The sequence below is a fragment of the Nuphar pumila genome, chromosome 7 (assembly GCF_984573655.1).
Source record: "Nuphar pumila chromosome 7, dmNupPumi1.hap1.1, whole genome shotgun sequence".
Lineage (NCBI taxonomy): Eukaryota > Viridiplantae > Streptophyta > Magnoliopsida > Nymphaeales > Nymphaeaceae > Nuphar > Nuphar pumila.
In genome coordinates, this window is record NC_143255.1 from 50,964,594 (window position 1) to 51,108,772 (window position 144,179).

The window sequence follows — 144,179 nt, forward strand, 5'->3', positions numbered from 1 at the left end:
ACGCATCCATGACAGAAATTTTCTTCTCCTTTCTCCAAAGGAGAAGATTCAGAAATGGGAAATAGAAATTACTCCTCTCTTCCCTGAAGAGGAGGTGTTTGCAAAACAAACTTTTGAAGAGAAATTAAGCTTTCGTCAAAACTTCCTAACATTAGGCTTCTCTTATAGAAAGGGGGCCGGTAATGGTGAGGTCGGTGAATTGGTCATGAAGGAGCGAGTCCATCACACTCTCTCTGAAAAGAGGGTCATTCACGATGAAATGGCCTAGTACGAAATTATAGTCACAAGGAAAGCAAACTTTCGTCGAAGCTCTCCCTGAACTAAGGGTTCCTTGTATGAAATTGGAATTTTGTTTTGCAAACGGTTCACATAGACACGAGTCCCTTCAAACTCTCCCTGAAAAAGGGCTAGGTGAACAAAGGATAGCATGTGAAAAGAACGAGCTCCCTTGAACTCTCCCTGTAAAAAGGGTCTCTCGCAAGAGGAAATGAATGAAATTGGTATTGGGTGACCAAAAGGGTCGAAATTGGAAATTGAAATTTTGAAATTTTGAAATTTGATATTTGAAATTGGAAATTGGAAATTGGAAAGTGGACATTGGAAATTTGGAATTTGGAAATTGGAAATTGGAAATTGGAAATTGGAAATTGGAAATTGGAAATTGGAAATTGGAAATTGGAAATTGATTGACCCGAAGGTCGAAATTGGAATCTATTGACCCAAAGGTCGAATTTGAAAATTTGACAATTGGTTGACCTAGAGGTCGAAATTGGAAATTTGGAAATTGATTAACCCGAAGGTCAAAATTAGAAATTTGGAAATTGGTTGACCCGGAGGTCTGAAATTGGAAATTTGGAAATTGATTTACCCGAAGGTCGAAATTAGAAATTTGGAAATTGGTTGACCCAGAGGTCTCAAATTGCTAATTGGGTGGCCCAAGGGCCGAAATTGGTAATTAAAAATTGGAATTTTGAATTTAGAAATTGGAAATTGGAAATTAAAAATTTTGAAATTGATTGACCCGAAGGCCGAAATTGAAAATTAGTTTATTGGGAACAATATGGGTTCAATAAGAATTTAGCCTAAAAACGACATTGGTTCTATTGAGAACGACATTGGTTCACTGGGAACGACATTGGTTCTATTGAGAACGACATTGGTTCACTGGGAACGACATGGGTTCAATAGGGATTCAGCCTAAGAACTATTAATTCCATAGGAATTTAACCTAGGGATCACATCAGTTCAGCAGGGGTTCAATCCACGAACTATCAATTCCATAGGGATTTAACCTAAAGACCATAGTTTAAGAAGAAAGGATTCAACTTGTGAGCTTTGAATGGACCAAGTGCTAAACTGGGTTTTGAGGGAAGATTCCAATCGGAATTCAAATCTTCAAGGAAAAACTGAATGAATTGGGTTTTAAAAGAAAATTCGAGTCGGAACTTGGATCTTCTAGACCAATTACTAATTTGTAGAAAAGTTTGAGTAGGAGTTTAAACCTTTAAAGAAAATCCAATCGAATTGGATTTGGAAGAAAATTCGAGTCGGAACTCTAATTTTTCGAAGGAAAACTGGATCCATTGTGAAAGGAAAAGACATTCGAATCGGAACTCGAATCCTGAAGGAAAAGTAGATCAATTAGAAGGAAAGAAAATTCGAGTCGGAACTCGAATCTCAAAGGAAAACTAGACTAATTAGAAGGAAAGAAAATTCGAATCGAAACTCGAATCCCAAAGGAAAACTAGACCGGTTAGAAGGAAAGAAAATTCGAGTCGGAACTCGAATCTTCGAAGGAAAACTGAATCCATTGTGGAAGGAAAAGAAATTCGAGTTGAAACTCGAATCCTGAAGGAAAAAAAATTCGAGTCAGAACTCGAATTCCGAAGGAAAACTAGACCGGTTAAAAGGAAAGAAAATTCGAGTCGGAACTCGAATCCCGAAGGAAAACTAGACTAATTAGAAGGAAAGAAAATTTGAGTCGGAACTCGAATCCCGAAGGAAAACTAGACTAATTAGAAGGAAAGAAAATTCGAGTCGGAACTCGAATCCTGAAGGAAAACTAGACTAATTAGAAGAAAAGGAAATTCAAGTCGAAACACGAATTCCGAAGAAAAACTAGACTAATTAGAAGGAAAGAAAATTCGAGTCGGAACTCGAATCCCAAAGGAAAACTAGACCGGTTAGAAGGAAAGAAAATTCAAGTCGGAACTCGAATTCCGAAGAAAAACTAGACTAATTAGAAGGAAAGAAAATTTGAGTCGGAACTTGAATCCCAAAGGAAAACTAGACCGGTTAGAAGAAAAGGAAATTCAAGTCAAAACTCGAATCCCGAAGAAAAATTAGACTAATTAGAAGGAAAGAAAATTCGAGTCGGAACTCGAATCCCAAAGGAAAACTAGACCGGTTAGAAGGAAAGAAAATTCGAGTCGGAACTCGAATCCCGAAGAAAAACTAGACTAGCATGGATTAGGTTTGAAAACATTAACCAGTAAACCAGATTTATAAAGTTTGACCAATAAAAATTGGATTTTGAAAGTCTGACCAATAACAATTGGATTTTGAAAGATATACCAGTGCGAATACCGGATTTTGGAAATGAACCAGTATAAGTACTGGATTTTGAAAATAGATCAGTACAAATACTGTTTTTAGAAGAATTACCAGCACAAACACTGGATTTTAAAGATTTACCAGCACGAACACTGGATTTAGAAATTTTTACCAGCACGAACACTGGATTTTGAAAATCTTACCAGCACGAACACTGGATTTAGAAAATTTTACCAGCACGAACACTGGATTTTGAAAATCTTACTAGCATGAACACTGAACTTTTTGGAAAATTTACCAGCACGAACACTGGATTTAGAAAATTTTACCAGCACGAACATTGGATTTTGAAAATCTTACCAGCACGAACACTTGAATTTTTTTGAAAATTTACTAGCACGAACACTGGATTTAGAAAATTTACCAGCACAAACACTGGATTTAAAAAATTTACCAGCACGAACACTGGCTTTCGAAAATTTACCAGCACGAAAACTGGACTTAGAAAATTTTACCAGCACGAATACTGGTTTTTGAAAATTTTACCAGCACGGACACTGGATGTTGAAAATTTTACCAGCACGAACACTGAATTTTGAAAATCTCACCAGCACGAACACGAGATGTTGAAAATTTTACCCAACTAATTTTGATGAGAGATTTTCAGTCTTCATCCTCACGATGACTTAGACAACTGTAGGGGTCTCAGAATTTATCCTTTATCCTGAATGGGCAACTCAAATTTATCCCTTAACCTAAAGGGGAAACTTGATGCAAATGGATGCAAATGAATGCATGTAAATGCAAATGAATGCAAATGTATGCAAAATGATGTAAATGAGTGCACATGCATGCAAAATGAGAGATTTGTTTGATCATGTCTGCATACAGGATGTTTTGAAGATAATTTTTAAAATAATGCCCCAGTGTAACTGGGAAAGAAGAATTTGACCATTATTGAAGAAAATATATTGATGAATTACAAAGGATGAAATAAATGATTTAAGTATAGAAAATTTTCAAATGTTGAACATTGATAGAGTCTGATAATTTCACACCATCGGCATTGATGAGAAGATATGAATTGCAGGGTAATGCTTCCTCGACAACATAGGGCCCTTCTCAATTCGGTGACCATTTGCCACCCAGGCGGTGCTTGAGATAGGTCGTTGATCTGAGCCCTAGATCATTGACTCAGAATTTCCTTTTAATGACAAATTGTGCATATTGTCAGGCTACCCTCTGCCGATATGATTGGGCATGCTCTATTGCTCAGAGCCTTCTTTCATTGAGCAAATCAAGTTGTACCAGTCGCTGTTGCTGATACTGATCAAGCGGTAACTCCAGCAGTGATGCGAACTTCAAGGCAGGTTTTTGAACATGTAGAGGCAGCATTACTTCAGTTCCGTAGACAACTTCTGACGGAGTAGCATTAATTAGAGTTCGACATGTAGAGGCAGCATTACTTCAGTTCCATAGACAACTTCTGACGGAGTAGCATTAATTAGAGTTCGAATGGTGGTTCTGTATGCCCCTAATGCATCATGGATCTTCTCATGCCAGTCACGGCCTATTTCCAAAGTTCGCTCCAGGATTCGAATCAAAATCTTATTGGTGGCCTTTGCTTGGCCATTCCCTTGAGGATAATAAGGAGCGAAGAAATGATGATGGATTTTGAACTTCGAACAAAAAGTCCTCATTCTCTCATTTTTGAAATGACTATCATTGTTTGACACGATATCGTGCGGTACGCCGAAACGACAAAGGATATTCTTGTGGATGAATGAGACCACGTGTCGACCTTCTACTGTACGCAAAGTGATAGCTTTGACCCATTTAGTGAAATATTCTGTTGTGGCAAGAAAATATTTGTAGCTGTTTGAAGCACAAGGAGTGATGGGGCCCACAACATCAAAGGTTCACATAGAAAATGACCATGGAGAGATGACAGATTGCAAATATATTGTTGGAGCATGAATAGAAGGTGCATGTATCTGGCATAGAGCACACTTCTTTCACAAAATGGTAGCAATCTTGCTGCATAGTCTTCCAATAATATCCTGCTCTGATGATTTGCTTGATAATATTTTGGTAGCTGACGTGACCACCGCAAATACCTTTGTGTGCCTCTCGCATAACTTCTTTGTCTTCATCTTCATCTAGGCATTTGGAATATTCAGAACTGAATCCACAATAATAGAGGACATCGGCAAGAATAAAATATCGAGCAGACATGCGCCGAGTCACTTGTTGCTCTTGCCAATGATATTTTGAGAGAAGGAAACATATGTCTTCTCCTTAATGGGAGCCTTTCTGAGACCGTCTTCAGCTCGCTTAGAAATCATCCTAATCATCATTTTCTTGAATATCTGATATGTAGCAGGATCAATGTCATCCCTATCATTCAGACTCTATCTTCTGGCAGATCTTGGAGAATCCATTTCTTCTTGACTGCTTTTAAAATCACTGATGCACTGACACAGTGGTGTTTTCTTGCTTGATCTAATCTGAACCACTTGGAAATACCGATATTCTCCGCAGAGTGAGATGGATGATTAAATTTTGATGATAAAGATTCAGGATACAAATGAATATAGGAAAAATATTTGATGAGAATTTGGTAGATAATTGGAAGAACATCTCATTACTAGGGATTGAGTTGTCGCTGGAATTACTACAACTGCGTTGTCATTCCTTTGCGAAGAAAACAAACAACTGAAAATTATGCCTTGTTACCTAGGCGAGGTCATCAAACCAAGAATGAAGAATTTGAAAGATTTTTATTCATTGAAGGGAAAACATGATTGCATTAATAATAAACTTGAGAAAGAGGGGGCGAACAAATAATTTGCCACCACTCTTTATGATCAGCAGAGACACGAGGACTAGAGAAAAGAGTGAGAATGATGAAAGAATCTCAGCCATATTTGGCAGAATGGTATGTTCCAGACCATTGCGTTGATGCAAGGTTGAACTCTAGCATAACCCCTGATAGTAGCCGAGCTTCTACGCACTTCTGTCTTTGAGAAAATTGCCTGACGCATCACTCTGGATAGTAGTAGGTACAGAAAAATGGGCCAAGTAGCTTGAACTGCTTGCCATACACATATGTATATTTAGGAAGAAGGCGAACCCTTCAGTGCACAAAACCATCGCATGCTGGATTCTTTCTCGAGCTGTTCTAGATAGCGTGCTGACTTCTGCAAATTCTCCATACTGTCGGTAGACCTCGATCAGGCTCGCGTACTCATTCCCATTTTCTTCAATCAGTGGCCAAGACTTGCACCCTGTCATGCGAGCTACGACATCTTTGGGGTCCAGGCTCTTGACATTGATCAGAAACTGCTGCTCTAACGGATCTCCAGGCTAACCGACTGGCTCAGGTAGTCCCATAATCTCTGAAAACTCATCCATCAGTAGTGTCATCTCACCCTACGAGAACCAGAATGTGCAAGTGCGCGGATTCCACCGCTATGCCAGTGCATGAATTAGATTGCCATTGACTGTCAACTTTCCCACTACAGATGCCAGTTCCAACCCGCAATCGCTCAAGTGGTCCGGAAACATACGAGAGAAGTTTTTGAACCAGACATAGTACCACTAGGGGAAGAAGGGTCCGGTGCTGAGAGCTCGATGCTCAGGAAGGCTTTGTCGCACCTCATAGGAGATGTGACCCTCAGGAAAAATGAAATCAAGCTCAAAAGCTAGAAATTTAAAGTCCAGAGGAACAAAAGAATGGAAAATAACCTGGAGTTTTGAAGAAAAGATGGATAATTTGAAAAAATTGTCCAGGGTTTTTGAGAAAAAGGAGATATTTCATAAAAGATGAAAAATGAGGTATTTTGGAAAATTGTCTGATATTTTGGAAAAATTGAAAAAATATGAAAAAATAAGATGAAAAAAAATCATACATTCAATCACAAACAATTATGCACATACAACAATCCCTAAGAAGTCAACTCTAAATGCATTGATTTTGAAAGAGTTTTATGACCCTAATCCTGACTATAGGCTCAGATCAACTGTGTCCAATCATGCTATGCCAATATACTCAAGTCGAGGCTCGATGTACATGGCATAAAACGCATCTCCGGGTCTAGGCTTGTGTTTTCCCAACATCCTTGAGCGCCTGCCGATATACGTTGGACTATGGCCCTTGGTACGTGGCAGGGGGGCGTTAGCCCAAATAAGTGGCCCAGTTGTGAGGCTTTGTCCCGAACTATGGTTCTGGAAGAGAGTCCAGCAACGTGAAGACCGGGTAGACATAGGTGGGGTGGTTTTTGAAATATGATCACACGCAAGCAAACAGAGGGCTCTAAATCGTAAAGAGATAGAATTTTGATTTTTTTTTTGAAGAAGCAAACATTGTTTTCATGCAAGCCCTAGATTGAGGAGTGTTGTATTTCAGACCTAAGTCTAAGTGAGCATGAATAATTTTCCTCAATATGGTCCTACCAAACCATGCCTAGTCTACATGCAATCCGTGTCAGCTGGGTTCAAGTCTAGGCTCCTAGGTTCACATGATATCATAAATTAAAGCTGATATTCAATATAACATAATTTTGATAATTGAGCTAAGTTAAAGCATATAATTGATCAGGCGAAGACAGGTCCCATGTTGGTCGCCAAACCTGTTATCATCGCAAAATTTTTTTCCTCCCTTGCGAGAGAGAAACGAATTTCGCGAGTCAAACTCGACCAAAGTTTTGAAAATGGTTTTTGAAAATTAACTCGCCTCCGTTTTGAAAATTTACGGGAAAATTCTGTGGAATGGGATCCGCCTGTCGGTACGAGGTTCAACCGTTCCTGGCGCCTTTACCAGGGGTAATTGAACCAAGGACCAATTATGTGCTTTAACTCGACTCAAATAGCTAAATTATGCTCTATTTTTCCTAGAATGCACAAAGAATCAGGCTTGTGCTATGAAATTTTGAAAATAATGCAAGTTTGAGAAAATATGATGTTTGCTTTGGAAAATTGAAATATGCTTGAAAATTGATTGAAAAAGTACTTGAAAATTGAATTCTTGAGAAAATCATTGAATTTCATTGGAAATCAGAAATTTGCATTGAAAAGTGATTTCTCAAGAAAATTTGAACTTTAAAAAATTGATTTTGAAATTTGAAATTGCTTTTCTGAGGAAATGGATTTGAAAATTCTGAGAAAATCAGGAAGTTCATTGGAAAAGGGATTTCTGAAAGGGAAAATAAATTCTCAGGAAAACGAGAATTCTGAGAAAATGGATTTCTGAAAACTTGGGATTTTGAAATTTGAGAATGTTAAAACATAGGAAAATCTTGATTTGAACTTAGGAAACACTTTGAAATCTCATTTGAAAATTTAGAATTCTGGGAAAATCCAATCCTCAGAAAGACTTGGTAAATCCTTGAGAAAATTGATTTTTCTGAAATTGAAATTGGAAAATGAATTTGAAAATAATGCAATTTGAATTATATGAATGAATGAATATGAATTTGAAAAGGGAATTTCATTGAGGAATTGGGAAATCCTTTTAAAACTTTGAGAAATGCAGTGCATTTTGAAGTTCGCCTAAGAGTGTAGGTTGAATGTGGCTGATATAAAGATCATAAATCTTGGTTTTCTTTGTATTCTGACTATGGCCATAAATACGAATCCCACCGAGTTTATAAACTCCATAAAAGCTTGTGCACGTGCCATTCATGTAAACCATAGTGGATTTGAAATAAATGCACATGGATCATACATCAGATATTGGAATTTTGCAGAAATTAAACTATATGCAATGCAACCCTATTCTAAGCAGAAAAGTAACTCTTATTCCAAATTATTACATTTGAGGTTACATTGAATTGAAAATAAAATAAAATAAAAGCTAAATCTTCTTCTTGAATGTTCCTGCAAAACTAGAAAACAAGGTTAGCACAAAAATGTAGGTTTTTCTGAATTTATCCGAAAATATGGGAAATTATCAGATATTATTCAGATATAAACCCAAAATCATACCCCCTTTGATATAAACATGATGAATAATGAATAAATTTCAAAAATTCGAAATTGGGGTTAAAATGACCAAAATACCCCTGATGACCTTGAAATTAGGGTTTTTTGAAAGAAATTTTGTAAATTTTAGAATTTTGAAAATCAAATGAAATAAATTAAATACAATATGATGAAATATGATGATGTGAATGAAAATTTATGAAATTAGAAATTGAAATTTCGAAATTATAGTCAAAATGACCAAAATACCCCCGACAACAAGACTATGGCCTTGAAACCAGGGTTTTCTGAAATAAATTTTACAAAAATAGAAAATATGAAATGCAAATGACATTGAAATTAACCCTAATATGATTCTTCATGCTAATTTACATGAATAAAACCCTAAAATTGCGAAAATATCATAAAATATCAAATTTAACCTGATTTTCGCCTGATTTTCGCTTCTAAATTTAAAGATAAACTAACACATGGAGCAAATGAACTTGGAATTAATCCAAATTTGGCATGGACACCTAAAATAACCCTAAAAACAGAATAGAGCTCGAAAATCTATTTTTTTTTGTATTTTTAAATATGGAATTCAAGTAAAAACCCTAAATTTTGTGATTTTTGCCTAAAATGTTGATTCTAAACGGGATTTAGGATATCAAACTTCCATAAAAATTTCCCAAATTTTATGGGGTGACAGAGGACAGTAAGTCAAGGATTGTTTCCTTTTACACTTTCTGGTTTTGACCTATGGTCGGAGCTGTGCCACTCCGGCCAGTCGGATCGGAATCCGGCGACTCTAGGATTTAGAGGAAACAGACAGGTTTCGGTAGAAAATGTGGGACAAATAGCAAACAGATGGGAAAAAGGCTGAAACTGTGGGAAAATATCCGTGAAAAAAAGGGGAAAATTTTATATTTTGATACAATTGGGATTCGGGTTACGGTTTGGAAAATTCCACACTGTTATCAGAGACCTAAATCTCTGGAATTTCTGGACATTGGAATCTGTTAGAAAGAAAGAGAAAATCCGGGAAAAATACTGAAACAGATCCAAAAATTCCCAAATTTTGAAAAATGACAGTAAATAATGTTAGGAAGACCTTTTGTGTTAAAAGTTTTTGCATACGAGCTACAGATTGGGTGGACTCAGTGCATTAGGGTCTGTCTATAACCTGACGAAAGAAAATCGATATTTTCCCAGGGGTCTGAAAAATCCGATTTTTTACAGAGGTCAAAACTGCTTGGAAAAACCTAACAATTTCCATATCACTAGTAGATTCAATTATGAATCCACTATGATTTTTTGAAGATGATTCGAATCCCCCACAAGGGGTGAATTTGAAGGTTTGTGTCTGCTAAAGCAGAAATTGAAAGCCCAGAGAAGTCCAAAACCCGATGTAGGATTTGATTTTCTAAATGGAGTTACGTAACCCGACTTGATTTTGGTTTTTGGTAGGGGATCAGTAACAAGAAAATGCACACCTAAATAATTTTTTAAGATTTATTGACTAGAATTTAAACATGAAATAATAAATGGACTAGGCATATGACTGAAATTTATAAGATTAATAAAAAAACTTAAATACACTAACCAAAGTATACAAAATGAGATCTAAAATGGCAGTATGGGCTTAAATGATATGTATCAAGAACATGAATTTTATATGGAAAACACGAATAAAAGAAAATAAATCAGGGAGTTAGTATTGAACTTGATGTATGCTCTTAGAAGGGAGGGATCTGATCCACTTATTGAATAGGTCACCTCTTCTATATAGCATTATGATTTGGAATCAAGGCTTCATAAAATGGGAAAACAACACAACATTGTTATGAGAAATCAACTTCTTACATCATGATAACTAGAGGATATAGACTTTACACTAAATGGGTATGATTTACACCAAGCTTCATGCTAGAATCATAGGGATGAGGGATTCTTACCTTGCCACGATGGATTAATTTAATTTAAGAAGGTAGAGGCTGGACTTAAGGTAATAGCAGTGGTGGTTGGAACAAAACTATGGTGATAGGGGTGGCTGAAGATGCCTTAGTTGGGGGTTAAAGCAGGTTGAACCGGTTGATAATGGCTGGACGTCTTGAAGAGTATGAAGCCACCAAGGGCTGAGCTTTAGTTTGAAGATGGTACTGGAGGTATTGGAGCGGATGCACCTAGTCTTGCTGGAGGCGATGCTACACAGGCTGGAAATGGAGGGCTGCTGCTATGCTGTTGATGATGGCTGTGGTGGGAGCCTTTGGAAGAGGTGGCACGGCTGTAGCTGCTTCCAAAAGGGGGGAATGGAGGAGCGGAAGGAGGCTGCTGCAAGTGGCTGTGGTTGATGTAGCTTCCAAGAGGGTTGCAGCAACTTGGAGGCGATTCTTTGCTGCAAAGGAGGCACCAACCAAAGGTGCTGCTGAAGGCTTGTATGGGCTGGAGTGGTGCTGCGGCTAGAGTGGTGCTGCGGCTTGAAGATGTTGGAGTGGCTGCCACTAGAGGAAGCCAAGGGTGGCTGGCGTGTATCCTTCGTGGTGGCTGCTAGAAGTCTGGTGGCTGTGTTCCTTTTTGCTGGAAGTTGCAGCCAAGGCTGCTGTTAAGAGGGTTGGAGAGCTGTGTAATGGGAGGCCCTGTGGTGCAGCCGATGGGCATGGAGGAGATGGCAGATGAAGCTGCCAAGGAGGTGATTCCAAGCTGCAATGGAGAGAGAGAGAGAGAGAGAGAGAGAGAGAGAGAGACGTTAAGGGGGAGCAGCCGTAGCCTCTTTTTTTTTTTTTGGACTTAGGACTTAATAGTTTTATACCTAGGGTTTAATAAGGTGATATGGCTTTGAGGAATAGCCATACGTGAATGGCTATGGCTGTGCAAGAGGGAAAGGAAGGAAGGAAGGGAAGAAGGAAAGAAAGGGAAGAGAAGAAGGAAAAAAAGAAGGGAGAAAGAAAAAGAAAGGAAGGGGAAGAAAGGAGAGGGAAAGAGGAAGGAAAAGGGGGGCTGGACTACCATACGTGAGTGGAGGGAGAGGAAAGAAAGGAGGAAAGAAAGAAAGAATGAAAAAGGAAGAAGAAAGAAAGAAAAGAAAGAAAGAAGGAAAGAAAATAAAATAAAAATAAAAATATAAAAAAGAAAATGGAGGAAGAAAGAAAGGAAATGGGCTGGATTGAAGGCTAGGGTGGTCGACCCCCTTGTGGGTCCCACCTTAGGAAAATAAAAAAAAATAAAAATAATAAAATAAAATAAAACAAACAAAACAAACAAAAATAAAGAAAAAAGTATTTTTTTCTTTGTTTATATATAAATTCAAACGGAAAATGCAAATAGATGGACCATCTCAGAGCGGGTCCAGATTCCACTTTTGAAAATCATTTTGACGATTAGAGGGGTAAAATAGTCTTTTCAGAAAATTTCCAGACGAAACGAGCTATTTTTGGCAGTTTTTGAAACGAGCTCGGATTTTGAAGTTCAATACCTCGTTGCGAAGCAAATCTAATGTAGAATTTGAAAATTTAATTTTGAAAGAAATCCATATTGTTTTTCTCGAGAAAATATTTCCAAATTTATTTCCAGACGAAACGAGCTATTTTTGGCATTTTTTGAAACGAGCTCGGATTTTGAAGTTCAATACCTCGTTGCGAAGCAAATCCAATGTAGAATTTGAAAATTTAATTTTGAAAGAAATCCAGATTGTTTTTCTTGAGAAAATATTTCCAAATTTATTTCTAGACGAAACGAACTATTTTTGGCAGTTTTTGAAATGAGCTCGGATTTTGAAGTTCAATACCTCGTTGCGAAGCAAATCCAATGTAGAATTTGAAAATTTAATTTTGAAAGAAATCCAAATTGTTTTTCTTGAGAAAATATTTCCAAATTTAGACTCTCGGGGGTAAAAATGTCAATTTTTGGAAACCCGGGGTTTGAAATTGATTTTTGAAAACTTTTAAAACTCATCTGGATTGAAATTTATAAAACTGGAGTTCTGGACTTCGAAAATGGAATGAAATGTAATGAAATGCTGAGAAATGATATGAAATGATGAGAAATGACATGCAAAATGCAGACCCTGAATAAAGAATTTTTGGATGTCAGACCCCGATTGACACTTGTACCAGTTTAAAAAGCATTAAAATTGATAAAATTCGCAAAATAGCTCAAGAAATGGTTTTCGGGACTCTACTGGGTTAGAGTGACACTGAAAATTGGGGTTCGAGCTGGATTGAACTGAGATGGGCTGGGTTTTAGAGTTTCAGAACTCAAATGAACTCACCAGTCACTGACTCAACTGACCTTTTCGACTGATTTTTCAAGAAAAATTGCCATTTTTAGAGAAATGGTACAGAATGATCACTGGAGCGAAGTGAATTACGAACTTGAGCTGGCTTTGAGCTGAAACAAAGATCAGTTATACTGACATGAACTAAAATCAAAGCTCGGACACTAGCTCAACTGACTGAACTCAGCTCAATTTCAGCTGAAAGAGCTGGAACGGGCTAAAATGGGCTCCTAGACACTTGGAAATGATTTTAAACTGAAACTGAAGCATTTGAACTCCTAGTGAGCTCAAGTTAGACTCTAGGGAATATGACTGACTGACTCGGAGTCAATTGATTTGGATTTGAGTGAGAAATAAGCTCATTTTTGAAGAAATGATCCCATTTTGGCAGGAATGGTCAGAAATGAAAATGGTCTTCTCACTGTGAGCTCAAATGAATTTGAAATGACTGATATTCTAAATGTTTTGAACTAACCAATGAGCTTAGTTGAGTCCGACTAACTGGGGTTCAGTATGACCTAGGGGTAAAATGATAATTTTCCTAATAAAAATGGGTAAAATGATAATTTTCTGAAACTAACTCAAGGTTTGACTCCTACACTGACCTAACAGGGTTGGCACTGCACGAGGAGGGTTGTTTGAGAATGAATGTGGAAAATTTGGGGTGTTTACAGGGCTTCTGAAGTTTAATTGCCTTTTGATTTTTTTCATTTGATCAATGAATTCTTTGAAAGCTCTGCCCTATTCCTGGTAACTGATACACTAAGTGTTAGATTCATCCTGCATACATCAAAACAACTGTCAACACATATGAAATGAAATATTGAATAAAGAGAAATACTGAAATGAAAAACAAACTAATGTACATATGATACATCCCTCTGGTTGAATCCTCATGCCTTTGTGAGATGCACTACCTCACACTCACCATTCTGCAAGGAATCTGAAATATAGGGCTTCAGTCTTTGCCCATTAACCTTGAATATACCTTGGGTCATAGGATCGAATAATGTCACTGCTCCATGTGGAAACACTTCTTTCATGATATACGGTCTCGTCCATCTCGATTTCAATTTTCCTAGAAATAAATGCAAACGAGAATTATATAGCCACACTTTCTGCTCCGGCTCAAACACTTTTCTGACAATGTGCTTATCATGAAATGCTTTAGTGCGAGCTTTGTATAATTTGGCATTCTCATATGCATCATTTTTGAGTTCCTCTAATTCTAAGAGCTGCAGTGCTCCCGCTTTGCCAGCCTGGGCGAGGTCAAAATTCAACTTCTTGATGGCCCAATACGCTCTATGCTCCAGCTCGACAGGAAGATGGCATGCTTTCCTGAATATAAGGCGGTACGGGGACATGCCAATGGGAGTCTTAAATGCAGTTCTATATGCCCAAAGTGCATCATCTAAGCACTGGGACCAATCCTTGCGGTCCGGGCGAACTGTCTTCTCTAAAATCCGCTTAATCTCCCTATTTGACACCTCTACCTGTCCACTAGTCTGCGGATGATACGGCGTGGTGAATCTATGATTGACAGAATATCTTCTCAGCAGAGAAGCTTTCTGTACATTCCTAAAATGTTTGCCACCATCGCTAATCATCGTACGTGGCACGCCAAAACAACTGAAAATGTTGTGCTTAATAAACTTAAGCACCACTCTATGATCATTGGTCTTGGTTGCCACTGCCTCAACCCACTTGGACACATAATCAACCGCCATAAGAATATATAAATTTCTGAATGAAGGCGAAAATGGTCCCATGAAATCAATGCCCCAAACATAAAAAATCTTGACTATCAAGATCGGGAGCAAGGGCATCATGTCCCTCTTGGACATGTTCCCAATCTGCTGACATCTACTACATCGTCTACAGAACTCATGCGCATCTCTGTGGAGTGTAGGCCAATAAAATCCAGACTGCAAAACCTTTGCAGCCGTCTTCCTACTACTAAAATGCCCTCCACAGGCTAATGAATGGGAAAAACTAAAAATGAACTCGTACTCCTCTTCCGGAACACATCTCCTAATGATCTGGTTTGCAGAATATCAGAACAACTATGGTTTATCTCAATAATAGTGCCTCACTTGAGATAAGAATCTCTCGCGCTCATTCTTGTTCCAATGTTTAGGTATCTGCCTCGAAACCAGATAGTTCACAATATCAACAAACCAGGGTAACTGCGATGTCCTGACTGACATGATTTGCTCGTCGGGGAAAGAATCACTTATCGACCTTTGATTCTGCGTGGTCTCCATGATCAGTCTAGAAAGATGGTCTGCTACTACATTCTCGCTTCCCTTCTTATCTCGAATCTCAAGATCAAACTCTTGTAGTAGCAGAACCCAACGAATGAGTCTCGGTTTGGTGCCTTTCTTATTCAACAGATATTTCAATGCAGCATGGTCAGAATAGACAACCACCTTCGAACCAAGTAGATAGGACCTAAACTTGTCCAATGCGAATACTACATCAAGTAGCTCCTTCTCTGTCATAATATAATTCATCTGAGCATCAGACAGAGTTCTACTTGCGTAGTAGATCACATAAGGCTTCCTATCAATGCGCTGTCCTAAAATAGCCCCCATAGCATAGTCAGATGCATCGCACATAATCTCAAATGGGAGATTCCAATCCGAAGGTCTCAGAATGGGTGTAATAATCAAGGCCTCTTTGAGAATCTCAAAGGCCTTCATACAATCCTCGCTAAAAACAAAGGGTTGATCCTTCTCTAATAAAGTACAAAGCGGTTGAGAGATTTTGCTGAAATCTTTTATGAACCGCCTATAAAAACCCACATTCCCTAAAAATGACCTAATCTGCCTCACAGAGGTGGGTGGAGTCAACCGCGAAATGGATTCCACCTTCGCTCTATCAACCTCAATGCCTCGCTTGGACACAATGTGTCCAAGCATAATTCCCTCCTGGACCATAAAGTGGCTCTTTTCCCAACTCAAGACGAGATTTGTCCCTACACAACTACTCAGTACTCGAGTAAGTTTTTGGAGGCAATCTTCAAATGAAGATCCATACACTGAAAAGTTGTTCATGAAAACCTCCATCACATCATCTATCATGTCCGAGAAGATAGCAAGCATGCACCTCTAAAAAGTGGTTGGGGCATTGCAGAGCCCAAACGGCATACACTTGAACGCGAAGGTGCCATAAGGACATGTAAATGTCGTCTTCTCCTGGTCGTCGGGATGGACAACTACCTGATTATATCCTGAATATCCATCTGGAAAACAATAGTAGCTCTATCCTGCGAGTCTCTCTAAGATCTGATCAATGAATGGCAATGGGAAATGATCTTTCCTAGTTGCCACATTTAGCTTTCTATAATCGATGCAGACTCGCCATCCTGTAGTGGTCCTCATCGGAATTCTCTCACCCTTTTCGTTCTCCACAACAGTGAGTCCTGACTTCTTCGGCACAACCTGAATCGGACTGACCCACTGACTATCAGAAATAGGGTAGATAATTCTGGCATCCAACTACTTCACCACCTCATTCTTCACCACTTCCTTCATATTGGGATTTAGCCTTCTCTGCATATCCCTCACTGACTTGACTTCCTCATTGCAATGAATTCTATGCATGCAGAACAAAGGATCAATCTCCTTCAGATCAACAACTTCCCAGCCAATCGTTGCCTTGTGCTCTCGAAGAATAGTAAGCAATCTCTATTCCTGCTCCTTAGTGAGCAGTGACGAGATGATCACAGGCAGGGTCTCATCAACTCTAAGGTATGCATACTTGAGTGAATCTGGTAAGGGTTTCAACTTAAGTTTCAGAGGAGATTCGATCGAAGATTTAGCAGGGGACTCCGCAAGTGGTGGGAGAGGCTCAATGATAGCTCTCCAAGGTGGGAATTTTGACGACACCCTAGACACATCTACACTAACTATACAACTACTCTTCTCAATATGATACAGAACTAACGGATCTTCAGTAATATACAACTCAGGCTGCTCCTCCACTAACTCCTCTGCAATATCTACATGGAAGCAGTCCATGTCTCCTGCTGGTCCCATAGCGGCATTGAAAATATTCAGCTTGACCTTCCTATTGCTGAATGAGAGATCCATGGCTCTGGTCCTACAATTGATGCACGTATTGGCAGTCGTCAAGAATGGTCGGCCCAAAATGATCAGAGTTTGGTGCTGGCTATCCACTCCTTCCATATCGAGGATAATGAAATCGACGGAGAAATAAAAATCATCCACTTTAACTAGCACGTCCTACAAGACACCTCTCGGTACCTTGACAGAACGATCTGCCAGCTAAAGTGTAATAGGAGTCGATCTCATCTCTCCTAGCCCGAAAGAATCAAAGAAATACTCGGGCAGAATGTTCACGCTTGCTTCAAGATCGAGCAAAGCGCATTCTATCTGGATGTTCCCTATAGTACAAGCAATGATAGGGGCTCCAGGGTCCTTGAGCTTTGGTGGTGTCTGATGCTGAAGTACTGAACTCACCTGCTCAGTAAGATGAACCCTGTTAGGAACTCTCTCTCTGGATTTCCTCTTCTGCGTACAGAGTTCCTTCAAGAATTTGGCATAAGCCGGCACCTGCTGAATCGCATCTAGCAAAGGCAAGTTGATCTGCACATGCTTGAAGATATTAAGCATGTCCTGGATCTTCGCACCCTGCTTCCCTCTGAATCCGGGAGACTCTAATGCTTTGGGATAGGGTGGGGGGGGGGGGGAATATACGCGGGTGGTTCCTCTTCTTTGTGAGAAGGCTCACTCCTATCCTTCTTATGCACTGAGGATGAAGATGATAATAATGGTGAAGGTGATAATGATCGGGATGATGATGATGATGGCTGAGCCGACAAAGGTGAAACAATAATCTCTGGCTCCTCGATCCTCTCTCTACTATCTCTCTCTCTGCTCTCGATGTGATACTCACGTCCACTCCTCAGGGCCATAACAGATTTGGCCTGTTGCTGTGACTTAACATGAAACAGGCCTCCAGTCATCTGGTCCTTGCCCTTCGGGTTCATAATAGTCTGGCTCGGCAATGTACCCTCGGGTCTCCTATTGATAGCCTCAGCTAACTGTCCCATTTGCGATTCTAACTTCGCAATGGACTGCGTATGTGAGCTCAGGATCTGGCTACACTTCTCAAAGGCATTCTGATTAGAGGTTTTTACCTCTTGGAATGCCTGGAGAAGTCTCTCCTCAAAAGATGTCTATTGTGCAGAGTCCTGCTGAATCGGGGGAGGAAATGAAGAAGAAGGCTAAGAATAGCTCAGCCTCGAAAATGTCTGAGAAAAAGATGGCGGCCTAGCTGGCTGAGAGGATGTAGGCATCTGCATGGAAGACTGTGGATTCTTCCATGAAAAATTGGGATGGTTACGCCAACCCGGATTATATGTAGATGAGAATGGGTTGTTCTGCGGTTTGACGTAACCCTGAGCTGCCTGAACTTGTTCTTGAACAAATTCAGGGTACTGAGCTGCCAAAGGGCACTCAGTAATCTCATAAGCTGGACTGGCACACAGAGTACACACCTGCTGGGTAGTGGGTGGTCCTGAGAGAAGCTGGTCCAGCTTCTGAGCAATCATGTCTACCTTGCACTGTAGTGCAGTAGATGGACCAATCTCAAGAACACCAGCTTTCTTCTGAATACTGGATGTGGCTCTCTCCGAATGAGAGCTCGAAGCATGGTGGAGGGAATTCTCGGCCAATGTATCAAATAACCTCCATGCTTCATCCTCGCTCTTCAACATGAATGTCCCCCCGCATGAAGAGTCGATCATCTGACGATTCCTGTCCGAAAATCCATCGTAAAAGCTCTGCACCAGCTGCCATCTCGGCACCTGATGATGGGAACATTTCCTGAGGAGATCCTTCATTCTCTCCCAGGTCTCATGAAAGTGCTCACCATCTAGCTCTGAAAAGCTAGTGATGGCTCTACGATATTGGTTCGTACGATCAATGGAAAAGTATTTCCGAAGAAACTCCTGCTGCAACTGATCCCAAGACCCTATCTCTACAGAATCTAAGGACTTTATCCAATACTTGGCCTTGTCCTTTAATGAAAAGGGGAATAGGGTTAACCTCAAAGCGTCATCATCGAAATTCTGTATCTTCACAGTAGAACAGATCTCGAGGAATTCATCTAAATGTCGGTAGGGATCCTCGTGACTAAGGCCATAAAAGGATGGGAGCATCTGAATAATGCTGGCGTTAATCTCGTAGTGAGGCGCTCCTACATCGGGTCTCCAAATGCAGGATGCCTGGACATAGTCTGTGGGAATGAAGTATTCCCTCAGAGGACGCGGATGAACTAGGGGTGGAGGTGGAGGATCCATATCAGCCATTGTTGTTGAACTTCGAGGGAAATGTAAAATCCTCTCTGGGTTGTCAACAAATGGATGTAATGGTGTTCCTAGACCTCGTCGCCCCTGCATACACTGGTACTAAGACCAAATGTAAGCACACGACCTAAATCTAGAACTAAGACTAAGACAGGTATTAAAATATAAATAACACAAATCAAGGCACTAATAAGCATTTATGCTAAACTATCTATGTCAGAACTATCTACTAAATAACTGAAATAACAAAGTAAACTATTCTACTTTACTGAAAAAGAAAAATACAGGAAATCACAAAATAAGTTTTTCTACAACCCACCTATTTAATCGCTCCTTGCAAAATGAATATAGAGTGAATCCTAGAAAACAGTACGTGAATCCTATATTTACTAACTATGTTAATCCTATATTCACTTACTAATCCTACTAACTAGAAAATAAAACAACTAATTAACTAACTAAAACAGTTTAATAAATCAAACTCTAAGAAATAAAATAAGTAATTCGCCGTTCCCCGGCAACGACGCCAAAATTTGGTTGACATTTTGGAAGTGGTATTTTTAAAACAATAACTTTCAATAAAATCTTTGGAAAATCGTCAACCAAAAGTAAATAACCGACTTTCCACGAAGTGGTAAGTACGGGTCGAATCCATAGGGAACAGGAATTACTCAAATATTTCTCAAAAATTTAATTTATTAATCACAACTAGCAGTCTACTGTTACAAGGCTAATACAATTATAATTAATCACTAAAAGAAAATGGAAAAGCAAATAAGTCTTCTGTTGCACGCCAAGGGTATTTCTGTCTTTTCGCAAATTATCCAATCTTCGCACTTGGAAAGTAAACCCTGGAAAATGAGTATGCTTTTCAACCTAAAAATACAGAAAAATAAAGAGTTAGTAACTAATTCTAATGAATCAAGCTAGAAATGAAACTAAACCTAATTTTTAAGAAATTAATAAAACAAATCCTAATTACGATAAAATAATCAAATAAAATATCACACTAATTCTAAAATTAACAAACCTAAATCTAACAATACTGTATGATGCAGATGCAGCACCTACAATGCAGAAATTACTGGAAACAGTACGAAAATAACAAAAAAGAATGAAATTACCAATATGCCCCTAACTAGTGTAAAATAGACTTCTGACAGTTCTTCAAAAAACTACTATTTGACATAGCAAACAAGGTCATATTTTCCCAAAATTTGTTCTGTTCTGTAACTAACGGATTCAAGAATTTGACAGTTTTTACAGAATTAAAAAATGATATCTGGAACTCCAAATATAAGCGTTTCAAAACTGGAAAAAATCAGGATATCGCAGGTCCCGAAATTTTTAAATCCGAAAAAATGGTTTTCACAAAACGCTTAAAAATTAGACCAAACCAACTCGGATCAAGCTGAAATTTGGTATGCAGTCAGTTAACACGTCAATAAAGTGAATAGAAAATTAATATTTGGCAAACTCGAAATTTTTGCACATAAAATAACGCGTATGCGACAGGGCAAAAATCGGGTTTCGAGTTCAATTCACTATTCACTTTAGAAGTCTATTTTACACACTATGAATGTAATCTAAATGAAATTACAGTCCTAAATGCTGCTTAATGATAGTAGCTATTCAACCAATGAATACAATTATAAGAAATGCATGAAAAATCAACTAATATATGCAATGCACGACTAAAGCTAATCTAACTAATGCATCAAATGAAACTATCTTAACTAATAATGAAATCCTAACTATATGAAATGAAGAATGCAATTAATGAATACTATACACAGCTAACTAGATGAACTACTCAAATCAAACACTCATTAAACAATCACACATTGAATAAACACTTACTTCTAAAGTGTAACTCGATCAAGTAAATAACAAACTAAATTAACTTACACTAAACCTAATACTAATTAAAACTAAGTTAACTAAATAATTGAGAACTAAGGAAAGGCAAATTAAGGTTTGACTTAGACTAGGTTGACTCGGTTTTGGTTGGGACTAGAACTCGAGTTGGGTTAGGTACACGACTCACCTCAGTTGACTAGGTTGCCTAGGTTAGACTAACTAAATTAGAAACATCAAAATTAAAACTTAATTAATTAAAAATAATAAATAACACTAATGAATCCCTTCCTTACACGCCTAATGTATTAAACCCTAGTTAAGACCTTCCTAAATAATAACCTAATTACTCACCTCAGGTTAACACCATTAACTAATGTATTTAATCCTAATTTATGCTAACTCACTAAGGACGTTTATAGAAAGGAGCCCTTTAATGACTAGGCACGGATTTGGGAAAATCACACCCTCCTTAATTGTAATTAAGAGTTAATTTAGAAAATTGAAGAGGCAAAACCGTCCAGCCTTGAGAGGAGCAAATTCTTTAATTGGCTTTAAAGTCCAACTTGGAAACTTGCAAAAATGAAACTGCCCAACCCAAGATAGATGAATATCTTTAATTGCAATTAACACCTTTTTTGGAAGTAGAAACGTCCAGCCTAGAGAGCCACACGGTTTTGGCTTTCTAAAAAAAAATTTAAGTAGCAATTACTTCTTTCTTGAAACCGTTGATACCCAAGTTGGCAATCTAATTGAATTTCAAAATAACTTTCCAAAACTATACGAATAACTAGACCTTCTCCTTGGCTAGACAATCAAAATTTAAATTTTTTAAATGCTCCACACGATTTTTGAAAAATCCAATCTTTCCCCAAACGTTTCCACACTTCAATTACTTACTTGCCCTCCTTCTAAAAAAACGTCAACCCCTAATTAAGACTATTCTAATCTAAGTAAATGAATGTTTACCTAGGGTAATGAAAGGTTAGTAATTGAATGAAAACACAACTTTCTAAAATAATTAAATGAGCTACACCTAATTCAAGACTTTCCTAAATAGACTTCAACAAAAAACGTCTAAGACATTAAAGCCTAATGCATTGAACCTAGACACCATAATAGACTTACCTAATTTCTAAGACCTACCCAAAAACAGCCTAGAGCTCGACTGGAGCTCTAATGGCTGCCGCCCCACCTTGGGGAAGACGACTAACTAAATTATTAAAATCAGAATAAAACAATTACACTAAATGACAATTAATTTGATAAAACTAAAGTAATATATGATCAAAAACTCCTAATTACACAAATAAAAACATGAACAACACTATGCTGGAAACCATAAAACACCTAAAACACCCAACTATCTAAACGACTATTCTAATAAACAAATCATGGAAAATTCAAACTACTAAACCTATTTCAAAAACAACATCTAAGCTAACATAATATGCAGAGCTAGAATGACATGAATTTTAGATAAGCTATGAAAGACCCTACAGCCGACTAGACAATGCTATAAAATAAAGAAAGCAATAAAACTCAATTTTTATATTTTTCTCAATATGACTAAACACCAAAAACACTAAAACATAAAAACAAAATTTAGAAAGACCCAAATACAATAAACTTGAATCACACACCCTTACAAGACTGTTAAACTGCAGACAAACAACAAACTATACGGCTTCCCCAATGGACTCACATGCACTTACCCAACTTCAACTTTGATTCATCGATTTCTTCAAAACCAATCACACGATGTGCATAGAATCAAAACAACATAATTCTTTAACAAAAACAAATCTCGATCACCCAGGACACAGACAAATAATACTCAGCTTACACAAAAACCCACAGAAAAATTGCAGCAACTAAACTTGTGGAACACCAAGATCGGCTAGAATTAATCTAGCCGATTTTTTTTTTCTTTTTAATTGAAACAATAAATAATCAGACCCAACGACTAAAGTGAATCAAAATGAACTTTTTTGAAAATGATTTTTCAATAAATAGACACAACAAAACACGCTGGACAGAATGGAAAAATAGGCTAGAAGGTGTTCTAGCCAATTTACACGTTTTAGGTGAAAACGAGAGAAAAACACGATTCGCATACAAAAACAACGAAATAAAACCTAATCTATCATGCTGGTCTGTGCACGAGATCTATATTATGGCTAAAACAATAAAAATAAAACAAACACACAGAAAATAATAAAAGAAAAACACACACATGATTTTGGGCTTTATCTAGAAGAAAGGAGAGGAGAAGACCTACCTCAAGGGCGATCCGACGATCGTGGGGAAGAAGAGAGAAGACAATGGCCTTGATTTGATGTCCCGAATGGTTATAGAATGCTGGAATATCACGACAAACAGGGTTTCCATAGCTGCAACACGTTGGAGATCCACCGAAGATGGAACGGGTGCTGATTCACGATCGGAGGGCTCAGAAAACCGGATGGAGGTAGGGCTGGCTCATCTCGTTGGAGTGTTTCGCACTTACAAACAAGATTAATGGTCTCCACCTCTGCTACACCTGCAAAAACATAGCAAATGGTGAGTAAACACAGCAAGGAGGAAGAAGAAACAACAAGAATTGAAAAGGGAGATAAGAAAATGCTTGGATTGCAAGCATAAACTTGATCTTCAATGGCCAATGGAGTGGAATGGAAGATGGAGAAGAGGGCTGGAGCTAGATTCACTGTAGGGGGCGCCAATCTCAATGACAAAGACACCTAGGGTTCTTCTAAAAAGTATATTTATACTTTTTGGAATTTCAGAAATAAGGTTATAAAAAAATATTTTACTAGGTGTCACTTTCTGAGGGGTTTTCTGCAAAACTTTTTGAAATGGATATGGATATGCGTGTGGGTTGGATTTTGGGCTTTCTAAAGGTTGATTCAAGGTCCAAATAGCCTAATTGGGTCGGATATGGATCCGATCCACCTCGAAATCCATGTCCGAACACTGAAATAGCCATAACTCTCTCATTTTAACTCTGATTTCTCTGAAATTCGAACAACAACCCCTTACTATCAAAATGCATCTAAACATGGGTTTAAAACCTTAAACTCATTACAAAATGCATGAAAAACTTGTTAACATGATGTGCATTTCATGCATCATCACATCACATAATCACAGTTGTACAAACAAGGATGCATAAACAACACTCCCTAAAAGGCTGACTCTAAATGCAATATTTGAAATAACTTGTAGGACTTTAATCATAACTCTATGGTTCAGATCATCTGATTTCAATCAAGATATGTCGATATACTCAAGACAAAGCTCGAAGTATGTGACATAGAAATTATCTCCGGTTCTAAGGTAATGACTTCCCAACATCCTTGAGCGCCTACCGATATACTTCAGACTATGACCCTTAAGTACGTGGTAGGGGGGTGTTAACCCAAATAAGTGATCAAATTGTGAGACTCTCTCCCAAACTATGGTTCAGTGAGACAACCCAGCAACGTGAAGACCGAGTCAATATAGGTAGGGATGTTTTTGAAAAAATGTTGAACATGCAATAAACCAGATAGCTCTAATGCAAAGTCCTTAAGAGATAGATTTTGAAAATCATAAGAAGCATACACTTGCATACATTGTTTGCATTCAATCCCTAAATTTATAAGAGTTGTATTTCAGACCTAAGTCTAAGTGAGTATGAATAAATCTCCACAATATGGTCCTACCAAACCATACTTAAATCCTATGTGCATTAATGTCAGTTGAGACAGAGTCTAGGCTCCTAAGGTTTGCATGAAAATAAAACTGACATTTGTAGAATAAAGACTTAGACAATATCAAAGCAAAGCAAAGGCACAAATTCGACTGGACGAAGATGAGTCTTGTCACGGTTGTCACTTCTGTGATCATTGCAAATTTTTTCCTCTTGTTCTCTTTTTCCTCTTTTCCTTCTCTTTCCCTTTCTAGCCTCTATTCCCCATTTGAAGGGGAATAAAAGATAGAAAAGAAGAGAGAAGAGAAAAGAAAGATGAAAAAGAGAAAAATGGATTTGGGAATGAGGCCATCCCCCCTTGCTGTAGCAACAGATGGGTCGATCCTGCTATATGCAGGTCGATTCCACCATTTTGCCTTATGATAAAAGAAGAAAATGAAGAAGAACAAAAACCAAAAAAAAGAGATGCTATGAAAGGGAAAAAATAATTTCTATAAATAATCAAAGAGGAGGGGGACGATTACTTACCTGTAACTACATGGGTGTCGACCTCCTTCGGATTACTTGAGAAAAACCAAAGGCGGCCAGAAGAATGAGAAGAAGAAGAATGAAGAGCAGAAGAATAGAAGGGTGGTGGGGTGAAGGCGATCGTGGAGAAGGAGTCAAGATGGAGAGGTAGAAGACGAATCTAGATAAAGCGTGAAAATGTAGAGGTAAAGAGGTGATGAAGAGAGGCTTCCCCTGTGGTCTCTTTTATAACGAGAGACCGTTGGGGAGTCTTATAAATCGGGTCCCCAATTTTCTGAAAAAAATTCACAATAGTGGTTCTTTTCAAGAATTTTCTCAAAAAGTGGTTGTAACTATGAAAGTATTTTCAAAAGGAGGGTTTTAGGGCTATTTTTCAATTTTTTTTATTTTCATTTTCTATTTTTTGTTCTTTTCTTTATATATTTTTTTTGTGTTTTTGAAATAAAATCTCTAAAACTATGGGGAAAAGAAAGGGTTTTGAAATATTTTATAAAGACTTGAAATTTTTACAAAAGAGGGGTTTTCTGAGAATACATTGTTAATCTTTGATAATTTCTTCAGAAAACGGGTCTGGATTTGAAGTTTTAAGAAGCTATTTGAGTTTTGGATCTCGAATTGAGGAATAAAGAACACTGGATCCAAATGGATACCGACTGAACTGTCTGAGCCATTCAAAAACTATTTTTGTATTTTTATAATTTTGATTTGAAATTTGGATAACAGGGCTCAGAATTGAATTTTGATATTGGATCCAGATTCGAAATTGAGTCAGATATGGAAAATAGATTTGGATTCCAGTGAATCCAAGAAATAAATGGAATTTAGATCGAAACTGGTTCAATTATTCAGAAAATGGGGACCAGGGGCAAAATGAGAAATTTTTATAAAATTTTGAAAAATTTGGGGTGTTCAGAGAAACCGATGCTTGTGACATTGGGATCAGAGTCATGCTTATGTAAGAACGACAACCCTTGGCTTATTTGAGTAAATCTCTTTTGGGAAGGAGCAAAAGTTTTTCTACTTATGAAAAGAATTCCTTGCAATTATCTTGGCTTTGAAAAAGTGCAGACCTTACTTACTTGAGAGACACTTCCTAATCCAAATGGATCACCAAAGCCTTAAATATCTCTTGCAACAAAAGGTTTCTACTCATTTCCAACAAAAATGACTCACCAAGCTTATGGGTGCAAAGGGTTTCTACTCATTTTCAACAAAAATGGCTCACCAAGCTTATGGGTGGCGATGCTTTGTCAAGAAGAATAGAAGATGACTCTCTTTTAGTCATCTCTAAGGTTGCTTGTTCCTTTGTGAGAAAAATTAGTCAAGCTCAAGTTGAAAATGAAGAGATTGAAAGAATCATACATGAGTTAAGGGAAGATCCTACTAGTCATACTTCTTACATGGTAAAGAGAGACATTATTTTTTAAAGATAAAATTATTCTACCTTGTGACTCTTCACTTATCATAGAGGTTTTGAAGCATTTCCATGACTCAAAAGTGAAAGGACACAAAAGAGTTCATAAGGCTTGGAAAAGGGTGAGAAATGAACTATATTGGGTAGGTATGAAGAACAACATAAAGAAGTATGTGAAGGAATGTCAAGTATGTCAAGCGAGCAAATATGAAAGAATTAGACCTCCCGGTCTTCTTCAACCCCTTTCTATTCCTTCACAAACATAGATCAACTTAAATATGGATTTCATTGAAAAGTTACCATCTTCACAAAAGAATGAGGTAATCCTCGTGGTAGTGGATTGCCTTTCCAAGAATGCTCATTTTATACCTTTACCAAGCACTTATACAATGCAAATGGTGGCAAAAGCTTTTTTGCAAAATGCAACTAGACTATATGAAATGCCTAAGACTGTCACATGCGATAGAGACCCAACCTTCCTTAGTAAATTTTGAAAGAAGTATTTTACATTGACGGGCACTAAAATGTGTTTTAGTATGGCAAGTCACCCTCAAACGGATGGGCAAGCTGAGGTGGTCAATAGAAATCTTAAAACATACTTAAAGTGTTTCACAAGTGAGAAAGAAGAGGATTGGGTGGAATATCTACCTTGGGCAGAATGGTGTTATAACACTTCATTTCACACTACTACAGGTATGACCCCTTATAAAGCTGTGTATGCAAAACCTCCACCTCAAACTCTCTTATATGAAGAAGGAATGACAAATATTCCTTTAGTAGACAAGCAATTACGAGCGAGAGATGAGATTTTAAGAATCATAAAGAGGAATATTGAGACTACTCAAAATAGAATGAAACAAGTTTATAACAAGCAAAGAAAGGATAGGAAATTTCAAATTGGTGATTGGGTATGGATTAAGCGCATTCACCATGGAAAATTCTCACTAAGCAAGAATCTCATAACTAAACTTTTGCCTAAGTACTTTGGTCCTTACCAAGTTGTGACAAGAATTAGAGAGGTAGCCTATAAATTGAAATTACCTTCAAGTATACTCATTCATCCGGTATTCTACGTTTCTCGACTCAAGCCTTATCATGGACCACACCCAAGTGAAGAAATACAAGAGACTATCACAATGCATCCCACAAAGATTTTGAAATCCAAATTGGTGTGAAGAGGAATAAGGAGAATTCAAAATTTTCTAATTGAATAAGACAATGAAGGAGAAGCATCTGCCACTTGGGAATGGGATATAACATAAAGAATAGATATCCAAACTTTAATCCTAGAGGTCTAGGACCGTCTCAAGAGGGAGGGATTGATATGTGACCTATTGAAGAACCTAACTAAGGATGGGCAGAATTGAGTAGGAGCAGTTAGAGAAGGGCCATACCAGTTTGAATAGTCAGACAACAGAATTGGTATATGTGGTTATAGCCAACAGGAAAAACTTGAATTTTCTCCTCATCTCACAGAAGTTTTACCTTTTTTAAAGCGAATACATAAGGTAGTTCGAGGTGAACGTTTGTGCAATGAATAACATTTTTGAATTCAATAGATGTTTCTGATGACATATTGGCAACAAATCTGGTGATCCTTTATGAAAGAATTGCTTGATATTAAATTGATGAAATCTTTGAACTGATTGGACCACTCTCTTTCCCCAAAGAGAGGCTCAGGTTTGACCCTTACCTGAACAGGTGATAAAAAGGACTCCTATTTTCCCTAGAGAGGAGGTGTTTGCAAAATGAGTCTTTCAAAGAGAAATTAAGTTTTCGTCAAAACTCCTTAATCTAGGTTTCTCTTTTTGAAAGCAAACAATAATAAAGCTTGAAAAGGTATCATAGAGGAGAGAGTTTCATCATACTCTCCATGGAAAAAGGGTCCTCTATGAAGGGGGGAGGCCAAAGTAAGATAACAAGGGGGCCACAAAGAAATGAGCTTCCATCGAAGCTCTCCCTGGAAAAAGAGTTCTTTGTGTAAGACAAAGGCTGTTGGTTGTACTTTTTGCATGGTTATTTTTAAAACATTATTTTCAATAAAAGCATTTGGAAAATCGTCAACCAAAAATAATAAAAACTGACTTTCCACAGATGTGGCGAGTACGGGTTGAATCCACAAGGAACGGGATACATTCTGAATTAAATCTATAACATCAATTTATTAATATCACAATTGTTTACAACTATGTTAATATTACAATTCTAATTAAATAACAATCTAAAAATGAAAATAAACTAAAATGGGTAGCTAAGTCTTCTCCAGATCGCAGGGGTAATTCTATCTTTTCACCACACGTGCATCTGCACTTCGCATTGTAAATACACCTGTAGATCTATTTCTAACTTAACAACCTACAATAATGAAAATTAAGAGTCAGTAAACAATCAATACTTAAATAAAAGTCATACTCTAACCATTTCTGAACTAAGTTATAAATTAAACTACAATTACAAACAACAAAAACTACATTATAATTTCTAAATAAACTAACTAAGCAAATCAATCCTAACTAGTTCTAATTACAGTTAATCCAATAACAATATGCTAGAAAATACTAAAAACTATGTAAAATCAAACAACTAGCTAAATGACTGTTTTGTCCCTAAATAGTGCAAAAGTGAATTCTGACAGCTTTTCACAAACAAAGAATTTGAAGGGGAAAACGAAATCTGATTTTCACAAAAATTCTTTTGTTCTATTTCTGACAAATTCAAGAATTGTCAGACTTTACGAATTTGAAAAATTCGTTCGTAAGCTTCAGATATAAGCGTTTCAAATTCGTGAAAATTTTGGAAATCACATGTCCCGAAACTAAAAAACCCGAAAAAACTGATTTTGGAAAACGCTTAAAAGTTAGACCAAATCAACTCGGAATGAGCTGATTTTTGGTCTGCTGACAATGAACACACAGATGAAAAGAATAGAATAAAAATTATGAGATACTCCAAAAATTTGCACATAAAATGATGAGTGCAAAATACAGTAAAAATCTGATTTTTAAATCAGTGCACTATTCATTTGTATGAATCCACTAATGACACTATGACCTTGACTTGCATGTCAAAACAGTCCTAAACTACTCTAATCTACTGTTAAACTGCGAAATTGAAATCAACTGGACTAACTAAGCTATCATGTACCGAATTAAACAAAGACCATTAAATCTAATTCTAACAAAACACTATTTTTAAACTATTGTAAAATACTTTGCAAGACTAACTACACTATCTATATTAACTACTTCTAAATTAGGGTTAAATATACACTTGCGTCTAAGAGAGTTAGAATCTAACTAGGGTTAGTTGATTCAAGACACTAAGGAGGGCGGTTCATGCTGGACCTTGACTAGGCTCACGCCCTACCTAAACGGACCCACTAGGGTTAAGGAGGGTTAGGCTAAATTAAATGGATACCTAATGACTAATAGGACTTGCTTAACTTAGACCACACAATTAATAAGACTTAACCTAATTATACATCACAACTTAATTCACCTAAATATTCAAAGTAAGAAAATAATCTAAATTACCTAAAGCTACACAACACACTTAATGGACTTTCCTAAAGCTTACTACACGATTTTTGAAACTTACTTGACATGCTAATCTATTTCTAAATTAATCATTGCTTTGAAAAAATTACTAAGTTAACCTACAGAATTTTTGGAAAGAGAAGACCAATTGGACTAGGTGACGAGTTTGGGAAGAAGTGAACCTATTATACTCTTGCCTTAAATTGCAACTGGCATTTCAAAATCAGAATTCCTCCATTTTTATGGCTCCACACGTTTTGATAGACTTACTTAAAACAAATCTTGACCTTTCTCAATTTGTTTAAGAAGATTTAAGAAGGTTTTTGAAATTGGCAACCCATTGACTATTGTGGAGAGCCATACGGATTCCCTTCAATTAACTTCCTTAATTGCTTGATATAAAAAGATGCAAAACTGTCCAACAAAGAAGGATGTTCAAATTTTCCAAAACGGTTTTGAGAGAATAATAAATCTTACTAATTTTCCAAACTCGTCTCACTTAAAACCTTCCACAATTGCCCTTTGTCCAAAAATACAAAACTAGCTAATTATCTAATATAATCTAACCTTAACCTAACTAAATTAACTTATACACAATTTGACCTTACTAAAGTAATCCTAAAATGACTAAAACGACTTACAATGAACTTAGACACTACACTCATTACCTAAAACATTCAAAACCCTTCCTAAATTATCAAATTCGAATTTAGACAACTACCAAACAATTCGAAACTTACCTAAACTAACATTCTAAAAACGTTTTTTCATTAACAAACCCTACATTGAATCTAGACACTCTAAGCACCATTTACCTAAACTCACCTACACTCTAAACTCCAATCATGGCTGCCGTCCACTAGGAGGAAGACGACAACCATTGACACATATGAAACACTTTGGCTGATGTTATAAAACAAACGACTTTCATTAAAACAAAATTTAAACTACATTAAACCTAATCATCACTCCACCCTATTTACAACCTAATTACGCTCCTTAATTAGCTATCAAACAACTACCTAACTGCAGTAAACACAAAAATGACAATTCAGACTATGTGCACGATGAGGCTCAAATCAGGTGGAGAAGGTCCACCCGATTTTGAGTATTTTGCATATTTTTCCAACACACACAGCAACTGACAATCAAACAACACTTAAATTAATTAAACATATAATACAACACGCCTAATCTCCGTTGTTTTACTGAATTGAATTATGCACTCCACAGTTTCAGCTGGTTTGAAGTAATCCAGCGGATTTCAATGCCAAATGGGAAAATCGGCTCCAATGAAATCAAACATATCAAGTACAGAAAACTGAAACTAATTGCAAAGTTTAGACTCGACTTAGGTGCTGGTTTCAAGCACAACGAACGTATGCTAAGGCTGGACGAAAAAAAAGAAAAACAGGAACATTTACAAATCACAACACACAATGGGTTTTATCTAAAAGAAGGAGAAAAGGAAGATCATACCTCAAGAGCGATCCGACGAATGTAGGGGTAGTGGGTGAGCGATCTTTGCTTCGAATCTACGCCAAGAAAACCCTCGGTGATGCTGTCTAAATCTACTTTGTGTAGTGGGCTGGAGATGACAACGGGAGGCATTTCGAAGATGGCGTGAAGGTGATGGTAAAGAGAGCCATCGGAGAAAGGGGCAGCTAGCCATGGAAGAGCAGACGACGCCCTTGCCATGGCTGGAATGCTTCCTTGGCTGCTACCACCTGCATACAACACATGAGCAGTTAGGTTCAGCAAGGGGAGAAGAAAAGGAAAGGTGTGGAAGGAGGAAATGAAAGAAAACGAGGGGCAACTCCATTGGAGTTGGCATTTTTCATCAAGCTCCATTGAAGGTGAAAGAAAAGGAATGGAGGACGAATGGGAAGAAGATGGAGGAAGAAGATTCGGGCCTCTAGGGCACAAAACCCTAGGCAAAGATGCCCCTTGTTGGGCGTCTCTTTCTATTTAAACAAGAGAGGCTCTTTTCTGGAATTTCCAGAAAAGAGATTAAAATGAAAAGTTTCTCTGGGCGCCTCTTTTGAGAGGCGGTTTTTAGAAAATAGTTTGTAAAAACGTGAATAGGCTGAAGTGGGTTGGATCTGAAATTTTTGGCATTGGTCCAGGGCCTAGCTGGAGTCGTTTTTGACCCGGTTTACCCGAAGTGTGACCCGCTACACTGTAAATGCAATAACTTCCTCGTTTGAAATCCGATTCAGACGAAATTCGAACCGTAGCTCAATTACATCAATATGCATCTAAGTGTGGGTTCTAAACCTATAAATGATGCATTTCTGCAGTGAAAATATATTAAGATTATGTGTATTTAATGCATCATCAAATACCCCCACGTTAGAATAATTGCTAGTCCCTAGCAATACACCCTACCCTCGCGATGAAGATATGAACTACCCAAATAAAATGCAGACTTTATTAAACAACTAACTCTCTTTCGTAGGAATCACAGTTGCATTTAACACATGCAACAAGCCCTTTAAACCCCTGGGTTACCCCAGTGGACGAGTAAGGTCTCGTGAGGGTTTGCAGCGATGCTACCCATAAACATCAATGTCATGCATGAATGATTTTTTCAGAAATATTAGGCAATTAAGACTCATTATAAGCAAATATTTCATATAATCTACATTCTCATAACAGATTTAGAATTTTTATGCCACCACAGTAAAAACCTTTTTCTTTCACTTTTCTAAAACTGTAATTATCTATGAATTTTCTCAAAGAGTCAAGTATTATCATGTTATTATTCATTTATCCTCACCTATATATTTTCTGTACAGCATTTCCCAATTATTCCTAAGCAATGAATTTTCCTCATTAAGCTCATTCTTTTTTTTTTTGTTTTCAATTTTTCACCATTTTTCAATGCCTCTCACTTGAGCATTCTTCTCTCTTGAGCACTATTTCAAATATCCAGTTTTGTGACCTGTGTAGCGAGCTTTGGGTCAGTGACTCTCAGGCCAGACGACCTTAGGGCACCAGATACATAGTATCCCTCAGACTTAATTGCTCGAGTCACTAGACCTTCTATTTTAATAGTTTACGTATAGTCTTCTTCTCATCATGTGCAATGTCTCTATCTCTTAGGCTTTCTATGAAGTCCATGTAACAAGCTTTCAAATCGGTGGCTTGTTTCATACGCTAAATGCAATCGTGATTCCTACAAAAGTGAGTTAGGTTTTTATTTATTTTGTATATCTTTGTTTTTGTTAGGTCAGTTTGCTTGAGGACTAGCAAACGATAAACATGTTAGAATTTGATCATGCATAATTTTTATGCATAATTTCATATATTTCCATGCATGATCATGTGCAATAATCGTTAAAAATGCTTGTTTGTGAAGATTTTTTATTAAATTAGAATTTGAGTGAATTTGAGCATTTTTAGAGTAATTAGGAGAGAATAATTAAGTTTTTAAAAATTACTCTTTCAAAGAGAAGCCTTTTGAAAATATTGAAAATTTATTGGACTCTTTTTGAAATAATTTCTCAAAACCTAATTACACATTATAAGTAGTAGCTTTATGAAAAAGAGGGGGGGGGGTTTCCCTCTTGAAGTTGACGCCCCCCTTGCTCTCTCTCTCTCTCTCTCTCCCCTCTTCTTTTCTCCTTCTTTCATACCGATTTCTTTATTCTCTTCTTCTTCTTCTTCTCTCTTCTTCTTTTTCTTCTTCTTCTTCTTGCCCCTATCTTCACCGGTCCTTCTTTCTTTTCATCGGGAGGTGTCGGCAACAAGTAAAAAAGTCATTTCTTCTTCTCAACCCGTCCGTCATAGGTAAGCTGTAGGTAAACCTCTTCGCCCCCTTTCTTCATGGTTTAGTTTCATAGCATGCATTGTAGTTAGACTTTCATTATTTTTATGGCATATTGCACGATTTAATTCCATCATATCATATCATTCTTTGTTTCTTTTTTTCGAGAAAGAAAAAGAAAAAAAATAATAAAATAATCATTTTTCTTGGATTGCATGTAAATAGATAATCATAAGTTTAGTTTAATCTCTGATTTTGATGAACATTATTTGTTTTTTTTATTAGTTTAATTTAAGAATTAGTCTAAGTAGAAATAACTTAATAGAATCTCTTTTATTGAATAATGTTTTTCATAGTCTGTGTTTTTCTTTATATTTTTTTTTTAGATTAATTAAAGCTAACATTTTTTGTTGATATTAATAAATTAGTTAGTTGTTTATCTCTTAATTAGTTGTTTTAACATGTTAGTTTAGTTTCATTGATCGATGCTTGTTAGTTTTCTTGACCATAGAATAGATAGGTTTCTTGTTCGATAAAGTAGAGTAGATAGTTAATTATTTTCTTTATTATTTATTGTTTCTTCTTTCAGTAAATTAAAATAGAACTATTTCTTGTGTTCAGCAATTAGTTTAGAATTTATATTCTCAGCACTTAGATTTTTAATTTAGTTATTGATTATCGTTTTTTCTTAGAAAATTACATTAGCCAATTTAGGTAGATTTAAATTCCAACAATTAGTTAGTCTTACTTTCATGTTAAATCTGATTTTTTTCACATCAATTAAATTTAATTAGGTTCATTTTATGTCACTAGATTAATTATAAATTAATTAGTTAATTTAAATTATAATAACCAATTTTTATTATTGCATTAAATTATCAAATTTTGGTTAATTAGTTAATTTGTTGATTGCTTGCTTAATTAGTTGATTAAATTCCTTTTTAGAATTCAGTTAGTATAGCATTTAAGTTAAATTAATTTAATTTATTTTACAGTTCACGTTTTCTTTTAATAATTAATTAGTTTAGTTTATTTCTTGTTATTTGCATTAGTTAATTTCATAACATGTTTCTTGTTAGTTAGTTAATTAGTTATGCTAATTTGTCTTTTAGTTAGTTGATTCATGTTAGTTCTTAGTTAGTTATAGAATGAGTTATATTATTTTATCTTTTAGTATAGTGTTATTTCATAGTGTTATTTAGTATTTTTATGATTTTTCGTAAAACTAACTCTTAATGTTTTTATAGTTTTTCATCGTATTTTTGTGTTTCATTTGTTTATTTTTATAGGAGAACATTCAGACGTGCGGTAAACCCTCGAAAGTACACCCAAAGAGCCCTCTGAGGTCCCTAAAAGGTCTCCTCAAAAAGCCCTCCAGCCCTCAAAGAGCCCCTCAGGAAGCCCGCAGAATACAGAAAAGTTCGGCAACATAAGGCAGTGAGGAAACTGCATGTTTGCATCCATATTTATAAGAGCATAAATATACCTCACTTCCACATGTCGTGAAAGGAGATCCAATGATCAAACTGGATAGTCTAACCACTGGGTGCCACGCATCCCTCAGTAGAGAGGATGTGGGAGGGTGTGTGGCATCCAGGCATTGGTCCTGAGTATGACTACCAGATATGGAACACTTCTCTCTCTCTCTCTCTCTCTCTCTCTATATATATATATATATATATATATATATATATATATATATATATATATATATATATATATAATGAGTGCAGATTCTTTGATCAGTTGCTTTAATGGTATGCAATTAGGTGCTTTTCTTGGCAAAAGGGATGAAGACAACCATGAAGAACAAATCTACGTGGAAACATGTGTGAGATTTCCCCTTGGTACTGCTTAAATATTCAATCCACAACATTTGCCAACTTTGTAGTATTGGATTAGATTGGCCCATGCTATCTCCACATGGCCTGGTCAATTGTTCCACACCCACTTAGTCTAAAAAGTTTGCTAAGTTGCAGTAGATTGCCCATGCTTGCTACACAAGCCCTAGCCAATTCTTCTACCATCACTCTTCTCTCTCTATCTCTCCAGTAAGGTTGGTATTGTCAAACACCCTTTACTCATCAAATTGACCAATCAGATGAAGAGCATCAGTGTCTTTCAAAGTTAGTGCCGATCAGATATATAGGTCGGTGGGTGCTGGCCTTTCAAAGGTCAAAGAATTTTGCAGGATTACAAGAATGGTCATTAATTGCAAGCCTATGTGGGAACACGTAGACATGATTCATCTTGAACTCAATCATCTAACCTGCAAAATTTTTGCTCTGTCAGTACTGCATGAGTTGACCCATGCTGAACACGACCTATTCAATTCTTCCAGATCAGATATCAAAATAATTTATAGAATCCAACAAACGTTGAACAAACTAAGAAATGGGGTAACATCATGTTGTAGCAAATAACAAAACTTTAGCCTTTCAAAAAAAAAACTTTAGAAGAAAGAAACTCAATTGACATAAAAAAAAATGATGAAAATGTGATGTTTTCACCTTTTTATTTTTCTTCTTTGGCTCAGTAACGGAAGGCCTCTCACCACCGACTGCATATTGGTAGGTAGGTTTCCCGTTGATAAAATCCTAAAGGTTACCCTTGCTGCAATGGACATCTCCATATGTTCCGAACAATGTCATCTCATGTCAGATGACAAACCAAGATCACCACTAACCAGGTAAGGGGAGCCCTCGTGGGCTTGACATCTCATTTGTTGTACATGAGGTACCAAATAATCGTCAAAGCAAGATCTAATTAAGAAGCAAACCAACTCATTTTCAAAGCCCAAATCAAGAAAGTTCATGTGAGCACAAATCAGAAGAAAAATGAAAATCACTTTATATATATATAACCATAGGAATGACATTGTCTCAATCACCATATGTTTGAGGGAATTTATCATATATATTAAGTTTCTATTTATCATGATAAATTAGCAGTGGAAGACACAAGTGAAAAAATTTACATGAAGAATGACGAGAAGTCACTCTTCGAATATACATTTATAATTCATAAATGGGGGAGAAAATGATCTTTCAAATTTAGCCATTTAAACATGATTCTTTGAGGGAGCTCAAGCAAGGCTGATTGTGCCAACACCATTGCAGGTTTCTCCATGTTCTCATAACTCTTTACCCATCAAATTGATCAATCAGATGAAGAGCAACAGTGGCTTTCAAAGTTAGTGCCGATCAGATAGGTCGGTGGGTGTTGGCCTTTCAAAGGTCAAAGATTTTTGGAGGATTACAAGAATGGCCATTAATTGCAAGCCTATGTGGTAACATGTAGATGAGACTCATCTTGAACTCAATAATGTAACCTGCACAAAATTTGCTATCTGTCAGCACTGCATGAGTTGGCCCATGCTGCACACGACCTATTCAATTCTTCCAGATCAGATATCAAAATAATTTATAGAATCCAAAAAACGTTGAACAAACCAAGAAATGGGGTAACACCATGTTGTAGCAAATAACAAAACTTTAGCCTTTCAAAAAAAAAAACTTTTAGAAGAAAGAAACTCAATTGACATAAAAAAAATGATGAAAATGTGGTGTTTTCACCTTTTTATTTTTTTTCTTTGGCTCAGTAACGAAAGGTCTCTCACCACCGACTGCATATTGGTAGGTTTGCAGTTGGCTCAGTAATGGACATCCCCATATGTTCCGAACAATGTCATCTCATGTCAGATGACAAACCAAGATCACCGCTAACCAGGTAAGGGGAGCCCTCGTGGGCTTGACATCTCATTTGTTGTACATGAGGTACCAAATAATCGTCAAAGCAAGATCTAAGAAGCAAACCAACTCATTTTCAAAGCCCAAATCAAGAAAGTTCATGTGAGCACAACCATAGGAATGACATTGTCTCAATCACCATATGTTTGAGGGAATTTATCATATATATTAAGTTTCTATTTATCATGATAAATTAGCAGTGGAAGACACAAGTGAAAAAATTTAAATTCAACTTGTCATGTATTTTTCTATACATCATGACCTTAACCAGTTTTTTTCTTGTTGCCCGCAAGGCATCCACACACCTTGCTAAGATGGTTGGTTCAAGGCTTTCAAGTTAAAAGAGGTTGAGAGTTCGATACCTCGGGTGTGCGCCCTTTGCTGCAAAGCCTAAGCTAATGAGAAACTATCCCTGATGGGCAAGGGAGGAGTACTGGTGGAGCTTTAGAATGCAGACAGACTCAAGCCCGTTCTCAATGTGATACCTCTTGGTCCTTAATGCGATGTTCAAACCATAATATCAGATGCCGGGGCAGTTAATGGGTTAGATTTGTATTGGGTACTCCACCTAACCCACAAACGGATACATTGGTATTGTCAAAAAAATTGCCAACCTTAATAATATGCAGGTGGACCCGAACCCAACCCTAGCAATATCCAGGGCAGGTTTGGGTACTGATTTTTTGTCTGATATCCAATCTGACCCGACCTGACCCAAGCATTTTGTATGTAGTTTTAGTGCCTCTTAATTTATATAGATCCAGCTTTGTGATTTTATTTTCTTGATCCAACAAAATGCGGACCCAAACTTGACAATTAGTTGTTTGGTTGAATTGGGTAAAACACCTTGATGGGTTTGATACCCGAACCATTGTACAACCCAACTTAGGGCTAAAACTCTGATCAATACTATCCGGCCCACTCAAATATTTGATGCCAAAATGTTACGGATAAATACATTAATGTATTTATTAGATGCAACATTGTTCGTTGGAGGGCAAGTCAATTCGGTACTGAGCCACCACCAATCAACAATTGCAAAAACTGCCCCTTAAATATTGTGACAAAGTATGATATTTCGGTGAAATTTTAAAATGGTAATAAAAGCATAATATTTTAAAAATATCATGATCTTGTCATTTAGATGAAAATATATATCACGTGATTACATATATTTATTTAACAAATGATAAGAAAAGTTGATTTTATTTATTTTAAAGTTACCATATATTTTTTAATTGTCATTTGTCGAATTTTGCGTAGTTTTCTGAAAACCACAAAAAAGTTTAAAAATCTCCCAAGAGTTTTATAGCCAGCAAATTGTTACTGTTTGATTAGCCGTAGTTTATTTAATCACAACAAGATAAAACACGAAACCTTTTTGTCGATTACCACGTTATGCATATTAACATGCAAGTACATAAATTAAACTTGTGAATACAAAAAATGTCAAGAAATTTATCATGATGCCGTTTCACTTCTATTTCTTGCCATCCTCGTCGATCACAAACGCGGATAATGGAAATTTTCGGTAAATACCAGTATGTGTCTTAAACAGGATATTCCCGGATTTTTGGCAGTCAACTGACATCTCGGAGACGGCTACCCAGAGGAGGAGCTCCTTTGCCTTCACGCCAGTCACCTTCTTTATCCGCCGTGGCTCGATGAACGCTGTGACTTCTGCAGCGAAAGACACACTCCAGCAGATCTGATGGAAGTAACGGTCCTTCTTCTTCTTTTGCCTCAACCATATGAAGCCCTCGGAGCGGGCGAGTCCGATCTCAACTATGTTGTCGAGAGGGAGGAGACCCCTAGGGATGCCGAACTCATCAAGAAGCTCAGCTGATCTCTTTTGGCACTCTCTCTCTCTCTCTCTCTCTCTCTCTCTCTCTCTCTCTCTCTCTCTCTCTCTCTCGTGTGTTCTCAATGAATACACCAAGAGGCCAGTGAGGAATGTGCAGGCTTGTTGCCGTATTTATATGCATGCCACAACCTTACCTCTCACAACCAAGTTGATCTCTCTCTCTCTCTCTCAAGGCAGATCGCCACCCATTAATTATTTGATTAGTCAGGTGAAGTGAATCAGTTGTTTTGTTGGTATTCGGGTAGGGGGACCAAAATGGATAGTGAAAAGGACGATTAATAGCGAATGTATGGGGAAACATGTTTGTGGTGCTTAAACAAAGCCCTACACAAAAAGCTGAGCCGTTCATGAAAAGCTCGAGATTATCTCAGTAAAGCCCAGCTCTAGCTTAGTTTGTTTAATGGATTGCACCCTGTGAAGGTGTTGAGTTGATGACCCCGGATCAAAACTCACTGGTGCACAGGTGTGTCCCAAGCTTTCAAAGGTGGGCCACATACGGCAGGGTGGTCATGAGGCCCTACCGTAAGTTTTTCCTAGCTTTAATGAGGGTTTCTCATGATTAAAAAAGGAAAAGAAAATTGAGGCTTGTTTGGTTAATACAAGCCAAGTTTGAACTTCATTGTAGGCTCATTATCCCTCAACAAAGCTCATTTAATTATGTTCTTAATTTATAATTGTTTTTTTTTACATGTAAAAAGGTCAACAACTAGGGATGTCAATGAATCAGATTCAGTCTGAATTTGTTTTGCAATTGGTAAGCCAAAACCATATTCGGTTATAATAGGATGTGGATATGGTTTTAATTTTTTGCTTCTGAATCAGACAAATATCCGAATTTGTTTACATGTTAAAAAGTGAATCTGGTATGAGATTTTCTCCATCTGAATCCAAATCCAAATTTGAATTCATTTAGTCAACATTAGATTAGTTGAATATGGTATTTGCCGTATCCAATCCTAGATCCGAACCGTTTACATCTCTATCAGCAACTAAACCAAGGCCCCAATCTTAAAAGGAGGAGGGGGTGTGTTCAATTCCGACCAGCTCTTTTCATTTCAAAACCTATCGCTTTTTGGCTTAGGATTCTAGCCTGAGATGAGCATGATCCCGCACCAGCTTGACTCCACTGAATCAAGGCTGAATAGGATACTTGAGGCTCAGGTTGAGCTTGAGCCAAAGCTTGTACATGTTAGATATAATTTTATATGTGCTATGGTCTTTGCACACGACACCTCCTTCCGGTGTGACCCTGCCAGACTTCACCCCACTTTGCTTCTTCCGGCACTCGAGCCTCGCCTCGACGACGCTTCGTCCGACGGCAGGAAGGCCGAGCGACGAGTCAGAGGACGCGTTGGACGACCACAAGGCTGGGTTGAGGGAGGCATCGTCGCAACAGCGGGAGACGAGCTCTGGCATCCTACTCCGGGGCCTCCTCAACACTGGCTGAACCCTCGCATTGCCATTGCCGACGACGTTCGGAGACATGAACCATAAAACCCTAACCCCGGAAAAAGCATACCCCACCTTTGGACGGCCACCCCACCGCCATCCCTGACCTCCACCACCATCAGAAAGCCTCCCCACTGCCCCCTCCTCCCTCTCATTTCTACGCTTCACCCAACCCCAACCAGATTAGGCCCACGAGTTTTCTTGACGCCCCTTCCCTGGCCTCCACCACAACCATCCCTGGCCTCCCCACTACCAGACAGCCTCCCCACTGCCCCTCCTCTCTCTCTCTAACCCTTACCCAATCGCCTCTCTTCTCTAACCCCGCTCACTCCCGTCCCCGCCCCCCTTTTTGTTGGACGGAGATGGTCAGACGGCGACTGTTCACGCTCGTCGTTCTCCTCAACATCCACAATGATGGGATATTGGGAGTTTCCAGCATCCAATCCCTGGTGAGGGAGTCATGTAGGAAACATTCCTAGGTGGACCACCGCACCTCTGTCAGCCAGTTCTTTGGAGTTTTGGGGGTTTCATGACTGCTGAAGAGGGCCATCAACAACATATCCTCAGTTCTTTGGAGATTTGGGGGTTGCATCACCCTCACTCACACATCGTGCTCCAACCCTAGGTCGATCACCGACTGCAACCGTCCACCTCACCTCCGATAGCCAGGTGCTCTCTTTCTCTTCCCTCTCTTTCTCATGAATGCTCGTCGCATATTTTATGGGGTCTTGCTTCCGATCACTCTTTGGGAGCAAATCATTGGGTCCTCCATATCATTAAGGATGCTCTTAATGATTGGGGTGCAACATTCGCCCTCCGACAGTGGGGTTTTGATGTTAACCTGCCGTTCAGACTGAAGCATCGATTCTTTTTTAATCTCTCAAAGGTCTTTAGTTCATGCCTGGATTCAGGCTCTCTTCATATCTTGGACGTCAGCCTCTCAAAGCCTGTCCTATCATGGCGTTGCTTGACCCACCTTTCTTTTTTTGGGAGCTTCCACGTTGGGTCGTTGATCGGGGCTGGCAGCAGGTCCCGTCTCCATGGCAACGCTCCTTCCGCGCCCTTCGCACAAGATCTCATTTGCATCACGCTAGATCGAGGGATTGGTGGTGCGCAACATGTTTCTCTCTAAATTTTTAAAAACACTTTGATTGCCACAAGTGTGGTTCCTCTTTCCTTGCTCGTCGTCATCCTTTTTGGAAGCGAAGGCGAACAAATGTTCCTTACCACCATTCAATCTAGAAGCCTCTTAACTCTCGTAATTCTTCTGTGTTGGGGAGCCACTTCACTTGTCAGAGTTCTAAGTGGCCTCCGCGACATACTTCTTTCTCGCCATGGGTGCAGATTGAAGATCTTCAGGAGCTGAAGATTTCTTTTCATACCATCAAGATTGGGACTATTTGGGTCCCAGTTTGGCTATCGTATTCTCTGCCCAGACAGTTTATCAAAAAATCCTTTTCGACTCCGCTTCTGGGTGTATCTTCATCATCTTCGACGTACGTTGACAAACCCAGCACGTCTGTTCAACTTCTCGTATCCCGCTTTCAACAGCCATCGCACGTGTTGTTGGGTGGCCCCGAGAAATCTGTTGCAGCTAATTTTGATTATTATCCTACTAGTAATTAGTCCATCATTATTCCCCATGCTCATGCCCATCATGGATTCTCTGTCAGTGACTCTGTGCTTTACACAACTAGTGCCTCTTCCAGAGGTGGATTGGCAGCTCAGTTGAACAGTCATGCAAAAGGTGAGAAAAGGTCGATTTTGCCCTCATCCTTCATTATTTTTTCAATCAGGCATTTTGATTATATGGCAGTTCACATTATGGCATTTAATGCTCACTCCACTGAGGCTCACAGATGCATGATTATTGGCCTATCAATTCCTTTTTCTTTCTCGCCTGCCGTCATTGAGGCCACTACTACTGCCCCTACCATCACTGATTCCACGTGTAGTTCTTGGGGGGGGGGGGTATGGCTCTCCCTTCCATTCCACCCTTTCCTCGGCAGTGCCCCCTCTATCACCATTGGGTGTTGAGGTTGAAGAGGCATCCTGGATGCTTGATATCTCTCTCCTCGTTACAGTTGCTTCATATAACTATCGATATGGTATCTACCATGTCGACAGTCTCTACTATCGTATGTGGATCTCTAGGTCCTTCACTTGGTGTTGTCTCTAGTCTGAGGGGTGATTCTCCCGGTTCTTCAAAGGCTACTAAGTATGCGGGGTTATTCGACATCGCCACGTTAGCAGTGGTAGTAGAAGTAGAAGGAGCAACCCACTCAATGTTATGGCTTTCAACGACAGGTCTCCACGAAGGTCGGCAAGGCCACACGCTCCCCGAATTTTTCCTGATTGTGTGTCATGAAGTCGCTTTGTTGGAATATCAGGGGCTTGAACTGCTCCACCAAGCGTATGTTTCTGGCTAATTGGGTTAGACAAAAGAATCCCAACCTAATTGCTATTTATGAAACCAAGATGGACACTACAAGAAAAATGCTACTTAGTGACGAAAATTTGCGATGGATTTTTTCCGTCGCTAATTTGCGACGGATTAGCGAGTGAACACTATTTGTCGCTAACGTTTGAAATATTTGCAAAATTAGCGACAAAAATATCTCCATCGCTAAAGCCGTCGCTAATTAGTGAGGGATTAGCGACAACATTTTTTTCATTGCCAAAACACTAAAAAAATGCTAATTAGCGAGGGAATTTTTCCATCCCTAATCTATCGCTAATTAGCGACGGATTAGGGATGAAAAAATTCCCTCGCTAATTTTCGTCCCACCTGAGGCGCGAAATTTTCCTTCCCCCCGTTCAAAAATTTTCCTCCCTTTGTTTTTCCCTCCCTCCGTTCGATTTAAACCATCCCCACTTGAGGTGCTTCTCAGGACGCCAGAAGCCCCGCCCTTCCTTTGACGACGCGCACAAAGAGTCGATCCCCACCTATGGAGAAGTCACAGATGGAGCCGTCGTGGCTTCGCCAGAGCCGAGACGTCAAGACCCAATCCGACCCACAAAACACAAAGATGCTGTCGTTGGTGGAGGAGAAGAGCTGGCCTCCGTGGGCGACCAGCTTGGGGTAGCACCTCTCGTTGGCGTTGCCCACCTTGAGTAGTCTGCTCCTCGTGCTCTACCTCACGCTACCGAGATTGCTCCTCAGATCCATGAACCTGCAGATCATTATACTAGTTCAAGACGCAAATAGAATTACCATCCTCCATGACGATGGAGTCGAGCATGAGCTTCTCGTCGACCATCACCGATGCCTTGACGTCCGACCAGAACCAGACGACTCTGTTCTCCCTGAAATCCAGCATGGTGATGTAGCGATTCTCCGTCCTCGGGTAGAGAGTAGCGACGAAGAGGAGGCTGCTGTTGGGGAGCCACCGGAGCCTGCCGGAGTCGCCAACGGACCAGCCGGGGGTCTCGTAGTAGAAATCTGATTGCTTCCCGGTGTGGTCGTCCCACACCCCTATGTCGTACTCGTTGGTCCTTCCCCTGCAGCTCGCGAAGATCCGCGTGGAGTCGCAGTTGAAGCTGAGCGCCCCTGCCGTGAAGAACGTGCGGGCAGCGAGCAACTTTTTTTTTTAAATTTAATGACGGATTAGCGACAGATATTATCCATCACTAATTTAAAATAGCGAAGGACTCACGATGGATCATATCCGTCGCTAATCCATTGCAAATTAGTGATGGAATTAACGGCGGATAAGTTCTGGCACTACTTAGTGTCAAAAAATTCGCGATGAAAGTTTTCCGTCGCTAATCCGATGTTAATCCATCACTAAACTGTTTAGCGACAGATTAACGACGATTTTTGTGGAATGAAAGATCCGATCTATTGATTAGATGGATCTTTCATTCTCTTACTTAGCCTTACCATGAAAATCATGTGTTTCGTACCATTTAAACATGTAAATAATGGATTTTCAACCATATGAAATAGACTAAAGCACTGTAAAAATATTTGTTACCTTGGGATCTTGCTTGCACTTTATCCGACTGAAGAGGAGGTCTTGTAGGAGACTACATCGGTTGGAGGGATGTACTGTGGTGGTAGTCACCACGGTTGGAGATGGCTGTAGATAGGGGTGGTGCTGCCTTGGTGCAGCTGAAGCAAGAAGGGTGCAAGGAGTTAGTGTTGGCTGGAGGTACTTGGCTGCAAGGAAGGTGGAGGGACGTTGGGTGTGAAGACTGGATCCGGTGGAAGGTGGTTGGAGCTTGAGGTGGCTGAACCTGTTGGCCCAAGAGGGCTGGGCGTATGGTGCCTTCGCTAAAGATGAGTTCCACCAAGAGAGGAGATGTAGTTGATGGCTGCACTTGCTGAAGGTCTGCTGTGTAGAGGGGAGAGAGAGAGAGAGAGAGAGAGAGAGAGATCAGCCCACCGTATGCTTGGGGTCTTCTCCTCTTTTTCTTTTTCTTTTTTAATAACTTAGGGCCAAATCCATCATCACCTAAATTTCTAATGAGAGAGGGTTAATGGTAAATGAGAGGTGTACGTGAGAGAGATCCATCCGTAGGAGTGTGTGGAAATAGAAAGGGAGCAAGGAAGAAAGGGGAAAGAAGGAAGGGAAGGAAAAGAAAAGAAGAGGGGAAGAAGGAAAAGGAAAGAAGAGGAAGGAAGAGAAGGAAGGAAGAGGAGGAAGAAGAGGAAAAAAAGAAAAAGGAAGAGGGGCTTACGTGAATGTGCTGGAGAAGAAAGAAAGGAGGAAAGAAAGAAGAAAAAGAAAGGAAGAAAGAAGAAGAAGAAAGGAAGAAAAGAAAGAAAGAAGGAAAAGAAGAAAGAAGGAAGGAAAGAAAAAAAAAAGAGGAAAAAGGAAAGGAGAAGAAGAAAGAAAGGAAATGGAGAGGAAGAGAGAGGCTAGGGGGGTCGACCCCCTTGTGGGTCCCACTTAAAAAAACTAAATAATAAATAAAAATAAACTAAAAAATGTACAATAAAATAAACTTTTCTTCTTCTTCTTTATATATATATATATATATATATATATATATATATATATATATATATATATATAAATTAAAAGACAAATGCAAATGGATGGCCATCTCAGAGCGGGTCCCAATTCCACTTTTGAAATCCATTTTGACGATTAAAGGGATAAAATAGTCTTTTCAGAAAATTTCTAGACGAAACGAGCTATTTTTGGTAGTTTTTGAAACAAGCTCGGATTTTGAAGTTCAATACCCTGTTGCGAAGCAAATCCAGTATAGAATTTGAAAATTTGAGTTTGAAATAAATTCATATTATTTTTCTTGAAAAAATATTTCCAAATTTAGACTCTCAGGGGTAAAAATGTCAATTTTAAAAACCCAGGGTTTGAAATTGATTTCTGAAAACTTTCAAAACTCAATCTGGATTGAAATTTATAAAACTGGAGTTCTGGACTTCGAAAATGGAATGAAATGTGATGAAATGCTGAGAAATGATACAAAATGCTATGCGAAATGCCGACCTTGAATAAAGAAATTTTGGATTTTACACCCCGATTGACAATTGTACCAGTTCAAAAGGTGTTAAAGTTGATAAAATTTGCAAAATGGTTCAAGAAATGGTTTTTGGACTCTACCAAGCTAGAGTGACACTAAAAATTAGGGTTTGAGTTGAATTGAACTGAAATGAGTTGGATTGAGCTAGGCTTTAGAGTTTCAGAACTCAAATGAACTGATCAGACACTGACTCAACAAACCTTTCAGACTAAATTTTTAAGAAAAGCTGTTATTTTTAGAGAAATGGTACGGAATGGTCACTGGAGTAAAGTGAATTATAAACCTGAGCTGGGTTTGAGCTAGAACAAAGGTCAGTAATACTGACATGAATTAAAATCGAAGCTCGAACACTAGTTCAATTGGTTGAACTCAACTCAATTTCAGCTGAAAGAGCTGAAACGAGCTAAAATAGGCTCTTGGACACTTGGAAATGGTTTTGAACTGAAACTGGAGCACTTGAACTTCTGGTGAGATCAAGTTAGACTCTGGGAAATATGACTGACTCGAAGACAATTGGTTTGGATTTGAGTGAAAAATGAGCTCATTTTTGAAGAAATGATCCCATTTTGGCAGGAATGGTCAGAAATGAAAACTGGTCTGTTCATTGTGAGCTCGAGTGGCTTGAGATAACTGATATTCTAACTGTTCTGAACTGACCACTGAGTTTGGTTGAATCCGACTGATTGGGGTCCGGGATGACCTAGGGGTAAAATGGTAATTTTCCTAGTAAAATGGGTAAAGTGGTGATTTTCTGAAACTGACTCGGGGTTTGACTCCTACACTAACCTAACAAGGTTGGCACTGCACGAGAAGGGTTGTTTGAGAATGGATGAGGAAAATTTGGGGTGTTTACAGAATTCCATACAGTCTCATCCGCTCAGGTTAAGGGTCAAACCTGAACTTCTTGCGAAAGTCATTTCAAAAGCTATTTCAGTCTCAGCAATGAGATGCCCAAGACCCTCCCTTTTTCAAGCTTCAGGGAACCCCATTTTCCTCCTTTCGTAAACCCCTCTCGGTTTTGTTCCTCCAACTCCGGAGGTCCCATCATGGTCTCTTTATGCCGAGGATTCCATATGGTCGTCCCTCTCAGGCTAAGGGATAAACCTGTTATTTCATTTTTCTATGAGGTATCTTCCTTTTCAGGTTTGGGTAAAACATGAGCCTCGTTTTGATAAGGTGTGTTCTTCCAGTCCCATCATGGTTCTTCCCATCGAAGAATCCATGCTTTGTATATCTGTCCAGGTAAGGATTACACTTTACCTTTATCTTGCGAGGCATTTTTCTCAAAATGTCCCATCAAGGTTCTCATGTATTCCTTTCCTCATTCAAATCATCTTGATATATCTTTGTCCCATCCAGGTTAAGGGCTAAACCTGAGTCGTTCCAAAAAGCTGATTTTGTCTCATCCATGAGACTTGATCAAAATTCCTATCTTTCATCATTTATGGGATCTTCAACCAAAGTCCCATCACGATTTCCTTATTTTTGTTATCCAGTCATGTCATTTTCGAGGATTTTGTCTCCCCAAAAGCCATTCAGGATAAGATATTAAGCCTGAGAATGATAATATCTTCCACACCCAGTTCAGATCTGCTGACTGGGGCATTTTTTAAAATTTGGAGTGTTTTCTTTGCCACTAAGCTCTGCTTTCAACCGGCTTAGTAGCAAAGAGGGACATCTGTGAACACCCCAAATTTTTTAAAATTTTGTAAATATTTTCTTTTTGCCCCTGACCCCCATTTTCTAAATAAGTCGAGTCATTTTCAATCCAAATTCCAGTTATTTCTCGGATTCACTGGAATCCAAACTCATTTTATATATTTGACTCAATTTCAGATCCGGATCCAGTTTAGAATCCAAATCTGAGCCTCATTATCCAATTTTTAAAAAACCATATTTTACAAAAATACCAAAATAATTTCTGAAAGGCTCAAACGGTCCATCTGACATCCGTTTGGATCCACTGCTCTGTATTTCTCAATTTGAGGTCCAAAATTTGAAATTTTTCTCAAAATCTGGATCCAAACCCGTTTTCTGAAGAAATTTCCCAAAAATAACCTTGAATTCTTAGAAAAACTTTCTTTTGTAAATATTTCTGAATTTTGCAAAATTGGTTTAAAATCATTTTGTTTTCTGAGTTTTTATTTAAAAAACAACCAAAAAATGGAAATTACAAATAAAAAAAGAACAAAAATCAAAATGGAAGAAGAAAATACGAAAAATTGGCTTTAAACCGTCCCTTTTTGAAAAGAACTTGTAGAGGAGCCCCTTTTGAAAATTTCAAAACATAAAAAGTCATTCTCTTGAAAACTTTAAAAAAAAAGAACCCTATCGAAAGAAAGCCTAACAGTCTCCTGTTATAAAATAGGAGCCGCAGGGGTCTCTTCTGATCATCGATAACATCCACAACCCTCGCATTTTCCCCATCTCCTTCCTTCTTTCTGATCTTTTCCTTTTGACTCTAGCCTTCTCCAGAATCCCTGCAAAGAAGAAGGTCATATTTTACTCTAGGAATCCCAAGTGATCCGGTAAGAGCCTCTCTCTCTCTCTTTTCTTTTTTTCTTTCCTTCTGTTTCCTCTGATTTGCATTTGCTTTTCTGGTTCCACCCCCATTAACGCACCGGTAACCATGTTGGGTTGCCTATAGCAGCTTCAAACATGCTCTTATGCGACAACAATGGGATGATATCATCCCGACATTTTCTTAAATCTTTATGTTCCTCCATTTTTTTTATGTGTTTAGCATTTACTTTCTTACTTTGATAGTATTCAATGGCATGTTATTTCCTCCTGTTTGTTCATCCATATAGCCTCTCCTGCCTATTTTCATCAAATTATTGAAAGTATTAGAGCAAGGAGGAGATACAATCATCTGATCTACTGATCTCCGACTCAATCAAAAATCAGGATCAGATTAATCGAAAGTCTGTAAGAATTTTGTCACTATCCGATCTAATTGAAGGTCGTTGTGATTTTGGGACGAGACGCTTGAAGTTTTTTTTATCAAAAGCCACTCAATCTCCAAGGAGTGTCTCCGCTAGAATTCTATTGATTGTCATTGTTGTTTGGATTTCCATAGAATGTCTTCTCTAAAGCAATTCAGATGGCCTCTGGCATCAATAAAATTCCTGGATCAATCTCGCTCTGCTGGAGACTTGTTAAGGCTTGATTCGGGGAATATAACCCCCATTCCATGCAAATGCCTAGGTTATCTGTCCACAAACAGGGACTGATATATCTCTGCTGCTAGTCAAGGATTCCTGCATAATAAGGCCTCCCTTTCAAATTCATCTTATGTTTGTTATCATGATCTATATCTTCTATGTTTTCAAGCTATAATATCTGAAAGTGCACTAGGATCGAGGCAACGAGCACTAGAGAGGGGGTGAATAGTGCTTTTATAAATTGTCTGCGGAATATTGAAGGATTTTGCAATTTGAAAAGCAAACACACAAAGAACACAAGATTTTATCCTGGTTCAGTCTATCCCGACCTACATCCAGTCCCCAAGAAAAACCCGCTTGAGATTTCCACTATCAACCTTGTTAACTACAAGATCACACAGACCAAACCGGTCTCACTTTCAGTAACAACCCTACTGAAAGCAAACAACTCCTTTAAACCAAGGAGTCCTTCTTTTTACAGAAAATAAGTAACAACTTACAATACAACCTATGAGCCTTTCTTTTGAATGCAAATAAGATGCAATTGGCTTTTGAGGTTGTTAAAATACTTTACTCACGAATTCACTATCTTTCAAAGTGATTTGAATGAAAAACTGAAGTGAAAATATCAAGTGAGTGAGAAAACAAATACTTGAATGAATAGGAGTGAAAAGCAAGAAGTAAATGATTCAAATCGATTAACTTCCAGTTATTTTGAGTGTAAAATGCACTCATATTTATAGTTGAAAGATTTCATACGTTGAGAGTATGAAAGGGTGTCAAAACCGTCCATTTTGAACGATCAAAATGTTTGAAAAATGAAAAGACACGCCTTTTTGAAGTTTCAGGAAAACGACAAAATTAGTCGACTGAAACATCAGTTAGTCGACTAATAGTTAGTTATTAGTAGACTGACAGTTATCGTCGATCGACTGATTTGTTAATCGAGCCGTTTGAAAATCTAAACTTTTGAAACTTAGTCGACTAGAGAAAAATTAGCGACTGATAATATCATCAGTAGACTGAAAAACCTTTCAGTCGACTGTTGCTAAAATCTTCTGAAAAACAAACATTCTGTTCGGTCGACTGATAAAAGCATTTGTCGACTGCTGCTAAATTTTTCAGAAAACACATGTTCTGTTCAGTCGACTGATAAAACCATTAGTCGACTACTGCTAATTTTCCATAAAATAGACATTCTGTCCAGTCGACTGATAAAACCTTCGGTCGACTAATTTGACAAAAATGACTTTTTAGAAAATATGGCGTGAAAGGATTAGTCGACTAGTAAGTTTATTGGTCGACTAATAAACATGAAAATTTAAGAAAAGAGTTTTCTAAAAAGATTTTCAAGAGGGTTCTTTTTAGAAAAGTTTTTCTAAAGACTTTTAAGGTGAAATGCAACCTAAATATGCACTCTAAGTAAGGTTGTTACAAGAATCTAAGACTTTTAATGAATTAAACATTTGCACACTAGTCTTCAAAGATTCTTCATCGAATTCTTCAATTTCTTCATAGCCTTAGCTGAAATGCAGTTGATTCTACTTGCTCATCATCAAAACCTTGTTCTTGAAGTATCATGTATGGCTTCATTGTCGTAACAATCTCCCCCTTTTTGATGATGAAAAACTTAATCAAAGATGAAGCATTTAGATGCATAGATGGAGATTTTACTCCCCCTATCAATATGCTGCAAAACATTAAAAGTTAGCACATTTAAATCACATATATCACATATTGATTGGTTTGCATTTCCATTCATCATTACTTCATGTATTTACAAATGCATTCATTCAAAGCTTACTTTTTCTCTTTTTCTCCCCCTTTGTCATAATAAAAAAGAATAAGGGCAGAAATAGCATAAGCAAAATAGAGATATAAGTTTAAAATATTACAACCCATAAAGTATGAAAGTTTAGACAACAAAGATCAGAAAAGTGAGTTGAGCAAATCCTTGATTGAAGTAATCTCTTTCTGAATCGAAGATAATTGTTGAGTCACATCTTCACGAAAAGTGTGTTGATGCAGCTCCAAAGCTTCCAGTCTCTGCATAACTTCATCATTGTCTTGATTTGTAGAAAATTTCTTTCTTTTTGCATGAGATGAAGGTGTCTCAGAAGGTGAAGGTTCAAAAATTGATGGTTTAGTAGGATCAGATGGTTCAGTTTGATCAACATTTAAAGGAGGCAGATATTTAATTTTCATTTTTTAAAAATGGTTTGATCAAAGAACTCTTTTTGCTCAATATATTTTTCATTTGTTAAGGGAACTTTGAAATGTCTAAAAATACGAGTTAGAAGACATCTATAAGGAAGAAATGGTTTTTGTTTCCACAAATTTGTAAAATACATATTGGCCCAATTTACAGAAATATTTCCAAATAAAACATAAAGAGTCGTAGATAGATCTGTGGAATAATAATCAAAAGAACCAGTTTTAGGAAGAACATTATGAGCAAGGATTCGTCCAGCAATGCGTGCACGAGTTTGAAGATTAGTATTTTTGAAAGGAGGACAGTGAGGTGCACCTGGAAGAAGAATTTGTTCAAAAACTCTTTCATCATTTAATTCAATAGTGTTGAAAAGAGTATCTGAAGGTGGAATTTCAAGAATTTCTCCAAGTAGTTTCGAATCAAACTCGATTTCAACATCACGAACAAGAGAGGACAAAACTCCAGTTACATGATCCATTTGTAAATTCGTGTAAAACAAGTGAATAAGAAAAGGATAGTGAAGGGTATCTGCACAAGCATCAAAAAGATGTGAAATTCCAGGAAATAATTCTCTTATGTTGTAACGAGAAAATAAGTGAAATAGAATATTTCGGCCTGGTAAAATAGGTAGTGCAGAAATTGATCCAAAAGTATCATATAAAAGAGGATTTCTGAGTAATCTGAGTGAAAAACCATGTCTTGAAGAAGGTGTAGGAGCAGGAGAACCTAAACCTTTTGCAGATGCAGACTTAGTATGAGGCATGATTAAAAACAAAGTTACCAAAAAATGTCGGCTTCCAAACGATTTCTGGCAGAAGGAGAACATTGCCTGGCGTTGTGAAACAGAAACAGAGGAGGATACGATGGCTGACGGCGAGTGTGAAGTCGGCTACAAGGGGATTCCAGCAATGGCGGAAAATACATTGTCACGGCAAGAGGGTTCTGGCGTGTTTTGAAGATGCGCCAGTTACTGCAAGAGGATTTCGGCATTTCAAGATCACGGCCAGAAGATTCCGGCGTCTCCCTGTCACGGCAAGAAAATCCCGACGAAGATGGGATCGAACGACACTCTAAGGATTTTTCGGAAGAGAGAGAGGCAAAAGAGAAAGAGGGTTTTTGTTTTAAGGGTTTCATGTTTAAGAAAAATGAAAAGGTACGAAATTGAAGTGAAACGATGCCTATTTAAAAAAAACGGGTTTTTTAAAAAAAAATCCAAGGGGTATCGGGTCCCTTCATTTAAAATTTAAAAAAAAATTTAGTCGACTAAAACTTTATCGGTCGACTAAGAATGTGCGACTTATTCTAAAAACATCAGTCGACTAGAAATATATCGGTCGACTAATATGGTGCGATTCATTCTAAAATTTTAAAACATCAGTCGACTAGAATTTTATCGGTCGACTAATATAGTGCGATTTTGAGATTTTGTTCAAAAATCAACATTTTTACAAATCCAAAAACGAGCAAATACCTAGTTCTCTCCTAATTCTTATAAAATCTTCATTTTTAAGAGGTTTGGTGAAGATATCAGCATGTTGTTGTTTTTTAGTGGAAATAAAATTTAACGAAATATCTCCTTTTAAAACATGATCTCTTATAAAATGATGTCTAACTTCAATATGCTTAGTTCTTGAGTGTTGAACAGGATTTTTCGAGAGATTTATAGCACTAGTGTTATCACAATAAATAGTTGTTGTGTAGTAATTTAAACCAAAATCTTTTAAGGTCTGTTTCATCCATAGTACTTGTGAACATGCTAAACTAGCCGCTATATATTTTGCTTCAGTTGTTGAGAGTGACACTGAATTTTATTTTTTACTAAACCAAGAGACTAAGGAATTTCTTAAGAAATGACAAGTTCCACTAGTACTCTTGCGATCAGATTTACTTCTTGCAAAATCTGCATCACTATATGAAACTAAATCAAAGGAAAATGATTTTGGGTAAAACAAACTGAAATCTGAAGTATCTTTCAAATAACGAAGAATTTGTTTTACTGCAGTTAAATGAGATTCTTTTGGATTAGCTTGAAATCTTTCACACATACAAACACTAAACATAATATCAGGTCCACTAGCAGTTAAGTATAATAGAGATCCGATCATACCTCTGTAGAGCTTAGTATCTACACTTTTACCATTTTCATCTTTATTAAGAGAAGTAGTTGTACTCATAGGATTCCTTCTTGATTTTGATGAGTCCATCCCAAATCTCTTGAGAAGTTCTTTTGTATACTTAGCCTGATTGATGAAGATTCCTTCTTCAGTTTGCTGTATTTGAAGTCCAAGGAAGTAGTTTAATTCGCCCATCAAGCTCATTTCAAACTCTTCCTACATAGCTTTAGCAAATTCTTTACAAAGAGAATCATTAGTAGAACCAAATATTATGTCATCAACATAAATTTGCACAATAAGAATATCTGAATTAAGATTTTTAATAAATAAAGTGGAGTCTACCCGACCAATGGAAAAACCAGATTGTTCTAAAATTTTTTGTAGTCTTTCATACCATGCTCTTGGTGCTTGTTTGAGTCCATACAAAGCTCTTTTCAATTTATAGACTTTTTCTGGATATTTCTCATTTTCAAAGCCTGGAGGTTGCTCTACATAAACTTCTTCATTGATGTGTCCATTTAAGAATGCACTCTTAACATCAATTTGATATAACTTGAAGTTCATGTAACTAGTAAAAGCAAGCATCATTCGAATTGACTCTAATCGAGCCACTGGTGCATAGGTTTCACCAAAATCTATGCCTTCTTCTTGATTATAGCCTTGTGCTACTAGCCTTGCTTTGTTACAAATGACTTCACCATTTTCGTCCAGCTTATTTCGGAAGACCCATCTTGTTCCAATTACTGGATGATCCTTTGGTCTATCAACTAGATCCCAAACATCATTCATAGTAAATTGGTTAAGTTCTTCAGACATGGTCAAAAGCCAAAATTCATCATCACAAGCATCATTGATATTCTTTGGTTCTAATTTAGATATGAAAGCAACATTTGCAATATATTTTTCTAATTGCCTTCTAGTTTGGACACCACTTTTTATTTCACCAATAACTTGTTCATGTGGATGATTAGGAACTTCTTTCCAAACCGGTTGAAGAGGAATATTTTCTTGAGAAGTACTCTCTATCAAGGGTTCTTCTTGAGGTATTACTTCTTCTCCTTCCCTTAGAGGTATAATTTGCTCACAATTCTCATCAAATGCAACATGTAAAGATTCTTCAATACAAGATGTTCTTTTATTGAAAATACAATAAACTTTACTTCTAGAAGAATATCCAAGAAATATTGATTCATCTGATTTTGAATCAAACTTATCAAGATTATCTTTGGTATTTAACAAGAAACATTTACTACCAAAAATTTTGAAAAATGAGATCTTTGATATACGATCATAACACAATTCAAAACATGTTTTATGTAAAATTGGTCGAATAAGAACACGGTTTAAAACATAACATGCTGTATTTATTGCTTCAGCCCAAAAGTATTTTGGTAAATTTTTATCTTGAAACATGGTTTTAGCACATTCTTGCAAAGTTCTATTCTTTCTTTCAACAACTCCATTTTGTGGAGCCGCTCTAGGAAAAACAAAGTTGTGAGATATACCATGTAAATCACAAAACTTTAGAAAAGCTTCATTTTCAAATTCACCACCATGATCGCTACGAATTCTAATTATAGATGTAGATTTTTCAGTTGTAATTCTTCTACAAAGTTTAGAAAATTCTGAAAAAGCATCATTTTTGCTTTTTAGAAAAATTACCCATATAAACCGAGAATAATCATCTACTATAACAAAAGCATACTTGCTACCATTCAAACTTTGAATTCTAAATGGTCCAAATAGATCTAAATGTAAAAGTTCAAGAGGACGTTTTGTTGAAACAATATCTTTTGCTTTAAAAGAACTCTTGATTTGTTTACCCCTTTGGCAAGCATCACATAAGTGATCTTTCTTATATGGTATTCTAGGTAGGCCTCTTACAAGATCATTCTTAGATAACTTTGAAATAATTTTAAAGTTAACATGTCCAAGTCTCTTGTGCCATAACCATTGAATTTCATTTGAAACAATAAGACATTTTTCATTAAAAGTGGGTAATTCATCTAGATATAGTTCATGCACATTGTTCCTTCTTTTACCTTTAAAAATGATCTTTTTAGATTGAAAATCAGAAATTAAGCATAAATCATTTTCAAAAGAAACATCAAAACCTTTATCACATAATTGACTAATAGATATTAAATTATGCATTAAACCATCTACTAAAAGAACATTTTCTATCAAGAGAAATTTTGGATTACCAATATTACCAATACCTATTACTTTTCCCTTGTTATTGTCACCAAAGGTGACAGTTCCTCCATCCTTATTTTGGAGGGTGGAAAATAACTTCGGCCTTCCAGTCATATGTTTGGAACAACCACTGTCCAATATCCATTTGCTCCTTATGTTGTGTACCTACAACAAAATTAGAAAACAGAGCATTTGACCTCTTTCTATTTTCGGGTCCATGAGAGTTAGTCTTAGGAACCCATATCCATTTGGATTTTGGTTTCCTTTGATAATAAATATTCTTTTTATAAAAGGATTTAGCATGTCTAGAATAATCATGTCTAGGCTTATAAGCATTATAGTTTCCATGATTAGATGCATTTCTATTGGAACTAGAAAGTTTAGTTCTATGAACAAATGGTTAAGAATAATGTCTTTGATTTTTCACCACATAGTTTGGTCTATTTTGAGTATCAAAGAAGCTATATCCCAATCCGGTTTTATTAACCGAGCATCTTTGAGAACCAAAAAGTTTTTCTAGATTCTCTTTACCATTTGTGAATTTGGTCACTATGGAAAGAAGATCATTTGATTTTTCTTTTAGACTAGATAGTTCCTTTTGTAAGAGATTGGTTCTAACTCCAATTTCTTTTATCTCAAATGTTTGGCAATAATTTTTCTTCTTGAGATCTTCTATCTCTTGAAGTAACACTTTATTTTGAGAGTCAAGAGTTAAATTTTCAATTTTTAACTCTTTATTTTTTGAACTTAGACTCTTAAATTTAGCATACAAATCATTAAATGCTTCAAATAATTCATCATAGTCAAATTGACTTATCGAATCTTCTTGTGCTACAAAACACATGTTAGCAACTTCTTCATTTGATTCTTCATCGAAAGAGGAGTCATTATCATCCCAACATGCTTGAAATGCCTTTTTCTTCTTGAATTGGTCCTTGGGCTTGATTTTGAGAAGAGGACAATCTTTCTTGATATGTCCTGCCTTTTTGCAGTTAAAGCACTTGACTTCATTGGGATTGAAAGAATTTGCTTTCTTTACCTTTCTTTGAAATCTTCTCTTTTTGATGAATCTTCTGAATTGCCTTGTGATGAGAGCAATATCTTCATCTTCATCTTCATCTTCTTCTGAATTTTTTGAGTTAGAAGTAGCCTTAAAAGCAAGAGATTTCTTCTTGGGCTCTTCTTCTTGTCTGTCTTGAAGTTGGACCTCATATGCCATTAGGTTACCAACCAAATCTTCAAGAGTGAGAGTGTTAAGATCATTTGCTTCTTCAATAGCAGTGGTTTTTCTCTCCCATTCAGGAGTTAAACACCTTAGGATCTTTCTGACTAAATCCACTTGTGAATATTCTTTTCCAAGGGATTTCAAAGTGTTAGTTATATCGGTCATTCTAGTTACCATGTCCGATATAGATTCATTTTGCTTCATTTTGAACAATTCAAATTTATGAACTAAAGAAGCAATTTCAGATTCCTTTACCTTTGACGTACCTTCGTGAGTCACGAGAAGAGTATGCCAGATTTCATTTGCTGTAGAGCATTGAGAGATGCGATTGAACTCTACCATGTCAACGCCATAATATAATGCATTCATTGCCTTGGCATTAAGTGAAGCAGTCTTCTTTTCTTCATCGGTCCATCGACTAAAATCAGTTGATGGAGTTTGGTACTTTTCTGAAACAACTCTCCAAATATATAGATCCATGGATTGCAAGAATATTGTCATTCTTACTTTCCAGTAACCATAGTTTGTTCCGTCAAAGAGAGGAGGACGAACATAAGAGCATCCTTCTTTGTGCTGAGATGTTGTAGTTGCCATGCTAGATGATGATCAAATCAAAATAATAGCAAACCTGCTCTGATACCAAATGCAAGTGCACTAGGATCGAGGCAACGAGCACTAGAGGGGGGTGAATAGTGCTTTTATAAATTGTCTGCAGAATATTGAAGGATTTTGCAATTTGAAAAGCAAACACACAAAGAACACAAGATTTTATCCTAGTTCGGTCTATCCCGACCTACATCCAGTCCCCAAGCAAAACCCGCTTGAGATTTCCACTATCAACCTTGTTAACTACAAGATCACACAGACCAAAATCGGTCCCACTTTCAGTAACAACCCTACTGAAAGCAAACAACTCCTTTAAACCAAGGAGTCCTTCTTTTTACAGAAAATAAGTAACAACTTACAATACAACGTATGAGCCTTTCTTTTGATGCAAATGAGATGCAATTGGCTTTTGAGGTTGTTGAAATACTCTACTCACGAATTCACTATCTCTCAAAGTGATTTGAATGAAAAACTGAAGTGAAAATATCAAGTGAGTGAGAAAACAAATACTTGAATGAATAGGAGTGAAAAGAAAGAAGTAAATGATTCAAATCGATTGAATTCCAGTTATTTTGAGTGTAAAATGCACTCATATTTATAGTTGAAAGATTTCATACGTTGAGAGTATGAAAGGGTGTCAAAACTGTCCATTTTGAATGATCAAAACGTTTGAAAAATGAAAAGACACGCCTTTTTGAAGTTTCAGGAAAACGACAAAATTAGTCGACTGAAACATCAGTTAGTCGACTGAAACGTCAGTTAGTCGACTAATAGTTATTAGTAGACTGACAGTTATCGTCGGTCGACTGATCTGTTAATCGAGCCGTTTGAAAATCTGAACTTTTGAAACTTAGTCGACTAGATAAAAATTAATCGACTAATAATATCATCAGTAGACTGAAAAACCTTTCAGTCGACTGTTGCTAAAATCTTCTGAAAAACAAACATCATGTTCGATCGACTGATAAAAGCATTAGTCGACTGCTGCTAAATTTTTCAGAAAACACATGTTCTGTTTAGTCGACTGATAAAACCATTAGTCGACTGCTGCTAATTTTCCAGAAAACAGACATTCTGTCCAGTCGACTGATAAAACCTTCGGTCGACTAATTTGACAAAAATGACTTGTTAGAAAATATGGCGCGAAAGGATTAGTCGACTAGTAAGTTTATTGGTCGACTAATAAACATGAAAATTTAAGAAAAGAGTTTTCTAAAAAGATTTTCAAGAGGGTTCTTTTTAGAAAAGTTTTTCTAAAGACTTTTAAGGTGAAATGCAACCTAAATATGCACTCTAAGTAAGGCTCTTACAAGAATCTAAGACTTTTAATGAATTAAACATTTGCACACTAGTCTTTAAAGATTCTTCATCGACTTCTTCAATTTCTTCATAGCCTTAGTTTAAATGCAGTTGATTCTACTTGCTCATCATCAAAACCTTGTTCTTGAAGTATCATGTATGGCTTCATTGTCGTAACAATATCTATATTTTATTTTAATTTATTTTTGTTTCTTCTGTTCTTCTGTTTTGTTGGTTATATCACATGGTAATTTCACTGTATGTTATCATCAACTGCCCATCATTAGCACCTAGTATCATCCCATCTGCATTCGGTGAATTTTAAGATGTGACGACCTCATTTGCATTCTTTGATTCAGCAATTCATCCACTCTATACATCCATGCTGCCTTCAAGGCAGGATCTGGTTTCGTTGCATGTCTTGTGTGATCTGCTTTTAATATTGAATATTTATTAACACCCACAATAAAGAAGTACCTCTCATCTGCGCTTGGGGTTTTGGGTTCAACAGATTGGTTGTTTGAGATATACCATACTCTTTTTTTTTATGCAACCTGAAGGTTAACGTCATTTGTATTGCTTTTCCATCCTTTTTATTTCTTTTGCCTTCTTTACATACAACTCCAATCTCATGAGTGGGTTCCAATGACTCGCAATGTGCAATAACGAGTTGCCTAATGGCAGTACCGGCCTGAATTTCCACAATAAAATTCCCTTTTTCCACTTTACTTTTTTCCCTGTTCTTTTTCTTTTAATTGATGGCATCGTTGCTGAGGGCTTTTCTTTACTCATGAATGGTATGATTGCTTTGTTAATCTGTTATCTGTATTAAATCCATATCTTCATCTACATCATATTTGTTCTTGGTATCATTCAATATATTTCGTAGGTTGCATCCACATACACAGTAAGTTTTTTCTTTTTCTTTTTTTTTTATCTGCATTATCAAACTGCATCGATTCCTTGTATATAATTTCCCAGATTCCCCATTTTTGCATTGTTAGATGCAGTCAAATCTCCGTCATATATATCACAACAGGAGATCTTATTCCTGATCATGATTAGACGTGGATTTCAGAACAACGTTCACTTGGACTCTCTCTCTCTCTTGATGAATATGTGTGAGAGAAGTGGAAGTACAGGTGGTGCCTTTCGGATTTTTGATATACTACCCTGTAAAGACTCTATCTCTGGGTTAATGATGATCTCAAGTTTTGCTTACAAATGGAAGTAACACTGTAAATTTCTTCAACCAAATGATGACAACTGATATTTCTTTGGATTCACATTTTATTGTTAGACCATCTTTCATTATGAAGTTGATTGGGAGCACTGAGGCGAGGAAAATGCCATCATGGATTGATGATGAAGACTGGGCTAGAATTGGATGTTCCTGCTAGAACCCTATGGATGGATATATACTCAAAATGTGATCTAACTACACGTATAAGTACAATTTCAAAGCAGGAAATTAGTGACTCTGTTAAAGAAGTACTGCCATCACAAGTTGATAATATGGCCAAATCAAGTTGTTTGCCTCCCATTCCAACAGAATTTTAACCTGCATTTTCATTTCTGATTCATTCTTATTTTTTTTTAGTTTGCATTGTGAATTGCCATTGGTGACTGTCAAGGCATTCAGATCCATCACCAAGGATGAAAGATAAATGCATTTGGTGATAATCTGAAGAGGCTGGAGGGTAAGAGGGTTAGCATTCTGCGTAAATACCGAGTCCCTTGTATATTGCACATACCACTTAATTCTCTTCACTACACTATATCACTTGTTACACTGCCATAATACATCAACACTTCCACTTCCTGTCCCACCTTTATTTCCCATATCTGCAAAGTACAGTTACCTGCACCCCCTATGCTTTCATCACCACTTGTACACTACATTCACTGTGGCTATACCTATTACATCTTCACGCAGCACCCATCATATTTTCAACTTCCTATCATTGATGTCGCCTTGGTCGACAATAATCGATTTAGTATATACTGTTTTGTGCATACCCAACTTGTTGTATATATCTGTCTCAGTGTTACATGTAGTTCTGCATGGGCTGTATGTGTTTCTGCAAAAATTCATGAGTATAGTACATCCAAATGTTGGATAGAGGTCAGATCGGATTGTTGTCATCTGTTGGTCATCACTAATAGCCTTTTTTTTGTTCCTACCTTAGGGCATTATACATATTCTGATATGCAAAATAATTTGAATATATCATTCCAACATACATTTCATCATTCACCTTGCATTTTCAGTAATGTAAGATATATGTCTGATTACTTCTTGAGTAATATTTTAGGCTCGATGTAATGTCGTGTAAATTGCCTCCCCTCCTTTTTTTTTGTATATATTTTGTACTAATTAAGTGTTTTGTAGGGAATGTATGGAAAAGGCTATTCCTCTTCTTGGTTTGAAAATTGTGATCCAATAATGTAATAGCTAGATATCAATGAGAATGTCTACTTTTCAGCATAGATTAGAATGTATGAGCATGCATATGCTTGTTTTCATATCATTTTCCTCTTTTTTTGCAAAACTTCACAAATGGGAACACGAATGACATGTGCACCATTTTATAAAAGGTGATTAAATACTAAGTTTACGATTTACATCAATGACCATAGTCAAGGTGTGAACAAAACTTAAGATTTTCATCTTTTATGGAATAACATTGGATCCACACTGGATCTTTCTTTTTCGAAAATCATCATATTTTTAAATATTTTCTTCCTTTATTAGAATTTAACTTAAAATCAACTCAAGATATATATCAATGGCCATAGTCAGGATATATTGAGAGTTAATTTCATTTTAAATTCTATAAAGGCACCAAAATGTGTCTTATTCTTCATTTGAATTTAAATATGATTATTATATAATACATTTTATTACCATAGTCAGAAATGTATTATATCTTCAATCTTATTTCAATTCATTTAAAGAATTAAAATTTTCATTTTCATAACCCAATTTCAAATTCTTTTTTCATCCATCATTTAGGATATAATTACATCATATTTTCAAAAGTCCTTTTCAAAATCCAAGTGATTTGAGATATATTTTTCAAGTATCTTCTTCATTTATCAAATCAATCTTCAATTCTTGTTTCAAATTCATCTTTTTATTCTCAATTCCATCTAATTTCAAAAATCAGACTTCAATTTCAAAGTCTGATTTGACTTTGAAATTTCAAATTCATTCGTATATTCAAAATTCAATTTCCAATTCAATTCAAGATTTCAAAGTTCAATTCAAACTTTGGAATTCCAAATTCATTTTAAGGATTCAATTTCAAAATCAATTTAACATCTCGGATCAAATTTCAAAGTTCAATTTAACTTTGAAATTTTTTATTCACCTTCTGATTTCAAATTCAAACTTTAAAATCAAGTTTATTCTTTATCTTCAAAGTGCTATCTAAAGATTGAGTCTTGATCCTTAATTCAAAATCAAGGTTTTGAGATTGATTCTGAATCTCAAAACTTTGATTTTCTCTAAGTTTGAAACCCATTTTTTGAATTCAAATCCAGATTTTTCAAAATTCGGATCCATCTTCAAAGTCTCATTTGGATTTTCCAAATCCATCTCGGATTCTAGACTTCGGATCCAATTCCATTTAAGATTCTAAACTTTGGATCCAACTCCATTTTGGATCCCAGACTTCGGATCCAATTTCATTTAGGATTCCAAACATCGGATCCAACTCCATTTTGGATCCCAGACTTTGGATCCAATTCCATTTAGGATTCCAGATTTCAGATTCAACTCCATTTTGTATTCCAGACTTCGAATCCAATTCCATTTAGGATCCCAAACTTCAAATCCAACTCCATTTTGGATTCCAGACTTCAAATCCAAATTCCATTTAGGATTCCAGATTCCAGATTCAGTTCATTTTGGATGCCAGATTTCAAATTAAAATCCATTCCAGATTTCAGATCAAATTTTATCCCAGATTTAGAATCTAGTTCCATTTCCAATTTTTATTTCCAAAGCCAATTTCAAATCTATTTCTTAAGTCCAAATTCAAATTAAATTCCTATTTTAGGTTCTCAATTCAAAATTTCCTTTTTCAAAACCGATTCTTAAAAATTGATCCAAATTCAAAGTCCATTCTGACTTTGAACCTTTAATTCCCTTTCAAAATTTCATCTCAAATTCGAATTCTGGATCTAGAATCAAATTCAAAGTTCATTCTGACTTTGAAAATTCATTTTTTACTTCAAAAAAAATCTATTTCAGTCTCAAATCCCCCCTTTTTCCCTTCATTTCTTCAAGTTCAAGATTTACTTTCAAGTCTCTGATTATTCCTAGATTTGGAATTTCAAGTCTCTTCTTCCAGATCTATTTCAAATTCTGAGTTAGATTCAAAATCTAACCTTTTCAAACCAATTTCAAAACTTTTGAATCATTTTCTTCACTCCATTATCCAATTTATTTCAGAATCACTTGGAAAAAATTTCTAAACTATTTTCTCAAAAGCATACATCCTTGCATTTGCATTGCACAAGCATGATTCTTTGTGCATTTTAGACTTAGAATAAATTCTTAGATAATATTTTAGCAAAGCAAAAAGGCATAAATTCGATCCTTGGTTCGATTACCCCTGGTAAAGGCGTCAAGAACGGTCGAACCTCGTACGGACGAGCGAATCCTGTCTCTCCATTTTTCCCACAAATTTTTAAAACAGAGGTGAGTAATTTTCTAAATATTTTCAAAATTAAGGTCAAGTGAGACCTTCGCAAAAGAGTTCCTCTCTCTTCTCTCTTTTCTATTCTCTCTTCTTTTTTGTCTTTTATTCCCCCTTCAAAAAGGGAAATAAGAGGTTAGAAACGAAAAGAAAAGGAATATAAGAGCAAAAAAATTTTGCGATGATCACAGTTGGTCCTGCCAAATCCAGTTTTTACACTGGTCTTCAAATTCCAATTTTGCAAATTGGTCCTTCAAATTCCAATTTTCTTAAATTGGTCCTTCGAATTCCAGTTTTTACACTGGTCCTTCAAATTCCAATTTCTCAAATTGGTCCTTCAAATTCTAGTTTTTACACTGGTCTTTCAAAGTCCAATTTTCTCGAATTGGTCCTTCAAAAATTCTAGTTTTTACACTCATCCTTCAAATTCCAATTTCTCAAATTGGTCCTTCAAATTCCAGTTTCTACACTAGTCCTTCAAATTCCAGTTTCTACATTGGTCCTTCAAATTCCAATTTCTACATTGGTCCTTCAAATTTAAATTTTTACATTGGACCATTAAATTCCTATTTCTCAAATTGGTCCTTCAAATTCCAGTTTCTACATTGGTCCTTCAAATTCTAGTTTTTACACTGGTCCTTCGAATTCCAGTTTTTACACTTGTCCTTCAAATTCCAATTTTGACATTGGTACTTCAAATTTCAGTTTTTACACTGGTCCTTCAAATTCCAATTTCTCAAATTGGTCCTTCAAATTCCAGTTTTTACACTGGTCCTTCAAATTCCAATTTCTCAAATTGGTCCTTCAAATTCCAATTTCTCAAGTTGGTCCTTCAAATTCCAGTTTTTTACATTGGTCCTTCAAATTCCAATTTTTACACTGGTCCTTCAAATTCCAGTTTTTACATTGGTCCTTCAAATTCCAATTTTTACATTAGTCCTTCAAAATTTCAGTTTTTACACTGGTCTTTCAAAATTCCAATTTCTCAAATTGGCCCTTCAAAATTCCAGTTTTTACACTGGTCCTTCAAATTCCAATTTTTATATTGGTCCTTCAAATTTCAGTTTTTACACTGGTCCTTCAAATTCCAATTTTTACATTGGTCCTTGAAATTCCAATTTTCTCAAATTGGTCCTTCAAAAATTTTAGTTTTTACACTGGTCCTTCAAATTCCAATTTCTCAAATTGGTTCTTTAAATTCCAGTTTCTATACTGGTCCTTCAAATTCCATTTTTTACACCAGTCCTTCAAATTTCAGTTTTTTCAATGGTCCTTTAAATTCCAATTTTTACACTGGTCCTTTAAATTCCTATTTTTTACACTGGTCCTTCAAATTCCAATTTCTCAAATTGGTCCTTCAAATTCCAGTTTTTATATTGGTCCTTTAAATTCCAATTTCTCAAATTGGTCCTTCGAAATTCTAGTTTTTCAAAATTGGTCCTTCCAAACCCAGTTTAGCACTGGTCGTTTACCAAAATCCTTCCCAAACTCCAGTTTAATACTGGTCCTTTACCAAAATCCTTCCCAAACTCCAGTTTAACATTGGTCCTTTACCAAAGTCCTTTATCAAAATTCTTTACCAAACCCAATTTCCAATTGGTCCCGTAAAATCCAGTTTTACTGATCGAGATTGCCAAAATCAAAATGTTCAACCCGAGGTCCTGTCAAAATCTATATTGAGTGATTATTTCACAAAAGATTCTCGAAAACTTTGCTAATTTGCTAAAAAACATTTGTTAATTCCAATATTTTACTGCACAAAAGAATCACCTCAGATTACCTCTAGTATTCTTTCTAAAAGGGTGAAACTTTTTGCGAAAAGGGATAAAATTCAATATCAAGGAAATGGATAACTCCCTTGAAGAAACTCAATAGCATAAAAATTTGAATCTGACTTTGGAATTCAGGAAGTTAACCTCATTTTGGAGGAAGTACTTTAGGTGAAAGAGGGAATATCTTTTACACATACGTGCACATCTTTCAAACATTTGAATTAACTACAATTTCATCTTATTGGAAAAAAAATTTTGGTTATCCAAAAATGAAATAAATGCTCAATATCTATTTTGAGGCGACCTAACATTGTTTGCATTTTCAAAGAGAGTTGCCTCATTCTGGTGAGGTATTTCTCTCAGTCCCATCATGGTTTTTCCCCATCAAGGAATCCATGTTTTGTATATCCATTCAAGTAAGGATTGTCTGAACCTCGTCTCACGAGGTATTTTTCAAAAATGTCCCATCTAGGTTAAGGGCTAAACCTGAGTCTTTTGCAAAAAGTTTATTTTGTCTCAGCCATGAGACTTCTTCATTAAACTCTCCTTTTTCACAATTTTGGGATCTTCATCCGAAAGTCCCATCACAATTTCTTCATTGCCTTTTTTATCCAATCATTTCATTCTTAAAAATTTTCATCTCTTTCCAAGTCATTCAGGATAAGGTGGTAAACCTGAGAATAATGTTTTACAAGAGAATTCTTTCACACCCAGTTCAGACCTTCTGACTTTTGCATTTTTAGAAAATTTAGTGTGTTTTCTTTGCCACTAAGCTCAACTTTCAACCGGCTTAGCAGCAAAGAGGGGCATCTGTGAACACCTTAAATTTTTGAAAAAAATCCAAAATTTTCCTTTTTGCCCCTAGCCCCATCCTCTGATTAAATCGGGTCAATTTCTAATCAAAATTCTATTTATTTTTTGGATTCACTGGAATCTGGATTCAAATTTTACATCTGACCCAATTTCAGATCCAAATCGGATATTCGGATCCAATTCTGATCCCGAATCTTCTATCTTTCAAAAAATCAATTCCTTGAATTTTCTCGGAGGTTTTTATCTGGGTCCAATCTCAATTTGAGATCCCAAGTCAATATTTTCTCAAAATCTTGGATCCAAATCTATTTGGGGGTTCATTTTTTGAAATAAATCATATATTTTACAAAAACCTTATTTCAAAAAAACTTATAATTTCAAAATGAATATTTTATAAAAATCTTTCAAAAAACCTCATTTTGAATCCTCTATTTTAAATCTTCGTGTTGTCCTCATATTTTCTTAATTTTCTCTTTTTAAGAATATATATATATATATATATATATATATATATATATATATAAGAAAAGGATTTATTTAGAAAATAGCCTTAAACCCTCTTTTTGAAAAACCTTGTAAAATACAACCACCATTTTAAAAAATTTGAAAAAATCGAGGGATCATTTTCAAAAGGAGACTAACGGCTTTCTGTTATAAAATAGAGTCGAAGGCTCCCTTCATCCTCATCGCCTCTTCACCCCCGCACCCTTCTCCATTTTCACGATCATCCTTTTTCTCCCCTCTTCTTCTCATCTTCTGGTCTTCTTGCCGATGGTCTGAAGAAAAATCGACCCCACAACTTAGAATTGCGGTAAGTATTCCTCTTCTCTGTGATTTTTCTTAAAATTTCTTTTATTCGTTTCTTAATTCAAGCACCCCCTATGATATCGATTTGCTTATAGCAAAATCGATCCACAGTAGTGCAACATCAACGAAATCATTATGTTCCAACATTTTTTGTCTTGCTTCTGCAATCCATTCTACTTGTTTTTTTTTTGTCTTTTTTTTCCTTCTTTTCCTTTTGTTTGTAATTTATCTTGATTTTCTTTCGTTCATGTGAATTTAAATGTGTGTTTATGCTATTTAAATACGATGTACCTCATTCGAACCCCTAGTTGATCTCTATTCACGCTCTCTGTGGTGAGATCCGATTTTATTGTTGTTCTACTCAATCCCATTAGTGTGATTTTAGCAGCATCGGGTCTCGTTTACATAACGTATCAGGAATCTCTATGTGGAGAATTTAATGTTACAGAGAAATCTCTGGAACTCTGTGTGTTAATTTTATTTTTTACTTTGTCAATGTATCTTAATATTTGATAAGACTTGTATTTCCCCACCCTTTTTAATCTTTATCACTGCAATTGTTTTATTAAACACAACAGGTTTTATCGGCATTGATCTACCCTTCTCATTTTTTTTTCTCTTTTTTTTCTCTTTTTTTTATTTTTGTTAATCCATGGCATCTATTTCCCTCATCGTATACATCCGCGTGTTTTTCCTTCAGATTACCTGTGAATTGCATCCCCATCCATGTTTCATGTACATTCCAGCATCTTAAGATATGCATTCTGCTTCATAGCATTTCATTCCTGCTATTCCATCCTTCATTGTTCAGTATTGTTCGACTGCTTGATTTCTTCGTTTATCATACTTAGTTATATATTGATTTCTTTTTATCATATTAGAATTATATTTCATCGTGTCTTATGCCATTAATGCCATATATTTCTCAGGTTTTATCAATTAGTATCCTGTGTTTTGATTTAGTTCCTTGCGCTTAATCCTCCGATTATTGTGCTTTATGGATTCAGAAGGGTGGGTTCTATCTCGATATATATGTTCTCTATTAGATCCATGTGAGACTTGTTTGTTGTTAGTCACAATTAGAGTTGCATTCACTCTTTCCCCTCCTCCCCTCTCATGCATGTCGTGCATCTTCATCACTAGACGTACTTTACATTCCCTTTTACCGCATTTCTCATTTAGGGATTTTATTAAGGCATATTCTCTGCTAACACTTCATATCATCACACACATCTATCGCATTGTATAAAATTTCACTTATTCACCTGTAATGAGTCCCTAGCAAAGGCTGGATTCAAGAAAATAAAGGTTTGCTTCCTTGAAAGAAGCAAGGCCTATCAATAGGCTTATAGCTGTTGTAGCTTCCCAGAATTTTCAGTTGGGCTCCCAAGTATCTGAATCCAGTGGGTCTGAGAGGTGTTGGAATTTTGATAAGCATTGTGAAGCATGGAGTGATTGCTCATATTGAATACACATACTAATTGTTGTTTATATGTAATCATCTGCAGAAAATGAGGTAGTTAGATGAAGAGCAGTTTGCGGGGTTGGCCTATATCCAGATTATCTGTTATGGTATGAGTCCTGAAATCACTCAGTAACCTTGCAAGAGAAATCCCATTTGTAGATGTGACATGGAGTCATTACCCTCTTGCCTTGCTAATGAAGTGTCCAATTTGTTTCAAAGAAACAATGGAATTCGTTAGCTTGACCATCTCGCATTGGAGGATAGCATTAAGATCGATTGATGATGCACACCATTCCCTTAAAATCGCATCATGTCTTGTGCAACTTTTCCCTGTTACCCACCCTCTAGCCTATCCACCTTCACCTTCATTTCCCATTTACTTGCCATTGTGTATTTCTAACCTTCAACTTCACTCACTCATTCCATTCACGCATCTGCCTTCCTATGCTACAACATGGTTCATTGCCTGTACACCTCCTTCCCGCATATCATTGCTACCCACCATACCCTACCACCAGCTGCCCTCACTAGGTAGTATCTAGCACTCTCACATCACCAACTATTATACCCACCACAGTATGTCTTAAGACTGGACTGGATAAGAGAGTTGTTAAGGAGCCTGTTCCAATGATAGCAACGTATGGTTCAGCATGGTCCACATTACCACGAGGCATTTTTAGTTTGCGCCTGTCAAGACTGATTTAATGGATACACCATCTGCTTTGTATATTCTAAGCTTGGATGCAACAACTCATTCACTGGGCGTGAACCATAACCCAGGCAAGCCTCGGCATATCGAACCCCTTTCTCTTTTATTGTTTCTTTCCTTGCAATCTCCACTATAGCTCTACTAGAGACACTCACGTACTAACCACATCCTTGTTGCATCTGTGATCTTCAGCCCAGCATTTGCTCTGTTGACAAAATCTACATTTGTTGCCTCTCCAGTCGCTACCAGTCGCTAATCTAGGTTTGATTACATATGCTTGTTAAAATATTAAATCATCCATTTTGTTTCATTCACTCATTTTATCACATTTCATGGATATGTATTGTAATATCTCACTTTTATCAGTGATTCCTGTATAAATTGCATTGCCCTACCACCAGTGCACCAGCATATTTTGTTCACCCTGTTGTACTCACCTGCCATAATACTCCCCGGATTTTCTGCATAATACCTATTTCACTCAGCATGGTCTTCATTCATATGTAACACTCAACACCCATCTGCTTATCACGGCTATCTAATCACATCCTATGCACAACATATGCACCTCATCTGTGGTATGCTCGACAACGTCATCTGCACACTCCTTCATGACACAAGAATGTTGTATATTCTGTATACAACTACACTCCTTTTTGTCACAGCCTCCTGCACTTTACACACACTATTTACCCTCCATTCCACCTTCCTTGTCCACCCTCTCACTTGGTGTGTTCATTACACACCAAGTGGAGTCGTGTTGCACTTTTCTTCACTATAACCTCACATTTCACAACATTAGATTCATATGGGCATTTCACCGGTAACTGCATTTCAAATGCCAAATTCATAAATTGATGTTTCTGCATAGGATTTTGACCATATATTTTCACCAAAAACTTATATCCTAGCATTCCTAGGCAACATTTTATCAGATAATCGCAAGGCATGTCTTAAGCTATCATGATTGTCAATTGCTACAATATGGTTTGTGATTATGAGTTTTAATTTAGATTGTTGTCTGATTGGTGATTATGGATTGGGCGTTTAACCATTAGTTCTTTATTGAAATCCACTTAACCTTATGTTTACTAAAGTTCATCTTTATTTTTGTTGTAAAGTTGTTATTATGCACCCAAGTCCAGTTATGTAAATCATATACACCCTCACGTGTTGCATTTCTCATCAAGCTTATATGTTCATTTCCCCATAAGCATTTCATTTAAGTAACTCCCCTGAGTGCTTCTCATCAGTATGGTTCTTCACAAGATCATTTTTTTTAGTAACATAGGCATATCCATCTGCATATAGGTGTTAGCATTTTATGTTGTATTAACTCAGTTTTGCTGGGAAGTGTAGAGAATCCTAACTTTCTTCTTAAATTAGAAGTTTTCTCTGCAATCTCAATTTTAAATTCAATACTGTAATAAACAGATCTCAATGAGAATCTTTTACTTTTCAGTACTAGAATATAATGTATGAGCATATAAATATCATGAATTATCTATTTTCATATAATTCTTCTTTTACTTCAAAAATCCCACAATGGTGAAACACGAATGGCACGTGCACCATTCTAATAAGAGGTAATTAATCGTAAGCAAATGATTCACATTGATGGCCATAGTCAAAATGTGAACAATGCTTAAGATTTTTATCTTTTATGGAATAACATTGGATCAATACTGGATCCCTTTTAAAAATCATCATATTTTTATGAATTTTTCTTCCTTTATCAGATTTTGACTTGCAAATTAACTTAAAATGTATATCAATGGTCATAGTCAGGATATATTGAAAGTTAATTTCATTTCAAACTCTATAAAGGCACCAAAATGTATTTTACTCTTTATCTGAATTTAAATACAGATTATGTTCTAATACATTTTTTACCATAGTCAGGAATGTATTATATCTTCAATCTTATTTCAATTCTCTTAAAGAATGAAATATGTTTTTCAAAATCAATTTTCAAAATTCTTTTGATTCATTCATCATTTAGGATAGAAATGCATTCATTTTCATATTATTTAAAAAATCCAAGTGATTTTGAGATATATTTTCAAATATTTTTCTCATTTCTCAAATCAATCTTCAATTTTTATCTGTAAATTCAAATTCATTATTTCCAATTTTATCTTATTTTCAAAGTTCAGACTTCAATATCCCAATTTCAAAGTTCAATTCAACTTTAAAATTTCAAATTCATTTCTAGATTCAAAATCTAAATTCTAACTCAAATCAAATTTCAAAGTTCAATTCAAACTTTGAAATTTCAAATTCATTTCCAGCATCAGGATTCAATTTCAAAATTCAATTCAATATTCTAGATCAAATTTCAAAGTTTAATTCAACTTTGAAATTCCATATTCATCTCCTGATTTCAAAATCCAAATTTGAACTCAAGTTTTATTCTTTCTTTCACTTCAAATTCCCAAATCTCTAAGTTCTTTCTGAAATTTTCTGAGATTTGATCTTCAAAATTCAATTCACTTTGAAATCAAGAATCAAAGTTATGTGGTTAGCTCTAAAGTTGATTTTTCTCTGAATTCAAGATCAATTTTCAAAATCAAATTCAGAATTTCCAAAATCCAATCTATTTTCGAATTCCATTTGGATTTTTGAAGTCCAATTCCATCTTGAATTCCAAATTTCAAGTTCAATTCCATCTTTAGTTCCAGATTTCAAATCCAATTCTATTTCCAAACTCCATCTGGATTTCTCAAATCCAATTCCATTTTCGATTTCCACCTGGATTTCTCAAATCCAGTTCCATTTTCAAATTTTATTTGGATTTTGAAATTCCAATTTCAAATTCTATTTCCAAGACCATTGTCAAATCAATTTCCTAAGTCTGAATTCAATTTCCAAACTCAATTCTTGTTTGAGGTTCTAAATTCAAAACTCAAGATCAAAGATCCCTTTTTTAAAATCGATTTTTAAGAATCAAATTCAAAATTCAAAGTTCATTTTTTACTTTGAAATTTCATTTTTACTTCCAATTCTATCTTAGTTCCAAATCTTCTTTTCTCTTCATTCTTCTTCAATTCAAAAATCTAATTTTCAAATTTCTGATTATTCCAAGACTTAGAAATTCAAGTCTTTTTCCAGATCTATTTTCAAGTTCTAAGTTAGAATCAAAATCTAACTTTTACAAGTCAAATCTTCAACTTTCAAAACCATTTCTTCACAATATTCTCAAATTTATTTTAAAATCACTTGAAAAATTCCAAAATTTCCGAAATATTCTTCTCAAAGGCATACATCTTTGCATTTGCATTGCATAAGCATGATTCTTTGTGCATCTTAGACTTAGAATAAATTCTTAGATGATATTTAGGCAAAGCAAAAGGCATAAGTTCGATCCTTGGTTCGATTACCCCTGGTAAAGGCACCAGAAATTGTCGAACCTCGTACCGACGAGCGAATCCCGTCTCTCCATTTTTCCCGCAAACTTTTCAAAAATGGAGGCGAGCAATTTTCAAAACATTTTCAAAATTAAGGTCAAGTGAGACCTTTGCAAAAGAGTTTATCTCTCTTCTTTCTTTTCTTTTCTCTCTTCTTTTTTATCTTTTATTCTCCTTCAAAAAGGGAATAGAGGCTAGAAAGAAAAAGAGAAGGAAAAGAGAGAACTAGAGGAAAAATTTTGCAATGATCACCGATAGATACGCCTCTAACATTGCTTGGGTTGTGAAGATAGATGAGGGACAATTATATGGGTTGAAGAGCCATGATTGTCATGTCATTATGTAACGGTTGATACCCCTAGCATTCCATGATATGTTAGACAAACCTATATGGGGGTATTATCCGAGTTGAGTAGATTTTTTAGAACATTGTGCGCATCAGAAGTTGTAGTATCTGAGGTAAAGAATCTCGAGGATTCTATCGTCACTACTATTTGTCAGCTAGAGAAGCTTTTTGCGATAGCATTTTTCGATGTTATGGAACATGTGATCATACATTTGCCATATGAACTAAGGGTTGGTGGTCCTATGCAATATTGGTGGATGTACCCATTTGAAAGGTATATATTTTTTTATATTTTTCTCTTCAATGCTATTGAGAAATTTATTGTAATCTGAGATATATATTGTTGACAGATGCATGTTTGACCTAAAAAAAAAAGGTTCTAAATAAAGCAAGTGTAGAAGGCTCTATTTATGAGGCATACACTTTAGAAGAGATTTCAAATTTCTCATCTATGTACTTTGAACCTTATATTCCAACACGTTATATATGCCCACCTCGTAATGATGATGGAGAACAATTTACTGTAGCTGACAAATTATTGATATTTCAACCACTTGGGCATGCATTTGGCAGTTGTCGGTCAAGTCTCTTGGAAGATCGAGAGCAAGGTGCAACACAAATCTATATCCTTTTAATTGCTCACCAATCAACCCATACATCGAGTAAGTATACTTAATATGTAACACTAAGTTGTATACGTGCGTACATGGTTCAGTAATATAAGTATTTGTTAAGTACAGACGATTTGATCTGGAGTTGCGAAGAAAACTTACACATCTCACTGATGCAAAAGTAAAAAAAAAATGTGAAAATAAGTTTATGCATGGTTGAAAGAGTTGGTAAGGACGATGGCATACATTCTTTCCGTGTAAACAATAATAAGATACTTAATTGATTGTGATCACAATCATTGTTTATGCTTGTAGGTCTGCCATAGTGATGTTAAAGATCAAGGAATATGTGATTTATAAAATGGTTCGATTAAAGTGCAATGTTACAATGGGTACATCATAAATGGTTATCGATTTCATACAAAAGACTACGGTGTCAACAAGTCAACGATGAATAATGGCGTGTACATCAAGGGTAGCAGCTACGGTGAAAATGAATATGACTACTATGGTGTTATAGAAGAAATAATGGAGTTGACTTACTTAGGCACAAATAATAGTGTAACTTTATTCAAGTGTCATTGGTTTGATCCCACAACAACAAGAGTCGACAAAGCCTCAAACATTGTGAAGGTGAATCATAAATCAAGGTTTGGAACATATGAACCATTTATATTAGTCTCGCAAGCTCAACAAGTTTACTATACTTCATATCCGAGTACAAGGAAGTCAGATAAAAATGAATGGTGGGCAGATTGTAAGGTGAAGTCTAAACTATACCCCAAGTATGATTAGTTATAGGAAGACACAATTGTTGAAGAGGGTGATTACTATCAATCAGATGATATGTATGACTTTTCTTATGGTCACCATGTCGCACATAGTATGCATGTCATATCTCTATTATCCGATGGCACATGCATGAAAGAATATGATCCAAATGATATACCAAGTGGATGGGCGCTCAATGAAGAAGAGGAAGAAGATGACGAAGAGGATGAGGAGGAAGAAGAAGAATATGAAAGTCAAACAAGTGATAAGAAAGCATTCTTGAGCTAGTGAAATACATCTTGTAATACATACCTCTATTTGGTGTGAATGATTTGAATGTATTGAAATGTATTGCAATGATTTGAATGATTTGAAGGTATTACAATATTTGAATGTATTGCATAACATTTTTTATTTGTTAGAATATGGTTTGTGGAGGTCACAGTTATCGAGTACCCGGTGGTAGCCAATCTCAGCCTTCATCTTCACAGGCTGATTCGATAGGTATATCATTTAAATAATTATATACTTGATTAGTTTAAATGTGCATTGTGTGAATTTCTAACTCATTGTTCTGTAGGTGATGTTTCTCCTACACATGACCCACCTACACCAGCTATGCATACACATCACGAGACAACTTCGGATGCAGGGTCATCTCAGTGTGACACATGACGACTAATTCAAATAGTGTATATCGATAGTTGACCGTAAGTATTTCATTGTCACTTGTCCAATACTTATCTTATAAATAGTATATATCGACAGTCGATTGTTAATGTGTATCAATTCATGTGCAGTGCGAGGTTTGAGCAGCAAGAAGTAATATGAGTAGGAAGTCACTACTGCAGCATCTTCCAAGACCGGTAGCGCAATGGAAAGAGTACCCGACGGAGGTGTTGGACAGATTAATGTCCTGATTCATGGTATGAAATCGTTTATCATAACTAATGTGTTTCATATTTATGTGTGCTAACTTTCTGAAAGTATTTGTAGACTTCCCATCGGTTTGCGACTGCGAACGAGGAGAAAGATGCGAGGGTAGTGTGGTAGAAGGTGGTTGCCAATCGATTTGCTGATATGTTGCACAATATAAAAACTGCAGCAAAAAAAGCAGTTGATAGGATAGATGATCCACTGCAGTGGAAGGGCCATAAGCCTTCTACTATCAGAAGAGATTATTGGGAGGGCATGTGTGAGAAGTGAAAGAACAATGAATTTCGAAACCGCTCAGCAAAGGGTGCACAAAATTGAGCGAAGATGCCCGATGCCCATCTACACACAGGTGGATCTAGGACTTTTGGGAGCCACCAGAAGAAAATGGTAACTTATCAATATATATATTATCAAATAAGTATTTATATATACATATTAATCAATTTTTTTATCATTTAACATTGCAGGAAGCAGAAAAAGGAGACATTGTGCCTTATAAAGATGTGTTTGTTGAAACACATAAACGTAAGAGCATGGGAGATTTTATATTAGAGAAGGTGAGAGAGACATCGGTATGTATTTATTGTATTAATAAATATTATAATATACAAGTTACTATGAATTATGTTATCATAAATATTATAATTCTTATTTATTGCATTTGCCTTTTGATCATGCAGCATGGATGACTGAAACTGGTGAACCCAAAAAGGGTCGTGTATTCGGGTTTGGGAGTAACATGAACACCATACCAGTCGTTGCCTCCTACAACCACGGCTCTCAGTGTTCTCCTGCCAGCATCAACTCCCAACATCCGATTGACCCTGCTATGTCTTGGGATGATGTCTGTCAGCGTCTTGAAGATAAAATGCAGTACTTTTTAAATGAAATCATTCCCAACATTGTCCGTAATGAGTTGTGCAACTTTTTTCAAGACAGGAGAACTCCGTCTGCATTCAACATGAGCTCTGATGCCCGTCAGGTAGAAAGATTCATGTCATTAGATTTCAAGCTAGTATATGCATGATTGAATACATATATGCATGATTGCCTCACTATGAATTTTTTTGACACCTTATAACACATATACACATTATTGAATCACTATGAAAGTTTTTTTACAATCTTACAACATATATGCATGATTTCATCACTATGAAATTTTTTTAGTGCCTTATAACACATATATGCATGATTTAATCACTATAAAAGTTTTTGACAACCTTAGAACACATACAAGCATGCTTTCATCACTATGACAACCTTAGAACACATATGAACCTGATATTAGCATATATGAAAGTTTTTTAATGGCTTATAACACATATATGCATGATTGAATGTAATGATTCGAAATCAATTTTTTAGAAAATATGATCAATACAAGGGTTGATCTTTGAATGTAATGATTTGAAATCAATTTTTAGAAAATGTGATCAACACAATGGTTCATCTTTGAGTGCAATGATCAAAAACCAATTTTTTTGAAAATATGATCAACACAAGGGTGGATCTTCGAAATATAATGGTTGAAAACCTATTTTTTGGAAAAGACGATCAACACGAGGGTTGATCTTTGAAAGAGGTTGGACTAAAATATGAAAAAATTTCATGATTTTTGAAAGACCCTCATAGGTAATATCATTTTTCTCATGAATGATGTCAGGATTGTCCAGCATTTTTGAAAAAGAAAAGGAATTTAATGCCCCAGTATGGCAAAAAGAAGGAAGTATTGAATATCAAAGATATAACGAAAATCGACATTTCATTGATAAGCAAAAGTTGATAACACAACTGGATATTTACAAGTATTTTAATCAAAAAGTCACAAAAGACTGAGCCGACTTGCCCCTATAAAGTGACTGTCAAAAAGGGATGAAGGCGAACAACTTTTGGCATTCTCAATTCTCTGAGTGGTCTGAAAAAGGTTCGGTTGGAACTGCAGGCTGCTCCTCTCCTTCCTCTGGCACCAGAAGCTCTTTGTCAATGTAGTCTTGCACAATATTTTTGAGGACAAAGCAGTGCTCCGTGTCATGCCCCCTCGCTCGATGAAACTTGCAAAAGCGATCATTCTATTTCCCCTTGGTGACAGAGGCATCATCCTGCTTTGGGAGTTTGATCATGCACTTCACAAGCAGGTATTATAGAACTTCTTCAATTGGCTGACCTAGAGAGGTAAGCTTGCGATCATAACCCCAACCCTCATGCTTTGCTTTCTTCGGCTTGCTTGATTTCCACTGAGTGCTGACCCCTGTCTGATAGCTGGACTGAGCTTGCAGGGTTGGGTGATCTGGATGCTTTTCTTCTTCATTTTTGACAAAGAGATTCTTGTCAAGGCAATCTTGAACTATATTCTTGAAGATAAAGCAATGCTTGGTGTCATGTCCCGTTGCTCGATGGTACCCACAGAATTGGTCTATATATTTTCCCATGATTGTGGAAGGGCTGGCGGCTTTTGGGAGCCTGAGTAATCCGCTAGATAACATGTATTCGAGGATTTTGTCGAGCGACTCATCTAAAGGAGTGAAATCTCGATCCTTGCTCCAATCTTTGCGCTTTGATGCTTCTTGCTTCTTACCTTTTTGCTGAGGACTGTATTGAAGAAGTCTATCATGGTTTTCACAACATTTCCCAATCTGGTCTTCATATTCTCCCAAGTTGCTGCCCTGGTTGACTTGGTTGCTGCCCCTGCTAGCTGTAGAGTTTCCTGCACTGATATTGCTGTGTTCATTCATGGGGAAGGTGACAGGTGCCTCTCCTTTGGTGGGAGCTTTTTCGCAACTGGCTTCAGCTTGTTCGGATAGTATCTCAACCATCATCTTTTTGAATAATCGATATATAGCGGGATCAATCTCACTTTTGTTGTCCTGAACTCCCTCTCTCACAGACTTTTGAGAATCCATTCCTTACTCTCTGCTTGTAACCAGGATGTTGGAGCAGTGTAATCTTTGATCTTTGCCCCAAATCAACTGATAATGCCAATGTTGTCTCTATAGGGCAAAAATGGGGTTTTTTTAGAAAAAGATCTAGGAAGAAATTTTAATAAAGGAAGAAATCATAATCTGAAAATGAAAATATCCCATTACGAGGGATCAAGTTGTCACCAAAATTTGTGACAACCGCATTGTTTTTCTGAAAAGGGATAAACGAGTAAAATATGAATAAAGATAAATTTTGAAAAGGACATATCTTGATAAAAAGATAAAGAGTTTCAAAAGTAGATGGCAAATATTTAAGATTTTGAAGAATTTGCAGGCAAGATCAAAAGAATTTAGAAGAAAGAAGAAAAAGAAAAATTCACCTAGGGTTTAGAAGGCAAAGAGAAAATTTTGAATAATATATACCCAGGGTTTTTTTAGGAAATATAAGGAATATAAAATATCATACAATCACATACGAATAAAGATGCACAAACAACACTCCCTAAAGCTGACTCTAAATGCAATATTTTGAAATGGCTTGTAGGACCTTAATCCTAACTCTAGGGTTCAGATCATTTGATTTCAATCAAGATACATCGATATACTCAAGCCAAAGCTCGAAGTACGTGGCATAGAAATATTCTTCCGGTTTTAAGGTGATGGTTTCCCGACATCCTTGAGCACCTACCGATATACCTCGGACTATGGCCCTTAGGTACGTGGTAGGGGGGCGCAAACCCAAATAAGTGGTCCAGTTGTGAGGCTCTCTCTCGAACTATGGTTTAGTGAGACAGCCCAGCAACGTGAAGACCGAGACAATATAGATAGGTATGTTTTTTTGAAAACATGTTCAGCATGCAATAAAACCAGAAAGCTCTAATGAAAGTCCTAAAGAGATAAAATTTAAATGAAAAGAAGCATACACTTGCATACATTGTTTGCATTCAATCCCTAAAATTGAGGAGAGTTGTTTTTCAGACCTAAGTCTAATGTGAACATGGAATAATCTCCTCAATATGGTCCTACCAAACCATACTTAAATCCTATATGCAATGATGTCAGCTTAAGACAGAGTCTAGGCTCCTAAGGTTTGCATGGAAATGAAGCTGACATTTGAAGAATAAAGACTTTAGATAATATCAAAGCAAAGCAAAAGGCATAATTCGACCAGACGGAGACGGGTCCCATCACGGTCGCCAAAACTGTGATCGTCGCAAAATTTTTCCTCTCGTAATGTTCTCGTTCTTTTTTCTCTTTTTCCTTTCTAACCTCTATTTCCTCCCTTTTGAAGGGAGAAAATAAAAGACAGAAAAAAAGAGAGAAGAGAAAAGAAAAGAAAAAGAAAAAGAAAAAGAAAAAGAAAAGAATAGGAACTCTTTTGCGGGGTCTCACTTGACCTTAATTTTGAAGATATTTAAAAATATAACTCGCCTCCATTTTGAAATATTTGCGGGAAAATTGGGAGACGGGATCCGCTCATTGGTACGAGGTTTGACCGTTCCAGGTGCCTTTACCAGGGATAATCGAACCAAGGGTCGAATTTATGCCTTTTGCTTTGCTAAGAAATTATCTAAGAATTTATTCTAAGTCTAGATGCACAAAGAATCATGCTTGTGCAATGCAAGGATGTATGCTCCTTTTGAAAATGATTTGAAAAATTCCCAAGTGTTTCTGAGATGAATCTGATAATGGAGTAAAGAAATGATTTCTAACTTTAGAACTTAAGATTTAAAGTTCTAAGTTTTTAGAATAATCAGAGTTTGAGAATAAATCTTGACTTTGAAAGGAATGATTCTGAAAAAAGAGAAGAAAGGAAATTTCAAAGACATAAATGGACTTTGAATCAGAATAGAGATGAAATGGAATTGAATTCTAACTTTGAAGTTTGAAATCAAAATGAAATGTGGGAAATCTAAATAGAATTTGAGAAAATGGGATTGATTTGAAAGTTGGAATTCAAGATGGACTTTGAATCCAAAGTCTGGATTCTAAATTTAAGATCAAATTTGAATTCTGGATTTAGAATCCAAAAATGGGAATTGGATTTGAAATCTGGGATGAAGTAAAATTGGATTTAAGAATTGGGATTGAGAATAGAAGTTGATTTTGAAATCTGGAATTCAAAATGGGATTTGAATTCAAAGTCTGGATTTTAAATAGAGCTGAGATTTAAAATTAAATTCTGGATTTAGAATCCGAAATGGGAGTTGAACCTGAAATTTGAGATCTGAGATGAAATTGGATACTATATCCTAAATGGAATTGGATCTGAAGTCTGAGACCCAAAGTAGAATTGGGTTCTGGATCCTAAAATGGATTTGGATTTGAAGTTTGAGATCCAAAGTAGAATTGAGTTCTGGATCCTAAAATGGATTTGGATCTGAAGTCTGAGATCTAAGGTGGGATTGGATTCTGGATCCTAAGATGGGTTTTGGATCCGAGATCTAAGATCCAAAAGTGGAGATTTGTACTTGGAAATCTGGATCCAAGTTGGGATCAGGATCTAACTTTGGATTTGGATTCTGAAAGTCCAAATGGGGCTTTTGAAGATGGATCTGGGTTTTGGAAACCCAGATTTAAAGTTTAAGAAGGGTCAAGTTTTGAGCTTTAGAATCAATCTCAAACTATGATTTTGAACCTAATTTGAAATCAGAAGAGGTTTCAAAGTTAAATTGAACTTTGAAAGATGGAATTTTGAGATATCTGAATTGAATTTGATTTTTGAAAAATGAATCTTGGAATTTCAAGTTTGATTTGAGAATGGAATTTCGAATATACACATGGATTTCAAAATTGGATTTTTGAAGCTTGAATTTTAGAAAATGAATCAAGAATTTCAAAGTTAAATTGAACTTTGAATTTGATTTCAAAGTAAAAAAATTGGACTTTGAAGATGAGATAGAATTGATAAATTTGAAATGGAATTTGAAGAAAAGACAATCACTTGGATTTTTTAAAAAGGGAATTTCGAAGATATGATGCCATTCTATCCTAAATGATGAATGAAAAAGATTTGAAATTGGATTTTGAAAAAGCTATTTCATTCTTTAAATGAATTAAGATTGAGGTTGAAGATATAATATATCCCTGACTATGGTCATTGAATATATTATATAATCACCACATTTAAATTCAAGTAAAGAATAAAATACAGGTTTGACCATGGCAGATGGTTTAGGTTTGACCCTTATCCTGAGTGGGGGAATCTACCATACGGATTTCTCAAATGGAGAAACCATAATGGGACCTTTGGGACTTGGATGAACAAATCTGAAAAGGGTTTTGCGAAAGGAGGAAAATATAGGGTTCTCTAAAGCTTTGAAAAGGGAAAGAAATGGAGCGTCTCGTTGCTGAGACTGAAATAGCTTTTGAAATGAATGACCTCTCACAGAAGGTTCAGGTTTGACTCTTATTCTGAGTGGGAGAAATCTACCATACGGATTTCTCGAATAGAGAAACCATAATGGGACCTTCGGAATTTTGGACGAACAAATCCGAAAGGGGTTTTGTGAAAGGAGAAATATAGGGTTCCCTAAAGCTTTGAAAAAGGGGAAGAAATGGGGCGTCTCACTGCTGAGACTGAAATAGCTTTTGAAATTAATGACCTTTCATAGAAAATTTAGGTTTGACCCTTAACCTGAGTGGGTCATCCATACGGATTTCTTCAATGAGAAAACCGTGATGGGACAGGAAGAGATACTTCAACTGAATGAGGTAATTTTTTCTGGAAGATATAAACAACGCTAGGTTGCATCAAAATGAATATTGAATATTTATTTCATTCTTGGAATAGCTAAAAAATTTTGCCAATAAGATAAAATTATAGTTGAGTCAAACGCTTGGAAATGTGCACGTATGCGCAAAGATATTCCCTCTTTTACCTAGAGTATTTCCTCCAATGAGGTTAACTCCTCAGTTCTAAGAGTCAGATTCAAAATTTTAGCACTGATGATTTTCTTCAAGAAAGCTATCCATTTCCTTGATATGAGAAATAGAAGAAATATTCTTAATTTCATAAAATCAAGTAGTGAAGAGATATTGATAAAAGAATTTTGCATGAGAGAAGATGACTTCTGAAAACTTTGGCAGTTTGATATCTGAGTGTTTTCCCACAATGATCTTTTTGCACTCTTTTTGGGTCACTGAACTTTCTCGGTCTTTCTCATCATCCTTCATTTGGATGTTCCTGACTTTTCTCTCTTTTTCAGGGAAGGGTACGTCACAAACTCCTTCATCTTGGAGATGTTCTGATTCTTCTTTTGTTTCAGGTATTATATAGGCTCAAAGGGTCTTTAGATGATAGCATAAATCAAATATCTTTTAGAGTTTGTCGATAGGTTCATCACACTCGCCTTCATCTCAACGGTGATCTGAACTTTCCCTTGAAGGATCCTTCACAAACTCCTTCACCTCGGAGATGATCAAAATCTTCTTTGGCCCTCGGGGTCTAGCTCGCATATTTGTCTTCATCTTGACGACAGTTGAGAGATCCGTTTTGCGGATATTTGATTGCGGCTTGAATGGATAAGGAGATATGAGTGGATTCTTTTATAGCTCAGAATATTTTCATTGTCTAATTGCCAGAAAATCATTTTAAAACATGCGCCATAGCCAAGATCATTATCAATTCGCTTATGGCTTTTTAACGTCATTGAATATTTCTTTCACAAATCATACCGAGGATATTTCTTTCATCCTTTCGGTTGATCAATAGGGAAAGATTTGAATTTTACCTCTTTTCCGCAAAGAATTTCACCCTTTGGAAAGAAATACTAGAGGTAATCTAAGGTAATTCTTTCGTGTAGGTAGATTATGGGAATCAACAAATGCATTTAGCAAATTGGCAAGGTTTTCATGAATTCTTTGTGAGATAATCACTCAATATAGATTTTGATGAGACCTTGAGTTGAATCTTTGATTTTGGAAATACATGACCAGCAAAAGCTGGAACCTTTGAAATACATGACCAGCAGAAGTTGGAACATTTGAAATACATGACCAGCGAAAGCTGGAACATTTGAAATACATGACCAGCAAAACCTGAATCTTTTGGAAATACGTGATTAGCAAAAGCTGGATCTTTTGGAAATACATGACCAACAAAAGTTGGATCTTTTAGAAATACATGACCAGCGAGATGCTGGATCTTTTGGAAATACATAAGATTTAAGTCAGATCTTGAATTTTGTCAAAGGAAAGAATTTGATCAGAACACTGAATTTAGAAAGTTACCGGTGCGAGAACTGGATTTTCCAAATGAGCTCAACATATGATTGAAAAATTTGAGAAATAACCAGTGCGAGGACTGGGTTGGAAAGTAAAACTTGATGAGAAATTCTGAATTCAATGGACCATCTCATCCTAACTGCATGTGGTCTGTTTTTAGGATTTATCCCCTTATTCTGAACTGGGAAGGAAGGAAAGAAATACCTCATTAGCAGGAGGCATCAGGTTTATCCCTTAATCTGAAGGGGAAAGGAAGATATACCTCGTTAGCAGAAGGCATCAGGTTTATCCCCTATCCTGAAAGGGTATAGAAGGATTTTCAAAGAGAATAAACCTAAATTTTGAATTTTGAAATGGATTAGCCGGAAGGCTGAATTTTGAAAGAAGGCCTCGTCTGGCAGTTGGGGTTTTTGAAAAAGATAAGAGTCCAAGTCGGGACTCGTGTATCTAAAAAGGAAGGTGAAATAAAAGGAGAGAACCCCAGTCGGAACCCGGATGTTCAAGATAAGAGAGAAATTTTGAGTTTGGAAAACTCGAATTCTCGACGCAATCAATTGGTCCCAACGTGAGCATTGGATCCAAAAGGAAGTCCTAGTTGGAACTCGAAACTTCAAATGAAAATAATAGAGAAAAAACCTGAGTGGGAACTCAGATCTTCAAATCAGAAAAAAGAGGATTTTGAAAAATTCAAAACTTCGACACAACGATTGTTTCCAATGTGAGCATTGAATTCAAAAGGAAGTCCTAGTCGAAACTCGGAACTTCAAACGAAATAATAGAGGGAAAACCTGAGTGGGAACTCGGATCTTCAAATCAGAAGATAAAAGAGGATTTTGAAAAATTTGAAACTTCGACACAACGATTATTTCTAATGTGAGCATTGGATTCAAAAGGAAGTCCTAGTCGGAACTCGGAACTTCAAACAAAATAATAGAGGGAAAAATCTGAGTGGGAACTCGGATCTTCAAATCAGAAGATAAAAGAGGATTTTGAAAAATTCGAAACTTCGACACAACGATTGTTTCCAATGTGAGTATTGGATTCAAAAGGAAGTCCTAGTCGGAACTTAGAACTTCAAATGAAAATAATAGAGGAAAAACCCGAGCTGGGACTCAGATCTTTAGAAAATAAGAGAGACCCAAGTTTTGAAAACTCGAATTTCTAAAGAAATGATTGGTTTTCAACGCGAGCATTGGATTCAAAAGGAAGTCCGAGTCGGGACTCGGATCTCCAAACGAAATAATAGATGAAAAACCAGAGTTGGAACTCGGATCTTCAGAAAATAAAAGAGAAAAGAGAAACCTGAGTTTTGAAAACTCGAATTTCTAAAGAAATGATTGGTGTTCAACGCGAGCATTGGATTCAAAAGGAAGTCTGAGTTAGAACTCGGATCTTCAAACGAAATAATAGATGAAAAACCAGAGCTGAAACCTGGATCTTCAGAAAATAAAAGAGAAAAGAGAAACCCGAGTTTTGAAAACTCGAATTTCTAAAGAAATGATTGGTTTCCAACGCGAGCATTGGATTCAAAAGGAAGTCCGAGTCAGAACTCGGATCTTCAAACGAAAGAAAAGGGAAAGCCCGAGTGCGAACTCGGATCTTTTAAAACAAAGGATAAAATAAAAGTTTTGAGTTTTGAAAAATTAGAAATTTTGACGCAACAATTGGTTCCAATACGTGCATTGGATTCAAAAGGAAGTCTGAGTCGGAACTCGGATCTTCAAACGAAAGAAAAGGGAAAGCCTGAATCAAAACTCGGTTTTTTGACAGAAAATTTTAACCATAATATTGAATTTTGAAGATTTGCCAGTGCGAGGACCGGATCTAAGATTGAGAATGACCATTTTGGGGACTGAATTTATTTGCATGTGATCTGATTGTCCCCTTATCTTGACTGCGGAGGAAATAAAATTTGAAAAGATCTGACGAGAAGAGATAGAAATGGATGGAATAATTGACAAAAGAGAAGAATCAAGGAAATTTTATGGGAATTATCTTTGTAACAAAATTCTCACAGGTAGCATTGTTGCTCCTATAAGTGGTTTCAGGATTATCCCTTATCCCGAATGGGAAGGGAAATTAATAAAAGGCTTGATAAAGTATCGAAATAATTGATAAAATTTGAAAAAGAAAATAAAAACTGATAAAATTGGATAAAGAAAAAGATTGGGCAGAGATTAATGAATTTTTAAAAAAGGAAGGAAGACATTCAGGACTATCTCTTATCCTGAAGAGAGAAGGACCTCGTAGAACGAGGTTTCAAGTTTTATCCCTTAACCTGAAGGGGGGGAAAAGAAAAGAAAGAAAAAGAAATACCTCATGGGAAAGAGGCATCAGGTTTATCCCTTAACCTGAAAGCGAAATTTTTTGAAATAAGAATTGACAAGAAGATTTAATAAAAATGGATGAATAAAATTTAATAAAATTTGATAAAGATGAGTAAAACTAATAATACTGAAAGAAGATTTGATAAATGAAAAATTTGATAAAAGTTGAGGAAAAGAGTTTATTTGATCCTGCCTGCATGTGGGATCTTTAAAATGAGAGAAGAATATGAGAGAATCATTTTTCGAAAGAAAGATTAACTGCGGGAGCTGATCTTTGAAAGGGGATCATTCACGAGAGATCATCATAAGGGTTAATTTTTTTGAAGCAATGATTTGAAAACCAATTTTTAGAAAATATGATCAACACGAGGGTTGATCTTTGAATGCGATGATTCGAAATCAATTTTTAGAAAATATGATCAACACGAGGGTTGATCTTTGAATGCAATGGTTCGAAAACCAATTTTTAGAAAATATGATCAACACAAGGGTTGATCTTTAAATGCAATGATTCGAAATCAATTTTTTTAGGAAATATGATCAACACAAGGGTTGATCTTTGAATGTAATGATTCAAAATCAATTTTTAGAAAATATGATCAACACAAGGGTTGATCTTTGAATGTAATGATTCAAAATCAATTTTTAGAAAATATGATCAACACAAGGGTTGATGTTTGAATGTAATGATTCAAAATCAATTTTTTAGAAAATATGATCAACACAAGGGTTGATCTTTGAACGTAATGATTCGAAATCAATTTTTTAGAAAATATGATCAACACAAGGGTTGATCTTTGAATGTAATGATTCGAAATCAATTTTTAGAAAATGTGATCAACACAATGGTTGATCTTTGAGTGCAATGATCAAAAACCAAATTTTTTGAAAATATGATCAACACAAGGGTTGATCTTCGAATATAATGGTTGACAACCTATTTTTTGGAAAAGATGATCAACACGAGGGTTGATCTTTGAAAGAGGTTGGACTAAAATATGAAAACTTTTCATGAATTTTGAAAGACCCTCATAGGTAATATCATTTCTCTCATGAATGATGTCAGGATTGTCCAACATTTTTGAAAAAGAAAAGGAATTTAATGCCCCAGTATGGCAAAAAGAAGGAAGTATTGAATATCAAAGATATAACGAAAATCGACATTTCATTGATAAGCAAAAGTTGATAACACAACTGGATATTTACAAGTATTTTAATAAAAAAGTCACAAAAGACTGGGCCGACTTGCCCTTATAAAGTGACTGTCAAAAAGGGATGAAGGTGAACAACTTTTGGCATTCTCAATTCTCTAAGTGGTATGGAAAAGGTTCGGTTGGAACTGCAGGCTGCTCCTCTCCTTCCTCTGGCACTAGAAGCTCTTTGTCAATGTAGTCTTGCATAATATTTTTGAGGACGAAGCAGCGCTCTGTGTCATGCCCCCTCGCTCGATGAAACTTGCAAAAGCAATCTTTCCATTTCCCCTTGGTGACAGAGGGATCATCCTGCTTTGGGAGTTTGATCATGCATTTCACAAGCAGGTATTGTAGAACTTCTTCGATTGGCTGACCTAGAGGGGTAAGCTTGCGATCATAACCCCAACCCTCATGCTTTGCTTTCTTCGGCTTGCTTGATTTCCACTAAGTGCTGACCACTGTCTGATAGCTGGACTGAGCTTGCAGGGTCGGGAGATCTGGATGCTTTTCTTCTTCATTTTTGACAAAGAGATTCTTATCAAGGCAATCTTGAACTATATTCTTGAAGATAAAGCAATGCTCAGTGTCATGTCCCGTTGCTCGATAGTACCCACTGAATTGGTCTATATATTGTCCCATGATTGTGGAAGGGTTGGCGGCTTTTGGGAGCCTGAGTAATCCGCTAGATAACATGTATTCGAGGATTTTGTCGAGCGGCTCATCTAAAGGAGTGAAATCTCGATCCTTGCTCCAATCTTTACGCTTTGGTCCTTCTTGCTTCTTACCTTTTTGCTGAGGACTGTATTGAAGAAGTCTATCATGGTTTTCACAACATTTCCCAATCTGGCCTTCATATTCTCCCAAGTTGCTGCCCTGGTTGCCTTGGTTGCTGCCCCTGCTAGCTTTAGAGTTTTCTGCACTGATATTGTTGTGTTCATTCATGGGGAAGGTGACAGGTGCCTCTCCTTTGGTGGTATCTTTTCCGCAACTGGCTTCAGCTTGTTCAGATAGTATCTCAACCATCATCTTTTTGAATAATCGATATATAGCGGGATCAATCTCACTTTCGTTGTCCTGAACTCCCTCTCTCACAGACTTTTGAGAATCCATTCCTTACTCTCTGCTTATAACCGAGATGTTGGAGCAGTGTAATCTTTGATCTTTGCCCCAAATCAACTGATAATGCCAATGTTGTCTCTGTAGGGCAAAAAATGGGGGTTTTTTAGAAAAAAGATCTAGAAAGAAATTTTAATAAAGGAAGAAATCATAATATGAAAATGAAATTATCACATTACGAGGGATCAGGTTGTCACCAAAATTTGCGACAACCGCATTGTTTTTCTGAAAAGGGATAAACGAGTAAAATATGAATAAAGATAAATTTTAAAAGGACATATCCTGACAAAAAGATAAAGAGTTTCGAAAGTAGATGGAAAAGATTTAAGATTTTGAAGAATTTGTAGGCAGGATCAAAAGAATTTAGAAGAAAGAAGAAAAAGAAAAATACACCTGGGGTTTAAAAGGCAAAGAGAAAATTTTGAATAATATATACTCAGGTTTTTTTTAAGAAATATAAGGAATATAAAATATGATCAACACAATGGTTGATCTTTGAGTGCAATGATCAAAAACCAAATTTTTTGAAAATATGATCAACACAATGGTTGATCTTCAAATATAATGGTTGACAACCTATTTTTGGGAAAAGATGATCAACACGAGGGTTGATCTTTGAAAGAGGTTGGACTAAAATATGAAAAATTTTCATGAATTTTAAAAGACCCTCATAAGTAATATCATTTCTCTCATGAATGATGTCAGGATTGTCTAGCATTTTTTAAAAAGAAAAGGAATTTAATCCCTCAGTATGGCAAAAAGAAGGAAGTATTGAATATCAAAGATATAACGAAAATCGACATTTCATTGATAAGCAAAAGTTGATTACACAACTGGATATTTACAAGTATTTTAATCAAAAAGTCACAAAATACTGGGCCGACTTGCCCCTATAAAGTGACTGTCAAAAAGGGATGAAGGTGAACAACTTTTGGCATTCTCAATTCTCTCAGTGGTCTGGAAAAGGTTTGGTTGGAATTGCAGGCTGCTCCTCTCATTCCTCTGGCACCAGAAGCTCTTTGTCAATGTAGTCTTGCACAATATTTTTGAGGACAAAGCAGCGCTCTGTGTCATGCCCCCTCGCTCGATGAAACTGGCAAAAGCAATCTTTCCATTTCCCCTTGGTGACAGAGGGATCATCCTGCTTTGGGAGTTTGATCATGCATTTCACAAGCAGGTATTGTAGAACTTCTTCGATTGGCTGACCTAGAGGGGTAAGCTTGCGATCATAACCCCAACCCTCATGCTTTGCTTTCTTCGGCTTGCTTGATTTCCACTAAGTGCTGACCCCTGTCTGATAGCTGGACTGAGCTTGCAGGGTCAGGAGATCTGGATGCTTTTCTTCTTTATTTTTGACAAAGAGATTCTTATCAAGGCAATCTTGAACTATATTCTTGAAGATAAAGCAATGCTCAGTGTCATGTCCCGTTGCTCGATGGTACCCACAGAATTGGTCAATATATTGTCCCATGATTGTGGAAGGGCTGGCGGCTTTTGGGAGCCTGAGTAATCCGCTAGATAACATGTATTCGAGGATTTTGTCGAGCGGCTCATCTAAAGGAGTGAAATCTCGATCCTTGCTCAAATCTTTACGCTTTGGTCCTTCTTGCTTCTTACCTTTTTGCTGAGGACTGTATTGAAGAAGTCTATCATGGTTTTCACAACATTTCCCAATCTGGCCTTCATATTCTCCCAAGTTGCTGCCCTGGTTGCTGCCCCTGCTAGCTTTAGAGTTTTCTGCATTGATATTGCTGCGTTCATTCATGGGGAAGGTGACAGGTGCCTCTCCTTTGGTGGAAGATTTTCTGCAACTAGCTTCAGCTTGTTCGGATAGTATCTCAACCATCATCTTTTTGAATAATCGATATATAGCGGGATCAATCTCACCTTTTTTGTCCTGAACTCCCTCTCTCACAGACTTTTGAGAATCCATTCCTTACTCTCTGCTTATAACCGGGATGTTGGAGCAGTGTAATCTTTGATCTTTGCCCCAAATCAACTGATAATGCCAATGTTGTCTCTGTAGGGCAAAAATGGGGGTTTTTTAGAAAAAAGATCTAGAAAGAAATTTTAATAAAGGAAGAAATCATAATCTGAAAATGAAAATATCCCATTACGAGGGATCAAGTTGTCACCAAAATTTGCGACAACCACATTGTTTTTCTGAAAAGGGATAAACGAGTAAAATATGAATAAAGATAAATTTTAAAAGGACATATCCTGACAAAAAGATAAAGAGTTTCGAAAGTAGATGGAAAAGATTTAAGATTTTAAGAATTTGCAGGCAGGATCAAAAGAATTTAAAAGAAAGAAGAAAAATACACCTGGGGTTTAGAAGGCAAAGAGAAAATTTTGAATAATATATACTCAGGGTTTTTTTAAGAAATATAAGGAATATAAAATATCATACAATCACAAATGTATGAATAAAGATGCACAAACAGCATTCCCTAAAGCTGACTCTAAATGCAATATTTTGAAATGGCTTGTAGGACCTTAATCCTAACTCTAGGGTTCAGATCATTTGATTTCAATCAAGATACGCCGATATACTCAAGCCAAAGCTCGAAGTATGTGGCATAGAAATATTCCTCTGGTTCTAAGGTGATGGTTTCCGGACATCCTTGAGCACCTACCGATATATCTCAGACTATGGCCCTTTTGTACGTGGTAGGGGGGCGCGAACCCAAATAAGTGGTCCAGTTGTGAGGCTCTCTCCCAAACTATGGTTCAGTGAGACAGCCCAGCAACGTGAAGACCGGGACAATATAGATAGGTATGTTTTTTTGAAAACATGTTCAGCATGCAATAAAACCAGAAAGCTCTAATGCAAGTCCTAAAGAGATAGAATTTAAATGAAAAGAAGCATACACTTGCATACATTGTTTGCATTCAATCCCTAAAATTGAGGAGAGTTGTATTTCAGACCTAAGTCTAATGTGAACATGGAATAATCTCCTCAATATGGTCCTACCAAACCATACTTAAATCCTATATGCAATGATGTCAGCTTAAGACAGAGTCTAGGCTCCTAAGGTTTGCATGGAAATGAAACTGACTTTTGAAGAATAAAGACTTTAGATAATATCAAAGCAAAGCAAAAGGCATAATTCGACCGGACGGAGACGGGTTCCATCACGGTCGCCAAAACTGTGATCGTCGCAAAATTTTTCCTCTCGTAATGTTCTCTTTCTTCTTTCTCTTTTTCCTTTCTAACCTATATTTCCTCCCTTTGATGGGAGAAAATAAAAGACAGAAAAGAAGAGAAAAGAGAAAAGAAAAGAAAAAGAAAAAGAAAAGAAGAGGAACTCTTTTGCGGGGTCTCACTTGACCTTAATTTTGAAGATATTTAAAAATATAACTCGCCTCCATTTTGAAATATTTGCGGGAAATGCAACCTAAATATGCACTCTAAGTAAGGCTCTTACAAGAATTTAAGACTTTTAATGAATTAAACATTTGCACACTAGTCTTCAAAGATTCTTCATCAAATTCTTCAATTTCTTCATAGCCTTAGCTGAAATGCAGTTGATTCCACTTGCTCATCATCAAAACCTTGTACTTGAAGTATCATGTATGGCTTCATTGTCGTAACAATCTCCCCCTTTTTTATGATGACAAACTTAATCAAAGATGAAGCATTTAGATGCATAGATGGAGATTTTACTCCCCCTATCAATATGATACAAAACATTAAAAGTTAGTACTTTCAAAGCACATATATCACATTTTGATCGGTTTGCATTTCCATTCCTCATTACTTCATGCATTTTATCTTTTTCTCCATATGAGATTTTTCTCTTGCAAGATCTCCTGCAAATTCAATTTAATGCTATCTTTTGTCTTTTTCTCCCCCTTTGTCAGAATAAAAAAGAGTAAGGGCAGAAATAGCATAAGCAAAATAGCGATACAAGTTTAAAATATTACAACCCATAAAGTATGAAAGTTTAGACAACAAAGTTTAGAAAAGTGAGTTAAGCAAATCCTTGATTGAAGTAATCTCTTTCTGAATCGAAGATAGTTGTTGAGTCACATCTTCACGAAAAGTGTGTTGATGCAACTCCAAAGCTTCCAGTCTCTACATAACTTCATCATTGTCTTGATTTGTCAAAAATTTCTTTCTTTTTGCATGAGATGAAGGTATCGCAGAAGGTGAAGGTTCAGAAATTGATGGTTCAGTAGGATCAGATGGTTCAGTTTGATCAACATTTAAAGGAGACAGATATTTAATTTTCATTCTTTTAAAAATTGTTTGATCAAAGAACTCTTTTTGCTCAATATATTTTTCATTTGTTAAGAGAACTTTAAAATGTCTAAAAATACGAGTTAGAAGACATCCATAAGGAAGAAATGGTTTTTGTTTCCACAAATTTGTAAAATACACATTGGCCCAATTTACAGAAATATTTCCAAATAAAACATAAAGAGCTGTAGATAGATCTGTGGAATAATAATCAAAAGAACCAGTTTTAGGAAGAATATTGTGGGCAAGGATTCGTTCAGCAATGCATGCACGAGTTTGAAGATTAGTATTTTTGAAAGGAGGGCAGTAAGGTGCACCTGGAAGAAGAATTTGTTCAAAAATTCTTTCATCATTTAATTCAATAATGTTGAAAAGAGTGTCTAAAGGTGGAATTTCAAGAATTTCTCTAAGTAGTTTCGAATCAAACTTGATTTCAACATCACGAACAAGAGAGGACAAAACTCCAGTTTCATGATCCATTTGTAAATTCGTATAAAACAAGTGAATAAGAAAAGGATAGTGAAGGGTATCTGCACAGGCATCAAAAAGATGTGAAATTCCAGGAAATAATTCTCTTATGTTGTAACGAGAAAATAGGTGAAATAGAACATTTCGGCCTGGTAAAATAGGTAGTGCAAAAATTGATCGAAAAGTATCATATAAGAGAGGATTTCAGAGTAATCTAAGTGAAAAACCATGTCTTGAAGTAGGTGTAGGAGGAGGAGAACCTAAACCTTTTGCAGATGCAGACTTCGTACGAGGCATGGTTAAAAACAGAGTTACCAAAAAAATGTCGGCTTCCAAACGATTTCCGGCAAGAGGAAAATGTTGTCCGGCGTTCAGAAACGAAGGAAGATACGGTGGCTGACGACGAGTGTGAAGGTTGCCACAAGGGGATTCTGGCAATGACTGAGGATACACCGTCACGGCAAGAGTGTTCCAGCGTGTTTTGAAGATGCGTCAGTTACTGCAAGAGGAGTCCGACGTTTTAAGATTCCGGCGTCTCCTTGTCACGGCAAGAAAATCCCGGCGAAGATAGAACGGCACTCCGAGGGTTTTTCGGAAGAGACAGAGGCAAAAGAGAAAGAGAGTTTTTGTTTTTAAGGGTTTCGTTCTTTTAAAATAAAAATGAAAAGGTGTGAAAATGAAACGATGCTTATTTTAAAAAGATGGGTTTTAAAAAAAATCCAAGGGGTATCGGGTCCCTTCATTTAAAATTTTTTTAAAAAAAGTTTTAGTCGACTAAAACTTTATCGGTCGACTAAGAATGTGCGACTCATTCTAAAAACATCAGTCGACTAGAAATATATCGGTCGACTAATATGGTGCGATACATTCTAAAAATTTTAAAGCATCAGTCGACTAAATTTTTATCGATCGACTAATAAAGTGCGATTTTGAGATTTTGTTAAAAAATCAACATTTTTACAAATCCAAAAACGAGCAAATACCTAGTTCTCTCCTAATTCTTATAAAATCTTCATTTTTAAGAGGTTTAGTGAAGATATCGGCATGTTGTTCTTTAGTGGAAATAAAATTTAATGCAATATCTCCTTTTAACACATGATCTCTTAAAAAATGATGTCTAACTTCAATATGCTTAGTTCTTGAGTGCTGAACAGGATTTTTAGAAAGATTTATAGCACTAGTATTATCACAATAAATAGTTGTTGTGGAGTAATTCAAACCAAAATCTTTTAAGGTCTGTTTCATCCATAGTACTTGTGAACATGCTAAACTAGACGCTATATATTCTGCTTCATTTGTTGAGAGTGACACTGAACTTTTGCTTTTTACTAAACCAAGAGACTAAGGAATTTCCTAAGAAATGACATGTTTCACTAGTACTCTTGCGATCAGATTTACTTCCTGCAAAATTTGCATCACCATATGAAACTAAATCAAAGGAAGATGATTTTGGGTAAAACAAACCGAAATATGAAGTATCTTTCAAATAACGAAGAATTTGTTTTACTGCAGTTAAATGAGATTCCTTTGGATTAGCTTGAAATCTTGCACACATACAAACACTAAACATAATATCAGGTCGACTAGCAGTTAAGTATAATAGAGATCCGATCATACCTCTGTAGAGCTTAGTATCTACACTTTTACCATTTTCATCTTTATCAAGAGAAGTAGTTGTACTCATAGGATTCCTTCTTGATTTCGATGAGTCCATCCCAAATTCTCTTGAGAAGTTCTTTTGTATACTTAGCCTGATTAATGAAGATTCCTTCTTCAGTTTGCTTTATTTGAAGTCCAAGGAAGTAGTTTAATTCACCCATCAAGCTCATTTCAAAAAATTCTTTACAAAGAGAATCATTAGTAGAACCAAATATTATGTCATCAACATAAATTTTCACAATAAGAATATCTGAATTAATATTTTTAATAAATAAAGTGGAGTCTACCCGACCAATGGAAAAACCAGATTGTTCTAGAAAATTTTGTAGTCTTTCATACCATGCTCTTGGTGCTTGTTTGAGTCCATACAAAGCTCTTTTCAATTTGTAGACTTTTTCTGGATATTTCTCATTTTCAAAGCCTGGAGGTTGCTCTACATAAACTTCTTCATTGATGTGTCCATTTAAGAATGCACTCTTAACATCAATTTGATATAACTTGAAGTTCATGTAACTAGCAAAAACAAACATCATTCGAATTGACTCTAATCGAGCCACTGGTGCATAGGTTTCATCAAAATCTATGCCTTCTTCTTGATTATAGCCTTATGCTACTAGCCTTGCTTTGTTACGAATGACTTCACTATTTTCGTCCAACTTATTTCGAAAGACCCATCTTGTTCCAATTACTGGATGATCCTTTGGTCTATCAACTAGATCCCAAACATCATTCCTAGTAAATTGGTTAAGTTTTTCAGACATGGCCAAAAGCCAAAATTCATCATCACAAGCCTCATTGATATTCTTTGGTTCTAATTTAGATATGAAAGCAACATTTGCAATATATTTTTCTAATTGCCTCTAGTTTGGACACCACTCTTTATTTCACCAATAACTTGTTCATGTGGATGATTAGGAACTTCTTTCCAAACCGGTTGAAGAGGAATATTTTTCTTGAGAAGTATTCTCTATCAAGGGTTCTTCTTGAAGTATTACTTCTTCTCCTTCGCTTAGAGGTATAACCTGCTCACAATCTTCATCAAATGCAACATGTAAAGATTCTTCAATACAAGATGTTCTTTTATTGAAAATACGATAAGCTTTACTTCTAGAAGAATATCCAAGAAATATTGATTCATCTTATTTTGAATCAAACTTATCAAGATTATCTTTGGTATTTAACAAGAAACATTTACTACCAAAAATTTTGAAATATGATATCTTTGGTATACGATCATAATACAATTCAAAACATGTTTTATGTAAAATTGGTCGAATAAGAACACAGTTTAAAATATAACATGCTGTATTTATTGCTTCAGCCCAAAAGTATTTTGGTAAATTTTTATCTTGAAGCATGGTTCTAGCACATTCTTGCAAAGTTCTATTCTTTCTTTCAACAACTCCATTTTGTGGAGCCGCTCTAGGAAAAGCAAAGTTGTGAGATATACCATGTAAGTCACAAAACTTTAGAAAAGATTCATTTTCAAATTCACCACCATGATCACTACGAATTTTAATTATTGATGTAGATTTTTCATTTGTAATTCTTTTACAAAGTTTAGAAAATTCCGAAAAAGCATCATTTTTGCTTTTTAGAAAAATCACCCATGTAAACCGAGAATAATCATCTACTATAAGAAAAGCATACTTGCTACCATTCAAACTTTGAATTCTAGATGGTCCAAATAGATCTAAATGTAAAAGTTCAAGAGGACGTTTTGTTGAAACTATATCTTTTGCTTTAAAAGAACTCTTGATTTGTTTACCCCTTTGGCAAACATCACATAAGTGATCTTTCTTATATGGTATTCTAGGTAGGCCTCTTACAAGATCATTCTTGGATAACTTTGAAATAATTTTAAAGTTAACATGTCCAAGTCTCTTGTGCCATAACCATTGAATTTCATTTGAAACAATAAGACATTTTTCATTAAAAGTGGGTAATTCATCTAGATATAGTTCATACACATTGTTCCTTCTTTTACCTTTAAAAATGATCTTTTTAGATTGAAAATCAGAAATTAAGCATAAATCATTTTCAAAAGAAACATGAAAACCTTTATCACATAAAAATGATCTTTTTACACGGTTTAAATCCTGAGGTAAAACATTAGGGACAGGCTGCTTCTTACTTATCTGCTCTTTTTCTTCTGCAACCTCCCTCGAATGGTACTGCTTCCCACTTCTAAGGGTTACTACTGCCTGAGCCTGCTCTTGATGTGTATCTGTCATATGCAAACTCTGCAGAGGTTCTTTACCCCTAGGGTTAACTATAGGCTGACTAGGCAATGCTCCCTCACTTCTCCTGCTAAGTGCCTCAGCGAGCTGCCCCATTTGAGTTTCTAATTTTGCAATTGACTGGGTATGTGAGCTCAAAGCTTGCAAAATCTTGTCCTCAAAAGAATGACTAGGTGAAGGCTCCTGAAAATGGGGTTGAATATAAGCAGGTTGGGCTGGAGGATCATTGGATCTGTGAAATCCAGGTGTATAACCACCTTGTCTGGATTGATTCTGGGAAGGGTTAGGAGCTTGGGCCTGTGAGTTACGCCATGAGAAATTTGGATGGTTTCGCCAGCCCGGGTTGTAAGTATTGGCAAATGGATTGGGTGCGGGCCTAGCGAAGTTTTGAGCCATCTGAGCTTGCTCTTGGACAAACTCAGGATACTGTGGCGCAGCTGGACACTGGAGAACATGGTGTGCAGGACTCGCACACAACGCACACACCTGCATGGCAGGAGAGGGACCCAATAATAATTGATCTAATTTCTGGGATAGTTGGTCTACCTTGTTGCTCAACTCAAGGTTCATCCCTATCTCGAAAATACCTGCCTTCTTAGCGCTATCCTGTACAGGAGCAACTCTATCAGACCGTGAAGCTGTCGCATGGTGCATCGAATTCTCGCTTAATGTCTCAAAGAGCAACCACGCTTCATCCTCACTCTTGAGCATGAAAGTGCCCCCACATGCGGCATCAACCATTTGACGATTCTTCTCAGTAAGACCGTCATAGAAATATTGCACCAGTTGCCACCTAGGCACTTGGTGGTGGGGACACTTGCGGAGAAGATCCTTCATCCTCTCCCAAGTCTCATGGAACAGTTCCCCCTCTATTTGCGAAAAACTGGTGATGGCCTTTCGATACTGATTCGTCTTACCGATTGGGAAATATTTTTTTTAAAATTCTCTTTGCATATGTTCCCATGTGGTAATTCGAACTGTATCTAACGCCTTCAGCCAGTGTTTGGCTTTATCCTTCAGAGAGAAGGGAAACAAGGTCAACCTCATAGCATCATCTCCAAAGTTGTTGATTCTCACTATCGAACAAATCTCTAAGAATTCGTCGAGATGACAATATGAGTCTTCATTGCTAAGGCCATAAAATGAGGGTAGCATTTGGATTACACTGGCCTTAATCTCAAACTGATTCGCTCCTACATCGGGTCTTGTGATGCAGGAGGCAGGAGTATAGGTGTTAGGCATGAAGTACTCCCTAAGGGGACGAGTAACCTGCTGATTCTCAGCCATGGTTGCAGATCTTTGGGCTCTCCTAATAAGGGACTCGGGGTCCTCAATCGGCTCTACCAGCTCAGGGTCAAGTGAGCGTCGCCCTTGCATACACCTCTTACTAGACCGGTGTAGCTCACGTCCTAACTTTGGGTTTTCTACCTAACTAACGCACTAAGCGGCCAAACCACGCAAACCACAAAGCGGGTAAACTAAAAACAACAAAAACTAAACAAACACCACGCAGTTACACATAACAGAGATTATGCAAAGAAATATAAAATTTATGTGTACGGTACCAATCATACACTTTCACCTCTAAGGGGATCCTAATAGGTGGGTTGTGCAGAAAAGTAAGCTCTTCTCTAAGATATGCACATACGTGGTTCTAAACCTAAATGCAACACAAACACTAGGCAATAAAGTGAATACTAATATTACGCCGTTCCCCGACAACGGCGCCAAAAATTTGATGTCTTCTTTTAAATCGTTGTAATTTTGAAAAGATTTTTATATGAAAAACATGTGAAAACCAGACATCAAATAATAAAAACTGGTTCTCACTAATGGATGAGACCGGGTCGAACTCAGGGAACGGGAATATTTTGTATTCAAGCACACAATTCTAAACTATTCTTTATTGCTGAATTATTGAAATGTAAAATGTTTAAGAAAGTAAAAACAACTAGCTATTACAACAAATGAATACCCTTCGCAGAGGGCGTAAAGTGCAATATTTACAAACCCAATTAAAATTCTAATTCTAAAAGAAAAACAAAAGGTGTCTTCTACACTTGTGCCTCATGTTGCGTATCGAACGTGTGCACAAGATATCACTTGCTTGCTATCTCCATGCTTTCCTACAAAATTCAAATGCACACGAGCAGCACAAGAGAAGAACAAAACTATACTATGCAAAATGTACCAAATAAATGCTAAAATCTAATTTGAAACAAAGGAAGATAATGCAAAAGAAATGCAATGACAAGTTTTAATGACAATGATTTCTAAATGCTAAATGAAAACACTATCACTTAAAGCACAATTTACTGAATTCACTCAACACACTCTCATAACACACTCAAACTATATTCACTTTCACAATACACTCAAACTATCTCTCACAGCTCATACTCAATGACAGCACACATTCAACACAATGCACAACACTCTGCTTTACTTTGCTCACTGTACTCTCTCACTCTCAGATGAATTCACAACACACTGTATTTCACCAAGTTAATCTTGCACAGATAAAATACTATGAATCATTGTGGAATGAGTTTCATAGGAAGTATGCTATGTGAAATATGCAGAAGATTAAAGAATGCAAAATGACTAGAGTATGCATATGCAGATGGACAACAATTGCTGAATGCAATTTACAAATACTGGATTGAATGGAACTCTAAAAGAATGATACAGCATCAGCACATGATACCAATTTTTATCAAAGCACAATGTTGTGCTGAGAATAAAACCGATTCAACTCAGATTAATGATGTATAGCTGATAACAATATGTAAATGCTGAAACTAATGTAGGAATAACGAATGAAAATGCAGCTGAATCAAACTAACTATAGGCAAAATGAAAATTAAATAATGCAAAATAGAAGCTACACAATGCTGGAACATGAATGCACGGATGATTCAGATGAAAGAAAAACTAGAAAATTAAGTAACTAAAACATGAAAATACAACACATGTAAAACAAGAATTTCAAGTAGATATTCAATATCTTTCAGACTGAAAATTCAGGATACAATTGATCGGATTCTTAAAGAATTCAGTCATTTACTTCAGAAATCCAGTATTCATTTGCTGGATTTTAGTTGATCATGCATCAGATGTAATGAAGCAGCTTAATCTTCTTTTCTTCAGATGGATATCAAATTGCTTTCTGATGGACTGTAGCAGAGTATTTCAGAACAAGCAAGAGCTTCCAGCAATAAAAAGTAACTCAGGCCATTTCACCATGAATTTTTTTTTTTTACAGAAGATCACGATTCTTCAATTTGTATACAGCATTCCAGCAACTAGTTGCTGGATCAAAGCTTCCTCAGTCCTTATCAGATATGAATTGGAACAGTATTCAGTTCATTGATCAAAGGATAATGCACCAGAGATCTTTGATGGCTGCCGGATCTTCTTCTTCCGGCAGAATACATGTTGATTGCTGGATTCCTGCACAGATTTTTTTTCTTTTTATGTTTTCTTCTTTTCTTTTTTTTTTCCAAATTGAAATTCAAACATTATGATTCAGAAAGAATTAAAACGAAGAAGAAGAGGAAGACTAATTGGAAGAAGAAGAAGAAGAAGAAGAAGAAGAAGTAGATGACGACTTACCGGGAAATGAAGGAAGAGGTGGCTTCCACCTCGTGCGCTGCCACCGATTGAAGAAGTTCCTTGCCACCGGATGAAGAAGATCGGCTGCTGGAAGAAGAAGAGGAAGAAGAAGAAGAAGAAGTAGGAGATGTAAGAATCTGGTAAATGGGAAAAGGGAACAAAGGGAGAAAATCAGAGGGGGAAGAGAAAAATTTTGGCACACAAAAATGAAGCCCCGATCTATTCTTTTTTTGGTTTTTAAAAGGGTTCAAACCGGTTGGAACCAGTTTGTAACAACAATTATTCATTTTCAAAACTTCCAAACCGGTTCCAGCCGGTTTAGTTTTCAATTTTCTTTTTTAGAAATACAAACCGGTTCCAACCGGTTTGTATTATTATTTATATATATTTTTTTCAGTTTTCCATTAATTTTAAAAAATTACAAACCATATAATGGTTTGTTTTATTATTTATTATTATTATTTTTTTCAAAAGTAAAGAAAACCGTATGAATCGGTTTATTATGAAAATTTTCAAAAACAAAACTATTTATTTATAAAGAAACTTCAAAAAATAATCTACTATATATTTTTTTTCTTTTCTAAAAAAAACACAAACACTTAAAATGAATATAAAACTATTTTTCTCCAATTTTTTATTTTTTATTTTTCTTTTTAATAAAAACTAAAACCAACTACAAAAACTAAAATAGGCATAAGAATGTAAAATAAAACTATTTTTCATGCATTTTCTAATTTTAAATCATTTTAGCACATTTACTCAAAAACTAACATAAAATTGGGTTTTTGAAACATTATTTTATAAAATCATGCATATTTAAATGTTAATAAACCCTGAATTATATGCATGATCACCCATTGGTGGGTAATGGAGGAGAGAGAGAGAGAGGGAGAGAGAGACGAGAGTGAGGCCAGAAGCTTCGTGAAGGGTGGTCTATTTCCTTCCTTACGAAGGTTTTTCGAAAACCCTAAAAAGAAATTTTGCAGGGGGGGTCCTCTTGATTTTCAAGTTTTTAAAAAAAAAGCTCTCTTAAAATGGTTTTTCCTAAAGGTGGTTTTTTTATATATAAAAAATGATTTCCAAAGAAAAAGGATATTTTTAAGAGGTTTTGAGCTCCACATTTTTTGATTTTTTTGTGTTTTTGTGTTTTTTTTCCATTTTTTGTATTTTTAGGATAAAATTCTAAAAGTTTTACGAGAAGACAAAGATTTAAAACTGATTTTTGTTTTTTTTGCAAAGATATTTACAAAAGAGAGTTTTTCTGAGAATTCAAGGTTATTTCGGGGAAATTTCTTCAGAAAAATGCGTTTGGATCTGGATTTTGAAGAGATATTCGAGGTTTAAAACCTCAAATCGAGAAATACCGAGTTGTGGATCCAACAGGATGCCGGATGACTGTCCGAGCCATTCAAAACCATTTTTTTTGTATTTTTGGAATTTTTAATTTGGAAATCGGACAACGTGGCTTAGATTTGGATTTAAAACACTGGATTCGGATCCAAAATTGAATTTGAATATATCAATATGGATTTTAATCTAGAAAATCTGAAGAATAACTGAATTTTAGTTTTGATTTTCTCAGAAAACGGGGTCAGGGGCAAAAAGGACATTTTTATAAAACTTTGAAAAATTTGGGGTGTTCACAGTGACACGTTCAAATCATAGTCACAAATCTTGTTATAAAGATTTTCTATGCAAATGAAATTCTCATTACTAAAAGAACTTGTTTTTAACGAGAAAAGTTCTTTAAATTTCATTATATATATATATATATATATATATATATATATATATCACAATAAAGGCATTGCTACTTTCAAAATGGGCAATACTTTTTAAAATATTGTATTTTTTTCGAGATTTTAAGGTTTTGAAATCTAGCTATAAAATCAAAAGATTTTAAAAAATGTGCCGGTATTTGTGACTATGGTTGAAATTTGCCCCCCTCTTTTCATTTCAAAACCATATTATTTTAAAGTAAAGTATTGTAGGTCGAGACAAGCTCAAGGTCGGGCTCAAACGAGGTTCACTCGATCGATTCAAGCTTGAACAAGGTAGCTCAAACTTAGGTTGTTGAACTCGAGCCAAAGCTCAAACATGTATGTGTGATCATAAGCCAAGCTTGAATAGACCAATGCCGATCGGCTCAAGTTGGGCTTTTAATATAAGTTTTGCTAACTTGTAATGTTCCATGCTACACATGCCCTTGTCAATTATTCTACATGCATCTCTCTCTCTCTCTAACATTAAAGTTGGCATGAGGCAAATGCTTGACCAACAATTTGATGAGTCAGGTGAAACGCATGTGGCTTTAGAAGATTGTGACATTCAGCTTGGTTGGTAGCTGTTGTCTTTAGGGTTGGTAAAGTAAATCAACAGAGGAGCTTGTGACTCGCTTGATTTGGCTTGTCATGATCTAGTTCGTCATCGGTTCATATAGTTGCCAAGCTGAACCATGAGCACCTTGTTTAGCTTAAACGAGTTGAGCTCAAACACACGTCAATCAACACAATGTGTTTAGCATAGTCAATTTGGTAAGAATCACAACTTGGATTGTGTTTTTTCGACGAAAAATGCAAATTTTTGAATGATGAAATTTAGGAAAAATGCAGGACTACATTTTTTAGGCTCTTAAAAACTATTTGCACATCACATCTACATGATCTAAAGCCCCTTTATATATATATATATAAGAGAGAGTCACTAGAATATGAGAACTAGAAATATGGGCATTTTAAACACTTTTTATGCAAATCCAACTATGTAGATGTGCTTGACATGATGAATTTGCTTAGAATCAACCATTGGATCGTGTATTTTTGATGAAAAATATGATTTTTGAATGCTTGAATATTTATGAAGATTATGAGTCATTGATTTTAAAGCCTTGAAAAATCTTATTTATGCATCAAATTGGATTCTTATACGACCAAGCATTTTGACCATATCCACATGGTTAGATTCATGAGAAAGGAACAAAAAATCCATGAAAATTATGGTTCTCACATTAGTTCTCAATATATATATATATATATAAAGAGAGAGATTTCCAACTTAGCTTGGCTGTGGCTGCATCATCTCTTGAATTATATTTGGCCAACATAGAGAGAGGCGTGGCGTGACATGGTTGTTATTTGGCCAACGCTTTACCAAATTGAATTTTTAAGGTTGTATTTGTGTTCTCAATGGAAACTTGGCCCATGGAAGGAAGTGATGCCGGAGTGAGGAAGCAACAAAGTTCTTCGTTTATGAATTGCAAACATGTATGTTACATTTTAAAGTCGTTTAAGGTTGTATGACTCTACTATTTTAATCTTGAACTATGCACGTGTTATGGGATGAATTAGACTGTTTAAGTTACATTTTAATGCTTGGACTATTTTTTTTGCCGTTTTCCTTTTATCTGATTCAGTAATCTGTAATGGGCTGCAAAGGTACTCTGCCCAGTTACTGACTGCCACCTCCCGCATCCTTTAAAAGGGGTCCACGCATTCCCCCCTTCTTCGAAAGGTCGAGTACCTTGCAAAGTAATCTGTCCGATCACTGGATCCTCTCTCGACCATATTCCTCCGTGGAAACCCAAATTGAAAGACTAATACCACTTGTGAAATTTTTATAGGGAATATTCTTTGATACCATGCATATGGTAGGGAAAAAACTGATAAATTACAGGCACAATAATAATATATACAAGCATCAAACCTCTATCATTTATTCAGATTGAAGGGCACTTTGAAATTAATAAAAATATAGGACTAATTTTAAGAAAAAACCTTACATCAAGATTAATGAAAGTGCAGTACTAATTTTAAAGAGAAAACCTTACACTGCGCTGTATATGCAGCTGAGTTGAGAAATCAGGTCGCATAATATTTGCCTAATTAATTTGAAAGTTAGAATGGGGTGCTAGTTGTGTCTTAATAATAATATAATAATCTTGATTATTGCTGTGAAGGCTGTTTGATTACATACAAGGGAAGAACAAGTACGGTAAGAAGATAAAGATGACTGCTCCAGTGATCACAGAGGTTTCACCAAAAGATGGACCATTTAATTTGTGCATCATCTTTCACAGTGAGTTTCTATGTTCCAGTGAAAAACCAGGCTGACCCACGGCCTGCAGATGGCCTCTGTGTTCAAAGGTGGGGTGTCCGATATGCCGCCGTCCGGCAATTCAGTGGCTTCGTGACCGATTACAACATTGGTGAAGAAGCATCAGCATTGCAGGTGAGCATCGCCGGGCCCAGCTGGTCCGAAGCCATCGTGAAGAGCCGGCAAATCGAGGAAACAAAATCAATTTACACTGTGGCTCAGTACAACTCCCTCTTTGAGTTTGATCACAGAGTGAATGAGATCTGGTTATTGTTTGACATGGAAGCATCTTATGGAATGTAATGGGGAGCATGTTCTGATAATTAGAGGGATTATAAGGTACTAATACTGAGCTTATAGTATTATATAAAATGAAGTATGTCTAGTTATAAGAGTTGGTTGAAAAGAATGCCAGGATTTCTTAGAAATTTTCTTGTTTTAGTATTGATACTTGTATTAGGCTGGAGATGGTTCATGATTATAGCATTCTATGTTTTGATTTTTTCTAATCACAAATATCATCTGACCATTGTGATTTCTTTTTTGGTTTGACCAAGAGAAAATGCTCTTATTATCTACCCACACATTGGCAGTTCTCCAGTTGGCAAAACCCTTAAGGTCTGCCTTACCCACGGGGAGTCCGTTTAAGGCAGGATGAGAGTTGCCGGTCCAAGAAGTGGAAATGGGAAGTGAAGCACTTCTAAAATTTTAAGAATCGAAAAGTGTGAGATAACTTAGAAGCAAACTGGGAATTGTCTTAGAAGTGAGAAGAGAAGTGAGCCAAAAGCGAACTGAAAGCAAAGAGGAAATGAGGAGGGAATTGACTTGGGATTCAAGTGAAAAGCAAATAGGAATCGAGTTTTCCCGATATTGGGTAAAAAAAATTTGTTGAAGGCTCCAATTCCTCCCAAAAAGAAAAAAATTCACTTCTTGATAGTGGAAAGCGAGTGGTAAGTAAAATGAAAAGTGCACTTCCCCATAACGACAAGCACATACTTTTTATTTAAAAGGGTAGTCACTTCCCAGTGTGTTTCAGAAGCAACGTGTTTTGCGCTTCCGAAATGCATTTCGGAAAAGTGCACTTCACCAACTGTTATAGTGTTTCCAGTAACCCTGGGCAGGACCATTGTGAGCAAAAAATATTGTGATTTTGTTGTGATATATTGAGATAATGATAAAATACTGATCAAATCGTGACATTTTTAAAATTTCACCTTTTTCAATAATATTACAATATTAATGCTTTAAAAATTTTAACATATATTTTTATAATTGTTAAATCTTATTTATTCCAGCGCATTTTCTAAAGAAAAACAACTTTTTTTGTCATGAGATTTTCCCATGTCAAGAAAGTCACGGCACTGGTTATGATCTCACATGCAGTCACTTGGCCTACCCCAAAGCGGTTTGGCATAGTGGAAGAGGCCTAGGCCGCTAGAGGGGCTGTCGAGGTTCCATTCCTATGGATGCAAGAGGCAACTTTATGGGTGGGTGGGTGGGTGGGTGGGTGGGTGGGGGCAACACTTGTGCAACGCCTCAGCTAGTAATAGCATGTACGCCCTTGGAGAGTTAAAGATATACGAAGCCAATCAGGCATCCAGTACATTGTCAGGCCCATAGCTCGGGTCCTACATTGTGCTGTCATACTCAGACAATGGGTGTGAGTGTGATTGGGTGTAATGTGATTGCACACTTTTGGTGTGCTACTGCACCTGATCACCCACCATCTTCTGTTGACAGGCTGTATCCAAAAGATCGAGGGTGATCAGGTGTAGCAGCACACTAAAAGTGTAAAACCATATTGCACCTGAACCTCTCTCAGAGTTAGAATCACCACAGATGCCTGCATAGAACTTTGAAGCCCCAGCCTGCTACTTTGGTCTTGAAGGAGCCAAGTATTGAATTCTTGCCTCTAACTTGAAGTATTTAAGCTGACCCACCTAGCCAGGTGTGTGGAGCCCTTGTAAACATAAGCTTTGCTTGTGCAGGTGAAAAACAGTGGTGAAAGGAATTGATAATGACGATCTCGGAACACCAATGCTCGTGATTTGGCACATAACCAGATCTACTCTCAACTGACTTTGACAAGTAAACAAGCCCATCTCACACATACATATAACCATACATTAATTTATGAACATATATATGAATCTCTATTCATATGTATTTCTCCTCGTTAGTGCATGCATACATGGCCATCTTCACTCGTGGATGATGGAACCCCACTAACCATGTCCACACATACATACATGTACACATGCTCATGCATACTTGAAAAAATGACACATGCATACATATGTACATACGGTTTACCCTTGGGTAAATACATAGAAAAGAACAGTACAAAAATAAACAAAATCATCACCCTCGGAGGCATCAATCACCTAGTAAACATCACCTTTAATCATGGAGTATACGCTACGAAACACCTACACAAAGCACATGCCTTGATACCAAATTAACCCCAAACCCCAACAAGTCTTCGTCACACCTACCACCAAACACATCAAGAGAGAGAGTAGAAACCACCAACGACATATGGAAAGAATATACAAAGCCAAGAAAGTAATGAAGGGAAAAGAAGAAAAAAGAAAAGAGAAGACCAAGAAAACAGTGCGCAAGAGCATCACATCTTTATAAAGTAGTCGAGAAAAAGAAAAAAAAACAAGAAAAGAGAAAACCAAGAAATTAAACAAGGTGAAAAACGCACAATACAATAAGCAACAAAACCATCTTCTACGTAATCTTCATTTTTTATAGGAATCTTCTACATAATTTATAATAAATATGAGAGAAAAGTATAGAAACATATAAAGAATTAATAGGAAGAGAAGGGGAGGAGGGGAAACGCTAGGGATTCGTGGTGGAAGCGCTCTTGGCACGATAGAGGCTGGGGATGTTGTTGTGATTAGGAGATGGACCAGACGGGGGCTGGGGGATGCCCTTTGGTAGCATGACTGAGAACGTCTTCACGTACCCATTACTCATCTGGCCTGGTGGTATTGGTTTCTTGGCTCTGGACACTTTGAGATCGTCCGTCACGTGTTGTGGAAGCCCCGAACGCCTGTTCTTTGCTGTGGAAGAAACAGAGGAAGAAGGGAGAGAGAGGAGGACGAGTAACAGCAGCATGAGGGCGTCCCTCCTAGAGCAGATTGAGTTCTTCGATCTCATGGTGAAAAGCGGATGCAGGTAAAAGAGAGGCTTGATGGTAATATGGTTCAACGGGATGAATCAAAACCATCATCGTAGAGAGAGAGAGAGAGAGAGAGAGGTCGAAGACTCGAAACCTAATACATGTCTGCTTTTCTTCTCTTGCCTTTTTTTGTATGACTAATATGTCCTTGACCTAATCTAGAATGACCAAATTAGCCTTAAGTGAACGTCTTGGTCTAGTGGCCAACCTGAACATAGTCATCTGCGTTTGGACTTTATAGGATCCTATGTTTTTGGATTCGGATCCTAGTTTCACTTCAGAGGTCAGTATCATAGGGGTGCACAATCGACCGGCTAAGCCTGGGATTCAACCAGGCTAGGCTTCTTTATATAAGCTCGGCCCAGGCTCACTCAATAGAATAAGTGTGCTGAGCCTGGGCTTCACATTATAAACAAGCGAGCTTGAACAGGTAACCAGGATCAATTATGCCCAGTAAGCCCAATTAAGCTAAGCATATTTGTACATATTGTTGTATATGAGTCTGTTCAAGCTCGAGCCTTTTACATTTTGGATGAGTCGAGCTTGTTAAGCCCATGTCCGAGCTTGGCTGTGTCCATGTGCAGTCATGTATATTGCTCTAAGCAAATCAAGTAGTTACATATCAGATCGATTGGACTCAGGTCTATGTGGCTTCGTAATTTGCATAACATAGCCACCAATCTTGGGTTTCTCAAGATGGGTGTGGTCTCTATCTCAAGAAATGTTGAGATTGTGGCTGTCAACTGCGGCAGCGCGGGGTGCTGCATCATGCAGCACCGCTGCATAAAAAATGCCCTCCAAATATTATTATCCTTGTGTGCATAAGCGTCCAAGTACATCTAAAAAACTGCTTTCTCAGACTGACAAATAAGATCTTTCATGCTAAAACTAGTGAAAACGTTCTGGAAACAACCACAGCGTGTTTGATTCAGGGAAATTTTAGATTCCCTTGTCAAATATTGTTGCCTTATGGTTACATAGGAAAACCATTTTTACTTTTATTTGTTATTATATGATGCATATTTTTGCATTTGATGTGGTCCACAATCTGAGACTCTTAATTCCGTGGAATGGGATTCCAATTCTGAACCAAACAAGCTACCAGTGTTTCACATCAAGGCAATCAAGACTAAATTTCAGCTTGAGTTGCTCTCTTTAGCGACCTAGTCCAGATCAACATGAATCTTGATCTGGCTGCTTAGGTGAAAGTTCTGATTTAGAAAACAATGCAGCACCAGGGCTCAGATCTTGTTGGGTACTGGACCCGGAACTAATCAGATTCTCATTCATAGGCCATAAACCAATCAAGCTAGGTTAGGCCTCCCACCAAACCCTATGTGCAACTCCAAATCCCTTTGACATTAATCACAAAACACATATTTAAAAACCAAACAATGTACTACATATATTTTATTGTTCAGTTGCCAATAATGGCCAATATAAATTCAAATACTGTGAAAACATATAGAAAAATGTGCAGGTACGAAAGTGATGGCTGAATTGATGAAGTCGCCCTATTTTGAACAAGGGTATTAATTATTGCATTTTTATTTTCCTTTGTTACTTTTAATGGTAAAATAAGCCACTATTTGATAGTTTTCCTAGAACATCTTAGCTACTTTTAAAGAAAAACTATCAAACATAGGGTTGTGAAACGACGCGACTGCTCAAGACTGAACTGTTTTTTTTTTTACATAAAGAATGAATAATATAATTAAAATTGATATTTTGAGTACAAGGCTGAGGGTGAGATATCCTAGAAGCTGATGAGATGAGATTCTTTTTTTTTGAAGGAAAAATATTTTATTTCAAATTAGATAAGAAGGATTACAGCAAGAAGTGACGAGATGTTACAATTCAGATGAGAAAAACCAAAATCAAAAGAACCGCAAGTTCTGAATGAAAGGAACGTTCAAATTGGTCCATTTTAGCAATTTGAACATGGTGTAGATAGTCCTCCAGAGTGCATTCTTTGATTCTGTTGTATCCAAATGAGGCGCCAAAGAATGAGAACACCACCTCCAAGAAAATATAAACTTGGTTCCCTACGGTAGAAGCTGTGAAGCGGTAAGCACATTCCTTAGATTGTTTGGCGAGTCCCATAATTGGGGGGCAGCTGAATGTCAAACCAGCTTGAAACAATTCCTTGCAAAATCACATTCCCAGAAAAGATGTAGAGCTGATTCCTCCTTGTTCTACATAGTAGGCACACGCTCGCGATGTTGATTCCTCCTCGATTTGAGTACTTGTTTGGTGAGTAACCTATTATGTATAAATGAGTTGTCCCACAAAGCATATAATAGCATCCAGTTCACGGTTGGGGGAACCAAGCATTCGATAACACAATTTCCTAGTGAAGTCCCCACAAATACATATATTAGAGCCCTTGGAGGAACAATGAAGGCCCGGGATTGCCCAATTATAACAAATGATCTATACATGCACATGTAATTGGGATTGCCCATCGTTTGGCCACACCACACGAGTCTCATACAGGACGTCACTTATTATTATAAGAGCAACTTTGCATTGCATTGCTGACACATCTCTGAATATTCTGCAATTCCTTTCTTCCCAAACCCGCCACCATGCAACGCAAATCCACCATCTCCAAATCATGAGTCATTTCTTTGAGTGTACGTTGCATCTCTTGTGGTCCGAGCAAAAGAAGTATGAAGTTAATCTTCTACTGATTGCCGAATATAATGCTAGACCATGCATTAGCGAGAAATTTTTTTTTTGGAAGAAATGACAATTCCATAGCATGTGGCATGTGTATGGCTGATTCCTGGCTGCTACAGCCAAGGGGGCATCGATTTGCAAGTTGCTGGTCGAGTTTCTTCAAACGGTTTTGCATATTAATGCTACTTGAAAGTAGCAAGCAGGCAATGAACATTGCCCTGCATGCAGGGGAATGTCCTTTCGACCAAAGAACTTTGGGAGGGAGACAGTCAACACCATCATTAAGACATGCATTATAATTTATAAGCTTATGACAGGGTGAAAATTTCCGTCCTTACATATAGGGCCCACGACACGCCAATATCATTATTGACCGTGTTAGTGAACTGTTTGAAGAGATGATGTACTTTGGCTGGGCATGGGGTTGCCAAGATTCAATATTTATTGTGAGGGTATTTTCCTTTGATGAATGTTGTCATTGGTGTTGATTCGGATGCCAATCGCCACCACCAAACACACAATAGTGCACAATTCGTTATACCCAAATTCTGAATCCCAAGACGACGACGTTGTGTCGGTGTGGCCACACTTTTCCAGACCATCAAAGCTTTCACATGGATGAGCCCACCCCAGAGAAAAATGCTTACAGAGACGACCTAGCTTGGTTTCTACTTTTTTTGGCGTATGGAAAAAACGCATCATGTGGACCAAAATACAGTTTAAGACGGTAAGGATGTGGTCATAAGATAACTGACAACTGTTGAGAGGCCACTCCAACGGATGCATCATCTCCCAAAGGACCTTACAGTTTAGTGTCAAGGGTTGTGACCTTTGGGGGGGAACTTTTCCATTGGACATGAACCAATCTAACCTCCTTTCAAGAATATAAGAGTGACCACAGGAGCCAGTTCTACTTATGATATGATGATGCACGTAAGTGCATAATCACAGAAAAAAGGCAAGAGGCTGGGAGAGATTAGCTGTTCATGGTGATTTCGTGTGTAACTGCTCACTTGGCTATCATATTTCTAACATTAGTAGTGGATCTATCCCTATCAGTGATCATGGGCGCTCAGTTGTCTCGTTAATCACTGAAAAAACAAAAATCTAAATCAAAACGGAAAATAGGAAATTAGTGAATAAGGTCAGTGATTTATTATTTTTCTATTTTGGACAAACAGTGTACAATTTTCTGTTTGTGGAAACTGTTTGTATATGGTATGAGAATGTACTCGAGTTCTGGTGATCGACGATTGTTGATGCCCGCCATCTCTAGTGGCTGACTAGAGTTGGTATCGCTAAAAACATCAGGTGTCATCAACGGAACATAACCTAGAGAGAGAACACCACCGTAAAAGGATTTTTAGCAACACCGGAAAAACAAAATCTGACCGTCAGTGGACTGATTCGACACTGGTGGCAGCCGGATTGGTAACCTACAAAAAAAACGAAAAAAAAAGGAGGGTAAAGAGGGAAGAAGAACCAGCAGAGAAGAGAGAAGGGGATGTGCTGGAGGTTCGATGGGCGAAAAACCCCTCGACAGAAATCGTTGTCCAACCGTATGAAAAAACCTTTTCTCCTCGCTAGCAAAAAACCCTCAGGGAAAAAGAGGAAAAACAGAGACAAGGGAGAGGCACGGCGCTAAAGATCAGCGTGTTAGGGTGGCTGAGCCCCTCGACAGAGATAGTCGTCTGGCTGGAAGCCGTCGGAGTTTCTCTTCTCGCCGAAAAAATCCCTTCCCTTCAACTTGGGAGAGCGTTGTTCTCTTTCCTCTCCTCATTTCGGTGAAGGCAACACGATATCTCCTTTTCGAGGTGGGAGAGTGTTGTTCTCACCACCAAAGGCTACGCGTCGCTGCTGGGCAGGCTTCTCCAGCAGAAATCTGTCACCGAAAGGGAGGAAACCCTTGGTAGGGTTCAACTTGGGAAGAAGGGTCGAGAACCCTTCCTCTTAGTTTCATGAGAGGGTGGTGTGTTCTCCCCCCAAACATAAATTCACGTGTTCCTGTGTGTACGGACAAATATCTTGGGACCCACAATAATTCATATGCCAATGTTGCCCACGATAATTTTATAATAAAACAACATATAAAAAAAAGTAGATATGCTTTTGATGAAAATGTCATTTCCTAAGATAAATATGCATTGGACAAAAATGTCCTTTCACCCTCCGTATATACATTTACATGTTCCGCCTTTGTTTTAGCACAAGTTAAAAATAAAGGCAAAAAATGGAAGAAGAAGAAGAGGAGGAGAAGGAGAAGCAAAGAAAGACACTTGTTAGATAGAAAACTTTTCCTGGTTCGTTCATACCTCGTGGAGATAACTATAAATCGAACGACTGGTTCGATTATTGGTGGGGCGTCAAAGGAGATTTGTCGGTCATCTCTTCTTCTTCATTTTCGTTAGGCAATACAGAAAAAAGTAATGAAGCACAAACATTCCAACAAGTGCCATTAAAGCGTCGTGAGTACCTTTCCATATCATCGTGCTATTGTTGAAGAACGTATGTCATCGTGAGTGTCATTAAGGTGTTTTGTTATTCCAAATAGATTTTATTGTTTCAACAGTTCAAAACTTGAAGACATTTGTAAGACGCTGGGACCTGTTGACAAGAATGCTTGGTTACAAATGCGAGCAAGGGCCTCTACCCCATTCGGTACCGTCCATTCACTCAGTATATGCAATGTAATACAAATTGCGGTTGTAGTAACATGTATATCGATTTGTGAGATATTGTTTTGTTTGTAATATATTATGATGAATTATCGTATATCGATATGTAAGATGTATTTTCTAGTGTCGATTTATGAAATATTGTTTGTTTATTGATATCAATTTGTAATATTATGTTGAATTGTCGTATATCAATTTATAAGCTATTATGTGTTTTCTAGTGACGATTTGTGAGATATTGTTTTGTTTGTTAATATCGATTTGTAATATATTATGCTGAATTGTCATATATCAATTTGTAAGATATTATGTGTTTTCTATTATCGATTTGTGAGATATTGTTTTGTTTGTTAATATCGATTTGTAATATATTATGCTAACTTGTCGTATATCGATTTGTAAGATATTATATATTTTCTATTATCGATTTGTGAGATATTATTTTGTTTGTTAATATTGATTTGTAATATATTATGTTGAATTATCGTATATCGATTTGTAAGATATTATGCGTTTTCTAGTGTCGATTTGTGAGATATTATTTTGTTTGTTACTATCGATTTATAATATATTATACTGAATTGTCGTATATCAATTTGTAAGATATTATGTGTTTTCGAGTATCGATTTGTTAGATATGATGTTGTTTGTTAATATCGATTTGTAAGCTATTATGATTAACTAATCAATGGCCATTGTTATATGCATCTTGAATAAATCGTAGTAATCATATGCGCTGGCTAACACAAATTGATATTTTGCATATGACAGTGTTGAGCATATCAACTAGTTGCAGTGAAGATGATGTATCTCAATCATTGGGAAGTCATGGAGCAACGAACATCAGTACTATCGACGCACCTGAAGAATTGAATATGTGCACTAATGATGTACATGATAAGAAGGGTGCAGGCTTTGGATTCAATCTTGACTTGAATATTCTAGCAGACGAAATGCAATTCGATAATGAGGTAGACGATCATGACAGTGCACTTGACAAAGGTACAAGCACCTCACGGCTACATGATAGTATTGTTCTCATAGAGGGAATGCAGTTTAATAATAAGGAAGCTGCATACAAATTTTATAATGATTATGCCTTAAAAATTGGCTTTAGTGTTAGAAGGTATTCTTGGGCAAAAAATGCACAGGGTGTCATGGTGAGAAAAATATATGTTTGTTCAAAGCAAGGTTGGAATAAGTCAAGTGGAAATTCAACAAGAAGCAAGTCAGATTCAAGATGTGGTTGTCCAGCGAGAATGGTGTTAAGAAGACTTTTGAATGAGAAATATGTAGTTCATACTTTAATCAATGATCATAACCATGAATTAGCTACTTCATTTATGACTCCTATGTTAAGGTCACATCGTAAAGTAACTGAAGCACATGCTGTAATTGCTGAAATAACTGATACTGTCGGCATTGCACCAAGAAAGACATACAATTTCTGCATGCACATAGATGGTAGTCGCGAGAATGTACCATTTACACCTATGGATTTAAGAAACCACTTGAGAAGGAAGATGTCAGAAAACATGAAGAATGGAGGAATATGTTCTTTGGTTGATTACCTACAGAAAAAATCAAACATTGACCTTGGTTTCTTTAGTGCAATGCAACTGGATGAAGATGGGTATGTTGTGAATATATTTTGGGCAGATTCAAAATCAAGAGTGGATTATGAATGCTTTAATGATGTGCTTATTTTTTATACGACAATAAAGATTAATACGGAACAGTGGCCATTTGCGCAGTTTATCAGAGTGAACTATCACTCACGGAGTTGCATATTAGGTGACACTTTTTTGTATGACCAGACAAAGGAAACCTTTGAGTGGTTGCTCAGAGTATTTACACAGGCAATAAATGGGAAGCACCCTGGAACTGTACTTACAGATGGTGATCATGCAATTGCAGTTGCAGTGTCTCATGTATGGCCATATGCATATCATCGCCTATGTTTGTGGCATATCTTTCAAAATGCAGCAAAGAACATAGGACACATTTTTAATCAGAAGACAAGGTTTGATAAAAAGTTTAGACAGTGTGTACTTGAGAGCATAGATGAGGTCACCTTTATGTATGATTGGGAGCAAATGATTCAGATGTACGACCTTGAAGACTGTGTGTGGTTACAACATTTATATGCAGACAAAGAGAAGTGAGCATTAGCATATAGAAGACAGTACTTTTATGCAGGTATGATAAGCACACAAAGAGCTGAATCTATGCATGCCACACTGAAAAAAACATTGTATTCATGTTTAACAATATTCCGTTTCATGGAACAATATGAATTATTTGTAGACGGTCTTAGACAGAATGAGCTTAAACAAGATGTGAAATTCTTCAACACCCGCCTTGTAACTTTGGCCATGAAAATATTGACGCGACCTGCAGATCTATATACACTAACTGTATTTGAATGAACTAAGAAGGAGGTTATACAGGTCATGAATTAAAACATAGAAGGACATATGCAATATAGAAATGTATACAAATACCATATTGTACGGAATGACGAAGAGTATCCAAAAAGGCAAGAAGCATATGTTACGTACAATATTGACAACAAAATAGTTGAATATACATGTAAAATGTTTGAATTCAAAGATATTTTATGTCGTCATGCATTAAAGGCACTTAATCAAGAGAAGATACAAGAAATACCTGAGTCATATATAATGCGAAGATGAACGAAACAAGCAAAGATTGAACTGCTAGAGACAAATAATGTCAGTCCATCTAGTGTTGATGAGAAGTGCCACATAGCCTCCCGTTACCAATAACTATGTAGGTCACTTATATATGTTGCAGATTTGGCATCGAAAAGTGAAGAAGCCTATGTATGTATAAGAAATGTATCAAGAAAATTACTTAAAAAAGTACAGTTAATTTACCATGAGTCTGTTGCAGCTCATGAAGACCAATCTAAGAAAACGGGATCGAACAACGTAGGTGAAAACCACGCTTCCCCTGACCCTTGTGAGAAGTTGGGTCGAAGCGTAAACATCATCTTCGACAAGTCAAGAGTAAACATTGTAGATTATGATGATAATATTCACCTAGCGAAGGGTATCAAAAGGAAACCTGGCTCTGATCGCAGTCGTCGGAGGACAAAGGGTGCACTAGAATTGGTTGGCAAGAAAATGTCTAAGAAACAACCAAACCCTAAGCATGAACAAGTATGTAATACATTATATTGCTTTCCATGTAAATTGTATTACATGCAACCTATCAATATCTAACTTGTGTAATTTCCAACATGCAGCAATACCATATAGACGTGCACTATAATGTTGAAACCTGCAATCCACCTAACCTGTTTGAGTGGAACGATGGCATGAGTATGACAAGTCTTATAGTATGTAACAATTTTGGGAGGATGTTAGCATTTCTTGTTGAACTTAATGTAGTGTCTGCTATTGTTCTATTTTATGACAGGCTCTATTCAATTCAAAAGCGAGCAACATAACACAAGAATCGTGTGTGGATTCTTCAGCTTCAAAATAGTTGTAGCATTTAACTTTCATATCTTACAAATCGTTATAATGTTTAGTATTCTATAATTTTTTGTTGTAGTTTTATAATTCTTTGTTGTAAATAGATAATTCTGTGTTGTATTGTTATAATTCTTTGTTGTAATTCTACAATAGAAATCATACTACAAATATCATAAAAATCGATACTAGAAAACTCATAATATCTTACACATCGATATACAGCAATTGAGCATAATATATTACAAATCGATATACAAAAATTCAACATAATAGATTACAAATCGATATTAACAAGCAAAACCATATCTCACAAATCGATACTCGAAAACACATAATATCTTACAAATCGCAAAAGGGATTAGTGATATATGCAGTGTACAAAGGCTTGTAATGTTCGCTCTTCATCAATGAAAATCCAATAAGCGATTAGAGACTTGTATTGTTCATAAATTGTTGTGATGCTCACCTTACATGAATGAAAATCGCAAAAGGGATTAACGATGTATGCAGTGAACAAAGACTTATAATGTTCGCCTTTCGTTGACATAGACATAGCCCATAAAAGCGATTAGAAAATATCGTTGACATAGACATAGCTCATAAAAGCAAATCACGATAACACGTACACCACAAGAAAAATGCCAATTAGCGACGGATATTAGAGACGATTTTTTTCTGTCGCAACTTTGCAATGGATGTAGCGACAGAAACTTATCTGTCACTAAGATTTGTAATATTGACAGATGTAGCAATGGAAAACCTTTTGTCGCTACGTAGCGGCGTCTTAACGATGGCCTGTTTTTATCGCAACACACGTGACGATTAGCGACGAATAGTTTTCCATAGTGACTTAGCGGCGATGTTAGCGACAGAAATATTCTGTCGCTAAGTGGTCATATAAATTTACGATGGAGTTGCGACGAAATTAAGCCATCGCCAAATCCGTCGCTAATTTTCGCTAAATCCCTAATCAGAGCCCCTTTTCCTCTTTCCTGTTTCGTCTCTCCCGCCCGGTCGACGCAACCCACCATCGCCCGATTCCATCCTCTGCCGCCCGACACACTCCCCGGCCCGCTAGCCGCCACCCGTCGCTCCCCGGTCCACCGCTTGGCTCGTCACCCCCCGGTCCGCCGCCTATCGCCCCCCGTTCTGCTGGGCCCATCTTCCCCATTTCGTCGTCCGACGCACTCCCCGACCCGCCGGCCACAGTCCATTGCTCCTCGATCTGCCGCCCAGCCCGTCGCCCCCCGGTTCGTCGCCCCCCGGTCCGCCGCCCGTCGCCCCCCGCAGGTAAATCCCAGTTTTTTTTACCTGCGGCAGAGGGGCGCCTGCCCTATGTTTTGTTTTTTCCGGCAGGGAGTCGACCCTCCTGCCTAGTTTTTTTTTTCGGCAGGGGGGGTCGACCCCGTGCCGCATTTTATTTTTTTCGGCAGGGGGTCGACCCCCTGCCTCGTTTGTTTTTTCTGGCAGGGGGGTCGACCCCCTGTCGCGTTTTGTTTTTTTCGGCAGGGGGTCAACCCCCTGCCTCATTGCCACTTTTTTTTTCGGCAGAGGGGTGACCCCTGCATGGGTTTTTTTCTGGCAGGGGGTCGCCCCCGTGCCTTATTTTTTTATTCGAGCAGGGGGTCGCCCCCTGACTCTTTTTTTTTCGGCAGGGGGGGCGACCTCTGCCTTATTTGTTTTTTTGGCAGGGGTTGCCCCCATGCCTCGGTTTTTTATTCGGGCAGGGGGTCGCCCCCCTGCTTTTCCGGCAAGGGGGCGACCTTGCCTCAGTTTTTTTTTTTTTGCAGGGAGTGACTTCATTTTAACACAGTGTCTCTTGCAGATTTCTCAACGGAACCCACTTGTGCCCCGCCACCCGTATGAAGTAAGTGACAAAAACAATGCAAATCGGGTAAATACCCGTGGTGAGTAAGTGATGCAAGCGCATCACATGTTATTTAATTTATTGGATGCAATAATTTACTGTTCACACACTCACTTAGTTGTTGATATCTATTACTGCTTTGTTGGAGTTTGGAGATCATGTTGAGCATGATTTTAATGTTTGAAAATAAAAGTGTTCTTATTTTTGGAGTACGGATTCCATGCTAGGCATAGTAGTAGTTAGCGAGATATTAAAGTGTGCTTGTTGCAGGTACATATTTGACATTTTTTTGATATGAATGATTTCCATGTATTGCAATGTTTGATGTGATTGTATTCATACTTGCATGTAGTTACTTTCAATTTAATTATGACTTTCATGTGAAATTGTACAATGAAAGTATGCTTCAAATTAATGTATCATGTTATGAATAGTTTGCACATGAAAATATTAAGTTATCAATGCATGCATCATAATTCTTGTGATTGTATGACATCACATATTGCATGATAAATTTGATATTTTCTTTATCATAGCATTCTGATGGTTCTCTTTTAACTGGTTAGGATACTATTCGTAATATCATACGACAAAATGACTGCAAACTGTGAATGAATGTATCGTAGGATAGTTGACAATGAGTTATTGCATGAATATATGGATGATGTTGAAAGTTTTATTGAATTTGCAACGGCAAGTGTCAGTATAGTGGATCCCACAGGTCGGATTAGGTGTCCCTACAAGATTTGTAAGAATAATCGATTTGTAGAACCTCATGGAGTTAGACATCACCTATACAGGAAGGGTTTTGTAAGTGATTATCAGAATTGGACGTTTCATGGAGAAGAATTTAGAAACAATTTTGATGCACAGGTGAATATGGTACACGATAATCCATATATGGATTTGATATTTGATGCCGCAGGAACAAAACTCGGTTCTGCTATGGGTCCTAGTGATGTAAGAACTGCAGTAGATGAAGAATCACCAAACGATGCAGCTAGTGGATTTTATGATTTACTTAAAGATGCTGATGAGCCAGTTTGGAACGGTTGCGAGAGTCACACTATCTTGTCTGCAGTTCTTCAACTAATGAATTTGAAGTCCGAGTATAATTTGAGTCAATCATGTTTTGACCGTTTGTGCATGATTGTGAAGAGCATGTTGCCCAAAGATGAGAAATTGCCACAAAATTTCTATCGTGCGAAAGTTATGGTCAACGCTCTAGGTATGGGGTATAAAAAGATAGATGCTTGTCCAAATCACTGCATGTTGTATTTCAAGGATCAGGAAAACAACATATTATGCCCGTCATGTAGGCATCATCGGTTCAAGCCAAAGACAAGAGGCAATGGTAGCATGAGATCAAAAGAAGTTTCATACAAGTCGCTTTGCTACTTTCCTATCACTCCTAGATTGCAACGATTGTATATGTCTTCAAGGACAGCTAAACACATGAGATGGTATGGAAATAAAGTTCGACATAATGAAGACAAGATCACGCATCCTGTTGACGCGAAAGCTTAGAAAAACTTTGATGGTACTCATCAGAACTTCACAATGGAAGTGAGAAATGTTAGACTCGGTCTATGTACTGATGGATTTAATCTATTTGGGGGTAGATCAACTTCATACTCATGTTGGTCAGTATTTGTAACTCCATACAACCTTCCACCACGCTTGTGTATGAAGCGTCCAAATCTTTTCTTGTCTCTATTGATCCCTGGTCCGACCTCACCTGGCCAAAATCTTGATGTATATTTAAGGTCATTGATTGATAAACTAAAAGTACTGTGGGATGACGGTGTTACCACGTATGATGCCCACAAAAAATAAAATTTCAATATGAAGGTCGCTGTTCTATGGACAATCAGTGACTTCTCTGCATATGGTATGTTATCTGATTGGAGCACACATGGGAGGTTGACATGTTCGTAGTGCATGGAGGATACACAAACTTTTAGATTGACATATGAAAGGAAGCCTTGCTGGTTTGAGTGTCATCGTCGATTTCTACCCAGCGATCATCCGTTACGATGACAAAGGAATGTGTTTCGAGCAGGCACAACTGAAATGAAAGGTCCACCCACAAGATTGTCTGACATAGAGATTTTAAGAAGATTGCGATACTTTCCAGATGTATTAACAGATGCCCGTAGTCTGACGCCCTTCCTTGGATTTGGGAAGGATCACAATTGGACAAAGAGATCTATTTTTTGGGAACTACCATATTGGCCGACTTTATTGATACGACATAATTTGGATAAGATGCATGTGGAGAAAAATGTGTTTGGTAATGTGTTCAATACAGTAATGAATGTTAAAGGAAAAACAAAGGATAATCCGAAGGCCCGTATGGATTTAAAAGTAATATGTAAAAGACCAGAATTGGAACTCAAAGAGTATAATGGCAAAGTACTGAAACCAAAGGCAAGGTACGTGCTTGGACCTGATCAAATAAAGCATGTATGTCAGTGGTTGAGGCAGTTGAGATTTCCAGATGGATATGTCTCTAACATTGCTCGGGCTGTAAAGATTGACGATGGACAGTTATATGGGTTCAAGAGCTATGATTGTCATATCTTTATGCAACGATTGATACTCCTAGCATTCCATGATATGTTAGACAAACCTATATGGGGGGTATTGTCTGAGTTGAGTGGATTTTTTAGAACATTGTGCGCATCGAAAGTCGTAGTATCTGATGTAAGGAATCTCGAGGACTCTGTCATCACTATTGTTTGTCTGCTAGAAAATATTTTTCCGCCAACATTTTTCGATGTTATGGAACATTTGATCATACATTTGCCATATGAACTAAGGGTTGGTGGTCCTGTGCAATATCGGTGGATGTACCCATTTGAAAGGTATATGTTTTCTTATATATGTCTCTTCAATGACAGATATTTCAAATTTAAAATGTATATTTTTGACAGATGCATGTTTGACCTCAAAAAAAAGGTTTGTAATAAAGCAAGAGTAGAAGGCTCTATTTGTGAGGCGTACACTTTAGAAGAGATTTTAAATTTCTCATTTATGTACTTTGAACCTCACATTTCAACATGTTATGCATGCTCGCCTCGTAACGATGATGGAGAACAAGTAACTGTAGCTGACAAACTGTGGATATTTCAATCACTTGGGCATGCATTTGGTAGTTGCCGATCAAGACTCTTGGCAGATCGAGAGCAAGATGCAACACACATCTATATTCTTTTTAATTGTTCAGCGATCGACCCATACATCGAGTAAGTATATGTAGCCACAACACAATTCTAAATCCTTTTATGTGCTATATGTACATACATGGTTCGGTAATATAAGTATTTGTGGTTTGCAGACGATTTGATATGGTGTTGCGAAGAGAAGTTTCACATCTCACTGATACAGAAGTACAAAAAGAACATGAAACCAAGTTTGTGGAGTGGTTGAAAGAGTTGGTAAGGACGCTCACATAAATTGTGTACTTGTAAACAACACTAAGTTACTTAATTGGTCATGATCACAATCATTGTTTATGTTTGTGTGTAGGCCCGTCATGGTGATGTTAAAGATCAAGGAATATGTGATTTACAAAATGGTCCAACCAAAGTTGTGCAATGTTACAACGGGTACAACGTAAATGGTTATCGATTCCATACAAAAGACTACAGTATAAACAAATAAATGATGAATAGTGGCGTGTGTGTCAAGGGTAACAACTACGGTGAAAATGAACATGATTACTACGGTGTTATGGAGGAAATAATGGAGTTTACTTACTTAGGCATAAATAATAGGGTAACTTTATTCAAGTGTCATTGGTTTGATCCAACTGCAACAAGAGTCGACAAAGCCTCAAGCATTGTGGAAGTAATTCATAAATCAAGGTTTGGAACATATGAACCATTCATATTAGCCTCGCAAACTCAACAAGTTTATTATACTTCATATCCGAGTACAAAAAAGTCAGATAGAAATGAATGGTGAACAGTTTGTAAGGTGAAGTCCAAACTATACACTGAGTATGATTAGTTACAAGAAGACAAGTTAACTGAAGAGAGTGATTACTATCAATCAGATGATATCTATGACTTCTCTTATGATCACGATGTTGCAGATGATATCCATGTCATATCACCATTGGTCGATGAAACATTCATAGAAGAATTTGATCTAAATGATATACCAAGTGGATGGGCAAACAATGAAGAAGAAGATGATGAAGAAGATGAAGAAGAAGAAGAATATGAAAGTCAAACAAGTGATGAGGAAGAATTCTCGAGCTAGTGAGCGAAATCTTGTAATACAAACCTCTATTTGAATGTATTGTAATGTTTTTAATGTATTACAATACTTGATTTGAATGATTTGAATGTATAGAAATGGATTGCAATGATTTGAATGTTTTGAATGTATTATTATAATACTTGATGTGAATGATTTAAATGTTTTGAATGTATTATTGCAATACTTAATGTGAATGATTTGAATTATTTGAATATATAGAAATATATTGCAATGATTTGAATGTATTATTGCAATACTTGATTTGGATGATTTGAATGTTTTGAATGTATTATTGCAATGCATGATGTGAATGATTTGAATGTTTTGAATGTATTATTGCAATACTTGATGTAAATGATTTGAATGTATTGCAATACTTGATTTAAATTATTTGAATGTATTGAAATACTTGATGTGAATGATTTGAAACAATTTGAATGTATTGCATGACATTTTTTATTTGTTAGAATATGGTTCATGGAGGTTACAGTGGTCATTCATCCAGTGGTAGCCAGGCTCAACCTTCATCTTCATGGGTTCCTTTGATAGGTATATCATTTAACTAATTGGATACTTGATTAGTTGAAATGTGCATTCTGAGAATTTCTAACGTATTTTTTTACAGATGATGTTTCACCTGTACATGACCCACCTACACCAGTTGATCATACAAGTCAGGAGCCAACACAGGATGTCGGGTCTTCTCAGTCTGACACAAGAAGACTCATTCGAATAATGTATATTGATAATCGACCGTAAGTATTTCATTTTCACTTATTACATATCTTATAAATATTATATATTGATATTTATTGTGTACCAATTCATGTGCAGCACGAGGTTCGAGCCACAAGAAGTAGTACGCGAAATTAAGAATTCACTACTTCAACATCTATTAGGACCGATCGCTCAATGAAAAGAGTATCCAAAAGAGGTGATAGACAGATTGTTGTCCTCATTCACGATATATAGTTGTTTATCATAGTTAATGTGTTTCATATTTAATTTTTTGTTATAGTCATGTCTACTAACCTTCTGAAAATATTTATAAGCTTTGAATCGCTTCACGAATACGGTGGAGGAACATGATGTAAGGAAGGTATGACAGAAGGTGGCTGCCAATCGATTTGCAGACATGCTGCACAATATGAAGACTTCAACAAGAAAAGCATCTGTCAGGATAGATGATCCACTGCAGTGGAAGGGCCATGGACCTCCTACTATCAGGTCAAATGTTTGCAAAGCAATGTACAACAAGTGGGATGAGGATGTATTTCGAAACTGCTCAGCGAAGGCTGCCCAAAATTGAGCAAAAATGCCCAAAGCTCATCTACACACAGGTGGATTTAGGACTTTTGAGAGCCACCAGAAGAAAATGGTAACTCATCAATATATATATATATTGTCAATTTTATAAGTATTGTTGCAAACCTATTAACTAAATCTTTTATCATTTCACTTCGCAGGAAGCAGAAAAAGGAGGCATTGTGTCATACAAGGATGTGTTTGTTGAAACACATAAACGTAAGACCATGGGAGAGTTCATATCAGAGAAGGCGAGAGCGACAACAATATGTATTTATTTTATTAATAAACATTGTAATAGACAAGTTATTATGAATTACGTTATCATAAACATTGTAATTCTTAATTATTAATTCATATTCTAATCATTACATTGTAGGAGTCATACGAGCAGCAAATGGTACAGCGATATGACGATGACTCCACTTAGCATTTGCCTTTTGATCCTGCAGCATGGGTGACTGCAACCGGTGAACCCAAAAAGGGTCGTGTGTTCGGGTTTGAGAGTAACATGAACACCATACTAGTCGTTTCCTCCTGCAGCCTGGGCTCACAGAAATCTCCTGCCAGCATCAACTCTCAATGTCCTAATGACCCTGCTATGTCTTGGGATGGTGTTTGTTAGCGTCTTGAGGACAAAATGCAGTACTTTTTAAATGAACTCATTTCCAACATTGTCCGTAATGAGTTATGCAACTTTTTTCAGGACAGAGGAACTTCGGCTGCATTCAACATGAGTTCTGGTGCCCATCAGGTATAAAGTTTTTTTACTGCCTTAGAACACATATGAGCATGATAGAATCACATATAAAGTTTTTTTACTGCCTTAGAACACATATGAGCATGATAGAATCACGTATGAAGTTTTTTTAATGCCTTAGAACACATATGAGCATGATAGAATCACCTATGAAGTTTTTTTACTGCTTTAGAACACATATGAGCATGATAGAATCACATATAAAGTTTTTTTACTCCCTTAGAACATATATGAGCATGATATAATCACGTATGAAGTTTTTTCACTGCCTTAGAACACATATGAGCATGATAGAATCACGTATGAAGTTTTTTTACTGCTTTATAACACATATGAGCATGATAGAATCACATATAAAATTTTTTTACTGCCTTAGAACATATATGAGCATGATAGAATCACATATAAAGTTTTTTTACTGCCTTTGAACACATATGAACATGATAGAATCACATATAAAGTTTTTTTATTGCTTTAGAACACATATGAGCATGGTAGAATCACATATACAACTTTTTGACTATCTTAGAGCACATATGAGCATGATAGAATCACATATACAGTTTTTTTACTGCCTTTGAACACATATGAGCACGATAGAATCACATATAAAGTTTTTTTTTACTGCTTTATAACACATATGAACATGATAGAATCATGTATAAAGTTTTTTTACTGCCTTAGAACACATATGAGCATGATAGAATCACATATAGAGTATAATTTATTTCAGTATATTTTGTTTATCAATACTGACATTTCTTTTCTCGTGTAGGTTGCTGGCGATAATCAGTGTAGTGGAGCTGAAGGGACAGATTGGGACACTGAACAAGAGGACGCACAAAATCTTGGCGATGATTAGATTTATGTGTTGAATTTATTTTACCTTCTTTTTGTTTCAAAAATGTAAATGTTGAATTGTAAATAATTAGAACTTGTGAATTTTATAGTGGATCGATTAATTGTTTCAGTTTCCTTTTATATGTATTTTGATGTGTACTTTGTTTTTTATTCATAGGAAATATAAATTGTATCACGAGAATTTTTTTCTCGATATTTAATTTTCAAATATTTTTTTTTAAATTTTTTTTCTTTTTTTGCGACGGATTAGCGACGGCTAGAAATCTGTCGCAAAACCAAACCTCTGCAGAGTAATGATGACCTTGCGACGGATTTTGGCATTCGTTAATCCATCACAAGTTAGCGACGGAACAAGCGACAGATATATTTTGTTTCTAATTAGCGTCAAAAAAATTGTGATGGAAACTATTCGTCGCTAATCCGATGCTAAACTATTTAGCGAAGGATTAACATCAGATTAACGATGGATTTAGGTCGTCGCTAATCCACAAATTTCTTGTAGTGGTAGCCTTCATACGTCATTGTGTAAATCGCGATGGTATGTGTCATTCAATTAGACAAAGCTAATTGTCTAAAAGATAGACGTCATCGTGTAAATCACAATGGTATAACGATTTACACAATGGCGTCTATGTCAGCCATATCTGAATAAAAATTGCATAGTGCATGAGTACAAATCGCGGTAAAATTGCACTATCAATGTTTGTGCGAATCATTTGACTTTTATCAATCATTATATAAATCGCGATAGGAACATAACTCGTAAAAGCAAATCAGTGGCATTTTCACGCTACAAAACGCTAAACGATAATTCTATATTGTAATATTATAATTCTTTGTAATTCTAAAATAAAAATCATACTACAAATATCATAAAAATTGATACTAAAAAACACATAATATCTTACATATCGATATACAGCAATTGAGCATAATATATTACAAATCGATATTAACAACCAAACAATATCTCATAAATTGACATTAGAAAACACAATATCTTACAAATCTATATACGGCAATTCAACATAATATATTACAAATCGATATTAACAAACAAAACAATATCTCACAAAAATCGATATAATATCTTAAATTGTTGTGGAATTTACATTTTGTGATTTGAGCACTTGAGGTGGCGATTTGCGTGTTCAACACACGTGTGCCAGGTTCGTGATTTTGGTTTATAGATCAATATGAATTTTGTACACAGTCTTACAAAATTTGTTACAAATGTTTGTACACAAAAAATTTAGAAATTGAAAGTTGAACCAAAAATTGTTCTCTCTCTCAGCAGTAGAACGTAACCATCTTCACGTTATCCTTGAGAACAGGTAGACGTTTAAAATGACTTCCTCTTACTCCTGGGGGCCTCGTGTCCTTCATAGCTTTTTAGGTAATCTTGCAGTCTGGGTTTTTGTATCATCCTCAACTAGAAAATCCTTCAATTCCATGCATAGTTCTTTGTAGAATCCAGGTATATCATCCTGGAAAAAAAATCAGAAATAAGAACAATATAAAAATATAGTAATCAATAATATAGATTAATAAATAATGTTTAAGTGTACATCATACAACGGTGAATTCTGGTGCTCGTCCATAGTATATTGCTTCAATATACTTCATTACAAAGATGCCACAATCGATGCCATTATTTTGTAAAGGAGCATCCTCTGTGACGTGAAGCCTCCATGGGCCAATGTCGACACCCAACATGTTTTTGAAAAATCCAACCTGTGGTTTGTGCAAAAATAAGTAAATTCTGGGTCACGGTACAAGATATAGTAATCTTAAAGATAGAAACTTACCAAATGCACAATGTCACGGTCTACACCAATGTCATACTCCAAGGAGTTATATAGCCATAATTTTTGTTCTCGTACATCCAACATGTATAAGACCTAATGCTTTTCCGATTGCCACAATGTAGGAATCAATATCTGCAAATCGATTATAAAATATCTTAAAAAATAGATATAGAAATGCGTACTAATACTATAAAAATTGATGTTAAGGATCATCATATAAATCGATATTAAGAATCAAACCAATATCTTAAATTGATATTAGGAATCAGCATTGAATCAAAACAACATCTTAAATCGCTATGAAAATTCCTATTGATAGCTTAAAAATAGATATTAAGAATCAGTAGAGAAATCAATATTAAGAATCAAAACAATATCTTAAATCGATATTAAGAATCAGCATAGAAATCGATATTAAGATTCAGAGCAATATCTTAAATCGATATTGAGAATCAAAACAATATCTTAAATCGATATTAAGAATCAACATAGAAATCGATATTAAGAATCTAAACAATGTCTTTAAAATTAATATTTAGAATCAGCATAGAAATCAATATTAAGAATCAAAACAATATCTTAAATCGATATGCAAATTCCTATTGATAGCTTAAAATCAATATTAAGAATCAAAACAGAATCTTAAATAGATTTAACATCTTACAAATCGATATGGTCGCAAATCTTTTCACTTAAAAAAAGGTTTGCCATTTGGTCATCGTCACCCCAGTATTGTATTCCGTCTAAAAATCCAACTGTGTATGGCATTCGACGGACAATACTCTGTTGAACGGAACAGTAATAATAGTAAGTTTAAAACACGAAGGTACATTAGTAAATAAAATGAAAAAATAAACATATCAGATAACCGATATACCATAAAATAAGGGGTGACAACGCGGACCGACATGGTTCTTCCCTTGCTTTGAATATACATGACGAAATCGTGTATAGTCTGTTTAGAACAAACCTGCATTTGTTAATATACATACTCATGACATCCTTTAATGTATAACTGAGAGTGGTTTTATACGTACAAAATTACTGATAGTATATCCTTCTGCAAATTTATCTCGCATCCGGTCGATGTTCTCTTTGAGCACTTTGCTGAGTTTTCTGGCACCTTGTTTTGTAGATGCTGCACTAAAATTAGCTGAATATTCAGTAAAATAACTCTATAATTATATTCAGTAAACGAACTGTAAACGACATAAAAAGGCTGAAGTAGGTTATAGAAATCGAAGGTACCCTTTTTTGTGAACGTTCGACTGAATCGTAGCGTCCTTCTTCGACATCGATACAACTTGCTCTTAGAAGGAGGTTAGAGGAAATGTTGGTTTTTCTGTTCGTTGCTCACGAAGCAAGTTATAGGAAAGACTCCTTTTCTTCTTTAAATGAAATGTCACCTGTTTCATGCTATTAAAGGAAACATCTTGTGTGCCTTGCGGAACACGATGATTCATTCATTTATTGTTCACGTCATTTCACAACCCATCAGTTTTCCAAAATCATGCAATGAAAGTTTATTAATAAATAAATAAATTACATTGCGCATTAATTAAAAGACATCGTTTCATTTGCTAGTATTATCGACATGATGTTAGTACGTGTAAATGAATGACATGTAGCATAACATCAGTAGTGTGTCAGATCCTAGACCCTATACTAATGTTATGCGACGTTTCTTGCAACTAAAGGAATCACTATACATAATAAACTCAAAACTAATAATCGATATAATTGCTATCAGAGGAAGTACAAATCACAGTAACTGCATAATCGCTATACCTATTAATTGCTAAACTAAGTAATCGCTATCACAAGAAATGCTATAAATAATAAACCCTAAACCAGTAATTTCTATATGATTTAGCAAACATAAGTACAAATACTGGTATCTTCATAATTGGTATACTGAGTAATCGACATATTAAGTAATCACTATCACAAAAAATGCTAAAAGTAATAAACTTTAAGCTAGTAATCGCTATATGATTTAGCAAACGTAAGTACAAATCATTGTAACTTCCTAAACACTATACATATTAAGCGCTATACAGAGTAATCGCTATCACAGGAATTGTGATACATAATAAACCCTAAGACAGTAATCACTATACGTAAGTATAAATCATGAAAGAGTTAGTGGCACTTCTGTGTTACACTTATTAAGGAAAGAATTATATAATTACAACAAAGAATGTCAGAATTATAACATAGAATTATCGCGATACACAAATCGCATATGTTTATTCACTTGCGCTTGACGAGTCAGATAGACCTATAACTCGTCTCTTGTTTGCACTTGGTGGAGTCTCTTTATTCGGTGGCCTCTTCATTCCCTTGATCTTATATAACCCACTGGTAACTATCTCAACCAGCGACCCAATTTGTTTACTCAAATTCTGCACATCCTTCCATAACTCCTGTGAACACCCCAAATTTTTCAAAATTTTGTAAAAATGACCCTTTTTGCCCCTAACCCCGTTTTCTGAGAAAATCAAGTCATTTCTTCAGATTTTCTGAATTAAAATCCATATTGGTATATTCAAAATTAATTCCAGATCCGAATCCAGTACTTTAAATCCATATTTTCTCAAAATCCGGATCCAAACTCATTTCTGAAGAAATTTTCTCAAAATAGCTCTTAAATTCTAAAAAAAAATCCCCTTTTGTAAATATTTTTACAAAAAACACAAAAAAAAATTAGTTTTAACCTTTGTTTTCTCACAAACTTTAGGATTTTATTCTAAAAATACAAAAAAAAATTGAAAAGATAACGCAAAAAACCAAAAAATTGAGAAAATTATGAGAAAACCAAATGAGTGTAAAAATCGATTTTTCTTTTTTTGCTAAAGACCTCGGAAGCCCCTTTTTCGTAAAAGTTTGAAAACTGAAGGGGGTCTTTTGCAAGTAGGTTTTAGGGTTTTTCCTTCGTAAAGAAAAGGAGGGAAAGATAGCCGCCCCCCCTTTCGTTCTCTCTTCACTCCCTCTCTCATCCTTTTCACTTTTTTTTTGGCAGAACCACCCTCACTGAAGCCCTCCGTGGCTCTGTTCCTCCTTCTCTCCATCTCCACCTTCCATTTCCACCGATCGCCCCCCTTTCCTCCCGTCGATCTCTAACTGAATCCCTCCCGAACCTTCGTCCCCCTCCTTAAGAGGGGCACGATGAGGAAACCCTAGAGACCCGTCTTCACCCTACCATTCTTCTCTCCTTCACAGTCGTCTTCTACCCCTCCACCTTCTTCTCCTTCAGGGATCCAATTTCTACCTCTTCAGGTGCACCTTCTCCTTCCTCCTTCAGCGATCGTTTTTGCCCCTCCACCCGACCTTTCCTTCTTCCTCTGCTTCTTTCTTCCCCTTTTCCTCTTCTTCTTCTTTCATTTGGTTGATTATTCCGGTAGCAGAGCTACATGAAGCCTTACAGTCGAGCGCCGTATCCATCTCAAAACTCCCTGCAGCAATCAGGGCTCCTTCTGCGTAGAGCTTGAAGGAAACCCCACCTTCTGAAAATCTCAGCAGAATCATAGGATGTTAAGGATATCGGGGGGATAGTGACGATACCAGGAGAATTGACCCTGCAGCAAAGCCAGCCTCATCTACGCTTTTCTTTTGATTGACTGAAAGGGTTTCTATCTTAGCAATAACAGCAATCCAGGTAAGAATGCTTTTCCCCTCTGATCTTGTTCTCCTTTTCCGATTTCATATTTTACCTCAACAATCACACACATTGTAAAACCCGATTGGCATATAGCCAATCGATTTGCACGGTGCAACATCAATGGAATCGTTGTATTCCAACATTTTTTTTTTGTTTATAATTGTCCATTTTCGTTTTCCTTATGCCATCGGGATTCATTGGTTGCATGTAGCTCGTTTGAATCTTAACCTGATTTTCCTATCGATCTACCTGTCATTGAATTTCATTGCTTGTGGCTATTTCGATTCATTGCAATGATTTGTTTCATCAAATAACTTTGCCTAACTTATCTTGTTTATTATAATTTTATTTTGGTGCTCCCCTTTCGTTTCATTGTGTTCCTTCTCTTACTAATTTGTGTTAGAACATTTGGAATTGATATGATACGGTTATGGTTATGTTCTTGTGAAATATAACCCATCGCCTCTTATGCCTTCATTTTGTCGGTTCTGAACCCCTGTTAGCGCCAATGCCTAACAATGATGATAATGAAATCTTCGCTGGAGCCATCTTGATAGGTATCTCTGATGGTGGTGTATCAATTTGGGCATCTCCGAGGATTACAAAGGCTCTTGCAGTCAGCTCATTTTCTGCAACTAAATGTCTCTGTATATACCCTTACCTGCAAATCAATGGTTCAAGCCTGCCATGTCAAAATCCCAAGTCTGCTCAAGGTCATGACCATCAATGACTTCAAAGGGTAAGGTTGATACGGTTCATCTGGTTCTGGTTCCATCAGAGGGAGCCACGTCATAGGGTTTTACCATCTAGCCATCCAGAGAAGCCAGTTATTTCATGATTCATTCTCATTAAATAGGTGTTTATTCACACATCAGTAGCAACAGTGTAATATCATACTTTACAGAGCGCGAGCTCCCCTGCATCATTTTTTTTTCTCGGGGCATCCCTTACATTTTGCAAGTTGCATCAATGTACACAGTAAGTCTTATTTTATTCTTTTTTCTTTTTTTTCTTTTTATCTGCATTTTCAAATTACATCTGACTCTCTGTTCATCTCTCCTTTGAGTTCATGACATATCATTTTCTCTCTGAGTTTAGCTTCATCAGCTTCATCCTAGGCATGTTTTGCCATTTTAGATCTAATATCCTCTTGTTCCTAGTGATAAGCCTGTTAATCATATATTTGATAATGATTGAAACCTGGAACTCGGCCCCTTCTAAAGCTTTGATCGAAAATTCTTAATGCATCGTCATCTTGTATTCCATTTTGAATGTCTTATTTCAAAGATCAGTTGCTTATTAAAAAAAAATGTTCCAATGAGGTTTAAATTCTTCTAAAAATTATTCATGATAGAATTATTATTGAATTCATTGTTTGGTTTGAGATGTATAAGTTCATCTTTAGTCAGGTTGATTTGACTCAGCATGCGTTGGCAACAGTATATGCTCCTTTGCACTTTATCAGTTGCTATTCTACACATCGGATGGTGAGTTTAGAACCAGAACAGGGGTTCGATGAATCAATTTCCTGCAGAAACTGTATGATATCATTCATTTCTTAGTAATCTCACACATCGAATGGTGAGTTTAGAATCAGAACAGGGGTTCGATGAATCAATTTCCTGCAGAAACTGTATGATATCATTCATTTCTTAGTAATCTGAGATTACCTATCCCCAGCTGGTAGGATAACTTTAAAATTTTACCTGAACTCTGTTAGGATGCCTTCACCAATAAAGGTTCACCAATAAAGGTTCTGTGTATCCAACCTGCTGTTGGTCAAATCTGTTCACACAGAGACTTGCAAGAGTTAGCGTTCTGACTGCGAGCGAGGGGCAAATATGTTGCCATTGAGGTCATTCGTCATTAGGGCGAAGGCAAAAACCACAGTTCATCATAAACATCATACCTGTTTTATCTGGTTGTAGGTACAAAGTGAAGAACTTCATCTCCAAAGCTGAAGCAGGGTCTTTTGATTACCAGGAGGACAACCAAAAATACAAAAGGTACGCACCCTTGATGCCTGCCGATCCATTTCACTATCACAGGTGGGGAATTGATTTTCCTGTAATTTTTAGTTAGCGTCCATTTCTGGCTTGAAAGATCTCATCCTTCAATTAAATGATGGAGAAGGATTTTATTTTGATTGACATTTTGATTTCACTGCATAAATTGTGAAAGCTTCAATGAAATCTATATCGACCATGGTCCATATTCTGATATCTATCATAGCTAGCCTTGTTGGTGAAAATTGTGAGAAATGGCAGTTCATATTCTAGCTGGTAAAGTTGGAGTCAGGGGATGATGATTTGATAAAGGATGGGTTTACAAACATATCTACTCATGCCAATGATGATGATACTGAACTCAAAGCATGAGTCCCAGGTTTTAATACCTTGGACAAATAAAAAAAAAAGAGAATATCATTGGTCATGCTTTCTCATGACTGTTGTTATCATCGCAAAATTTTTAACTTTTGCGAGTCAAACTGACCTTTGAAATAGTTTTTGAAAATAACTCGCCTCCGTTTTAAAATGCGGGATTATTCCGAAGAATGGGACTCGCCTGTCGGTATGAGATTCAACTGTTCCTGGCGCCTTTACCAGAGGTAATTGAACCAAGGATCAATCTACTGCTCTGCTCTATTCAACTTGTCTAAATCATATTCTAATTTCTAAATGCACATAGAATCAGGCATGTGCTATGAATTTCTAAAAATGCACATTTGAAAACATGATGTTTGCTTTGAATATTGAAAATAATTGGAAAATAAACACTTTGAAAATCATGAATCAAGGTTGAGATACTGTATTTGAGAAAGTGAAAATCGATTTCTGAAGAATCTAGAGGTTTGGTGAAAATCGATTTTGAGAAATGTGAAATAACTTTGGAAAACTTGATTTCTTTGAATTCAAACTTTGAAATTGAATATATAACTTGAAAAATCAAATTTGGAACTTGGGAAATACTTGAAATATCATTGGCAAATCCATATTTTAAGAAAATCGATTTTTGAATAAGATTTAGAGAATTTTGAGAAAATGATTTCTCTTAATTGAAATTTGAATTGGAATTGGCAAATGCATGAAATGAATGAATATGAATTTGAGGAATTGAGAAATAGTTTTTGTATTTTTGAGAAATGCAGTGCATTTTTGAAGTTAGCCTAAGAGTGTAGGCTGATTGTGGCTAATGTGAAGATCATAAATCTGGGTATCATTCATATTCTGACTATGGCCATAAATACAAATTCCACCAAGTTTATAAACTTCATAAAAGCTAGTGTATGTGCCATTCGTGTAGACCATAGTGAATTCGTAAAAATATGCATGAATGATACATTCATCAGACATTTAATATTTGCAGAATTAAGCTATATGCAATGCAATCCTAGTCTAAGCTGAAATTTAAATTCTTATTCCAAAGTTTAATTTAATTTACATCACTATTGAATTTAAATACAAGAAAAATAAAATATTCAAGGTACCTGCAAAACTAGAAAACATGATTAATGAAAATATGTTGGCTTTTCTAGGTTTATCAAGTAATATATAGAAATTACTGGATTTTGCTAGATATAAGCCTTTTCCATGATTCCCTTAAATCAAAATTATAAAAATATGAATTAAACTTAAATAAACATGAATATAAGATATGAAATTTCGAAATTGGGTTCAAAATGACAAAAATACCCCTAATAACAAGACTATGGCCTTGAAATTAGGGTTTTCAGAAAGATATTTGGTAAAATGCAAGTTTTGAAATTCAAATGAGAATAAATCAAACTAAATATGCTATGGCATGATTAAAAATATGAAAATTAGGGTTAGGGATTTCGAAATTTAGGTCAAATGACCAAATTGCCCCCGATAGCAAGACTATGGCCTTGAAATCAGGGTTTTCTGAAATAAATTTTGGTAAAAACTTAGGTTTTATGCACTAAATGAAATCAAATGAGCATCAAATTAAACCTAAAGCATCCTAATATGATTATGAATATGATTAAACCCTAAAAATATATGCTTATACACGAAAATCCAAGAATATCACAAATTTTGTGATTTTTGCAGTGTTTTGGAATTCTTCGGGTGCCCTGTTTTATAATTCAAACCATTCAAACATCAAACGGATTCTAAAAATCCTCAAAATTGGTACCTGCACTTATTATAACCCTAATAGTGGATTGGAATTATAAAAATAATTTTTTGGCAGTAATTTAATCCGAAAATTGCATTAAACCCTAAAAATATGCTATTTTTGACCTAGTTCACCAACCAGTCTCAGTCCAAGACCCGAACCAGGGGTTAAACCTTCATGGAAATCTATGAAATTTTACAGAGAACAAATAGATAGGAAAAAATAACTTTTCCTTTTTACAGATCTGAAAAAGCCTTTAAAACCAGGGAGATCCCCATCCGACAATCCGGACTTGAATATATTGATTTTAACTTTGGTCCTGACTGATACTTTCAATTGAAAATTTCGGGATAAATAGCAGTACTCATTAAAAATATCTGATATTTTAACAGTGAACAGTTGTCATAAAAATAATAATACTCACTTTTTACAGATCATGAATCGGATCTGTAGTTTGGGATTTATAAACAACACAATTCTGATTAGGGTTTTGGAAAACCCTAACGAGTTTTAAATTGAAAATCAGAGTCTCTGATAGAGGAAAAATACTAAACAGTAATAACAAATTCTGAAAATTTCACAGTAGACATATGTAATCAATGTGAATCCATGGCATTTTACATATCTAAAATCGGATATAGGATGAGAAAAATATCATCACAGCAAGTTACCTTCTTTATTTTAACAACGATTTTAAAGATTTAAAAACCCGACTTGATGTCTGATTTTTCTGACAGGGTTCCCGAAGTCTAAAATCTCTGATTTTTTTACAGTAGTTTAATAACATATGCATGCATCACATATAAAAAAATAAAAAATTAACAACACATATTTCAATCCGAAATAGCATGCTCTTTTCTGTTCTAAACTAAAAACACACAGAAATCTAAGAAACTTGAGAAAATATGCATTAACTAATGAAAAACAATAAAATAAACACTATAACAGTAAAATAAAAATTATTTTTATGCTGGAAAACGTGTAATAAACATGGATAAACAAATAAATAAATAAAATACAGGGAATCCATGGCTGGAATTTGCTTTCACCTTTGAAATCATGGATTTAACCCATTTAACGGGTAAATCTCACGTTTCGTCGGTTAAGAACATGAAAAACGTACCTCTCATCAATTCTAATGGATTAGAATCCTTGAAATCACCCTCAAACTGAGTTAGATCATCTTCTTGGATCGATTTTGGAGTTCTTGGATGAAATCCATGGTTAAATCCATGAACACAAGAGTTTCCATGGTGAAATCTATTGAAAAATCATAAAAAAACTAATAAAATAATATTAAATAACTCACCTTGGGGTTGCAGCTGCAATGGAGAAAGGTAGAGGTGCTGGAGAGGAGAGAGAATCCACGAAAATTTGAGAGAAAAAGAGCCCCCTTTTGACCCCCCTTAGGTCCCTTTTTATAGTTTTTCAAAAAGTCACTTAATTAGGGTTAATTAAGAGGTTTTTCATTTTTTCAGGACTCTTTCTAATAAATCCACTAAGGGCAACAATTTTTTGTGGTTTCCTAACCCTAAATGAACTCTAATTAAACTCTAATTAATACCTAATTAAACCCTAAAAAGTCCAAATGTGACACCACCTAGTATGGACCCACATTTGGTTTTTAAAACCTGAATTTAAAACCTTTAAAAACCAATGGTTTAAAAGTTAAATAAAATGGATTTTTAAAATTGATTTTGACTCCTCTAAACCCCTAACCTAACTAGGACAATGACTAACCCTAGTCTAGCCCTGACTTCTTCAAATGTGGGGCCACCCCGAGCGGTCCCTACTTGAGTTTTTTTCAAAAAGCGATTTTAAAACTTGAAATTGAAGGAGTTTTCAAAAGATTTTCAAAAGTAAACTTAAAATTAGAATTTTTTGAAATGGCATAGGGTTCTAACCGAGTCAGAACTCCTCTGGATATGGTGCCAACTGAGTGGGCCCACATCGAGTTTTGAAGAATTTTGAAATAAACACTGAAAATGGCTTTGAAAAGGGGTTAAAATGAGTATTTGAAATTCAAGATCTTTGAAAATAGGGTATCAAGCAAACTGGAACTCCGAGTTAGAGTCCTGAACTCTTAGGACTCTGAGATTTTGGATTTTAAAAGCCAAATGAAGGAATTTTTGAAAAGATTTCATCTAAAATGGTGAAACAAGTCAGAAAATACTGTCAGGGTTAGACTCCTAACTCGATCAGGACTCTGAAATAGAGTCCTCAATTAACTGGACTCTACCAAATGACCTAATTTTTGAAAACAAACGGAGAAGATTTAAAATGGAAATTAAACAGACTTCAAAACAGACTCCTGACTGGACTAGGACTCCGGGACTGAAACTCTAGATTTTTTTGGTATTTTCTGAAAAACAAATGAAAGCACTTGTCAAAACAGTAAAAACAATAATGAATACTGGAATAAAACAGAGTTCTGATTCAACTGAGACTCTAAGGACAGAGTCCTGATTGAACTAGGACTTTTAATTTTTAGATTTTTTGAGAAATCAAATGAGAGAATTTTGAAAAACAGTTAAAAACAGGATGAAATTGAATTTTGGCTCAGAGTCCTGACCTGATTAGGACTCTAAGAAAGAGTCCTGATTCGATCAGAACTCTAAGAATTTTGGTTTTCTGATAAGCAAATGATGAAATTTGGGCAAAGCTTTTGAAAACCAGTGAAAATGAAGTATAAAAATCAATTTTGGATAGATTCCTACTTCGATCAGTACTCTGGGGTAGAGTCCTGATTTGATCAGGACTCTGAGATAAAACCTCAGAATTTTGAAATTCTTTGATAAAAGTGTAATAGTTTTGGTAGATTGAAAGATTTCTGAAAGATTCTCTCAAAATTGAAATCATGATCAGAGTCCTGATCCAACTAGGACTCTCTGAACAGAGTCCTGTTTTATCTAAAACTCTGATTTTCTGACTCATTTTGAAAGATTTTAAAAGATTTGATTGAAAATGAATAAAATAGATGTAAAAGATTAGAGTCCCAATCCAATTGAAACTCTGAAGAAGAGTCCTGATCCGACTGGACTCTTGAAGAAGAGTCTTGATCCAACTAGGACTCTGAGATTTTGGCCAAAACAGAAGATTTTGAAAGGTTTTCTTCAAAAACAGGTAAAAAGGTAGTGAAAAGTAGAGTTTTGATCCGACTAGGACTCTGGAAAAAGAGTCCTAATCCAATTAGGACTGTAAGATTTTTTTGAGATTTTTGATAAGTGAAGGAATCCAGAAGCGACACCACCTAAATGGGCCTCATCTAAGAATTGAAATCAATTGAAATTGAGTTTGAAATGAATCCAGATTGTTTTCTGAGAAAATACTTCAAAATATAAGGTCCTGGGGGTTGGCAAATGACATAATGTTGATTAAAAACCCAGGTTTTAAAATTGATTTTGAAAGAAAAGTTTTAAAACCCGAATCTGGATTAAATATTTTGAAAACAGGAGTGTTGGATCTCGAAAATGAGATGGGATGACATGCAATGTTATGCGATGCAATGAAATGGTATGCCGAATGCATGCAATGATATGCAATGACACATGAAATGTAAGTACTGGATGAGGGTGAAAATTTGGGGTGTTTACAGATGCCCCTCTTTGCTGCTAAGCCGGTTGAAAGCCGAGCTTAGTGGCAAAGAAAACACACCAAATTTGGATTATAAAAATGCCCCAGTTAGATGAATCTGACTGGGTATGAAAGAATTAGTTCAAGTGATGATGGTAGATATGAAATGAAGAATAAGGAGAAAATTTTACTTCGAAAAGAAGTGAGATTCAGGTTTTGCCCTTAACCTGGATGGGACAGGAAATACCTCGTATGGAACGAAACTTAGGCTTAACCCTTAACCTGACCGGGTTGAAAATGGAATACCTCATCAAGGGAGGCTCAGGTTTGTACCCTTGACCTGATTGGGTGGAAAATGGAATACCTCATCAAGTGAGGCCCAGGTTTATACCCTTAACCTGATTGGGCACAAAATAGAATACCTCATCAAAGGAGGCTCAGGTTTATACCCTTGACCTGATTGGGCACAAAATGGAATACCTCATCAAAGGAGGCTCAGGTTTATACCCTTGACCTGATTGGGCAGAAAATGGAATACCTCATCAAAGGAGGCCCAGGTTTTTACCCTTAACCTGATTGGGCAAAAAATGGACGGAATCCTCGAAAGAAGAGACCGTGATGAAACCTTCGGATTTCCGCACAATGAATCCGATAGGGGTTTTGCAAAAGGAAGGAAATTGGGGTCCCTAAAGCTTGAAAAGGGATTGATTTTGGGCGCCTCATTGCTCAGACTAATTAACTTTTGAAATTGCCTTTTGCTGAAATTGGTGGCTTAACCTCAAGCCGAAATTGGACTGTCTATGGTGGGACAGTGAGGACACAGGGAAGTGTGCGAATCTGAGAGCTCGTGCGCTCAGATTATACCAAAGAAGGGAAGGAATCTTGAAAACTCCCGTTATCAAGTCCTGAAAAGGGATAACAACTGATGTCAGGATGCACCAAAGATGAACCTCAAGCTCTCGTTTCATGCCAGGATAGCTAGAAAATATTTTCAAAATGTTGAAAATTGTTGTTGATTCAAAATAATTGAAAATGATGCACATTGTTTTGAAAGTATTCCCTCTTTTCTACCTGAAGTATTACCTCCGACTGGGCTTAACTCCGTAGAATCAAGATTCGAATTCAAATTGCTTGCGATTGACTTTCTTTCAAGGAAGCTATCAATTTCCTTGATATGGACGGAAAAGAAAGTATTCTTGATATTGCGAGAGTTATTGGTGAAAGAATATTGATAAAAGAATTTTACAAAATTAAAGAAGATTCTTGATAGATTTGGAAGTCTGATATCCTCGGATTCTTTTCTCATGATGATCTTTCTGCACTCTCTTTTTAGTAGATTGGAGCTCTCTTGGATTTTTCGGGAATTACATCATCCTTCATTTTGGAGATGTCCTGACTTTTCTCTCTTTTTTTTCTTGGGAAGGGTACGTCACAAACTCCTTCATCTCAGAGATGTTACGATCCTTCTTTTCTCTCAGGGATTATCTTGATAGTTATTGGCTCATTGGTTGGGAATCTCTTGATGATAGCTGGAATCAAATATCTTTTAGGGTTTGTCTGCAGGCTCATCACACTCGCCTTCATCTCGACGGTGATCTGAACTTTCCCTGGAAGGATCCGTCACAAACTCCGTCATCTTGGAGATGATCCAAATCTTCTTTGGCCCCGGGGGTCGACTCGCTTAATTCGCCTTCATCTTGACGACAATTGAGAGATCCCTTTTGCAGATATTTAATTGCAGCTTAGGTGATTGAGGAGATATGAAAATTGAGTGGATTTTTCTGTATCACCCAAGATATTTCGACTGCTTTATTTTTCAAGAATGGTCTTTAAAAATGTGCCATTGACTGCGATCAATATCAATCACTCATGGCTTTGCAACAACATTGAATTCTCTTTGCTGGCCATATCGTGGATTTATTCTTCATCCTTTTGGTTGGCCAATAAAAAGATTTTGAACTTTGAATCCTTTTTCGTGAAAGCATTTCCCTTTCAGAAGTAATAGTGGAGGTATTCTGAAGTAATAATTTTGTGCAATAAAGATTTTTGAAATCAACAAATATTTAATGACAAATTGGCAAAATTTTCTTGAAATCCTTTTGTGAAAGCGAGCATTTGAAGCACAACGCAACACATCCATGACAAAAATTCTCTTCTCCTTTCTCCAAAGGAGAAGATTCAGAAATTAGAATTGGGAATTACTCCTCTCTTCCCTGAAGAGAAGGTGTTTGCAAAATGAACTTTCTAAGAGAAATTAAGCTTTCGTCAAAACTTCCTAACATTAGGCTTCTCTTATGGAAAGGGGGCCGGAATTGGTGAGGTTGGTAAATTGGTCATGAAAGAACGAGTTCATCACACTCTCCCTGAAAAGAGGGTCCTTCATGATGAAATGGCCTAGTCTGAAATTATGGGGCCACAAGGAAAGCAAGTCTCCGTCGAGTCTCTCCGTATAAAAAGGGTTCCTTGTGTGAAATTTGGAATTTTGTTTTGCAAACGGTTCACAAAGACACGAGTCCCTTCAAACTCTCCCTGAAAAAAGGCTAAGTGAACGAATTGGATAGCATGTGAAAAGAGCGAGCTCCCTCGAACTCTCCCTATAAAAAGGGTCTCTCGCAAGAGAAAATAATTGAAATTGGATATTGGGTGACTCAAAAGGGTCAAATTTTGGAAATTGGAATTTTGAAATTTGATATTTGAAATTGGAAATTGGAAATTGAAAATTGAAAATTGAAAATTGGAAATTTGGAAATTGATAATTGAAAATTGGAAATTGATTGACTCGAAAGTTGAAATTGTGAATTGGTTTACTGAGAATGACATGGGTTCTATAGGGATTCAGCCTAAGAACGACATTGGTTCAATTGAGAACGACATTGGTTCGATTGAGAACGACATTGGTTCAATTAAGAACAACATTGGTTCCGCAGGGGTTCGACCTACAAACTATCAATTCCATAGGAATTCAACCTAAGGATCATAGCTTAAGAAGGAATGATTCCAACTTGTGAGCTTTGAATGGACCAGGTGCTAAACTGGGTTTTTGAGGGAAGATTCGAATCAGAATTCAATTCTTCAAGGAAAACTAGATGAATTGGATTTTGAAAGACAATTCGAGTCGGAACTCGGATCTTCTAGACCAACTCGCAAGATAGCTTGAGTAAAAGTTCGAACTTTTAAAGGAAAGCCAAGCGAATTGAATTTGAAAGAAAATTCGAGTTGGAACTCTGATTTTCTAGACCAATTCTGAATTGGATTTGGAAGAAGATTCGAATCGGAACTCGACTCTTCTAGACTAATTCTAGAATCTAGAGGAAAGAAAATTATACGAATTGGATTTGTAAGAAAATTCAAGTCGAAACTTGGATTTTCTAGACCAATTCTGAATTGGATTTGGAAGAAGATTTGAATCGGAACTCAACTCTTCTAGACCAATTCTAGAATCTAGAGGAAAGAAAATTATACGAATTGGATTTGTAAGAAAATTCAAGTCGGAACTTGGATTTTCTAGACCAATTCTGAATTGGATTTGGAAGAAGATTCGAATCGGAACTCAACTCTTCTAGACCAATTCTAGAATCTAGAGGAAAGAAAATTATACGAGTTGGATTTGTAAGAAAATTCAAGTCGGAACTTGGATTTTCTAGACCAATTCTGAATTGGATTTAGAAGAAGATTCGAATCGGAACTCGACTCTTCTAGACCAATTCTAGAATCTAGAGGAAAGAAAATTATATGAATTAGATTTGTAAGAAAATTCAAGTCAGAACTTGGATTTTCTAGACCAATTCTGAATTGGATTTGGAAGAAGATTCGAATCGGAACTCGACTCTTCTAGACCAATTCAAGACATCTAGAGGAAAGACAATTATACGAATTGGATTTGTAAGAAAATTCAAGTCGGAACTTGGATTTTCTAGACCAATTCTGAATTGGATTTGGAAGAAGATTCGAATCGGAACTCGACTCTTCTAGACCAATTCAAGACATTTAAAGGAAAGAAAAGTTGATAAGTATAAAGATGACATTTGGGACTAGTCCAACTAGCATGAGCATCAGATTTTGGAAGAGTACCAGTACGAGCACTGGATTTTGAAAGATTACCAGTACGAGCACTGGATTTTAAATGGTTACCAGTACGAGCACTGGGTTTTAAATGATTACCAGTACGAGTACTGGATTTTGAAAGTTTACCAGCACGAACACTGGATTTTTGAAAAATTACCAGCACGAACACTGGATTCTGAAGAATTACTAATTGATTTTGATGGAAAATTTTTAGTTTTCACCCTTACGACAACTTAGACAACTATCGGGGCCTCAGAATTTATCCCTTATCCTGAATGGGGAATTCAATGCAAATGCAAATCGATGCAGATGAATACAAATGAATGCATGCAAATGCAAATGAATGTAAATGGGTACACATGCGTGCAAAATGAGAGATTTGTTTGATCCTGCCTGCATACAGAAAGTTTTGAAGATAAAATGAAAATTTAAAAATGCCCCAGTGTAATGAGGGAATAAGAAAGGATAAGTAATTGATATTTGATGAGAATTTTCTGAAGATAACGAGGTGAAAACTGACAACAAGCTTCTTGGTTGATCAGAGAGGCACTCTGAAAAAGGTTACCCCTTGTAAGAAGACATTTAAACATTTGCAAATAAGGAATATAAAAGATGATGCCAGGCCATAAGAAAGATTGACAAATTTATTAATGCATTGAAGAAGGAAATAACAAATTGATAGAAGAACTGGGACTACATTGTCCCTTCAAAATGACAAAATGATGAAAGTGACATAGTCTCGACATTGTCAATTTTTAGAAAACTTGCTCAGGATGGTCGATTGGTATCTTCTTCATCTTCAATAAGGATATTCTTGTCGATGCAATCTTGAATGATATTCTTCAGAACGAAACAATTCTCAGTGTCATGTCCCACTGCCCGATGAAATTTGCAAAATTTTCCTTTGAATCTGCCCATGATTGTTGCGAGATCAGCTGCTTTAGGTAAACGGATCATATCTTTCACGAGCATGTATTCCAAAACACTCTCTAGCGTCTGGTCCAAAGGGGTGAACTTTCGATCCGTACTCCAATCCTTGCGCTTTGGCTTTTCTTGATCTTTCTCTTTATGCTGAGGACTAGATTGA

At 36.4% G+C, this 144,179-nt stretch overlaps 1 protein-coding gene across 1 annotated transcript; it reads left to right on the forward strand.

Annotated features, from left to right (window-relative positions):
• Positions 1-45,059: 45,059 nt before the first annotated feature.
• On the forward strand, positions 45,060-105,036 carry LOC149832237 (uncharacterized). Its single transcript, XM_090013199.1, has 3 exons — positions 45,060-45,169; positions 104,597-104,669; positions 104,746-105,036. Exons 1-3 carry the CDS (start codon positions 45,060-45,062, stop codon positions 105,034-105,036), a joined length of 474 nt encoding a protein of 157 aa, XP_089869325.1.
• The last annotated feature ends 39,143 nt before the right edge of the window (positions 105,037-144,179 follow it).

Coding starts and splice junctions, on each gene's coding strand:
- LOC149832237 (XM_090013199.1), top strand. CDS start 45,060: ATGGCTGTAGATAGGGGTGGTGCTGCCTTGGTGCAGCTGAAGCAAGAA. Junction 45,170..104,596: donor GGAAGGTGGAGGGACGTTGG/GTGTGAAGACTG, acceptor ATTGCTGTGAAG/GCTGTTTGATTACATACAAG. Junction 104,670..104,745: donor CTGCTCCAGTGATCACAGAG/GTTTCACCAAAA, acceptor GTGAAAAACCAG/GCTGACCCACGGCCTGCAGA.